Below are 119,779 nucleotides of genomic sequence, written 5' to 3'. Positions count from 1 at the left end.
CCTGGAGGCAGGGCAGGAGCTTGCTGGAAGCCTCGTTGTTAACACGGAGCTGGCTCTGTCCCCCTGGGCAAGCAGCCTCCGGCTGTTCCTGCGGGTCCTGTGGTGCCCCCCCTCAATACTAAGACTGCCCAGCCTCATTGCAGAAAGGAGAGGTGTAGCTGTGTAGTTCAGGTGAGACCCATCACAGCAGCTTCCAGCTCTGATGGAGACATGACTTTGCAGTGCGAATGGTGCCAGTGCATGACCTCTGCGATTTGCTGAGGGCATTGGAGCAGAGTGAGGCCACAGGAGCGGTTCAAGGTCTCCAGAAAAGCCACTTGATTATGAAGAGTCTGAGGATTCATTTTATCCAACATAAGGCCAAGAGGGTGGTGACTTAACATTAACAGGAAAATCCTACCAGGTTCAAGGGAGCTGTTCCAGTGCTTCGGAAGTGGGCAGTGGCAGAAAATTAAAGACATCAATTAAGCAACCTCAAATTAGGCACAATGCCCTGAGTTATAGCAGGAGGGTTCCTGCTGCAGGGTAATGAACTGTACCAAGGTACCAGCCTCTGTAACAAATGAATCCTTCAAATCACCAGCCGCCGTCTTTTAGAAAAGTTGCTTTCAAGCTAGCAGGCGGATGAGCTGTGGCGTTAGTGAGCTTTATCACCTGAGTGACACAGGAAGTACAAATCTAATCCTTCAGGTTCAATAAGCACCATGACTTGTGTCTGGGCATCTGTACATCACATACAGTGCCTGCAGTTGGGGCAGTAAGAGAACAAGTTCCCTCTGGAGCAATCTCTCAATATTCCTATGAGTTGTTGATGACCTGGAGACTTTTGTCACTGATGCTACTCTAGGAGCCAGCTCCTGAAAGGGGGAGCTGTGACTGCAGCGTGGGGGAGATCTTCAGCGTGGCAGCTTTATTGGCATTGCATTTGGGTGTTGTTATCGAGAATAACAGCTTGACGGTGTCGTTCTCTGATGGCACCATGAGTGCCTTGTCATTCTCTTCTGATACCCCAGTCATCAGACCACCAAAACACTGCTGGTCGTTAAGACACTAACTAATTTATGACTCAGTGCTGAAGCACTTCGGAGCAGTAATCACAAACTAGGACTGCGCTGTGCAAACACAAAACCTAAGGGCACTCCCTGCTCCAGAAAGCTTTCAAACCAAACATTGCAATCTAAGCACACAGCAAGAGATAGCCCACGGATATCGACTGAGGGTGAGGAAACGACAGACACTGAGCGGCATAATAACGTGTTCTTAAAACAATTTTACTCATTTGTAAAGACTTCTTCCTCTTCCTTTAGGATGTGGCCACATTTGATTCCCCCCACGCCCCGTTTCAGGGCTGGAATTTTAAACTCGGTACACTTAAAGAAGGATTTTCAGAGGGTTTTGTCACTTGTGACTCTGGTGAGCTTTGTGAACGCTGGTGCACAGCGACAGGATGTTCCTGGCTTGGGTGTGCAGGGGCTGGCTTGTTGTCACACCAAGCAGAACAGTCACAGTGTCAAAGCATTCACTTCCCCAAAAGGGTGTTTAACCGGTCCATACAGTGTCTTCAGTGTTACCCAACCAGAATCCCCAGGGGTCATTCGAATGGGCTTGGAAGCATTTACTGGTCCCTGCGGTTGTGAAAGAATGCGGTGTTGTCGTGGCATCTCAGCAACACAAAGAAACTCTGCCTGTGACAGCCAGGATCACAGGATCCTGCTTTGACTTAACCTGGCTTGAAACTGGATTTAAATGGGGAACGTTCGCATTGCAAGTTGGGTTGTGATGAGGAGGGGGGATCTAAACGGGCTAGCTGCAGAGCTGGGGAGCGTACACAAGCGTGGTACGTGAGGCTTTCCTGCTTCACTGGTGCACTGCCAGGGCTGCAAATGGTACAGAACAGAGAGCTTGAACTTCGAATGGAAGATAGACTCATCCTCACCTAAAATCAGTAGTGTTGCACGGTGGTAATTACGATTAGAAAAAATGACTTTTCATGGATCTGGCCCTTGATAGCACAAAGCAGGGTGAAGTTCAGCTCTCTGACTGCTGAACGGGTGTTTCCTTTGAGGCTGCTGGGAACAGCTTTGCCTTTATGATAGGTTATCTGACAGCAGGGTTGTATTTTACCTGGCTGGATTGCTTTCTGGTTTGCATGTCGTGTTGTGCAAAAGTCCTGTCTGCTGATGTAGGGGAGTTGAGGCTGGAAAGCAGCCTGATAAAATCCAGCAGCTAGAATTTGCCTTGGTGGGAGTTGTTCTTGCCTAGCTGTAGAACTCTTAAATGGTACTTTCAGATTCAATTCCCGTCCTCTCAAGACAACCCAGAGGAGTTGCAGGAAAGCAGCCTGTCTCTGTGAACTCAGAAGTATCTTGAGCCAAGTAACATAGCTGGAGACCTCTGCCTTGTTGCTGTCTGCATACAGATGAAATGAACCATAGCTGGTCTGCAGCAGCTATCAGGTCAAGTATAGCTGGGTATGTGTAACATGGAAGTTTGCTTTACGCTCAGTGAATCTTTTTTTTGATGATGGAAGCTGAGCCAGCTTTCAGGGCAGGGAGGAATCTTGCCTCATATGTCTCTGTCGGGCTCAGTCTCCCCCTTTCCCTTTTTGAAACAGAATTTCCTTTTCATAGCTGGGATCTCCATTCAATTTCTGTTCTCCCCGCAAAGAAGGAAGTACATAGTTTGAATGGGCTGTGGCCAGAAAATACAGCCAGCACTATCTTACTGTCCTGATGAGAGGAAGATCTGAAGGGTGACACATTCAGGCTAGCCTTTGAAATCTCCCGGAGGATTTATGACCTGATAGCAAAGAGTTCTATCCCGTCAAGGCTAGTAAAAATGCATAAAGCCTGTAAAACTGTTTTTTTATGTCTCTGCTGCTTCTGCATAGCAACGCTGAAGTTAAAGCAGAAATCTCTCCTTTTGAGTCTGGACTGGCACGTTGGGCATTTCCGCACGCAGGGTGCAACCCACTTAAGCCACCTTTATTTTAGAGCTAGCAGGAGAGAGACGATGAAAATGTGTCCAGGGTCAGCTGCAGCATATCTCTCCTGCTACTGCATTTTCCTGCGCGGAGCAGGCTCGCTGGGCGCTGCTGGCAGAGTATGGTGTGTGTGTGTGTGTGTGTCCGAGGCTGCAGCTGGCTTTGGTTGATATTAAACTCAGCTGCACCTTATCTCCTTCCTGCTGTTGCACAGGGGGAGCTGCTTGCTCCGTGGTAGAGTCAAAAAATCAATGTACATTCCCCCTTTTCTCATTTCAGCATCCCTTTATGCAAGGAGGGAGGAACAGAGAAGCCTTGAGGACGTGGGGATTGGACCTGTCCTGTTCTAATTCTCTGCCCAGGTCGCTCGGAAGAGCCCGTGCTTCCTGTCCCTCGGCTGCACATGTGGCAGAGGCAAAGGGAGGCACGGAACAAAGCCAGGTCTGAGCGCCGGGATACGGCGCCAGGTGTGTCCTGTCCCCCTTCCCTGGCCCTTCCCTTCGAGTTCAGCAGGTTGACGGAGGGTGGGAAGGCTGCCAGGCACACCCAGCTCGGAAGGCAGTAAAACGATCCCTCTTTTGCCCTCGAGCCAAGCCCAGCTCTTCTAACGGATAAAAGGAGAAGCGAGTCAGGAGAGCTCACTTGCCTCCCTGGTCTCCAGTACAGCTTTCCTGAGCTTTTGAAGGGTGGGGGATACTGAAGGCACCCTCTGAGCAGCCATGTCCCGGTCTGTGAGTTTCAGCTCTCGCTCTGTGGCAGTCCCAGGGGTCAGCCAAATGCGGGTCAGCACCGTCTCCTCCACCCGTGGAGGAGTGGGTGCCGGCTTTGGCAGCTCCAGCCTCTACAACCTGGGCTCCACCAACAAGCGGATCTCCCTTGGAGGTGGCAGCTCCTACAGCGTTCGGTCTGGATACGGCTACGGTGGCATGGGATTCGGTGGGGGAGTCCCTGGGGGCATTCAGGAGGTCACCATTAACCAGAGCCTCCTGACACCCCTCAACCTGGAGATCGACCCCAATATCCAGCGGGTGCGGAAGGAGGAGAAGGAGCAGATCAAGACACTCAACAACAGGTTCGCCTCCTTCATCGACAAGGTGAGGTGTCGGAAAGACAGTGCTCTGGGGATGCTGCTTAAAAGTAGGCCTTACCCAAAGCTCGCTTAGCTCGCAGTGGGGGGTTCACAAAATGGCTTGGGGTCACATCTTCAGCACCATGGTGTGATTTGCCTGTTACAATCCAATAACTTACTAAAGCCCTGCTTTCATTGCTGTCAGCAATGGATTTTGCCCTGCTTAGGCCAGCTTTATGCCTCCTTTACACGGCCCATAAAATAGGTGCAGGCTTTAAAGATCAATCTGCACCTGAGCCAATCTGCACACCACCAAATTCAGGGAGGAGGGGGCCTCCTGGAGAGGAGTAGACTCAGTGGAACAGATCTTGATGGGCTTACTGTGTTTGTTTGCACTGCCCTGTACCCCTGCAGCTTTGCTATCTCCCACCAATTGATTGTATGTCCTGTGTTGTAAAGTTTGGCTCAGGCATCCTCAAAATGTTAGGAATCCAGACCTGGAGTTTGGTAATTGGCTGACTTTGAGGTTTCTGGACGGCTTCTTTCATGTGTCAGGCAAGCAGAATCTGCTTATCTTTAATTCAAACAAAGCCTTAATGTCATAAGGCAAGCCCCACAGCAGCAATGCTCCCTCTGGTTTTTATCACCCTTCATAATTCAGGTGCTTCCTGTGAGCATTGTGAATTCTTCAGATACCATCCACAGCCCGTCCTCACCCCAAGATCCAAACTCAGCAGTGTCTCCCCTTCCTCATGCTTTTACAAATGACCTCTTGGTTGCTTTTCAGGTCCGGTTCCTGGAGCAGCAAAACAAAATGCTGGAGACCAAATGGAGCCTTCTCCAGGACCAAAAGACTGCCCGGAGTAACATCGCTCCCATGTTTGAGGCATACATCAACAACCTGAGACGTCAGCTGGATGGGTTGTTGAATGACAAAGGGCGTTTGGAGGGTGAACTGAAGAACATGCAGGATCTTGTTGAGGATTTCAAGGCCAAGTAATGTATAATTTAACCTTCTAACGGTACAGTTGAAGTTGACAACAGCTAACAGGTTGTTTGGGAGATTGGCAGAGATGTCCCCAGTTTTTCTGCTAGGGAGGGAGTTTTGTATTGTTTTGTTCCAACCATGAGCTAGGTGTCTAGTCCAGGAGAGCTGCCTGGATTGCTTGGTGTCCCTGGCACCTTGTTCCCACATGGCCTCAGTGGCTCCATCCTCTTGACTCTGCCTGGAGCCTCCTTAGGGATGGCTTCATACTTCTGGGTTGGACAGGCCTGTTTGGGTCTTTAGGAACCCCATCAGAGCTCTGCAGTTTGGCAGGCAGTAGGTGAACTACTGCTTGTTCTGCAGAGAGGTAATGGAGCAAGTGACTTGCAATTTTTAAGCAATTTTTCTGTCCAAATGATGTCTGGGAGGAGTCCCGTGAAGAAAGTAGCCTTTGTCCCAGCCTGTGCCCAACCCAGCTATACAGGGGAATGCCTTTAAAAAAAAAAAAAAAAGGAAAGAAAGAAAAGAGGGAGCTGGCAAACTGGATCAAGCAGGAACTGAAAAAGCATACAGATCTGATAATCCCCAGGGTGTGTTTAGGGAAAGTCAATACCCAGTAATTCCCAAGGAGGTGCACAGGAATTATGTTTTCCCCCAGCGCTGCTCAGTTACTTCTGTTCTTTGCTCATCCACAGTTGCACCTTGCTTCTCCGCAAGGCAACAGCAAGGAGCTGATTTGTACCCAGAGATGTTGTAGCCCTAATTTTAATTGCGTGTCACATGAATGTAAGGTGCACAGGTGCATATTCATCCTTCCAGCTTGGGGGTCCCTGCTGGGAAGCTAAACCCTGTAGGGGAAGGGGAGCAGGAGTTAGGAGTGTAAAAAGCTAGTGCTGCAACAGGAGCGAGGACTTAGTAACTGAAGTTCAGAACCTGCTCCTCCCCATTTATATGAAGAAAATTTCAACTTCTAAGTCAAAATACCTAAAACATAACTAGCCCTGTATATATCTATCGCCTCATTTTCATACATCCAATTTACAGAGCAATTCACCATTTGTGTCTGGGGTAGGGGCGGAGATTTATATGCACAAGGTTCCAGGGGATGAGATTCGGTCCCTTATTTGGCCCCTGCCCTGACTAAGGGTGTGGTTCAAAGTAAGCAGGGGTAGGAATGGGCTGGATCCATGCTGTCTGGCTCGGTGCAGGGCGCGCCAAGGTGTGATAGGGTGCTGGGCTTCCCTTGGGAGTTAATGGAGAACCTTGAATGATTTGTTGGTGATTCATTGACCAGCTTAGTGGAGTTCGCCCTGGAAATGGAAGTCGACAAACCATCCTAGAAAAATTCAGGTGGTAGGGTTTTTTCTGTTTTGTTTTGTTTTAAACCAATTTCCGATCATCTCTGCTGGAGGCTAGGCTCTGATTCTGTTCCATTTTGCACTGCAGGCTGTGCACACACAACACATGCACATAACGTCCATGCCATATATTAGTTTGCAATAGCAACGGATGCAGTTCATTGACCTTGAAAGGGATAACGCCCGTTTATACCAGTGTGGATGGGCAGGCTTCCAGTGCAGAGCAGAAGGGGAGTTACATAAAGACTCTCAAAACTGAAATAGCTCACGCTTTGGAAGGCAAATTACAGTGTTAGCCATACAATGACTGTGTAAATAAACAGAGCAGTGTTCTTACTTTGCCAACAGCAACTCCAAAACAGCTGGTGAAAGCGGTTCCTGCTCTGTTCCTTTGGATAGCTTAGAGAATCCATACAGCAGGTTCTTGCTGTTTAGTTCAGCAGGTTGGCTGTGTGCAGAATGCTGAAAAGCAGGCTCTGAGATCCAGGCTTGCAAGTGGTACAAGTCAGTGGAGCATGGCTTATATCTGCTGAGGATCTAGCTCATTACAGGTGAAGTCAAACACCTAAAGAAGCGATGGTGCCAGTATTAGAAGTTTGTGGGGCTTTAAAGCATAGCCACTCTGTGCAGTACAAGAATAATTGCACTTAGGTCTTACACATGATCGACACCTGCAGCATATTCTCATGTGTCTGGAATAAGGAAGTGCAGAGTGAATGTAGCTTTAAAAACCTCTTCATCAGCACAGAGGAATTTGTTCATCTGCTTCCATCTGTTCTGCATTTGTATGTGCTCTGTCAGTGGTCAAGTGAAAAAAGTGAGAGCCTCAGGACACAGACTACAACCCCACAGGCAGGACATCGCTGGGCTGTCTGTGAGTGAGAATAATGAGCAGAAATCTTCCTAAGCATAGTGAATTTTAATGAATGTGGGAGAACTTGGTGAGAAATTCTTTCCAGCTTAGCGGTAACGGTGCTGGGGACCACAGCAGTTTTCAGGCATCAGCTTATTCAAACAGTACCATAAAGCTGTGGCAGCCAGCTGGCACCTCCTGTGCGAAAAAGACACATGCCTCAGTGGTGCAGCAAACATCTGCCCATGGTTGGCTTGGTTGGGGTAGTCATAGGCTGATGAGGTGGTTCACAAATGGTGAGAGAGAAAGGAATTGGGGTAATGCTTCACTGTGACCCAGGCTCTAACTTAACATCAATCCCTTTTCTTCTGGCAGATACGAAGATGAAATCAACAAGCGCACAGCAGCAGAGAATGAGTTTGTGGTGCTCAAGAAGGTGCGTGCCCTGGGTATTAGCTGGGCCTGATCAAATATGTTTGCAGCCCTTCTCCCCCTTTTGTCCCACAATCCCTTTTGCTACGGCTCTGCCTGGAGACCCACAGGTGAAGAACTGTAGATCTCATTTCTGCCTCAGTGTGGGCACCAAGGTCCCTGTAGGAACCTAGGAAGGAGTGCCAGATTTTACCGATCTCACGAATGATGGCTGTATTTTTGGGGATGTGATGTGCCTTTTCCTAAGGCCTCTATTCTTTTAAAATTCCCAAAGTCAGAGGGATCGCGAGGCTTTCACAGTCTGTGTTGTCCAAGCTGACAGTGGGCACATGGCTGCTATTGAAGGCACCAAAGGTTGGGTGGACTTAGTCATCAAAGCTACAGCAATCTCAGAGGATTATCACTCTTTTTTTAAGGATGTGGATGCCGCCTACATGAACAAAGTGGAGCTGGAGGCCAAGGTGGATGCACTGACGGATGAGATTAACTTCCTGAGATCTCTCTATGAAGCGGTAAGGTCCCTTCTGCTTCTTGTGGGTGCTGCAATGTAGTACTGCAAGTAGGTGAAGAACTGCGGATGGTGACTGGGAAAATTATTATGCTGTTTCTAGAGATGAGAATGGTGATGGAGAGATTGAGTCTTCCCTTCCCTAAGCAAAAACAAGTCTGCAAGTACAGGTTCTGTGAATTCTCACAGTAGTTTTCCCTGTCTGTAATATGAGATGGATGTATTGCAAAGATGGCTGGGACATGTATCTTTTCTGAATGCAGTTAGTATGAAAACAAGAAAAACAATGCATTATACCCAATGCTGTAGTGCTGGTGTGTGTTTGTGCATTTCTGTGCTGTCTGAGAGAGAGAAAGGAAAGCTCCTTATCTTCTGATACCTTCTATTTACAAGATACGAGACTGATGCAACTATGCACATTGCACCCTTGTGTGATATGGTGGAAGTGGGGCCCCACTTTGTGGTGAAGCTGATGCTCAGACTTCTCAGACTAGCATTTCATGCTGAGGTCTTATCTCAGGAAGGTAGTAAACTAACCTTGCTCTTAAGCTGTAGGTGATAAGCAGAGGCATTTCTGCTGCTGTTTGTTACTTTGTGCTTTTCAAGGTTGATGTGATTCAGTCAATTTACTTTTAATTAGTGATCGTTTTGAGGAATTTTATCTGCCTCCCTTTTCCTTTCCTTCTGATATTCTCTCTTTAATTGGCTACCAAAAGAGAGGCTCTTAAAAGTCAGTGATTAATAGTATGTTTTTAATGCAACTGCCAGGAACTTCGTGAGCTGCAGTCCCAGATCTCTGACACGTCTGTGGTGCTGTCCATGGATAACAGTCGAAACCTGGACCTGGACAGCATCATTGCAGAGGTCAAAGCACAATATGAGGATATTGCCAACAGGAGTCGGGCAGAGGCTGAGTCCTGGTACCAGAGCAAGGTGAGTTATGGGCAGTAACAGCTTCTGTTACTACATCTGTCCTGGTTGTGATGACTGGGAGGAAATGTAGTAACATCTAACGGGCTGCCTGCCTGACTCCATCCTTTCTTGTGCTGCTGTTTTGTGTCACAGTATGAGGCACTGCAGGTCACTGCTGGGAAACACGGAGATGACCTGCGCAACACGAAGAATGAGATCTCAGAGATAAACCGCATGATCCAGAGGCTGCAGGGTGAAATTGAAAATGCAAAGGCCCAGGTGAGGAGCTGCCTTTGTTTTCCTGCTGCAGAGCAGTGGATTTAGCAGCAACAGGCTTACTGGAAGCAGGGCTTGTAACACAGAATCTGCTAGAAACAGTTTGCGGATAGTTGCAACGATCGCACTGAAAGATGTCAGTTCTGCAGGAGGGAGAAACTGTGTCATGAGCTAAGTAATGCTGAGAGGGAGCTGAACTATAGGGGAGAATAAGTCTGCAAAGGGACCCATGAGCACAGGAGGGGAGTGATGCAGAGCCCTTTCCAAAGGGTATGGCTGAATGTAGCAATCCTCCCAGCCACGCACAGTCCTTGTGCCTTCTCGCTGCTGGGATCTTCATCCACTCCCTTTCTGCAGTGGGGAACACCATGTTTGGGCACACAAAAGAATTTTTCAGCTGTATAGGAGTTCTGTTTGCTTTCTCCAGGGGTGGTTATCACTTTATCAAAACGCCTGGTGAAAGCCAGACCAGTGAGTGGTTCAAACCATGTTCGGGGCTGAATACAGGCTGCAAATAACCAGAGTGCACAAGCTGGAGATAAGCCATTGTGATTCATCCATTTGTGTTTATTTGGTTTCAGGGCAGGGATGTTTCAGCACACATTTACAAGTAAAGAGCTGACCCAGTGCAGCTCTCTTAATAATGAATGAGAGTGTAAAGCACGTGTTCATTGTGAGCCCTTCCTGCCAAACATGGAGCTTTCTGGAGGTACAAGGGGCACTGCTGAGGGTGCAATAGGCTGCCAGCTTGATGTGGCCCCGCAGGGATGCTTTTGGGGTATGTGTGTAGTTTGTTAACTGCAGGTCTGCTCGAGTCCATGCTTGCCTCACATCAAAGCTTGCTGGAGACCAACTGGCTGTGAACAAGCTCTGGGGCATAACAGGAGAGAAAATCTGAGTTTGCATTAATCCCAAGTGTTGTGCAATTGTGTGCAGTGTGGGTGGGCTGAGAAAGCAAGGGTCACCTGAAAGTCTTATGAAAATGTAGCCAGTGGAGAAACAGGGTCAGATGAATTGCCTTTTAGAATAACATTTATTGGAACAAGGTGAGCTTCCTTTGCAGGCTGATCTCCCTCCAGTGCCCCCCCAAAATGTGTAGGCATGAATTTCTTTGGGTCTAATTTGAACAGATGGCTCCAGTGCTCTTATAGTCACAGAGGTGGGCGGGTGTGTAGGTGCCAGAAGTCCATGGGTGGTAATGTCCTCTACCAAGGAGACAGGATGCCCACCGACATGCTCTTTGTCACTGCAGCGTGCCAAGCTGGAGGCTGCCATTGCTGAAGCTGAGGAGCGTGGTGAGATGGCTGTCAGAGATGCCAAGGCAAAGCTGGAGGAGCTCGAGGCAGCTCTGCAGAAGGCGAAGCAGGACATGGCCCGGCAGCTGCGCGAGTACCAGGAGCTGATGAACGTCAAGCTGGCCCTGGACATCGAGATTGCGACCTACAGGAAGCTGCTGGAGGGAGAAGAGAGCAGGTGGGTGCAGTCCGTGGATTTTACGTGATGAAGAGTCCAGCCCTTTGTATCACGATGACAACATGAGAACCCAATTCCAGTTTCTGGAAGGAGATATGGAAGAGAAAACCTTGCATTTTAAACTGATTTTTGGTCCTGAAAGTGTTCTGGCTTGCCAAATTGGCAAGCTGTAGGGAAAAATTAATACTTTCGGTGAAAACATACAAAGAAATGAGACTCATTTTCCATTGTACATTTGATGCTATGGCAGAAAATTTCCAAGTGGTTTAAATCCCCATGGAATTAGGAGAGAGCTTTTGTGCTCGTTCAGTCCCCCCCAGGTGATAACAGAGCTTGTAAATGTAGGGCCAGAACAAAGCGCTGGATGGCACACTTATCTTGTCTGAATTATTTACAACAGCAGTAATAACTCATTGCCATTGTCTTCATCCTCAGCGCTGAGGCCCTGGGGGAACACTGAGTAATGCAGAGTCTAACCCATCCTCTTCCTTTTTGCCTTTGTGTTTTTCTGCTCCAACAGGTTGGCTGGTGATGGAGTTGGCAGCGTCAATATCTGTGAGTTGATTTTATAATTTGTAATAGTTACACATAGCCATATGCCTATAGAAAGTGCAGGGGGGACCAGCTGGGTCTGCATGCAGGAGCCTGGTAGTGCCCTGCCTTAATTTCTGCAACCAAGTTAACCCCTTCTTAAACGGGAGCCCACCAGGACAGAATTTGATAGTGGCAGATTTCAGCTTTAACTCATCTGCATAGCTGGTGAACGTGCCCACGGCCTCCCTGGTGCACCAAGAGATGCATGTATATGCATCATCAGAGATGAATGTGTATATGGTCTGGGGTACCCTGTGCTACGGGAGGATTTGAGCCAGCCTTTGCATGCCTCTAGTTTAGCGCAGAGCTAAATGCTATGGCCAGACTGCAGCAAGGAAGCTGTTATCCTGAGCCTCATGTTTTGCAGAAAGTCATAGAAAATTTTCATCTGCTTGCTGAAATTTAAAGATGCCCTTTGCATGAGGGTGCCAAAGTGGGTTTGGGGTTCCCTCATACTGACGTTTGGTTTGCTTCTCTCTGTGCCTCAGCTGTGGTCAGCTCCAGCGGTGGAGGTGGCTACGGCAGCTCCAGTGGATTTCTGGGAGGAGGAGTCAGAGGAGGCCTTAACCTGGGAGCAGGCATGGGCAGTGGGGCGCTCGGCTTCTCCTCTGGGGGTGCTACCAAATCCTACACTGTCACCACAACCTCGTCCACCAGAAGCTTCAGGAAGTAACCACAGGAACGGAAATCGGCGGTTTCCCACTACACGGGAGGAGGGAAAACATAGAAAAGTTGTGTTGCCTTTTATAGGACAAATTGGCTGCAAAATTTCTGCAGTGATGAATGAATTGGAATAAGATATACCAGAGTACCTGACCCTGCCACATCACGCCTAAGGCTTGAACCTGCACTGTTGAACTCAGTGGGAACCATTCCACTGAGAGCAGGTTCAAGCCTGTAGGGTGAAATTTATCCAGGGAAGCAGGCAGGGTAATGCTTTTTGTTACTTGTGTGCATGGTACCCCCTGCTCAGGGCTGGATTTCACCCTTTGAAGGGCAAAGCAACCATTTGAGCAGCAAGCTTTTCCACATTTCTGCTGTGGTTTTACAAAAGAGACCAGAAGATTATCTCCCTCTGAATATGATTTGGAAGACTTTATTCCCTTGGGCTCCTCAGAAAATGCCAACCCTCGTTGAGATTTCAGCCTGGGATTGTTTTCTTAAAATATACCAGGAAGAAAACAGTTGAAACTGTTTTGGGTTTCTCCTTATATTTTGGTGTAATTGGCTCAGAAATGGAATTCAGCAATTCTTATCTGAATGAAGCTAATTTCTTACCAAAGGCAATGCAGACATTAACTTTCAGCCTTCATGTAACAAAATAGCTCATAAATGAGCTCCCCTACACATTTCACCTCCCTAAAAGAAACCCAGAGCTTAAGGGGTATGAAATTGCTTGAAACTTATAATTAGCACACTAAAATGGGGGGGATAATATTCCCCATTCTTGGGTGCCTCTGTTTACTACCCGATATTTCAAAGCAAAACTAGTGATATGTGGTGTCTCTACTACAGCTAGGGAAAAAACGTTTTGTTGATGTATCATTACAATGACTATTTGTTCCTGCCAAAATGTGTCTTCAACATAAACGTGCCAGATAAATAGGTTGTTACTGCAGTAGGAAGAATTTTTAAATAAATAAGTAAAAGAAACGGTTGTATTGCATGCTCTGCCATGTCCTAGCAGCGTATCTTTGGTTGACATTTTATGCCTTTGTGGTCTGGGAGTTTGTCATGAGGTCGTTAATAAAGTTACCCTATTGCATGCTTCTTCAGTCCCAGCTGAGTTCCTCCTGTGTGCTGCCCTGGATGCTCAGGAGCTTGGATAAACCTCCAATGTTCTCACCTTCCTCCTGTCTCCAGAGCCTGCTCCTAGCCATGTCCCTTGGAGCAGTGCCACACTGTGGTCAGGATCAGCATTTAGGGTTTGTTGCCTGCTAGCTTTCACTCCTGGGTAAATTTCATTTGTCTGTGTTGCACCGAGTCCGGGCGTTAGGACGATGGGACTGGTTTTGTTCAAGCACTTGGGCCCTGCTCTGAGCTGAGCCTAGCTGGGACCGTGCCCTTCCTGAGTACCATTTGCTCAGCGGAGAGGAGCTAAACATTGGAAGAGATGCTTCACTTGCAGGCAGCCAAAGCTCGGAGAAGTGAATCTGGATGTGATTGCTGCCTGAGGTCAACTCCTTCCTGCTCTGCTCCTTTTGGGCAGCATGGGTGAGAAGCGGTCACCCCAGGGTGACTTGTGCTTACCCCCACCCCTCTCGCAGGGCCACGGTGCAGATGTGGGGCGAGCCCTTGTTGTAGCTGCTGTTGCTGAAGGTATCACCCCAGTGGGAAGAGGACCAGGCAGAGATTTTGTAGTCACTGGGAAAAACTGTTTCCTCCAGTGTGAGGATGGCTCTGAGACTGCTAAGGCCTGTAGGATGCTTTGCCTGGGACAGACCTGGGCACTACCCCTGCCCCAGTGCCCAGCACAGCTCTGCACCTTTTGCGGTGCTCAGCCTGCGTCTGGTTTTACTACACACGTGGCACTAAGAGCAGGGAGGGAGGAATCCGGTGTGCCCAGCAGAGCCGTGCTATCAGCAGCCCGGCACACCCAGCTCACGGCTTTTATGTTGCAGCCAAAAAAGCAAAAGAAAATAAAATCCCCTGAAGTTAATTGAAACAAAGAGCTCAAAGAAAGACGTTGCCCTGATGTTTTTGGCAGGAGATGACACCATGTGCTGCCTTTTGCAAGGCTCTGTGATACTTAGTGGGGAATCGAGGGTCTCTCTCAGCGTTACAGGAGATTAGCAGGGCTCCATCTCTGTTGCAGAACGACACCTGCTGCACAGTAGTGCTGGGGAAAAGGGCATCTGCATGCTCAAGAAAATGCTGTGAAGTGTGAGTCTGTGGAGATGGATGCACGTTGTGCTTTTTGCTCATTCTGTGGGTCTGGCCTTGGCTCAGTCTGGAGTCGCAAGAGGAGCTGGTCCAAGTTTAATCTCTTATTCAGAGGGGATGCTGGCATGCCGCGAGTTAGTGCAAAACCTGGCGTCTCCTGAGTCTCTTGTTGGATTCAGAAGAAATAATTCTGCTTGAGAAGCAGCTTTGCAACAAGTGAGGTTTTCTGTACTTCCAGAAGGAGACAGAGGTCACCCACGAACTGCTGGCACCCCCCCCATGGCAGAGCCCTCTGCCAAGGAGCCAGTAGCAGCGCTGCCGCTGCCAGGCTGAGCAACACATGACCCACAAAGAAGGATTTTTTTGGCCTCGCTGTTTTGCAGCAGTGATTAAGAAGGATAATGAGCACCTGAAATGTGCATAAAATCATGCACAAAGGGTGTTCCTGTTGGTGTGGGGCTGCGAGGTTGGGAACGTGCCTGGTCCGGATGTTGGAGTGGCCCCAGCAAGCTGCTGTGGTTCACAGAGGTGCTGTGAATCGGGGCTCAGGGAACTCAGGAAAAGCTAAAGTTTGTTTAACTTTGCAAATAGATGAGTCAAAGCAAAGATTGGGCCCAACAGAGCGCAAAAGACAACTGCAGAGGGCAAAAGTCCTCCTCAAATGAGCGAGTCCTCCTACCATCGAGGTGCCATTTCAGGGCATTCTGTTCGTGCCCTGGGGTAGGGTGCAGCCAAGACATCCCTCCTCGCCTGCTTTCCCTGCTGCTGTGATTAGGGCAGGTAATGCGACACGATCAAGGATCCCATCTGCCTTTTTATACTCGGCTGTGTGATTTCCACAGTACAGCTCCGTAGCTGAAACACCTCAAAGCCCTTTGCAGTGATTGTCCTGTCTGTTAAACATCTGGGAGTTAGACTCGATAATCCTTACGGATCCCTTCCAACTCGGCATATTCTATGATTCTGTGATTAAAAGCTCTGCCCTGCTGCAAGGACGTTAACGGCTGGGGAGGTTGCTCCGTGCATGTGCTTTACTCACTGATCTGAAAGATGCCCAGCTGACATTTCATGTGGGCAGTCAGTTGTAGTTTCTCTTTCCAGTCGTACAACAGCATCTGGCAGCTTTCTGAGCTCACAAAAGCAGTGAAATGGCTTTTTTCCTTCTTACAGTGTTGCTGGTTTCTGTGCAGTTATAAAGCCCAGCTATCTCTGCTAAAGCTGAGAGTGCTTCAGCCTCTGTCTCTTGCTCTCTGCAGGGCAAAATGCATAATATTTAAATATATTTACAATATTTAAGCATACTTTACACTTTTTTTTATCTAATACTTTATGCAAATGCTCCTTTGAGTGCTTCTGCCACCTCTGCTTGCTCTCAGCCTCTGCATTTCTCCTCTCCTAGTGAGCTGCCCTGATGTTCCCTCTCCAGTTCAGAGGCCCAGCTGAACGCCGTGTTTCCCCATCCGGGGGTTTCCTTCGGGGCTGTGTTGCAGGACACAGCCTCCCACCGTCCGCCTACCCCGTGCAGTGCTGCTGCACCACCGGGATGTGATTGTGGATGTGTCGCTGCAATAACGGGACTGAGATCGTCAGTGATGCGGTCTGTCCACAGATGTCGGGGGTTTTACAGAGGAGGTAAGTTCTGTTATTGTCTTTATGGAAACTGAAGCAGGGGAAGGGTGAGGATTTGGATACAATAGGGCTTGGGAAGAAGGCTGCAGGTGGTGGGGAGCTTTCTCAAGTTCCCCAGCATTTAAGTTGCATTTGCTTCCCATTTTCTATCAGCTTTTCAGCAACTACAAAAGCTAAAACCCTGTTCTGAGGTTGATTGAAATTTTTACCTCGTGTTTAAAGGGAATTAAATGGCACAAAATCATTATGGGCTGGGCTGAGTCTGTAGCTCCACCAGGCACGGAGGGGTGAGGTGGGGGCTCTCATCCTGGGGAGACTTTGGTGCGCCTGGGAAGCCTCGTTGGATTGACTGGGAGCCTAAATGGCTTAATGAGGTTATAAAGGTCAACCCCCCACACAGCAGTGAGGCTAAGAGGCTTTCCAGGCTCTCCCTGGAGGTGGTGGGGGCTCTGTGCTCTAGCACTGGAGCACCTGCAGCCTGGGGAGATGTGTGTAGTGTGGCCTGGGAGCTGTTTCTGCTCAGCTTGGGGGTTGCTGCAATGATGCTGTGCGCTGATGGAGAGCTGAGCAGGGCCTGGACTGCTCCCAGGAGGAGAGGGAGGACAAGGAGGTGTAAAACCACCCAGCAGCTGCTGGTGTCTGGCTTTGAAGTGTTCCTGGGCACCTCGGGGCAATCAGTGATGGGTTTAAGGGGATTTAGGAACCGATAGTAGTAATGAAAAGTTTTCAATTAGCTTTATACAAACTGCTAGAGCGTCTTTGCTTAGTCAGTGCCCTCTAAACGGTGGTGTTTTTGTTTTATTTTCACCTGGGGAGTTCCTGGGAGGAAAATTGTTTGGTGCTCCACCCTGCCTTAATGAAGACATCTAACCCAGGAAGCGCCCGTGTCTTGTGCCTTGCTGGCAGCCAGCTGGATCGTAAACACTCAGCGTTGGGTGGAATGGCTCCCGCTCCTTGCATGTGGGCACAGGGAAGAAGAGATCTCTGCCTTTCTCTCAGTGGTGCTTTGGAGAGAGGTTTCTAAACCTCCTCCCTGCGTAGCTGCAGCTGTGCATGGAGAATTGGCGCATTGAGGGTTACGGGAGAGCAGCGATGTGCAGTCCCTGGGTTTGGAAGGAAGGGCTGGGAGGGTTTTACCAGAGGATGGAGGGGGGCTGGGAGGGTTTTACCAGAGGATGGAGGGGTTGACCTCTGCCTGCTTGAGACCCTTCTAAGTTTTGACATTTCATAGAGTTATAGAATGGCTCGTGTTGGAAGGGACCTCAAGGATCATCTGGTTCCAATCCCCCTGCCCTAGGTAGGGATGCCACCCACTAAATTAGGTTGCCCAGGGCCTCATCCAACCTGGCCTTGAACACCTCCAGGGATGGGGCATCCACAGCCTCTCTGGGCAACCTGTTCCAGTGCCTCACCTCCCTCTGAGTGAAGAATTTCCTCCTAACCTCTAATCTAAATGTCCCCTCTTTTAGTTTAAAACCATTCCCCCTTGTCCTGTCATTACCTGATTGATCAGAGTTGCTCCCAATCCTTTTCATAAGCCTCCTTTAAGTACTGAAAAGCTGCAAAGAGGTCACCCCGGAGCCTCCTCTTCTGGAGGCTGAACAGCCCCAGCTCTCTCAGCCTTACTTCATAGGAGAGGTGCTCCAGCCCTCTGATCATCTTCACGGCCCTCCTCTGGACCCATGCTAACAGATCAACATCCTTCATTTGAGAACTTGGAGTAGAGACAAAATTAACCCTTCTTCTCCCCAAAAAGAAGCAGTCACGTGCTGGTTGTTGCTATGTCAATTTATTGGAGATGCGAGACTAAAACTAGGATAAAAGCCATTAAAGAGCATTGCTGACTAAATGCATGGTATTAGAAATAATTCACTGCATCCTCTTTCTTTCCCAAATTTCAAGCGGGGTAAATATACTTACACAGGCAGTCTCCTTTGCTACGTATTGAAAGATTGGAAAGGTGATTGAAACCAGTCTGATGTGTTTGAGATTGGGTCTGAATCCCATGAACAAGATCACAGAGGAGGGCCAGACCTTGTGATGGATCAGCCCCTTTCATACCTGATAGCAAACTCTGGTGCCCAGGCCCTTCAGTTAAGATGGTATTTACGGCATCAGATGAGCCATACCATTTAGAAAAACAGAAGGAAAAGGAAAGTTGAGGATTAGTTTCAAAATATGTAATGCGAGGATGAAGCAAACTGCCTCCAAACAGCAGCAGCCACTGAAATCTATCCTCTGGGGCAAATGTTGAATGGGATTGGTACAATGTGTAGGGAATATGCAAGCCAGGCAGTTTTGGGTGAGTTCTGCTGATGCCAGGGGTGTATCTGTAAGCTAAAAGGCCAGCTGATATAACTGGGTTGATCTAGGGTGGGAGCTGCTAAAACAAGTGAATAAAGCTGAGTAAAGCCCTAATGAAAATGCTCATAGGTAGAAGCTGTCCTGTCTCACACTTCATTTTGATCCTGGAATCTGTGGGAAGACCAGGGAACTACCCCAAAGGCATCGTGTTTGAACTGCATAATGGGAATGATTCCTGAGCACAGAAAAGCCCTCTTTGCCTTTTGTATCGTGCATAGAAAATGGGTGTGCGGAGTGGGGGAGCTGGGTGCACGTGCTCCGGCGCTGGCCGGCTCTTGCCGTGCATGTCGCTTTGTTTCCAGCCTTGCCATTCGTCTGCAGCTCTTTACATGTTGCTCCTGGCTGACTTGGTCATGGACATGAGCTTCACGTGGGAGCTCCTTGTGCTCCCACTCCGTACAGCTTCACCGCAGCCCACTGCTGCACCGCAGACCCCTGCGCTGCGGCTCACACTGCCGTTCCTGCACGAGCTTCTCTTGGCAGACACTTGGGTGCCGGCAAAACTGGGTTCTGGGCTGTAGGCGAGACCTCCCTGGGAATGGCAGACAGCTGCAAAAGGCAAAGCAAAACTGAATTTCAGCCTAGGGGATTCCTGGAGGAAAGGCAGAAGTTGAATGCTCCAACTTACAGATGTTGACGGGGAGGCCTTCTTCTGCACGAAGCCTGTAGAGAGTGGGAAAAGGTTATCCATTATTGACCTGTCTTCAGATGCAAAGCCCTGTTAGCCTCACCTGTGAGCCTGACCCTCCTTATCCTCTCCCGCGGTGCGGAGGCAGCAGGACTCTCTCTGCACCAGTGGAGGTGCGGTAGGACTGATGGGAAGAGCTGCACTGGGGCTGCGAGGCTGACTTGCAGCACGGCAGCTCTGAAATAGCAAAATAGCTCTGACCATTGCTTTTTTTTTTTCCCGCCCCTTTTGACACATGGGTCTAAAGTAGCTTGTCCAGCCCTGCTGGTGTCTGTCACTCACCTGCTCTCCTCTCCCTCCAGCAGCTTCCTGTAGGTCGTGATCTCGATGTCCAGGGCCAGCTTGACGTTCATCAGCTCCTGGTACTCGCGCAGGTGCCGGGCCAGGTCTGCCTTGGTTTGCTGCAGAGCTATCTCCAGCTCAGAGAGTTTGCACTTTGCATCCTTGATGGATGTTTCTCCACACTGCTTAGCATTGGCCACAGCAGTTTCCAGTTTGCAGCGCTGCAAGGAGCGAGACACGGTCAGTCTTCAATGTCTCTTGGTATTTTCAAACATAATGCATTATCTAGAGGTGTATTTAAAGTCTGGTTGTGCATTCAGCCCAGCAGTAAGATGGACACGCAGTCCTCCCCGGCAGAGGTTTGAGGGAGCTGGATGTGCAGTTTCAATGCTTCCTTGTGCTGCTCGCAGGGGATGGGATGCTGTAACTGTAGCTGCCTTCAGGCAGTGCCTGAGTTGGGCTTTAATGCAGCCCCAGCCAGAACAGCGAAGTCCTGGCTACTGAGCATCCTTTGCAGGGTGTTACAGCACCATTTAATTTTGTGCCAGGAGCCCACTTGGAACAGCAATTCGTCATCACTAAGCCCTGCCCTGGTGAAACAAACACCTGGGTGTGCTCACCTGGTCCTTGGCACTCCTGACTTCTCCGTTCATTTTCTGGATTATCCGTGTCAGCTCAGTTATTTCTTTTTTCGTCTCTCGCAGGCTATCAGCGTTTCTGCCTGCAGTGACTCGGAGCTCCTCAAACTAAAAAAGTCCCAAAGACATTGTTGTGTATCTCAGAAAACACATACTTTGAGTTAAATAAGAGCATATTAGGAGCCTGGGGGTGTTTCTCTGGTTTTTAAGAGAGAAATCGCATCCGAACCCTCCCTCTGGCAGTTTTTCTCACCTTGCTTTTGTACCAGGCTTCTGCTTCTGCCCGGCTCCTGCAGGCAGTGTCCTCGTACTGAGCCTTGACATCAGCAATGATGCTGTCCAGGTTGAGATCTCGGCTGTTGTCCATCTGTACAACCACCTGAGTATCTGAGATCTGAGTCTGCAGCTGGTGGGTTTCCTGGTGGTGACAGTGAGATGCTGGTTCTGCTGTGCTCCCAGTGCAGCCCCTCACTGGTGTGTCATGCACATCATGCAACTTGCTCCCCCTTTGTGGTGACCAAGCAGAGATGAATTTCTGGGTCTCCCCGTTCACTGCGAGGAATGACCTCTGCCCTGCATTACCCTTTCTTCCCCTTTCTGATGGGACAAACAGCTTCAAGATCGGACTGTGAAATGCAAGCAGTGGCTTCTTGGCAAACAACGGCAGCGGTAGGGAGGCTTCTTACCTCTTCGTAGAGCATTCTCAGAAAGTCAACCTCTTCTTTCAGGCTTTCCACCTTGGCCTCCAGCTCTGCTTTGTTTAAGAAAAAACAGTCCGCGTCCTGAAGTTGTGTTGGGGAGAGAAGAAGGAAGTTCGTTAGTGAGAGCAGACTCGGGGCTACCCTTGGGGTAAGGGACCATGGTGCCGGTACCATGACGGTGCGCCAGCTCCCAATTACACAGTTGCTGCTGATTTGAGTTCAAGCAAACCTGAGCACCAGCTCCTGTTTGTACTTGTTTTGTGTGCTGTTTTTGGGAAATAAATCTCTGCGTGCATCCCAAAGACTCAAACCTGGGGAGGAAGGTTCAAATGGCCCCTTGCTCACCTTCTTCAGGGCAATAAACTCTTTCTCAGCGCAGATCCGCTGGCTGCATTCATCTTCATACCTGCGTGGGAAAATGGGAGATTGAGTTCAGTGCAATTACATCCTTGTTTGGGATTCTGCAGGCCTTATTTCAAGAAATGAAACTCCTCCTATTTTTTTTTAAACTTTTCCCTAGATGATTTGGGATGCTTTGTTCTTGTTTCTTAGCCCATGGGAAAGCAAACGTTTTCAGAGAGGTTTCGGTGTTTTTACAGATTTGCAGCAGAACTGTTTTGGTTCAACTTCTGCACCAGAAAACAGTTGCTTAACTATTCTACATGTTAATTCCTTGAATTAGGAAAGAGACAGAGAACCTGGAAGAGACACATCCTGTTTTCTCCATCTCCATAAACTGGGACTTTGTTTTATATACTAGGATGCTGTCAGATCTCTCCGCCTACCTACAGGTTCTCTGGGAACTATGTACTATCATGAAAAGTTCATGATCTCTGCCTGCTTATGAACCTAGAATAACATTTTGAGCCTTACACTCATATTTCTGTTTTTCACTTACATTTTCTTGTTGGTTTCCAAAGCCTCTTGCGCTGCTTTCAGGTCTGTTTCTAACAGGACTCTGTTGCGCCCCAGTGCTTCCAACTGCTTCCTTGAGTTACCAATATAAGCCTCAAGCATGGGCATGATGATATTCCTGCATTGTTTTTGACCCTGCAGAAAGCTCCACTTGGTCTCCAGCACCTCATTCTGTTGCTCCAGTAGTCGAACCTGAATCCCAGAAAGCAAAACAGGAAACGAGATGAGGGTTAAGTGCTTGTGAGAGCCAGTGTCCACGCAACAGCCGTGAAATGCATGGTCCTGCTCCTGGTACACTTGAATGCAGTGTATCCTACTCCAGTGTTCTTTTGTGCATGTGCTTTTTCTGGGTAACTGATGTGGAGATGCACAAAAACCTAAATGCTTCCAGAAAGGGAAAATTTGCAACGAATTAGGAAAATGTGGAGGCACATGGGAAGGAATTGGAAGGCTGATGAAGCCATTCTCAGCTTGTTCCCTCCCTGCAGTCAGGCCTAGAGATCAGATCAATAGTGCCAGTACATCAAAGCTTCCCTGATGGCAGTAAGACTATATGGCTTGTTGAACACCTTGGTGTTCAACTTTGAAAGTTGCCCTCAATGTCTATAAAGAGTTGTGTTACAAAGATTTCTTGCCCATTACATGCTAGACACCTCCCTTGGACCGTTGTGCCTGCAAACTGGAGCTGGGGAGGGTTTCTCTGCTCACCTTGTCAATGAAAGAAGCAAATTTGTTGTTGAGGGTCTTGATCTGCTCCTTCTCTTGATACTTCACTGTTTGCATGTTGGGATCAAATTCCAATTTGAGTGGCTGCAGCAGTTGCTCGTTAATGGTGATGGGTGTGATGGAGCGCGGCCTGGAGACTCCACTGACCTTGTAGCCAAAGCCGGCACCTCGGTAGCCAAATCCCACGCTGGCTGCACCAAAGCCATATCCACATCTCGGAGGAGGACATCTTCCAACAGCTATCCTGGGCCTGGAGGATGCAGCGCCATTGAGACTCCTGGTGCTGAAGTAACCTAGCCCGCGGGGGTCCGCGCCACCACCCCAGTGCCATGAGGCACTGCTGAAGCCACGTCGATGCCGGGGCAGAGCGGTGGAGGACGAGCTGAAATTCCGAGCGGCGCGGCCGGAGTTGATGCCATAGGAGCGGCAGGACATGGTCACTGGTGGGAGAGGGATGGGTGCAGGCGATGTGCTGGCAGCAGATTCCCAGGTGCAGTTCCCTCTGACCGCAGCGGAGCACCTTCTTCCTTTTATTTGGGCGGAAAATGGGGCGAGGCTACATGAAACTTCCACAAAATGTTTACGATGCAATGAGTTTGAGCTACTTAGCATACGTTGTGCTTACCAGCAGAGAAAGCAGCATATTTGCCCCATCGAGGTCTGAAGAGTGGTGTTAAGTCAGAGGGGCCATATTTAGGTCTTGTGTAAGAGCGGTAAAAAGCAGGCAAGTTCTGCTGGATGTTTCCTGGAGGTGTAAAAATTCCGCCTTCGCCTTTTTATAGGTTTAAAATGTACCTTTCAAAATGTAAAGTGTTTCCCTGTCAAAGGAGATATTTACATTTTGCTGGTACCTCAGCTTGCAAGTAAGAGCTTTGAAGGAGAATGTGATTCAACCAGATGTTTACTAAATAATATCAGTAATAAATTTGAATTCATTGAGAATTAATGAACAAAATCTTGCAGGCAGGTTAGTGGTAAACAACTATGTTTTGTTGGGTTTGCCTATAAAAAGGTAACACGATGCCAGACAAAGATCTTTGGGACAAACTGTATTTCTCAGAAGAGGTGACTTTTCTGCGGGTTGTTGCAAATCATCCAACCTGGTGATTTATTGGGGGGGGATTGCTGATCAGTTGAAACTGAGACCTGTGTTTGGAACGTGGTAGCTTTAGCAGATGCTCTTGTTGGCCAAATCCTCAGCAACCCAACCTCTCCTCCCCTCGTTGCTCAGCTTTGAGGTTGGGTTCCCACCTGCTTTGGGGCAGGGCCAGGCTTGGTCCTTTGCCTCCTACGTTGGGTGAGCGCCCTCATTGTGGCGTCAGGGCTCAGATTCTTCCTGGTTTTGCTGCTCACACGTGTGTGCATCGTGTCCAAGGCCTTGGAAGGACAGGGATAGCGTCAGGGCCAGCGTCACCGTGTGGGAGGGCGGCGTGTTTGGTAGGGGCAGGGTGGAAGTTTCAAACGAATGGTTTAGTTTTGTTTACTGCATTTTTCCCCTTCCCTATTCAGTGGTTGGTTGCAATTGCAAGCCAAAATTACTATCCTTGCTGGACAGCTCGACTCCAGAGCCCAGAGAGGTCTTTACAAGGATGGTGCATGAGGAGATCTAGAGGGAATCTTACGATTCTAGGCTGTCCTCAATCCTCCTGTGCCAGACCTCGTTGCTCCAGTTTAGATTGCCAGTTTGGACTGTGGATGTATTTAATGGCTCCATGGTGGCATCTCTTCTCTCTCCATTGTCTGAATACCACTTTTTCCCTCATCCCAGGAAACACTTTCTCATTTTAGTGAGACAAGTAGCACTGAATGCAACTTAGAGCACTTTCGGTCAGAAATCTGAGGACAGGGGTTGTGGGAGGGCTGGCCTCACAGGCTGCCCATCCCAAAAGGAGAGAGGGGCACTGGATAAAGTTACAGATTCTCCAGTACAAAAGGAAAAAGCAAATGTTGTTGAATTTACTCAAAAACAAGAACAAAATAACAACAACAACAAAAAAAAAACAACGAGATGTTTTGAGCTAGCTCAGTTAAACCAAGTAGTGCAAATTGGCTTGAGCAGGTTTAGAATTAGATGTTTGGGTGATTCCCTGGGGAAACAAACCTACAGGTTTTTGTCTTCTCTTTCTTCCTGTTTTTTATGGGATTAGGGATATGATGTTATCATCCTTATTCACACAAGGTCTTGGGGGCAAAGGTAAGTGCCTGAGTGCTTTGGGAGCTTTTGACTTTGCAAGGCATTTGGGCCCATAAAGGCTGCAAAGTACTTTGGAAAGTGTCACCTCCAGGTACATTGGGTTTCAGGGGGGTTTGCTGCAATTACGGAGATGGTGGCAGCTCATCAAGCAGACTGTGAAAGGTGGTGGTGGACTGGTGGACTTAGGTGCATTACTGTTTCTTCCTTGTAAGCCTCTTGCAGGGCTGTGCCAGCACCCACCTGCTCTCCTCGCCCTCCAGCAGCTTCCCGTAGGTCGCGATCTCGATGTCCAGGGCCAACTTGACGTTCATCAGCTCCTGGTACTCGCATAGCTGCCAGGCCATGCCCTGCTTCGCCTTCTGCAGCATTGCCTTCAGCTTGGATAGTTTGCATTCTGTATCCTTGAAGGCCACTTTCCCCTGCTCCTCAGCTTCGGCAATGGCTCCTTCCAGTTTGCATCTCTGCAGGTAGGAGATTTTCATTAGTGCAATTTACTTGCATGTGCATTGAATAGTTCAGAGATGTTGAATCTGCCTGTGCATTCATCCACCCGCACTTCGTCATATTTTCAGACTCTATAGATAAACCTCCAACTCTAGGACAATTCTCTCTGGCTTGTGTGTTGTCTTCTTGCTGCAGGTCCATACAGATGGTAGTTCAATTATTAGTAGCAGTAATAGACTGTTTTGTTCTGTACTCTGTATTATCAGCAAGTCTGAGAGTCAAGCAGCTGACATGTATTTCATCAAAACTGGGTTAATTACTCCCTTTCTCTAGCGGAGGAGTTTTGGAAATCCACAGCCTGGGAATTGTGATTGGCACATTATTGTCCCTGAGTCATCCTTACCTGGGCTTTGGTGTTTTCACATTCTCCAGTTAGTCTCTGAATCACCCAATTCGGCTCCATAATTTCATTTTTTGAGTTACGCAAGCTGTTGTCATGTTTGCCAGTGGCTTCTCTCAGTTCCTCATACTGAGGAGAGAGAAAATGCAATGAAAATAAATACCAGAGTAGGGAGATGAGTCAGAGATGAAACTGCTATGTGATTCTGGGACCGCAGTCCCGGATCTTGAGCTTTAAGGCCAAAACTTTTGTCACTGGTGGACACGAATGACTCATTTACCCAGTAGCAGCTCTGTGTGTGAAGGTGTTAGCAGACGATGTATCACACATTAGGAAAACATAGCAGGTGGCTAAGAAAACAAACAGACCTTCAAAAATCCCGTTCAACCCAAATTAGGAAATCTGAAGAAGCATGGCTCTTAGCAGAAGTGGGGCATAAATACTTTTGTGAGCATCCATCACAACTTGCCTTGCTGTATGACCAGGACTCTGTGTCAGCCCAGCTCCTTTTGGCAATGTCCATGTATTGATCTTTGGCATCATCATTGATGTTACCCATGTCCAGGCCTCAGCTGTTGTCCATTTGCACAATAACAGAGGTATCTGGGATGGCACAACCTGAGCAGTGTCCTAGGGGCAACAGGAAGATTACCAATTGTCTGCACCACAAGTGCTTTCCCAGTATATTTCCATGGCATGGATACAAGGAGATGTCTACTCTGTGTACCCTGACTTGAGGCTCACTGCAGAAACCCAAAGGATTTTCTGCTTTAAGCTCTCCGTTTTCTGCCTCTGCCGTCAAGTTGAAACAGATTCCTTAGGATTTTGCCCAATGCAACAGTAATGCCTTTGAAATCCGGAGTGTTAGTTTGAAACGTGAAACACCAAAAATCTCCCTGAACTTAAGTGATGGGTTGTGGGAGCCGAACTCCATGATCCTCCTCAAGAGACATGAGGTGGAGGAAAAGGAAAAAGTAAAGCCATTACCGCTTGGAAGAGGGACTCCACCTTGGCTTCCAGCTCAGCTTTGTTCATGTAGGCACAATCCATGTCCTGAAGCGCGTCAGAGAAGGTTTTATGAATTGAAAGAGCATTCTCTTTAATGCCAGCACGCGATGGCATTACAAACTCCTAGTGCTGTTCTTTTCAAGGACATAAGTTTTACCATGTTATTAAATTGATTGCTTCTCTCATCATTGTAGGCACAAGATAAAAATTGCTAGACAGAGAAGAAAAGGAAAGGTCTTGACCAGCTGGGGTATACAAACATCCCAGAAGACCATGCTGAACTGGAACTGACTCACTTAAGGTGGGATTCAACTCTTCTAATTAAATCTTCACAAAAGTTGGCCTTTAGGTCCCTCTAGAGTCTCTGGAGAGGGAGAGGCAGTCTCTCACCTGCTGTCTTTCTAGCAATATTGGCTGCTGTTCATACCAAAAGCCTGGAAAAAGAGATTGAGTTGGTCTGAAATGCTCTTACCTTTTTGAGCATAACAAACTCATTCCCTGCACACGTTTGCCTATTAGTTTCCTCTTCATACTTTCGAGGGGAAGAAAACCAATAGTTTTGCTCCTGGTTATTCAGCCTAAGCAAGAATATGGATCTAATCCTCCTCCACCACCTCCAAATGCTCAACCTCCCCATGGAAACCAACTGTTGACACAAGTCATAGGTTTGCAGACTAGTGACTTGAGCTGCTTTTAAACGCACCCCTATTGTTCAGTTATAGGCTGTGTTTCTAATTTGAAAGGGAGGAATCCTTGATCCCATAAAAACTGCATTTGCAAACCTCTTTTTTTATAGTAAGCATGAAAGAGAGAAGCTTAACCAATCATTTGATGCGTGCAGGGCACTAGGAGTACAAAAAGGAGCACTGCTTTGTTTTACATCAGGGGAAAAGAAGAATTTGAGTTGAACTCTTGGGAATGTCATAGGTATCTAAAGACGGGCCAACTCAGTTTGCTATTACATCAACCTTTAGCCAGAGTTGCACCTTTTTTGAACCTAATTCTATAATTTACGCTTCTATTTCTATCCTTTGACCTCTGTGATTTTGTTAGCCTCAAGAACAATCTTTTAATTCCCTTGGAACAGGAGATGGACCTGTGCTAGGGTTCTGCTGGCCTGTGACTACAGGGAGAAAGTAGCTGCAGCAAAGATGGGTGTGAGAGCAGGAGAGAGCCATGGATGAAAAATTTTCCAGCTCAGACCTTTGTACCAGCCAGAGAAACCAAAGACAAAGGCTGAATACATTGAGATGGTGGTGGAGTGAGTGCACTGATCCCGCCAAGAGAAGTGTCCTATGTACGGATTAGCTTACAGCAGAACTGGGTTTGGCTACTGCTTTCTTGTGAATTTGCTTGGCAAACCCCCGTGAATATAATTTTGGAATATACATATATTAGCAAAGGAGGTGGGTGCAGTGCAGAGTGATGAGGACAAAAGAAAAGCATGCAAGTCTCTTCTATAAAATGAAATAGGGTATTTTCAGTCCCATCTTCCCCAAAATATTGAAGGGCTGTGTGCCATGGGTGGAAACCTTCTTAATTCTTTAGCCTCCAGTAGGATAACAGTGAGGGCTTAGCCCTGAATTTCTCAGCCTTTTCTAAAGGTGCGTTTGCTTTTATCTGATTTTCTTGGCATTCATCATGGCCTGAGAACGTGTTCTGCTCCATGGAGAGGATCAGAGAGAAGTTCATGCATGCAAGCCTGAAAGCTGGCCTGCCTTATTTAGCCGGGCAACATTTTAGGGTAAAGCTGTGTGGGAGTTGTATGTGCTAAGCACTCTTTGGGTGTCAGCCTAAAAGGGGTTGAGAGAGCTCAGCATCTCTCATGATTGGGCCCTGGATGCTGGAGAACAGCTGCTGTATGTGATAGTTGGCATCTACCATGAAATGGAAGAAGTGATGTTGGCTTCTTTTCTTGCTTTCTCTCTCAGGTTTTTAATTACAGACCTGAGCTCAGAACCACCAGCTTGTCTGAGCCAGCCCGGCTTCGATCTGCTGACCCAACAGAAACCTCAGCTCCAGAGCATCGCACTGTCCTGGGATCGCATCCTCATTTAGCCCATGGCCTGGCTACTCTTTTGGCCATTCCATGGAGGGGTTGGAGCTAAATCCCTCCTGTTTTCCATGCAGGGCACTAGGAATGAGCAGCAGGAGCTCTGCATTGCCTGCGTTCTGCAGGTCAGTGTAGCTGGGCAAAGGCACAGCTCTGGCTGTGGGAGCACGCAGCGATGCTAACACACAGCACAAGCTGCAGGTGTGGAACCAGCCTTTCCAGAAGTTTAGCTCGTGTGCGTGGGATCCATCTTTCCCAACTTTAAAACAGCTCTTTGGAGCGTTCCTGCAATGGCATCATCAGCCAACTGCCTAGAGCCCTTTCGGTCCTATGTAAGGAGGTGGTGGGGGACGATTCATCTGACCCCAAAGTGTCTGTTTCTGTCCTTTGATTGGATCTGATGTAGGTATTTACAGCCAGGCGAAACCAGCCCCACCTTCTGGTCTTGCTCTGTTTGGCTGTGCAGCTTGGAAAACCTCCCAAAGCACTTGGGTATTGCTGCGCTGTGACCCCTCTCCAATGCACTTAGCATCCCGTCCCTGTCCCCCCCGCCCCAGGACTGAACCAGGGAACAGGATAAGGGAAGGCGCTGAGAGGCAGAGGGTGCCTATGGCGCGTCTTTAAACCTTATTTTAAAACTGTACTTTTAAGTGAATTTTACAAGGACAGATAAAACCCACACTGTTCACAGTAAGGCTGATTGCAGTTTATTGGAGAAATTTCATAAAACTCAAAACAGTTCAGCAGGAGCAGAAGCTGAGAGGAAACTGGCTGGTTACATTTTGGCATGTAATTCTCTAACCCTCTTCTTTGCCTCCCTCCCCCTTCCATAAAAAGTTGGGGGGGAAGCTAAGAACAAAGGCACTACAACAGATGTTTTCTTGCGTTTTTAACCCTTGTGCTGTTATTGTCTCTAGGCTGAGTTCCCTGACTGGTGGAGGGGTTGATTTGCTGCTGAGACAAGTGGGTTATGTGCAGCATATAGCAGCCTGTGGGTTTCGTGCTCTTCTGGCTCGAGTTACACGTACTGGGTGGGTGAGGAATTACTATGAAGAGCCCTTTCACCTCTGGAAAATGAAGGTTGCATTGTTGGATGTGGGTAGAGCTGGAGAGCCCTGGAGCAGATAGAGAAGTGACAGCAGAGCAAGAAAGTTGGGAAATGGAGCAACTGCTTCTTGCTGAAAGATGCTTTGTTCTCAGTTCTGCAAGCCCCTGGGGAGAGCAAGCACAACAGCAGGGAGCAGGGTTGATCAGGAGGGAACATAAGAGACTGTGGTCTCGGCACACCTCCTGGTTTCTGTCGTGAGCAGGTGAAGAGACCGGTTCTGCTTTCATGTACACTGGTGTAAATCCAAGTCCTTCATCTACTCCGGATTTACACCAGGGCACCAGAGCCAAGGGGACCTGAGGGACGCTGCAAGCTGAGCTCTAACAATGGCACCCATTAATATGAAGGCTGATTACTCATTGCCAAGCAGTGCTGGGCTTCTGGTCAGCTGGGGGAGAGTTTCTGCAAAGGAATTAAGTGGACTTGGAGATGTCTCTCTGCCGATCCAGGAAGTAGTGCTGGGAGTATGGTTTCCCCTAGTGGGAACGCGATAAGCACGGCTCTTTGGATGCTGTTAATAGCTCTGTGCTGGCAGCAGGAGGTGGTGCTCAACCTCTTCTGCTCCAGGGGAGCTGGGTGCTGCTGTGACTTAGCTCCGATAGCTCTTCTTGGTGGTGGTTTTCGACACAAACCTCATGCTGGAGCTGCTTCCAGCACCAGAGCTGAATCCTGCAGCCAGGCAGCTCCCGCTGCTGGCGCTGGCACTGCCGACCCCCAGGCCAAGCCTGCTGTTGAAGCCTGGCCCCAGTGTGGTCCCACCTCCGTAGCTGCTCCCGGATGAGACCACAGCTGTGATGGGAAACCACAGGGGAGAAGGTTAGTTTGTTTGGGATAGTACGAGGGAACTTCAACGTCTGCAGTTACGTATGGATGGTTTTCCTTGCACAGTCTACCACTGCCTGTATTTCACATATCTTATTCTTTAGCTTTTCTTTCTATCCTTTAGCAGAGATGGCCTTAGACTCTGGAGTGTCCTGGAGCAGTCTTAATGTATAAAACCTTTCAAGTTCAGAGTTGGCCAGAGAAAAGATGCATCAGGCTCCTTGGCCACCTCAGCCTTGCAAAGAGTTGCAAAACCCATATACTCCATTTTTGTGCTGGTAGCTAATAGCTGCATAACTTATTCTCATTGCGTTATCGACAGGCCCAGGTACATCTAAGGCACAACTCGATGAATACTCAATCTATTCAGAGCCAGATTACTTACAAATATTCACTGCACCAATGCCTTCTCCAGCCAGCCTAGAAGAGAGGACAGAGAAGAAAGGGCTCGTTATTTAGGACAGGTTCAAACAACAGTTTGGCATCAGTGCTGTTAAATAGCAGAGTGGTCTGGGACTCATTCTCATTGATGCAAAATGGCACAGACCTGCTCGTGGAGCTGAAGCAACATATACCCCTTTCAGAGATCAAACCCTGAGAGTAATATTCACTTCTTAGGAAACAGCGAGAGTTAAAGTTTAACCACCGCTTAAGGTATCAAACACAGACTAATGAATATCCAGTAGTAATTAAATCAGTTGAGATATGCTTGCAGTGCATTAAGCTGCAGCTGCTGCAGAAAGGAAGCAAAAATTACTCAGTGCAAAATACTGAGCTTCCAAGGATGGGATTTTCCCATCCCTCTTCTGTGGAACCAGCTGGTATAAATAAAGGTGTTTGACTTTGCTTATGTCTTCTGCTGGCAAAGCTGCAATGTGTGGGAGTGCAGCCCTCCCTAAAGCTCACTGCTCCTGGAGTTTTGTAGCCCTTCCCTTTCTTGTTGCAGATAAATGTGAAAATATCTATGGGTTTAGACGTTATTTGGTTTGCAGGGGCACGAGGAGCCACCCACCTGCTCTCCTCGCCCTCCAGCAGCTTCCTGTAGGTCGCGATCTCGATGTCCAGGGCCAGCTTGACGTTCATCAGCTCCTGGTACTCGCGCAGCTGCCGGGCCAGGTCTGCCTTGGCTTTCTGCAGAGCATCCTCCAGCTCGGCCAGTTTGGCTTTGGCATCCTTGAGGGCCAGCTCCCCACGCTGCTCAGCATCTGCGATGGCTGTCTGCAGACTGGCACACTGCAAGAAGTAGAAGTGTGTCTGGTGACCCCTCGGTGGGTTTGGACCCCAATATCCAGGCATCCTCGCAAGAGCACAAAGTGTTGGAGGTGCTCCCACATTTGGAGGGGTGCTGCACACCGTACCTGTTTCCTCACACTGTCAATTTCCGAGTGGAGCCGCTGGACCACGCGTTTCATCTCTGAGATCTCTACCTTGGTGTTGTGCAGGTCAGCCCCATGCTGGCCAGCAGTGAGCTGCAGTTCTTCATACTGAGAAGGGCAGGGACATGAGACACCAACGAAAAGTCATTGAACTCATTGGTAGGGGCTGACCCTGCTCTGATCCTCTCTCGACTGGGTCTTCTGTCTCTTTCTGTACTCAGTAAAAGCTCGTCCTCATGAACTTCAGCATATTGCCTTCCTCCTTCCATCTCTCTTTATTCTCCTCTACCTCTCCTCAAAATGGCATATACAAAAACCTCAAAATCTTATCCAAATTGACTTGATTTTGCACCCTACTCCACAGTTCTATCTGCTTGCACTCTCCCATATAAAATAGCCTTTGGGAAATGCTAAGCAATAATTTTCTAGCTCACCTGATTAATTTTCACATCCTCACCTTGCTCTGGTACCAGGATTCGGCCTCTGCCCGGCTCCGGTTGGCGATGTCCTCGTACTGCACCTTGACCTCTGCGATGATGCTGTCCAGGTCCAGGCTCCGGTTGTTGTCCATGGACAGAACCACGGAGGTGTCGGAGATTTGTGACTGCGTCTGAGACAGCTCCTGTAAGTCCAACAACATCTGCACTCAGGCCCAAATATTGACCCCAGTGCTTGTCCTAGAGATTATGCATAGTAGAGTGGTAGGGGTGGGAGGGAACTGCAGCTCTGAATATCTCTTTTGGACCTGTTTGATGCTGTTGGTAGCAGGAAAATGGGGAAATAGCAGAAAAAGGAAATCTGACAAAGTCTTACTGCTTCATAGAGAGCTCGCAGGAAGTTAATCTCATCCGTCAGTGCATCCACCCTGGTTCCCAGGTCCACCTTGCTCATGTAGGCAGCGTCTGCATCCTGGAACCATGACAATGGAGATGGAAAACCACACCTTGCCTACCTGCTCCCTTGCACAAAGACCAGTTGTCAATTCATGCAAACCTCAGGGGACAAACCAGGACTGGGAGTTTCTTGACCTCTGTGCCTTTAAACAGAGCAAAGAGCAAACTGATCAAACTGATTTCTTCCCCCCCTTTTTTTTTCTTGCATTCTACATTTCCTCTGAGAATGGGGATATCCATAGACCTAAGCAGTTTTTGACATATCAGAAGCCACTGGATTTCCCATACTTGGCCTGTGCAAAGGGGCAGAGCATCCAGCAGAGTGACTGCAAGGTATGGATGACCCAGGTTTGATCTTGTATCTTGGAGATCACAGCTCACATGGATTTTGGATGAGGGGCCTGAAACAAGAATCAGCTATTGCCAAGGACTGACACACTGGCACGATTGGGTGTTTCATCTTCAAGGAGGGATGACTACACATTTGCTAAGTGCTTTGCCCAGCTTGGCATTGCTGGCTAAAAAGGGTCATTTGCATTCAAATGCATTTTGTCTTTAAAAATTGTGTCCCTTCTTTGTTGTTGGCCTCACCTTCTTGAGTAACATGAAGTCGTTCTCCGCAGTCGTGCGCTTGTTGACCTCCTCCTCGTACCTGTTGGAAGGGGAGACGAGCATTGCTTTACAGCTCCCAACCTCCCTGTCTGCCACGGGGGTATGGAAATCCCTCCTCCACCCATTCATGTAGGGCGCTGGTGGAGAGAATAGAGTCTGTTCCCAGGGGCTTTTAGAGCCCGTGCGTAGATCTTGGGAGAAAACAACATAAATAGCTACCTGGTAATGCACGTCTGTCCTTGCTGTGTCGGTGCATATATTATGTCTATTATTATATATATATATCACCGATTGTGATAGAAAGACAGCACCCTTGGGCTAGGTGGTGGAAGGAGGCCATCTAGAAAAGCTGCAGGCCTTCATTAAAGGCACGTTTTATCCTCCCTGACGTTTTCGCTGTGAATGGGAGCCTTGTACTCCCCAAATTTTCTCAGGCCGGGAGGGCTGGGTGGAGCCGGAGCTGAGCTCGCCGCCGCGCCTGCCTTAGTCAGAAGAGCTGGGATCTCCGATGCCAGCTCCCGCGGTGGCTTCGGGAGGGCCGGGGTGCGGAGAGCCGAGATCGGGGGATCTCTGACGCCAGCTCCCGGGGTAGCTTCGGGAGGGCTGGGGACGGCTGAGAGCCGAGGTTGGGTTCGGCAGTGCCGTGCATCCCGCTCCTGGGGAAGGATGAGAACCGGCGCTGGCCATGGAGTGGTGCCCGGCTCAAACGAAGTGAATTAGGTACGGGAGATGAAAGGCAAGAGTTCAAAGGAAGGAGTCTGTGCAGCTCATAAAAACATTAGCCTTTCATGACCCTTTTGTGGGGGAAGGGCTTCAGATTTCTTCTCAGGAATGTCCAACCCTTAAAATCATTGCCATTAAGTGCTAGCCTCTGTATAGATTTGTGGGTCTCTGAGCTCTTACCCATGTAGAAAAAGAAAATTAATTTGGCATATGTCTAATTTCTAATTACTGAATTGATTAATATTTGACTCCAAAGAGTAAGGCATTAGAAAGAATAATTTAGGATCCACAAAGTGTAAAAAAATAAAATAAAAAAATTTACAGGCAAGGAGAACAAATGCCTAGCAAATTTGGTTTTTTGCTAGGGGACAGAAGCAGTGACATCCCCCTGGTAGGTGCAGGTGTTGTTGCCACAATGCAAGGTGATGATGACCTCAGCTAAGTGCTGAGGTGTGTGATGTAATTGAGCTTTTGCCCAGAGATTCCCTGATCTGGAGCCAGAAGGAATACTTGCCACTTTATGTCAAATGCAGGTAGAACATGAAAGCCTGAGCCTCTTCCAAGACGTGACCTTTACTTTTCAAAGAATTTCTTGTCTGAAGCCATGGTGAGCACAAAGATCTTCTCTCGTCTGAGCAATCTCTGCTGCTGCAGACTGTGCTAATGTTAGGCATTGCTTTTCAAAGTTTAACATTGCTTTCACCGTGGTCCTGAGAGAAGAATGGAAGGAGGAAACTCTCTGACCCATGTAATCAACAGCATTATTGTGCTTATGGCAGGGATTCTTCCCTGCTCAGCTACCTGGAAATTGGATGTTTTGGGTTTTCCTTCTGTAGCTGATGGAAAAAGATACTTATCCCATCCTAAAATGTATTCCAGCTGGCTAATTTCTAGCAGACTCTGAGGTCTAGAATGGCCAAACTGACATAGGACAGAATTTTTCTCTACTAAGCGTTTTGTTTCTGAAGTCACAGGGAACCATAAAAGAGGCCTGAAAGTAGACCGTGCCGGATGATTTCTCTGCCCCAAGGCAGTCATTTCTGTTCCAATGCTTGTTTTAGGCTAGAGGCACTATTGGTAAAGGTGGCAGAAAGTGTCAGACGCGTGATCTCCCAAGAAGGGCAGAGCAGAGGGTTTTTGGCAGAATGTGCGTCCTTGTTTTGAATTGCAGCCTGCTCCTAGCTCTGCCTCTCGTTTTTCTGGTTCCAGATTGACAATTTAAGCTCCTTACTTATTCACGTCCATTAAGCAGTGTATCCCTCATGGGCATGGTAGCAGACACTAAGGCTTGATAGATGTTTTTCCAAAGTGCAAAGAGAGGAGGAGGTGTTCCCTCTCATCCAAACAGCCTAAAGAGTTAATGAGCTGAGCTGAATCCCTCAGCAGAGACTTCAGTGACTTTCCACAGGGTGGAAATTAACTCCTGGCTTTCAGGAGTGCTAGAACTACCCAGTACATCCATATTAATTAGCATTATTATTATTTTTTTTAATAAAAGAGAGACAAAGAAACAATTAAGCACACACTTAAAATTGATCTTTCTTTTTCGGAAGATTTTCTCTCCTGGAAAGGAACTCACATCAATAAGAAAAGTGAGTATTCAGAGTGCTTGGATATTAAAAAAAAAAAAAGCATATGTCATGTAATGTGTAGAGTGCTGCTGCTGCTATTTATATGCAGCTAAAGTGAGGGGAACTAAGTCATGTTAGTCCTTTCTGAGGTTTCACAGTTTTTGGTTGCCTTGGGTCTTTTAGCTCATCCAGAAAGAGGACAGAATGAAGAAAAACTGGATGGGTTTCTTTCTTTTGTGTGTGTGTTGCTTACCTGATCTTGAAGTCTTCAACAGCATCCTGCATAGCCTTCAGCTCAGAGCTGAGCCGCAGCCTGTCCCCTCCTAGAGCCTCAAGCTGTCTCCTCATGTTGCTGATGTACACTTCAAACATAGGCTCAATGTTATTTTTCACAACTTTTTGGTCTTTCAGGAGGCTCCATTTGGTTTCCAGTACCTTGTTTTGTTGCTCCAGGAACCGCACCTGAAACCCATCGTAGCAGTTTAAAGCATTCAGAACCATCAGCTTAAAAACTGCCTCACTTTTCATGAGAAGTGAGCTTTAATGCGAGGGGTTTTGTTGTTGTTTTCATTCTATTTCATGTAATGTAAAGTGGACTTTAGATAGTGATATCACTGATAGGAAAATTTGGAAACCAGGAACAGTATTCAACTGCAAAGAAACCTGCAAATATAGTGTGCTCTATACCCAGACTATCTACAAGCTCTGACAGAGTGACGTTATGTTTACGGAGGTAGTGAGCCAAACAAATTCCTGAGCATTAAGATTTAGAACTGAGGTTTTAGAAGCTAGCTTATAACATGGAGATCAATCCTGATCCCACTGTACTTGCAGTGACAAACATGCCAGGCTGGATGAAGAGAAACACATCTTACCTTGTCAATGAAGGACGCAAATTTGTTGTTGAGGGATTTGATCTGGTCCTTCTCCTCCTGACGCACTCTCTGCATGTTGGTGTCAATCTCCAAGTTAAGAGGTGCCAGGAGGTTTTGGTTGACTGTGACCCCTTGAATGCCTCCAGGGCCGCATCCTCCTCCAAATCCAAACCCAGCTCCACCAGCCCTGTAAGCAAACCCACCGTGACCTAACCCGTAACTGTATCCTGGTTTAACAGAGAAATACTCTCCGCTCATGGAAATCCTCTTGCTTCTCCTTAGGTTGTGAAGGCTCCTGCTGCCAAAACCACCACTTATCTGTCCTATGCCTCCACCACTGCTGCAGGACATGGACATGGAGCTGAAGCTGCTTCGGTTTACAGGCATAGTGGCAGAAGCAGCACCAACACCCTTAGCGAGTCCTCCTGACCTAGTGCCAACTGACTTCTGTGTGATTGTTTGCTGGTGGCAAGAGCAGAGGATGATGAGGTGAGATGGCAGATGGGCAGAGATCTTCCAGAGTTGGGAGCTGGAGTACCCCTCTGCCTTATATCCTTTTGGAGAGGGCTGCAGCCCAGTTGACTGAGCTAATCAGCTTGGTATGCTGGCACGTGGCCACCTTTCCCAGCCCGTTAATCACCTGGCTCACTAATGCAACAGGTTGGCAACCTTCAGGCTCATAAAACTAACTGAAATTTCTAACCTGTGTTTTTCAGAGTGGTGATTACTTTACTGGTGGGAATATATATATGTATATATATATATATAAAATATATCTGTGTGTCTGAAAGTTCCCTTTGAGCTTGCTTTTAGCTTGGTGTCAGTGCCCATTTAGTTTAAAGCTGACGGGACTGAATTTTCCACAAGAGGGAATTTAGAGATGTTGAAAATGTCAATTTGATGTGCTTCACTGAAGAAAAATCTGAATTTGCCCCTGAATTGCTCCTGGGGTAGGAGTGACCTGTCTTGACCTAGGCAAGGAGAAGTTAGATGTCTCGGTCTGTGCTCCTCAGCTTTGCAAGCAAGACTTCATCTGCACACTGGTACTTCTGATAAAGATAATTTGGGAGGCACCTGTGCCTTTCTGTTTGCTACAGGGGAAGCCTGGATGCTTTGCTTAGCTAAAAGGCTGAATGATGACATAGCTGAAAGCAGATGTTCCCCCAGAGAGAGAACAGGTTGCCATGTGAAACTCCAGGCCATCAGATACCTGTTTGCTGTTGGATAGCGTTGGAATAGCCTCCAGCAAACCTGTTCTGCTGGTGTCAGGAGAAATATGGTGCAGAGATGCCAAAGAAAGACGGGCAGGTGTTAACAAGGACAAGCTATTTCCTTTCAGGTAGTTTGTTATTGTGCTTAGATCTGGAGGATTAATGAAAATCAGGGGTTTATTGTATCGCCTTCTCTTTAGGCTAGGAGTTGGCGTGCCCTTAATGTGCGTCACGTTTACCTCTAGCGCTTTAGTCACTCAGCAGGGTTGTGTCAGAGACTGAACCAGCACAATCTGCTGCGGTAACCTCAGCACAGGGGTTGTTTCTTAATATGGTCTTTGGTGCTTTTGTAGTTAGCCTCTCATTTCTGCTGTTCAGGAGAGGGAAACTAAACCTTCCTTACTCTCAGAATCCAACACATCTTCAGCCTATGTCTAAGAACTTGATTCTTCCCAAAGAGGTTGAGTTTTGGGGTTTAAGGTGTCTTTTCCATTTCAAATTCTGGTAATGTCAATGATGGCATTTTATTAAATCCTACAACTATTGTGTGTACAGAATGCAAGAGCTGAACTACTTGCTTGTTGGGGAAAAAATGGCTTTATATCCCTACATGACTCATAACTTAAAACCTTGAAAGATTACAGGGGTTTGGGTGTGATCAAGGTGACCTGAAACTGCTGAGATGCTGTAATGGAGAAATGAAGATAGAAGGACATTTTCGCTAATGCCTGGTAAGGAAAGTAGATATTTTCCTTTTCCATGGTGGGTACTGATGCCAAAAAATCTTGTTTATGCAAATGGCAATGGAACATCACATTCCTTGTTCCTCTGAGATATAAGTGGTACCTGTGGAGTTACAGTGAGGGCAGAGGAAGGAAAGGTCTCAACTGTTGTGTGTGTGAGTTGTGTTTCCCTTCAGCTCTGCTCTGCTCTGTCAGGTGCTTTTTCCCCTGTGGCACTATAAAGTAATTGAAATTGAAAGGAGAATGCAACAGAAAGAATTTCACGTGCCTTTTATTAGACAAATTCTGGGAAATGAGGCTTTCAGAGAGTCAAAGAACAAACAGGAGCATGACATGTTTATATAAATAAGGACAGACGGCTTTGACTTCCAAACCTTTTGCAAGTAACAGAGTAAAGATTGCACACAACATGAGAGGAAGCTTGGCACACGCAGGCTAGCAGTGCTGATGTCTGAGTTTAGTAGCATCTCTTGCTTGAAGAGGTGGTGGAGACGTACTTCATGCTGGAACTGCTTCCACCAACCACGCATGACCCAGCCATGCCTTGTCCGCTTGAGCCAAATGAGCCGAAGCCCATTCCTCCAGCACAGACCCCACCTCCAATACTGCTGCTACCCCCAAAGCTGTGAGAGTTTCCACTTCCATATCCTGATCCTACAGTGGTTCTGGTCACAGCTGCAAGAGGAAAGCACCCTTGTTAGAGGCATCCACAAACAGTGACCCCTGAGTGGCAGGCAGACCAATGTAAAAGTCACAAAACCGTCTTTAAAAGTTACTTACAGATATTCACTGCACCAGCACCTTCTCCAGAGAGCCTGTTAGGGAGCAAAAGGAGACAGTAAGCATTTAAGGGGAGCCCATGAACAGGAGCTGGTTGAAAAAGCAGCGGAACTTCTTTGAAATGTTTTTGGTGGAAGTTTGCACAAAAAGCTGCCATATTCCTGAACGGCTCATCTTCTTGAGCAATTGCTTGTCTCTAAACAGGTTCTGAGCCCTCTGAATGTGGGAAGCCCAGGGGCCTTTTCTAAACCTGACAAGGGTCTGTGACCCCATTGCACTGCTGGAAGCTGGAAAAAACTGCACCCACCTGCACTCCTCGCCCTCCAGCAGCTTCCTGTAGGTCGCGATCTCGATGTCCAGGGCCAGCTTGACGTTCATCAGCTCCTGGTACTCGCGCAGCTGCCGGGCCAGGTCTGCCTTGGCTTTCTGCAGAGCATCCTCCAGCTCGGCCAGTTTGGCTTTGGCATCCTTGACGGCCATCTCCCCACGCTGCTCGGCATCCGCAATGGCTGTCTGCAGACTGGCGCACTGGGGGGGACAAACAGTGGTTGAATTCCCCATCCAGAGCATAGACCAGTTCTTTGTACCCTGGACTCATGATGGCTGGCCTAGATGCAGAAGATGCTGAATTATGACGTAGGGCTTCTTAACGATCACTGACTTGATCCATGTTCTGGGCCAGGTCACAGCCTGGATTTAATCTAATTCCACACCCCTTTGTATCTCTTCAGGTTTATTAAAATTGTCACTCTTTGTGAAGTTACTGCACTGAGATAAATGCTGTCATTCACTCCTGATCCAGCAGAACTCACTGAGATGCATTTATTTTTATTCGCTGGATTTGGCTGGGCAGCCAAGGTTAGGCCACAGTAAAAGTGCATCTCCTCTCCCTTTACCTGTTTCTTCACGCTGTCAATTTCAGACCGCAGCCTCTGGACGTGGCGGTTGAGCTCGGAGATCTCCTGCTTGGTGTTGCGGAGGTCGTCCCCGTGCCTGCCTGCGGTAGCCTGCAGCTCCTCGTACTGTCGTGGAGAGAGGAGCAACCGGTCAAGGTAAAGTCCATCAGTTTAGTGCGAAGCAGCATGGGGAAATGTGGGTGTTTGTGCTCAAAGCATGCATCTGTTCTCAATCCCGAATAAGCACTTAGAGCTTTGTAGGATTTTTAAATCTGAAGGATCTGGGGCAGGGGGCATGGTTTGCCCAGAAGCCTTCCTGGGCACTCACCCTGGACTGGTACCAAGACTCGGCCTCCTCTCGGCTCCTGTTGGCGATCTCCTCGTACTGAGCTTTGACCTCTGCAATGATGCTGTCCATGTCCAGGCTGCGGTTGTTGTCCATGGTCAGGATGACAGAGGTGTCAGAGATCTGGGTCTGCATCTGAGACAATTCCTGCAGAGGCAGCGGGCATTTGGGTGAGTTGCAGGCATGAGACTCTTCCCCTCTTGCTCAAGGGGCAGAAATGCTCCAAGTAGAGGGTAGAGCTGGCTGTCCAAAGGGATTTTTCCAAGAAACTTTCAGGAAGGGTTAATACAGCAGGTGAAATGGGAAAAGCATTGACTTTTTAGTGCAACAGAGTAAAAAAATAATCTGTCCTGAGCTTCTGAGGTGGGAAAGGGAAACAAGAGCATTAGAAACTAGAAGGGCATGAACACAGGTGCTTACTGCTTCATAAAGGGCTCTGAGGAAATTTATCTCCTCCGTGAGGGAGTCCAGCCTGGCTTGCAGCTCGGTCTTGTTCATGTAGGCAGCATCCACCTCCTAGAAGAGGAAACACATCACAAAAATGAAGCAGTTTTCAGAGGAGAAGCTGCAGGGTGTGTTTCTTGCTGTGGTCATGCAGACAGCTCGCAGGCCTGGGAGGTGGAGCGTGCATGCACCCACCTTCTTCAGGATCACAAATTCGTTCTCGACAGCTGTGCGCTTGTTGATCTCTTCTTCATATCTGCAGGATGGAAATGGAGGGTTGGTCTAGGCTTATGCAGAAGTCGTTTTGTTAATAACTTGTTTTTATATGTGCAGTTTTGTACCTTGGTCTCTTAGCTCTATGGCTTTCTGCCTGTGACTTTCAGACACGAGGCACTGAGACTCTCTATGTCGCATATGCAAACTTAATCCTGGGCCTTTTTCAGAAGATTATATTAGCAAAAAAGGCCTTCTTTCCTTGTCTGACTGCACCGGTGCAACAGAGCTGTCATCTGTTGCAGCCCACTTGCTTGCCAGACAGACCACAAATGAACAGACTTACTTGTTCTTGAAGTCCTCAGCAAGGCTTTGCACCTTGTTCAGTTCACCTCCCAGGTTCTCCCTGTCTGCCAGCAAGCTGTTCAGCTGTCTCCTGAGGTTGCTGATGTAGGTCTCGAAGAGGGGCTCAATGTTGTTTCTAACGGTTTTGTTCCCCTGTTCTTGCAGAATGGCCCACTTGGTCTCCAAGACCTTGTTTTGTTGCTCAAGGAATCGGACCTGAAAAGAGAAAACAGATATTTCAGAAACAGTGGCTTCAGGATGGTTTCCGTAAGAGAGGCCAGGTACCATCCTGCTGAAAGGGGGGAAGCTCTCAGCCTGTGGGAAACAGCTGTCACTTCATACTCAAAGATTGGGCAGTAGCACAGATTGCTGAAAGACAAATAGACGGAAGCAAGCATTACAGATCTGATGTTAACATTCCTGACTATATGGCAAGTTCTGCTTCCTTACATCCTATATCACCATTTCCCCTCTGCTGGACGGTCTTCTCTCAGCATGAATGTGTGGGACGAATGGTCTCAAACCCAGCACCCCTCATGTTTTATTCCCTGGCTGCTGCTGTTAGATATGGCAGCACATGAAGAGTAAAATTGCTGATAAAGATAGAACTTGCTCTTATTTGTGCTTCTCCACTGAAGAATCAGCACAGCATATCCAATAAATCTCATGTCTCACCTTGTCGATGAAGGAGGCGAATTTGTTGTTGAGGGTTTGGATCTGTTCCTTCTCACCCTTACGGATATTCTGGATGTTGGGGTCAATCTCCAGGTTGAGAGGTTTCAGAAGGCTCTGGTTGACGGAGACTTCATGGATGCCCCCAGTCGCAACAGCAGGGAATCCAGGGCCACCCATGCCACCACCAAACCCAAAGGCACCACCAGATGCGCCACCAAAACCATAGGAAATTCCAGTGCCAGCACCAAAACCTGCAGGTCCATAGAAGCCACCACCCCTTCCAGCTACTGAGATCCTATTGCATCCACCGACATTGTAGAGGCTCCTGCTTCCAAAACCTCCACCAAATCTTCCATACCCAGCAGCGGTGCCGCAGCTTCCACCTTGGGAAGTTGAACGTGAGATGAAGCTGGTGCTGCAGGCATTTGGGATGAAGGCAGAAGCGGCACTGAACCCAGTTTTGCACTGGTTCCTTGCAACACACTGGCGAGACATGGCAGCTGATGTGAACAGGATGAGAGCAATAGGGAGAATAAAGCAGTGAGGAAGTGGATGAGGGAGGAAAGATGAAGTTGTGCTCCCCAGGCTCAGGCTGGCCCTTTTATACCCTTACAAGCTGGGGATGGGTCTGGTGTGGTGCTCATCTTACTGATTAACCGGGCTCGGCACGCCTAGCAGCAATGCGAACGGTGAGTTCATTGTGAGCACACGCACCTACGAATCACTTGGAAAGTTGCAGGAGTTGCATTTTTTTGTGACAGTCATGGTCTGGCTGTTGAAATATCCGTGAAAATGCTAAATGCTGCCTGCTCAACTTTTGTTCGTGGCCATCCATTTCCCACTCCCTCCTTTCACCTCTGCAGTAGATTGGGCAAGTGCTCACTCATCTGTATTTCACAGATGAATCGTTCCCTTTCTTGCGTAAAAGCACATTTTATCATTTTACAGTGGTCCGAGGTCTGAGAAATCTGTTATTGTGGGTCCGTGTTTCCTGTTGCTGTGGTTCTGAGTAAACCCCAGCAGGGCATCAGCACCTCAGGCCCCAACTTGTTGGAAATTCTGGACTCCTGTTCTCATGCCCAAACGAGGCATTTAAACCGGAGCTGATACAAGAGGGAGAAAGAGGTGATGGAGGGAAGCCAGGGGAGTGATGGGGCATTAATGGAAGTCTTAGACCATCAGCTATCAAAAACCAGCTGGACAATGGGAAAGACATGAAAGGTAGTTTCGTGAATGGTATTTTCAGACCTTTTCTTTCTGTGAAAAGTGTCTACGTTTCATCCTGATTCAAACTGACAACAAGTGATGAAATATCAGAATATGACTTGGGAGGGAGTTACCGCTGGCTGTGACGGCACAAAACCTGAGCTGGCGATTTCTCAGGGCTTCACCTTTGCGGATTGTGTGCCGTTTCCTGACTCATGGGGTGACCCAGTGGGAAGCCTGGGAACAGGCTTCTCTCCCCACATCTGTTGTCTTCCTTTTTCAATAACTCTTACTCACAAGGAAGTTGAGTGCCTAGGATTTGGGCTTGTAGCATTGTTCACAGTCAACTCCCTCTACTCTTATGCCGCGTAGCTCCCAGGAGATGTCAAGTGGTGCATTTCTCCAGAGAGAGATGCACAAGCTGTCTTGACTTGCCCTATGCATGCTGTGTTGTAGCACTGTACGCATGGAAAGTTGTCCCGGAAGAAGATGGGATGCTCAGAAGTCACTCCCAGTATCTTGTCTGGATGCCCATAACTTTCCAAGGATGGACATGCTTCTCTTGAACCCTGCGGCCCCGGGAGTTTGCCAAGGTACGTCTCTCTTGTGGGTGCCCATGCCCAAGCTGAACATCAGAGGAGCAGCACACCTGCAGAGCATTACTGGGAAGCTGTAGCCTTTCCCAGCCATTAAAAAGACACATGCAGGCTCTGGGATAGGAGCAGGTGTTCTCAGATGCATCTTTCAAGTGCACGTTCGTGCTTGCCATTTCACACTTGGAGGCTGGGCAGTCAAGTGAGTTTGGCCAGAAGGTCCACTGAGGGTGATTTGTGGAAAACTGTCATCTCTTTTTGCCTTTCAGCCATGCTTTTCTCTATTTTTTTTTTCACGTTTTTCCTCTCTGTTCTTCTAATGTTTCCCTTACACACCCTGGAATGAAGCTAAAATAACTGTCCTGGGAGTGTTTTGGCTACTGTGAGTTACAACACGCAGCACTTTTTAAGACAGTCACAGAGGAGCTTCTGTGACTAAGCCACCGATCACGTCTGTCCTGAAGAACTCTGTCAAAACGTTATGGGTAGCAATTAGCAATCAGGGTATTTGGAGGCAGAGTTCTGTCCGCGCATTGCAAATTCGAGCCCCTGAGTACAAGCACCATTCCTTGTGTTATGACTAAGGTTTTAATCTGGGCTGCACTCATATTAATGAGGGCTGTCCTCCCCTGCTGGAATACAGCCCCAGGTCATCTCTGCATCTATTTGACAGGTCCTGCTGGAGGGGAAACAGGAGGTTGTGTACCTGGAGATCAGAGCCCTGGCAGAGCCAGCTGTCCCTGGCCAGGACAGCTTGGCCCTGTACCCAGAAATGAGAACCTTTTTTCTTTTTTTTTATTTTTCTTTTTTTTCTTTTCTTTTTTTTTTTGGGGGGGGGGGGAGGTATCTTGCTCAAAAAGGGATGCCTGGGGAGAATGAATCCTGGCCCCAGCCTTTCCCATGCTAGGTGAAGAGCTTTGTAATCTCTATGTTATGACCCAGGCGATGATGCAATGGATGGCATCCATCTGATGTGCCTGTTGGCTATATACATTGCATCCTGTTCGGTTAGGGAGAGTGTTTGGGCAGCAGTGAGGAAGACCATTACTAAGCCTTGCCCAGGCTGCTGTTTGGAGGGAGGAGGTTGCTCCTTCCCAGGAAGGAGTATTTAGTGGGAAGAAATGCCTGGAGAGGTGGTGGAGCAGGAGCGGAGAGCTGCAGCGGACCTATAACCAACCCGCAAGTTGGGAAGATTTCCTGGGGGATATGGAGAGGAATGTGCTGAGTTCAGAGCATCCTAGAAAATTATGGGAAACTGCTGGTCTTGAAGGAAAACCAGAATACAGTCTGTCATTCGGGGACTGCTGGTTCTCCTCTATTAACCCATCACTGAGTATTTTCCTAATACATCTCTGCACGTTTCCTGATCTTACTGAAATACACAGCGGGTTGGGACTCTTTTTTTGTCACACATTTCTTCAACTCATCTTCCAGCAGTAGATCTGTCACTCCGTTGTAGCTTTCAGCCAGATAATGCCCTGCTTTTACTTCTCAGTTAATCTCTCCTGACTAGTCACAGAACCACATCTAAATTGGATCTTGAAGGGTTGTTTGGTCTGGAGAAGAGGAGGCTCAGGGGACACCTTATTGCTCCCTACGGCTCCCTGAAAGGAAGCTGTGGGGAGCTGAGGGTCAGCCTCTTCTCACAAATAACTAGAGATAGGACTAGAGGGAATGGCCTCAAGTTGTGCCAGGGGAGGTTCAGGTTGGAAGTACGAGACGTTTCTTCTCAGAAAGAGTGGTCAGGCATTGGGACGGGTTGCCCAGGGAGGTGGTGGAGTCACTGTCCCTGGGGGTGTTCAAGGAAAGGGGAAAAAGCTTAGGGACATGGTTTAGTGGGTGGCATTGGTGGTAGGGGGATGGTTGGACCAGATGATCTTGGAGGTCTTTTCCAACCTTAATGATTCTATGATTCTCTGACTTGCTACTTCTGACAGGTATCCTGTTCTTTTTTTTTGTTGTTTGTTTTTGGCTGTTGAATGGGAGACAACTCCCTTCAGAGTAGCATATGAATATTTGTAGACTGGACTCTCCAGCACTTATAGTCGAAGGAGATGGAACGAGAGCACCCAAGGCCTGAGATGAACTCCTCAGACAGGGTGGCCAGTGCTCGGAACAGGAGGGGAGAGCTCTCAGGTGTTTGCACGCTGGCACTTACACTTAGATGAGACAGCTCACAGTAAATGGGGTTTTGAGATGGACTGATATTCTTGAACAAGTCGGGTGGTTGCTCTGACTCCCCTGGTAATTAGTTCCCTATTGTTAGAAGTTTATGCAGGTACATCACACACTTGGCACTGCCCTTTGCACCCCCTGGGAGCCGGGCTGTTGGCTGTTGTACTGGCTGGGAGCTGCAGAGCAAATGAATCTTAGACCTTTTCCCCTGTGCCCCACTCTTGCCTTGGCGTGCCCTGTGTTTAGCTTCCAGGTGTTTTACGTGCACAAAGGGGAGAACTAGTGCATTGAAACCAACAGCAGACCTCCCTTGGTGCTACGCTGTACCTGTGTTTTGGCTGCTGCTGCGGAGATGCAGGAAATGTGGATGAGGAGTAAAAATCTGTGCCTTTAACTGGGCAAGGCCCTAGGAAAAGTGCTTGTTATCTGCATTTGCATTTGCTGTTCCACGTCTTTAATTAAAAGGTCCACGCAATAGAATAAATTACATATGCATTTTTATTAGACAAACACCAGAAAGTGAAGAGAGACAAACAGTCATGGGACACATTTTATATACAAAATCCGGCCAAAAATGCTGAGCTGTAACAAGCAAGTTGCAAATTTAAAACAGTTGGACTCATGTTCAATAGCAGAGCCCTACACGACATGTGCTAGACAACACGGCTGAGAGAGGGTTCCTAAAGTGAGGCTCCTGTGCGACAAGACATAGGGTTTAGGTGGCCCTCGTTCCGTTCACCCCAACTATGCTTTAATAAAGGACCAGTGTTAAGGTGTTTTCTGGCGAGTGAAGGCGTCTGAAAGGAAACCTTTAGCTTCTGTAACTTCTTCTGGTGGAGGAGGTCGAGACAAACTTCACGCTGGAGCTGCTGCCACCTCCGAAGGTGGTGCTGCTCACCCCAGGACCGCTCCCGCAGCTGAAGCTGTTCCCCATGTTACAGATTCCCCCTCCCATGCTGAGGTTGCTTCCTCCTCCATATCCTGTTCCCACAGTTGTTCTGGTCACAGCTGCAAGAAGGAGAAGGAAAAGCTTTCAGTCTCTCTGGGTATTGGCTTCTCAGTACAGAAACACAATAATGCTCAAATCAGGTAATTGCGTATATTTTAGAGACTTACAGATATTCACTGGGACGCCATCTCCGGCCAGCCTGATAGGGAACAAAACACAGCAATGTAAGACCGTAAGAAAGAAGCCAGGCGATAGCATGAGAAAATATATGGGATGTTTTTTAGAGACCCCTGGGGTGAAAAATGAATATGTCGCATAATTTGTGGATGCTTCTCACAATGTTGCTGAATTAACCAGACAACCTTTCCCTCTGCCTCTAGATACCCCATTTAGCATGTGCATTTCAGAAATGCCGAGCATCACCAGCACTTGTGTTGGATCCTCCAACACCAGAACTAGAAGGGTCGTGTTTCCCACCCACCTGCACTCCTCGCCCTCCAGCAGCTTCCTGTAGGTCGCGATCTCGATGTCCAGGGCCAGCTTGACGTTCATCAGCTCCTGGTACTCGCGCAGCTGCCGGGCCAGGTCTGCCTTGGCCTGTTGCAGAGCATCCTCCAGCTCGGCCAGTTTGGCTTTGGCATCCTTGAGGGCCAGCTCCCCACGCTCCTCAGCATCTGCGATGGCTGCTTTCAGGTTTGCACACTAGGAAGGAGAAAGCTCTGGTCATATTGCTTGTATGGGCCCTTGGGTTGTTCTACCCTGAAACCACAAGGTCTTACTACAGTACCACCAATTTAAGCAGTTTTAGCAGCAATTCTCTTTTTGAGAGAAAAAGGGTCAAGCTGAGCAGAACTCGCTTAGGTTGCTTTTGATGTTTTCCTTCCTCCCTGCCAGTCTGGAACGTAAATTGGTTAAAAGGATAGGGTTTCCTGCTTTTTACCTGTTTCTTCACGCTGTCAATTTCAGACCGCAGCCTCTGGACGTGGCGGTTGAGCTCGGAGATCTCCTGCTTGGTGTTGCGGAGGTCGTCCCCGTGCCTGCCTGCGGTAGCCTGCAGCTCCTCGTACTGTCGTGGAGAGAGGAACAACTGGTCAAGGTAAAATCCGTCGTTTTTTCAGTAACACAGTGTGTGGCAAGGTGGGTGCTTGAAAGCATTGGGTGCCTCCCCAAGCCCACTCTAGCAGCTGAGTTGCTGCTGTGCAATGTGCAGTACTGGATAAAGTTTTCTTGGAAGAGTCAGTCCTTTTCTGTTCAAGACAAGACATGAAGATAACAGCACGGAAAACCCCAATTCCTTCACCTTGGTTTGGTACCACGACTCGGCTTCAGCCCGGCTCCTGTTGGCGATGTCCTCGTACTGAGCTTTGACCTCCGAGATGATGCTGTCCAGGTCCAGGTTTCGGTTGTTGTCCATGGTGAGAACGACGGAGGTGTCGGAGATCTGGGTCTGCATCTGAGACAGCTCCTGCAAAGTGCGCAGTGACTAGGTGAGCTCACTCACTTGGGAGATGCCTTTTCATCCTTACAGATGAGCATGCAGACCTGGGAGAGGCTACAGATTGTTATCTAAGGAGCTAAGACAGTTGGTGTAACTCTAAAGAGGTAAAGGATTTAGCATCTCCTGGGGGGAGAAATTAAAGGCTTTCAGAGGAACGGAGGGAGGGAAGCTCCGAACTGAGGACTGAAATGTCTTGGGAGGTGATTGTACTCACTGCTTCGTAGAGGGCTCTCAGGAAATTAATTTCTTCAGTCAGCGCATCTACCTTGGCTTGTAGTTCAACCTTGTTCATATAGGAAGCATCTACATCCTGGAGGACGAGAGAATTAGGTAATACATTTTAAACTCTTGTTCGCAAGTCAGGGATGTGCTTATCTCCGCAATAACAGGCCAGGGAAGAAGGCATTAAAAAAAATCAGAATATGAATGGATGGATTTGTGAATGAATAGGTGATTAGAGCTCTACAAGTAATCATCAGACGGTGTTCTGCAATTTGCTCTCACCTTCTTAAGTGTCACAAATTCATTCTCTGCAACTGTACGCCTGTTGATTTCATCTTCATACCTAATGGAGGGAGGCAGAAGAAGCATTTGTTTAGGCAAGTAACAGACAGAGGTGATTTTAGTTTGCTGGAATGAACTTCCTTAAGAGCATTTTGCATACAATGTTCTTTTCTTTTGCAGAGCATCTGAATAAGAGACCATGAGCATGTTCCTAGGCTAAACTAGTTAAAACAAGTACATCTAAATTTTTTTAAAGAATCTCTGCTGTTCCTTTTTCCCTCTTTCTGGCCCTTAGTCATACTCCTCCTGCTTGTCTTAAGCAAATTAAGCATGCTGTCCTGAAACTTTCAGACCTACCATGTAATTTTTTTTCCTCAGTAGGTAATTTAGTTAATAAGTCTTTGATCATATTCTAAATTATTCCCAAAATGTTTGTGTATTTGGATCTGTTGCTCCGTTACCGTTTATCTTGAGAAAACGGCACAGCCTTCGCTGTCGGGAATTCCTGTGTCCCGGTCTATTTGTTAGAGGACTTGTCTGGATCCCCCGCTTGGCTTAAGGATGTCAAATGGAGAAAGGCTGCACCTACCTAGGTAGGTAGAGCACTCGCTCGATACACTTACTTCTTCTTGAAGTCCTCAACCAGGTACTGAGTGTTGACGAGCTCTCCCTCCAGCCTTCCCTTGTCGCTCAGCAAACTGTTCAGCTGCATCCTGAGGTTGTTGATGTAAGTCTCAAACAGCGGCTCCAAGTTGTTTTTAACTGTTTTCATCCCCTGCTCCTGAAGCAGGCTCCACTTGGTTTCCAGCACTTTGTTTTGTTGCTCAAGGAATCGGACCTGCAAGCAGAAATATGCTGAAGATGTTTTGAAAGAGCAGAGATTCTAAGAGAGCTTCCCTTACAAATGTGGGATCGCAGTGGGTGAAGTACCCTTTCCAACTGGTTGTCATAGCCAAATTCTTCTCTGATAGAAGCAGGAATTTGCTATTTGACTGCAGGGACCCTGGTCAATATTGCAAAAAAACTCTGGAACAACCACGGATTTCCTTGCACGTGCTTCCCCTTCTTTCCTTTGATAAAGCATGCAAGGTGCATACATCTTGTGTGAATAGTGCATGCAAAAACAGATAAGGAATAAAACAGGGTTTGCACACTTATTAAGAAAAGAATAATGAAGTGTCAGTTTCCCCTCCCTTCAGCATAGCTCCTACACCCCACAAAATCTCCAAAATAATGTTGCATTTTCCTTGAAATCAAAGAGGAGCTGCTCAACCAAGAGAAATCAAGCAGGTGCTCTTGTGCATCTAATACAGTTAACAAGGAAATGAAGTGGTTCAGACAGAGTCGGATCAGATTTTGCTCTTTTGAACTAACAGTCCAAACATGCTGGTACTGTTTCACTCAGAGCTTTAAATGCCTTTGAGGAAAATTCAATCAGCGAGAAGCTTACTTCTCCCTAGGGCCAATTATGCGCTTCCTTTCTTCGTTGTTTTGGATGGGTTGCTCTCATTTCACTTGAACCATCTAAAAACCTGTTATCAAGGCTCTTGCAGTGCTCAGTGCAGAGAGCCCAACACCTCCACAAGGATGAGGTTGTCTCTAAGAGCTTAAATTCTCCACTGCCTACGAGAAGTTAAGCAGCAAACAAGGAGGACCTCGAATACTGGATGATTAATTCATAGCAACCACTATGCAGCAGGTACCATTGCCTGGAATTTCCAGGGACTGAGGCATCTTTCAGTCTCATTCCTGATTTTCATTCCGTCTTGATCAGCTTATGTGCTCATAACGCAGCTAAGAGTCCCCATCAAAAAATGAGGGCAAGATATTTAGGGAAGCTCATGTCTCACCTTGTCAATGAAGGAGGCAAATTTGTTGTTGAGGGTTTTGATTTGTTCCTTCTCCTCCTTTCGGATCCTCTGGATGCTGGGGTCAATCTCCAGGTTGAGAGGTTTCAGAAGGCTCTGGTTGACGGAGACTTCATGGATGCCCCCAGCAGGGAATCCAGGGCCACCCATGCCACCACCAAAGGCACCATATCCATAGCCAAGGTTAGCTGGCATGCCAAAGCCACCACCACAACCATACACGCTACCAGCGCCACCACCAAAACCTGCAGGTCCGTAGAAGCCACCACCCCTTCCAGCCACGGAGATCCTCTTGCATCCTCCAACATTGTAGAGGCTTTTGCTTCCAAAGCCACCACCGACCCTAGAAAACCCACTGCCAGCATTGCAGCTTCCGACCCGGGTGACGGAGCGTGAACTGAAGCTGGTGCGGCAGGTGTTTGGGACGATGGCTGAAGCAGCGCTGAAGCCACTTCTTCCCCTCTGAATCCTCACGGTGGACTGGCGAGACATTGTTGGCTTTGGGTTGGGATGGATGCTACAGCAAGAGCAAAGGAGCAAAGGTGCTGGCCTGGAGCAAGGAGTAGGAGGAAAAGAAGAAAGATGAACCTGTGCTTTTCACGAGCTCAGGAGAGCCCTTTTATGCATTTATGAGACTGGGATGGGTTTGATGAGGTGGATCATCTTTCTGATTAATTAGGCTTGGCATGTCCAACAGCATTCTGGAGAAAGAACTCACTCCGCACACACGCCCTTCTGAAATAATATAGCCAGGTTCTGAGCAACAGTGGTATTGTTTGGGAATAACTGTCGCCTTCTGCTGTCTTTGTAGACAGCCAGACTCTTCGCCATATCAAAGCATTTGAAAGTTGCAGTTGAGTCACTTTGGGCACAGGGAGGAAAACACCGTTCAAAATGCCTGTCACTCAACACCTCTTGCTTGAAAATTTCATCCCTCAGGATTGCTTTTGCCCCTTTTCTGTTCATGAGTAGGGTTTTTAAAAATTACAGTCCCGTGTGTTTTAGGGAAAGGAATCTGTGTCAGGCAGAGCAGTGCTTTACAGCATGCCCTGCAGTATATTGTTTTATGTTTTATTTTGTGATACATACTGCATGGTCCCCTTCTGCAATATATCTGCCGAAATGCTTCTGCTTCTGTCTCTATGTAGGCTCAGCTCCCAGGGCTGATCTCTTCTGAAACTCCTGCTCCTGTGGACTAATTCTTCTGTCACTCTTAAAAGGAATAAAATAAAATTAACGTAGGAATGAAAATGAAACATTTTGTTAGGGTCTTTTGTTCACAAGTGTATTTTGGCAGTGATATTCACAGCTGCCATTGATCTCTAGCACAAATAGCTGTTCTAGTCCTCTATTTCAATTTTGGTGTTTTAGGAGGATGGAAACAAAGTAACAAAACAAAATTTTCGAGGAGGAGGAAAGAGTGTAGGAATGGGAGCTGCTTTGAATCCACTGGCTCTATGGAAATGGAGTGCTCCGGGCTTGTTCCCAACTCCTCATTTATAAACACGAAGTAGATTCCCAAAGATTTAATCAGCTCTTTCAGCACTGCACATCTGAAAGTGTGATCCTGCCTGCATGAATCCACTAGAAGAGTGCTCCACAGGATTCCCTCTGCCCAGATCCACAGCGGTCTGCACACAAAGACATCCTGGACCTGGCCTTTCTCAGCCACAGGTACCAGTGCAGGTCTTTGCTTTGCCTGTAGCACTGTGGGCAGTTTGAGTAACAAGTTGAAGAGAAAATGTGAAAAATAACTTCATTCTGAGGCACGGCGAGTGTTTCTGGCCTTCGCTTTGTTTCAGGTAGTTCAGGAAAAGATGATTCATATGTAATTTATTTATACAAGAAAGTGAACTTGCAACCACATCCCCCCGAACAGCTTCTTCTTGTGTCATCTGCGAGGCTGAGCAGCTGCTGGCTGCAGAGCAGGAATAACGTAACGCTGAGGAATCATCGCCGAGCAGGGGGTGTGCTGTGAGCCGCCCCCGCCTTGCAAGGCAAAGGAAACCCCCACGAGTGCATTGGGTCCCCGTTGCTTCCACAACAACTTGCCTTCAAAATAGTTTGCATTTACATTGGTGTTTTGAAATGGTGGAGGGGAAGAAGTAGCAATTATTTTATTGTGGTGCCTATTGCAAGACTGAGCTTTTATTGTAAGCAAGAGCTCGATCTTGTAAATTTTGCCCAGCGGGTCTGTTCCTTAGGTCTGACTGTTGGCACACTTTGCACACATGGGAACTGGAGTAAACGGATCGCGAGCAGCAAATCTACACCCTAAAGGTTGTGGATGATTGATCCGCCTTGGGGCTTTGCCCACCAGTTGGTGAATGTCATGACGTACAAGCGTGAGGTTGATCCCCCATGGTGTGCTTGGTTCATATGAGGCACAAGATACTTGAAGGCAGATACAGGTTGCCAGAGACCTTAAATGGCTAAGACTCCTTTGGGAATTGCTGTCTGGGGTGCTATCCATCCCATGTAACTCTGTCTAAAAGCTTTTCTTTTTATTCTTGTGTAGTCAGGGGAGATCACTGCCAAATGGTGGATTCTCCCATCCGAAGGTGGATGGAAGGAGAGGCCCCTGGAGATGGCTTTCCACCTTCCCCAGCACCATGTGGGGAGACCAGGAGGCTGACTCAGGGTGTGCAGAGTTAGCCAGGCTGAAACCCACCCTTGGTTACTAACAGCATGATGCGTCAGTACTTTCCTTTTTCCCCTCAGGCTCCCTTTACATATGAAACTTGTCTTTTTTGGCTAAAGAATACTCCAACTGCGTTGGAGTCCATTGTTAATAATAGTAATAATACAGCTCCTCCAACCAAATAAAAAGAAATTAATTTCTTTCCATTTCACATTTGCACTAGGGTGGAGGTGATGCGGTTGTCACTCATCTGGAAGGAATTTGAGAGGTAATTACAAAAGGCAGAACTGTGAGCACAAGGAGCTGTAGCTACAGGTTTGGGGTATGGGGTGATGGCAAGGGGGCCCCCACCCTTCTCTGTTGATGAAACACTGGGTTTCCAGGTAGCTCCTGGGGGAGTGTCTCCCGTGCACACTGCAGCTCCGGGCATGTAAATGAATTTGCTGCTCCGATGAAGATAGCTTGCCCTGATATGGACTTTTCCTCCTCCACCAGAGCATAATGCTCGCTCTCACTCAAGCTGTTCTGTAGTTCTTCCTCCTAATCAAACAAAGGGAGCTGTGTTTGGGCAGGTCCTGCCGGCTGAGAGCCCCCATGACGTGGCGGAGGCAGGCTGCGAGGCTGAGCAGGCTCCAAAGCCTTTTCCATCCCTTCCCCTCCTTGTTTCTTCCTCCCAGGCTGAGCAGAGGGGTCAGGCAGCAGTGCGAGTCCCCAGCCCAGAGGCAGGACATCCCTTTATGCCATGCTGTAAACCTGGGAGTGAAGTCTTGGCCGAGTTTGGTTCTGGCATCATGCTGACAGCAAGGTAATAATGCTCCTTTGAGGGTAAAAAAGTGCATTCTGGCTACATCAGGGCAATAAATGCAACTCAGGCCCCTCTAGTGAGAAATTTGAACTGTTTTCCATGTACCCAGCCAGCAAGAAGCAGGTATCTCCAGCAGTTTTTCATCAGCTCCTGTCCATCTCTGCCTCTCTCCAGTAACCACCCTGGAAGCCTTGGTCTGGTGATGGATGCCCTTTCTCAGACGAGGCTGAAATAAATCCTTCGGAATGCCTCCATGTGTCTTCTTTGCAAAAACACACGCATTTATAAAATCAGAGCATGTCTTACTAACTTGTGTTGGTTCACCTGTGCTACCTAATCTCAGTTTAATTATCAGTAAAGTCAAGGCTGTAATTTACGTTAATTGCTTAAATTAAAGCCTTTGGGTTAAACTTGGGCTGCTAACCTAAATTCAAACCCTATTCATTTTGACCATAATTTACTATATCATCCTGACTTAATGAAGTCCCACTGGTTGCCCTGAGCTTTTTCCACGGTGGACCACACGACTTGCAGGGTCCCTGCGCTGTGGGGACGGGAACCTCCAAGAGCTCCTGAGCGGGAGGCAAGTGTCCGTGAATCTCATTTCCCCAAGGGATGAATTAGGATGAACTCCTCAGAAGCTTTCCCATAGGTGTTGCCCCGTGATGGGCGTTGCAGTCCTTTGAGCCTGTTCCCGGCAGTATCTGGAGGCCAGTCAGCTGTAACTACTGCATGACTTTGAAGTGTAGGTGTGACCTGCTTTCCCCAGATAATTGTTTTCTGTGCTAGCGCAGAGACTCCGATGCAGCCCAGGGTTTTGGAATAACTTTGCCTTCATTATTGTTGTTGTTGCCAGATGCTTTATGCAGACCAGGGAAGTCTCGTTTCACCCCATGCTTTGTTGCACTTAAAAGAGCCTCTGACCTTAGGTTGGTATTAGCTGATACCTCCTTTCTCCTGCTCTGCATGCAACACTGGTGCTTACATGGTGGTACCTGAAGAATCCTAAACATCCCAAGTTGTGTTGTAACGCTTGTTGAGTAATTTTAATCCCTGAGTACGGCTGCTGGGGCTCTGATCTCCACCAAGCTCCATGTGTTGGAGGTTATCGCAGCAGTATTGTAACATCTTCTCTTTTCTTGTGGCCCTAGGGTGTAAATTTTCTCCTGATAAAGAAGCCCATGCACTGAAGCACTGCTGCTGGAAAGCCCCGTTATTTCGGATCAGCTCTGTGCAGGCACGTGGCACACCCCCCAGCTCTGTCCTGCACTGAGACTGCTCCTGGTTCAAGGTTCCTTGCAGAGAGCCATAGCGCTCGTGTGAAGTTTAATTTCTCCCAATTAAAACAAACAGCACTATTCTCAGACCCAGTAAGATAAACAAGCATTATTCACATGTCCTGGAAAGCGCAACCAGTCCCAGTGCACCAAGTTGCTGGGGCCTTATGTTTATTCACGGTGCAGTGCCGCATTGCACCGCGCGTGAGCCCCGAGGTCCCTGGTGCTGTCCTGCGGCGCGTGGCATTGCCTGCAGCCCGGCTCACCTGCCGGACTCCAACCTCCGGCCGGGATGTCGCTGCCCTGGTTAAACAATGACGCTCAGGCTGAACATGCCTTGCAGATGGGAGCTGGGGATATTGCTCCGCTGCTGGTTTTGCTGCATCCTGCGTTACCTTCCCTGCAGCCATTTCACATTGTACTTTGTTTCTAGACCATGTAAACTATTTGCAAATTAAAAAAAAAATAATTTTTTTGGATGGAAAATCTCCTTTTGAGTCAAAAAGCTGCAGTGTTTCATTTGGGAAATGCTAAGGGGAGATATTTCAGCATTCCACAAACAGAATTGTTCCCGTAAGAAAAATTAGATGTTAGTTTATTTTTTTCCCCTAATATTTAAGTTGCCAGCTCAAATTACTTGTCAAGTCTAACTTGAATTTGTGTGTTCTCCAGGTTTCTGCAAACTAGAAGATGGCAACTGGATGACTTCTTGCATCTGCTTTCTTGGAGAAGTGCCGAGGCGGGGGGGGGGGGGGGGCTACAAAACCCACCCCATGGAGACAAAAGAGTGACTGATAGCTGCTTACTGCTTTTTTTTTTTTTTCCTCTTGGTAGCATCTTCAATGCTCAGATTGCAGGAGAAGGAGCCAATAACAGCCTGCGGCAGCAGACTGATGGAGGCTGCAGAGATGCCCAGGTACCGTGGGGTTGGGGAAGGGCTTGGCAGAGTGGCTCACGACCAAGATTCAGGTGTGGTGTTGGTTGTTGCCTACATGTCGATGCAGCTGATGGCACAGCAAAGTGTTATGTATGCTTCTGTAAAACACAAAAGAATTTTTTGAAATTTTCAATTATTTTTATATATATATGTGGTTTGATAATAAAAGCCCAGTTGGGATGCCCTGCCTGTTACAAAGAAGACTGCTTTGCCAGCTTCACTCTATTTCCTTAAGTCTAAGAAACGTGGTCAGATGCTTGCAGACTGATGCAGACAGTTAAACGGATGAAGCCCAACCACCCACCTTTCCACAAAGCCTCCCCGGGTGCAAACGGGCTGCCCCAGCTTTCTAAAGGTGCTGTTTCCCCTTCCCGTGTCCTGGAGGGGATGCCCATGGGTGTGAGCCCCAAGCCCCATAGTAGGACCTGTCACAGCTTCCAGCCCTTGCAGGGCAGCTCCCTGCCTTTCTCTTGCTCTGGGTCCCCACCTGCTGGAGACACCAGGCTGGCTTGTCTGGTGCTCAGACATCTCTGCGCGGCGCAGTGGGTGCCTGGGGTCCGGGGGGGCTCAGGAGCTCGGAAGTGTTTCCCTGCGGTGAGCGCTTCGGCACACTGTGCACGAGATGTTTTTGCTTTGCAGCCATGAGTGCTGCCCCTTCTCCTCTCCCTCCCTGGGGGTACCCCCGGTTGGATTTTACAGGGGACGAGGGGTGGGTTGATGGAGCCAGGGAGCAAGGTGGGATGCTCGTCCTTTGGGCACGACATCCCCAAAGGGCTGCAGACCCCTCCTTTGCTCCCCTCGCTTCATGCTCCAGCTCCTCGGTCCTTTCGGGCTAGGTTCCCAGCTCACCCCGTGCTTCCCCAGCTGCCCGGACTGGTGCCTGGCCTTGCAGCCTCGCAGGCAGCAAGAGCCAGGAGATGCCCTCGGAGCCACAGGGGGGAGCCCAGGAACAGCGCGGGAGCCTGGCTGAAACCCTCGTCCCAGCAGGTCTCAGAAACCTCCTGGGGGGGGTGGCTGGGAATTGGGCAGCTGGGTGCTACAGGCAGCTTGGAAGACCTCAGGTTCAGTCAAAAACGAATCTGAGGCGCCGGAACAGCTCTTGCAAAGGAACATTTAGCAAGATGCTCATGGGTGCAAAGGCAACCTCGATGCCCAAAGACTGCACGTGGTGGGATATTGGGCGCTTCGCCCTGTGTCTGCCCCTCTTTGCTAGTGCAGCCCTCCCTCCCTTCGCAGTTATGGTGATGTCTGACTGCTCCATTCCCCTCCTGGGGGCTCAAATGCAGAACTTCCCACCCCTCACCCCCGTTTGATGCTGTTCTCGCCATGTCCTTGCTGCAGTTCTGGAGGTTTGCTCCTGTTTGCGGTGTGAACCTGTGGCCAGGCTGACCATCCATCCCACCCTCCTCTCCATCCTCCCCAGAGCCATGTGGGAGCCTGGGTCCTAAACCTGAGCTCAGTCTCCTCAAGGTCCTTTCTCATGAAGTGCCTACAGAGAGTCCTTTCTGCAGCTGGGGCACAGCACGCATCAATACCCAATTCCCAGCAGAGAATAGAATGAAGCAGCAAATTTTAAAAATGACAGATGCTCTTTATTGGACAATACAGTATGGTAGGAAACGAAGAGGCTATAGCCATGGGCACAAGGAGTTAGAAATCAGTGTGGCAATTCATATACACAGAAAGCAGTAACCTTTCCCACAGGTGCCTGAGAAAACAGAAGGGGCTGGAAAAATCTTTAGTTGCAGATGAAACATTTGGAGGTTGTAACACGTGTTGCGGGCAGAGGCTTTTAGAACATCTTGGAGCTCTTTTCCTTGCTGAAGACCCAGGACAGTGGTTTCACAAGGCTGTCCCGTCGTTTTAGGGTGAATGAAACGAATGCGTGTGGCCAAGCGTGGCTTTCCCCATTCAGCAAAGTGCTTCCACTTTGCTTTAAATTTGTGACTCCGTGGGGAGAACAAGAGAATAATGAGGACTGTGCTGGAAGAGGGCCACCGCTGGGGACTGTGACGGCTCTCCAAAGCCCTGTTGGTGACCTGTTACAACCTATGCTTTAGCCAAAAGTGCTTCATATTCTGGCAGTGGGGTCCTAGCCTCCCACCACTGCCCCAGTGGATGAGGCCAGAGGGAGGAGAGGGTTCAGCTCAGCTATTTACACCATTGATTTGTAGGGCAGCACTTGCTTTCAGAAGGCAGGAAACACACCGTCGTCTGCACGGAGAATGCCAGGCTCACCATCCTTATCTGATGGTCTTTTTGCTGGTGGTGGTCTTGGAAACGATCCGCACGCTGCCTCCCGTGCTGGAGCTGACGCCTCGGCTGCTGTTGGAGCTGAAGCTGCTGCCTCCGCCGTAGCTGAGCCCCCCGCCGAAGCCTCCGCTTCCACCTCCGAAGCCGCCGCCGCTGCTGCTCATGCTGTAGCTGCCGCCGCCGCCTCCCATGCTGAGACCTCCGCCCATGCCGAGACCTCCGCCCATGCCGAGACCTCCGCCCATGCCCAGGCAGCTGCCGCCGCCGCCGTAGCCCATCCCGCTGGAGCTGCTCACCACGGCTGCAGGGGAACACGGTGCGTGCCCACCTTAGGGACCCGCAGGTCCCCGAGGCGGGGGTACCTGGCCCATCGCCCCCACGGCAGGGGAATGGGTGACCAGGGCTGGAAGGGGGGAAGGTACTCACAGACGCTCACCGCTCCGACTCCCTCTCCGGCAAGCCTGTTGGGGAAGGGGGACGTAAGTGAGAATGCGAAAGCACAGGCAAGATACAGCGCTGGCCACTGGGACCAGCAAATTAGACTTTGTGGCCTTCAGCAGAGAGGGTCCTCTGGTGGGGTATGGCTGCATCACAGGTGAAAGGTGACAATGCTCGCTTTTCTTAGTGCATCGGGTGCCAAGAGCTGGAGAAACCCAGCTTTTCCAAGAAACCTCACATTTTAAAATATCCCCTCTCTCTATGCTCTTTTTAAGTCTCTTGATGCTTCAGGCCCTTGGGGTGAGCTCTGTCTTTGGACCCAAAGAAACGCGCTCTGCTCTGAAGAGCAGCACGCAACGGGACCCCGTGCTTGTCCTCACCTGCTCTCCTCGCCCTCCAGCAGCTTCCTGTAGGTCGCGATCTCGATGTCCAGGGCCAGCTTGACGTTCATCAGCTCCTGGTACTCGCGCAGCTGCCGGGCCAGGTCTGCCTTGGCTTTCTGCAGAGCATCCTCCAGCTCGGCCAGTTTGGCTTTGGCATCCTTGAGGGCCATCTCCCCGCGCTCCTCCGCTTCGGCGATGGCTGCTTGGAGGCTGGCACACTAAAAGAAAGGGAAGCCAATAATGGTTTATCTTGGCCTACCCAAAGCTGAGTATTGCTGTGGTATTGTGGATACCGGCCGGTGACTCCCAGCATGGCACTGAGAAGTCCTCGGGGCTGTCAGAAAGGTGTCACTGGGGAGCTGCAGCCATAGTCCAGTTTCCCACGAAAAGGAGAAACATCTGCAGCTCTTTGCTTTGATGGGGTGACCTGAAAGCTCACAACTCACTTCCCCAGCAAGGAAGGAGCTATCACAGCACATCCTCACATTACGGGACCTTCTCCAGTAGGGAGAGACAGAGATGGCCCTGCCCTCTTCAGTGCAGGGGGGACCCCTGGCCTTCCAGCCCTGCTGTGAAGCCAGGAGCTGGCTCCTTCCATGTCTGGAGTCTGCCATCCACCATGCAGGAGCATCCCCACCATACCTGCTTCTTCACACTCTCAATCTCATTCCGCAGCCTCTGGACCATCCGGTTGATCTCTGAAATTTCTATCTTGGTGTTACGCAGGTCGTCACCGTGTCGCCCGGCGGAGACCTGAAGCTCCTCGTACTGAGATGCAGAAAGGAGGAGACGCTGGTTAGGAGCCGTGGGGAGGCTGAGTGGGGCTGGGAAGGGTGAGGGGCCTTCAGGGCACGAAGTGCAGATCTAGGGGGACTACAGCCCTTGGAGCAACCTGCCCATGGAATAGCAGCTCAGCCCATAGTTGCTAAAATACACCACAAAGTCAGCTATTGCATTGCTACGGGTTGTCACGTAATATTAGGAACCTGAAAGGAAAAGAGGAATGCTCTGTATCTAAGGCCAGATCCACCAGTGACTCGGTGTGAGCCCAGGATCAAGGCATTTAAGCATCTTGTCCCCTGGTTTCACAGCAGGGAAAGTAAGGTGGATCCAGCGTAGCAGTTAACAAGCAAAGAACAGCAATCTGTATGCAAGAGCCCATTGCAACATGCACAGAAATCAGTCTGTTATTCCGCTTACCCACCTTGTTTTGGTACCAAGCCTCAGCCTCTGCCCGGCTCCGGTTGGCGATGTCCTCGTACTGCGCCTTGACCTCTGCGATGATGCTGTTGAGGTCCAAGTTGCGGTTGTTGTCCATGGACAGGACCACAGAGGTGTCGGACACTTGCTGCTGCATCTGGGACAATTCCTGCAGAAGATGCAAAAAAAGTGAGTTGTCTGGTCTCAGGGGTGGAAACCATGTCGATGCGAGATGGCTTCAGAGCCCTCTCTGCCAAGCCATTTTCTTGCATTTCTCTGTACTCTGCCTCTCCTTATCTACCATTTCTATCTTATGCCTACATTATAATTTCAAAAAGGTGGTGACTGCTTCCTCTTTTACTGCTGTACAGCATCAAGTGTGATGGACGGAGCTCCGGGACACAGGAAACTGTATGGTGTGGAGCTGTGGAGGATGTTATCGTAGGGAGGGCTGACCGCTTACCGCTTCGTAGAGAGCTCTCAGGAAGTTAATTTCATCTGCCAGTGCATCTGCTTTGGCCTGCAGCTCAACCTTGTTCATGTAAGCTCCATCGACATCCTAAAGAAAAGAAAACCAAAGACTTCTGGGTGAAACCACAAAACAAAAGGACACCAGGAGGACCCTCTCTCTGCTTCCAGGTTCGTTAATCTTTAGGCTTGTTTTTAGATCACTATGATCAAGGCATTTTCTAACATAATGCCAGACACTGGTTGTGAGCCACAATAAGGTTTTGGGCAGAGGGCAAAGCTCAGACTCATGGGGATGTGGCTGGAGTTCAAGTGGGACTGAACAGCAAGCAGCCGAAGTTTGGCACTGCAGCCGGAGGAGCTACCTCCAGAAAGCAGGGCAGCTCCTCCGACTGTGCCAAAAGGTGCTGCACCCTTGGCTTGGAGCAGGTTGTGCCCATTTGTAGGGGTATATGGAGGAGTACCCAGCCCAGTACCTAGTCCTAGCCGTGCCAGCACCATATCCTAATGCCTGACCCAACCGTTGGGGTTGGAAGACCCCCAGCTCCCATCAGCTTTGCTTTGGCTCTGTGTGCTGAGCTCATTTCATTGCCCTCCCCCTGGCTCCCACTTCACTCACCTTCTTGAGAACCACGAACTCGTTCTCTGCACCGGTGCGGCGGTTAATCTCATCTTCATATCTGTAAGGATAAATAAGGGAGAGAGTTTGGGTGGAAATGAAGAGCCGAGGCAGAGAAGCAGGGGTGGGACCACTCCAGTCCTAAATCATTAATTCTGGCTCACAGATATATTCCTTATTCCCAGCTGTTTACAGTCCAGAGCAGATGCAGAGCAAATGGTCACTTACTCTGAACCTGCAGGGACTCCATGGTGTGAGTAGTCCCAGCTAAAATTAAAAGAATCCAATCACTGCCCTTAAAGTCAAGCTCATGCGTAGATGTGAGCAGGATCAGAGCCCTTTGCAGTAAGAAGCAGCAGCAAGTATTCATGGTGACCTTTGACCAAAGCAAAGTTATGCAAAAGCTTTCAGCCTGGACTGCAATAGCTAATAATGTAATAGTTTGATATTTGATATTTTAATAATGCTAATGGCTCTGAATAACCTGCTGCAGCATTTAATTAAAAAAAAAAAAAAAAGTTCTGTGATTCTTTAACCATGGTTGTGCAAGAGCAGATCATTAAGTAAGCCTCAGATTATGTTTCTGGGGAACTTTTTATGGCTCTGAGCAACATCCTCTCATCAGATAATCAGGGCAGGGCTTAGCTAGAAAGTAGACAGAATGTGGAGGCTGTTGCGGCTAAGACCTGGATTTGAAAGGCAGGTTTATGCCAGTCCTTTAACTCCCACTGGCAGAGATATCCCTGCACCTGGATCTCTGGGTGGACAGGAGACAAAGTGAACATGAGCCCATGGACTGGGATCTAGCTCCAGACTTGAAACAAAATGCATTCTCTTGCCCAGGTAGTAGCTCCAAAATCCAGACAATATAATTTGTCATTTTTGGACTAATCAGGGTTTCTAAAAGCCTATAATGCATACCGAGACCTGAAATGTACCCAAGGACAACATAACAGAAGCTAATTCATGTCAGCCCATCCTGTCAGCTCTAAATGCCGATACATACCCCCCACCCCAAAAATCTATTCACATGCTTAGCTCTCTAGCATAAACATATCTCAGTCCTCCAGGGTGTTTTTCTCAAGTTTGCACTTGGCCATCTGGTTGCATAAGGAAGATATTGTTCTCTCCAGACTCCAGCCAAAGAAAATTGAACTGCTTCACCTAAAAAAAACACCTAAATGTCCCTCATAGTCAGCAGATACCGGCTGGCATGCCCTTAAAATGATTCATCCCGCCTCTGCTGGATGCCTTATCTCAGGCTGGGACTAATTGCCACCCCAGGAAAATTCTTTCCTCTGGTTTACTTGAGGGGGGGCTGAGGCAATGGGCAAAAAAAAAGAGCTGAGCGTCTTCCACGTGATCAGAGGTGAGCGAGGCCGAGCACATGCGGGTTGCCTGGGCCCCTCTGGAAGCTAGGAACTTCCTTTGCAAAAAGAGAAAATTGGGGATTTTTGGAGCTGGCTGTTTATGGCTATGTTTCATCCCCTTTTGCATGTCATTCATACTCATGAGCTACACATTTTGCTATTTTCAGGTATTGTTTTGGGAAGCCCGAGGGATCTGACCAGGACCTCCATACAATGGAGCTGCTTCTGTGGGTGAATGAATCCTGTCCTAAATTCCGAGCCTGCATGCAACCGACATAGCTAGAGGTAACTGCGACCAAATTTCGGTTTTGTATGTTCATTTTGCTGGGAAGAGGAGCCCAGTGCAAATGCAAGGCAAGCGCCAGGGAGCACGAACCGCCTGCCCTGATTTTCACATCTATTAATCTACAGAGCGCAATCTCTTACTTGTTCTTAAAGTCTTCCACCATGTCCTGCATGTTCCTCAGCTCAGAGTCCAACCGTCCCCTCTCTCCCATAAGACTGTCTAGCTGCCGCCTGAGGTTGTTGATGTAGGCTTCGAAAAGGGGCTCCAGGGACTTCCTGGTGACTGTGTGGCCCTGCTCTTGCAGGAGGCTCCATTTGGTCTCCAGCACTTTGTTCTGCTGCTCCAAAAATCGCACCTGAGAAAACAAAAGCAGGCACGCGCTGAAACCCATCCGAACGGCGCACAAAGTCCCCTGCCAGGGAAAGGAGGGATCGTTCAACACGGAAAGAGATGGCAAAGAGATTGGAATTAGGATCTTCCCGCAGGAATTTAGGGCACCGAATTCTCCAAAGTAGCACAAGAAGCTGATATGCTTGGGGAGAATTTTCAAGAGCCGTTAAGCAGGCCAAGCACCTGTAATTGCAGCTTTAGCTGTTTCTCCCCCCACTGGATGCTCAGCCCACCTTACTGGTTTAAACTGGTAGTATCCCATCGAGAGGTGTGGAGCTTTGCAATTTTACAACCAGTGCAAGATCCATCCAGTGCCCAGTAAATTTTTTATGGGGAAGGGGGGATTTCCAATTTAGCAAAATGAGGTGCTGTAAAACTCATCCTTGCAAAGAGCATAAGACAATTCTTAGTTTTCAGCCAAACCTGTGCTGTTTGTCGGCTGGGATTAGTTCAGGCAAGCCCCCAACTCCAAAAGAAGTTTCTTCCTGTTCTTCTTTCCCGAGGCAACTGAGAATATGCACGGGCTGGTGTTTAAGACCGAACTCTCACCTTGTCGATGAAGGAGGCAAATTTGTTGTTGAGGGTCTTGATCTGCTCCCGCTCGTGTGTTCGCACCTTCTGGATTTCTGGGTCAATATCCAGCTTGAGGGGTGCCAGGAGGCTCTGGTTGACGGTCACTTCGTGGATGCCACCGGGTGGGCAAACAGGGAACCCGGGGCCACCTCGACCACCAAATCCAGGACCTCCCAGTCCAAATCCACCACCCATCCCATAGCCGCCACCACCACCAGCTCCTCCTAAGCCAAAACCAGCGCCTGCTCCACCACCATAGCCAAGACCAAAGCCAGCTCCTCCACCAAAGCCGTATCCACCACCAGCTCCGCTCCGTAGACCTCCGCCGACCGAGCTGTAGGAAATTCTTTTACTTCCACCTAAGTTATAGAGACTTCTGCTGCCGAAGCCACCACCAGCTCCGAAGCCTCCTCCACCTCCAGCTCTTCCTCCTCCAACTCTGGAGACAGAGACGGAGCTAAAACTGCTTCTGGTACCACTGCCACCTCCTACGATAGCAGAGCCTGAGCTAAAGCCCCTCATGCCCCCTCCAGTTGATGATCTGTAAGAGATCCGACTCATGGTGGCTTGTTCAATTGGAAATGCAAAGAGCAGGAGGGAAAAAAAAGCTGGTGAATAAAAGCTGAGCAGCAGGAAAGGAGCAGAGGGCAACGGAGACAGAAACCCCTGTGATGGGAGAGCTCGGGAGCCTCCTCTTTTATCTGCTTGGAAAACTTGGCACGGGAATTCAGAACTTGACGTGCCTTGCAGCAACTTGCCTTGTCAAACACACCTAGGCTACAGCGAGGCGCTGAAAAATGCATTGTTTGCAGGCAAGAAAGTAACGGAGTGAGGGAGCTCCCCCCACCCCCAAAGCCTGGCGCTCTGAGTCATGAAATGAGAATTGAATGGGACGACTCGCCGAGGTTTGCGCTCACGAGCAGGACGCAACATGATTCTCCCGAGACCCTGGGAGCCAGTTTTCCTTATGCCAGCCAGGGCTCACCCATTGCAGTGAGCTTCCTTGAGCTGAAGCCTTTGCAAGGTGCGGTGCAGTTTAGGGTTCAACACATCACACGGCGAACAGGGCAGCACAGACAGGGGCTGATCTTTCCAAGACTGCCCTGTCGCGGTGTGCATGCCCTGTTGTTGGCTTGGGAAAGCTGAGGCTGGAGGTGATTTTACTTCTCAGCACTGCTATTTTGATTTCTTTTGGAAAAGGGCTCTAAAGGGTTGCAGGCTGGTGGAGAGGAGCTGGGTGGAAGTTGTCTCCTGGTAGTATTTTCTGGGATCTTACCAAAAAGTTGCCTCTCCTCTTTGCAGGAGGAACTGAGAAATTACTTATCATGGCTTTCAAAGACAGCAAGGGAATCGCCCTTCCAAAATAATGTGAAACTGCGTTAAATAGTACTCTGGCACTTCTAAAATAGATATTAAAGAGATGATTGAAAGGGTTGCATTTGTTTTGAGTCTTCTCGTCAGGCTGAGGGTTCAAAAGCTCTTTGTGAAGTGGTATTTTTATCACTCCCCCCCCATATTTACCCTCTAACCAGCAGTTTCCACGTCACTGCTGGCTCCTCAAGACGTTCTCTGTAGGGGAATTCACCCACTTTCCTTCCAGCTTCCTCCCACCCCTCCTTCGCTCTGCTGAGATCATGCAGTTGGATGATTTTCTAAAACATCTTTGGCCCCTTGATCTTGAGCTCTCAGGTGAACCCAGGAGCTGCGATGGGGCTGGGTTGTGTTTTGGGATGGTGCAATGACAGGAAAGCCAGGACCTCTTCCCTCATGCCCACAAAGAGCTGGATGTCGGTTACAAGAGATGTCCCCTCCTTCCCACCCAAAGCAAGTCTGCAAAGCGAACTCAGCCCAGCCACATCCTTGTGCTGCGAGGGCCACCGACCTCCATCGGGTTGTGTGTCAGATGAACTAATAGTGCACAGTGGAGAGATAAAACTGAATCAAAAAGATTTTTTGAAATTGGCTACGTGAGCAATAAGTACGGGAACTTAATCCAAAATGAGTTGCTTAAGGGTATCTGCAGCATCTCATAGCTTGTTTCTGTTGATGTGCTTCCAACTGCCGTTTTCTCTGTCTGGGAACTTGAAAGAACCTGAGCAGGAGGGATTTTTTATTTGTTTTCCTTATTGCAATCATAAAAGCCGGCGCTCACAACTATCATCTCCTGCAAGCGCTCCTGTCACCGCCTATTGCCAATAGCGTGAGTCACGAGCACCCGAAGCGCGTTCGGGCGAGCTATCGGGGAGCCGATCACCGGGCGTGCTGCACGGGAGCAAGACGGGCGGTAGCAAGGGGGTGCTCTCGCCTCGGGAGTGGAGACCAGGAACCCGCCGGGTGCTGTGCAATGTGCTGGAAATGCCAAAATTCCCAGGAAAACTGCGCTCACACTCGCACATCCTGAAGCTGCTGTAGCCAGCCCTGGGCCCTGATTTCATGGGTGATGCAAGTAACTCCAGTAACTGCTGCTGGTTTGGATCAGCAGCAATCCCAGGAATGTTACCAGGCTTATACTGGTATTGAAACTAAATAAATTGTGTTGGAAACGTGGCAGATGTACAGAGATTTGGTTTCCTAAGCCTGCAGATGGGAGTTGGCACATGTGAGCTGGATATGGTGGAAGGGGGCCAGGCAGCAGTGGCCGGGAGCCTGCCTTTGACTTCCAAAGAGCTATGCAAAGTCACACCTGGGAACCAGAGCACAGGCTGCAAATGCTTTAATTAAAGAAAAGAGAAAGGATTCATGTTTAAGGTAGTCATTACCTCCCCAGCTCTTCTAGGAAAGCCTGTTGCTGCAGACTACGGTAATTAAGTGGAATATTACAAAGGGCAAAGCAAATGATGGTTTAGGCACAAAAAAAAAAAAAAAAAACACGGAAAATTCTTGCAGTATCTCTCAGTCCCACAAAATTCCCTTGCGTGGTTTTGTCACTCACATGCACTGTCCTCCTCGAATTTGCCCCCTCGGAAGGGAAGGCTGCTCGCACAGCGGGTGCCAGTTTGGGAGGCAGGATTTGTGCAGGGGTTGCCTGCTGGGGGAGGGCACTTCTGGAGGAATCATGTCCTGGGGACGGGGAACAGGGCCAGCTGAGAGGTTTGAGATGTTTGCAGGAGTCTGGCTGCCTTTCAGCATCACCGCCTCTCTTTTGGGCTGTTATTTGCTTTTTTTTTTTCCACCCCAAACTGGGAAGAAAGACATTCAGAACTGGTAGGGTTAGTTAAGGTTAGGTTGTCTTTAGCTGCATTGATTCATGCCGCGCTGTGTAAGTCAGCATTAGCACAGGCAAGTACAGAAATCAAGATGACTCACAGTTTATTTTTAACCTTTGCTAATTTCTGACCAATCTGTCCAAAAATTAGCATCCTCTGTGGCAGCAGGGGCTGAGGGGTTTTGTCCCCAGACTTTGGTCTCTTTTACTGCGGCTCCCTTGATTTTCTGAGTGAAGGGAAACTGGATGCTTCTGTGTATGAGTGCGTCTGGGTTTCAGCGAGGTTTTGCTGGGGAGCTTGTGAGCGTCTGCTGCAAACCCGCGGGGCTGGTGTGTGCTCACTCGCTCCTGCCCATTTGCTGTGCAGGGTTATGAAAAGCTGGGATGTTGAGAGGTCAGGGGAAAGCAAAGCGTCTGACTCTTTGAAATGCAATAAGGCATGAGTGTTTGTCTGAGGTTTTCTTTTTTTTCCCTTTTCTTTTTTTTTCTCCTTTTGCAGTGACCAAAACACCTGCATCATGTGGTAAGTTGCTCTGTTCCAGCTCACCGAAACCCATCCTCACTCTAGATTGTCCCGATAAAATCCTCCCCCAGATGCTAGGTTTTGCTGTGTCTTTTGAGAAAGCAAAAATTGAATGCTTTTTTTTTTTTTTCTGTCTGAGCTAGTAGAGCCGTGCAAAAACCTCCCTGCCAAAAAGAAAGGCTTTTGGATTAACAACAGTAATGGGCTAAGAAATGAATGGTGACTAATTTTTTTGTTGCTTGATGGATAAACCACCCCCCTCCTCCTCTTTTTCCACGTTCTTCAGTTTGTTTCGTGACAGCATGCACCTCATTTCAAGCTTTTCAGTATTTATTTTAATCAGAATTTTGAAACTTTTTCCCCAAAAGTGAAACGAAAGCCTCCTCCCATTCACCCCGCTGAAGGTTGGAAGTATTTCATGCTGCTGGTTTAGAGCAAAAACATGTAGGAACAAATAAATTACAATCCAGTTTTATTGGACATGTTCCCAAAAGAGAAGGGAAGGAAAACACAGCATCATTTCGCTATCACTGAAGTATAAAAAGCTGCAATTTTCTTTTTAATGGTATTTTCACAAAAATAAAAAAAGACAAGAGTGGAGTCCTAGAGGGGCAAATTCTATCAGAAGGGGGGCACTGGTGTCCCTTTGGGCGCCTGCTCCCAATTGCCATGTTTCCCATGGCATGGGCTGAGACCTGACTTCACTTTTTGGTTTCCCAAACGCATCTCTTTTGGCAGAGAAACCCACACACGGTGAACAGCCGAAATACCCCAAGGAGCAGCATGGACGTGGCCCTTCAGGCTGGTTTTGCAGTGACTCAGAAATCACTCCTAATTGGCTCTGTGCTCCCATAATAAGAGATATTTTAAGAGGGGCAACGAGCTTGCAAATCACTGCCTGGGATCTTTCAGCAACCTCCTGGGTATTTCTACATAGCAGAAAAAAAATCCCTCACGTGTGTATGAAAACAAGTTGCTTAACTTGAAGGGGTGAGTTTGGTTCATCCCAGCAGGGAGGGCAAAGCAGGCTGGATTGAAGCCAAGGTCCCAGCCTGTCCCCGGTCTTCTGCAGGCCAGAACCGTGAATGCAAAACCAAGCTAAAAACCCCAGTTATTGCATCTGCACTGCTTTTTGATCTGTGTTGGCTGATGGCTGTCAACTAGCTGCAATTACAAACTGCTCAGACTCATTAAAAAACAAACCAAACCCCCAAAAGACAATTCCCAATTCAGAAAATCACTTAGACCCGTGTTTGTCTTTTAAACCTGTTCCAGGTATTTTGAGAGATCTGGTTAGCTCGTGCTCCGCTGTTTTTCTTGAGGTGGGACCCAAATGCTTAAGAACTATGGTGCGAGGAGCCAGGGCAGAGCAGATGGAGGGGTGGTGGTGTGCAGGGGCGATGCGGGAGCAAGGCAGAAGCGATGGTTTCAGGGAGGGTCCGGTGTTGGTTTTACTCAGGCTGCATAGCATTCTTCAGGCTTTGGCTTTTTATGCTCTTTTTGCTGGAGGAGGTTTTGGAGACGATTTTCACACCTGGGTTGGTGCCTTTTGCACTTCCAGAGCTGAAATTCCCCCCTCCAGTGCTCAGCCCACTGCTGCCGCCGCTACCACCTCCTCCGTAGCCAAGACCGCTAGAGATGCCGAGACTGCTGCCTCCTCCAAATCCACCTCCGAGACCACCACCACCGCCGAGTCCAAGTCCTCCTCCATTTCCAAAGCTGTAGCCTCCACGGCCACTGCCTCCTCCAAGACCAAAACTGCTTCCACCACCTCCTCCAAGGCCAAAGCTGCTTCCACCACCTCCTCCAAGACCAAAACCACTTCCACCACCTCCTCCAAGACCAAAACCGCTTCCACCGCCTCCTCCAAGACCAAAACCGCTTCCGCCGCCTCCTCCACTTAGGCTCAGTCCACCAAATCCTCCTCCCAGGCCACCTCCACCAGCTGGTCCAGAGCTGGAGCTGATCACCGCTGCAGGAAAATACAACCAGAGGGTTGAACATCTGCTCTGGCAACCCCCCAGTTGCAGGAAGCACCATCATTGGGACTTGGACCCATGGGACTTGAACGCAACTTCTGTCCCCACACGCTAATGGTTCTGGTAGGCTCTGAATGTCTTACATGGAGCAATTGGGTAAAACCTCCCTTTTCCCAGGGTTGCTCAAATGTTCTGCTCCCAGTGGCCCCAAGGGAAAATGAGCACAGTGATACTTACAGTAGCTGATGGGGTTGAGTCCCTCGCCGCTCAGCCTGTTGGAGGGCAGACAAAGGGGAGGTCAGAGACAAAGTACAGAAGCAGGTGGGGGAACCAACCTGCTGGCAGGGGAACAGTGACATTCACTATTCCTTCTGCAGGGATTTTGTTCCACCTGCTCTCCTCGCCCTCCAGCAGCTTCCTGTAGGTCGCGATCTCGATGTCCAGGGCCAGCTTGACGTTCATCAGCTCCTGGTACTCGCGCAGCTGCCGGGCCATGTCGGCTTTGGCTTTCTGTAGGGCATCTTCCAGCTCTGTTATCTTTGCCTTGGCATCCTTGAGGGCCAGCTCCCCACGCTCCTCAGAGTCTCCGATGGCCGTTTGCAGCGTGGCACACTGCAAGGGGAGGGATTGGAACTCCTGAGTGCTGCTTGTCTCTTTGGGTAAGACTCAGCCAAGGAAGAAAACCGTTCTGGCCAGGGTGTTTATGAGCAATGGTTAAGACTGAGGTCATTCTACCATATTTAACATTGCTGGAGTTGAAATGCCAGCCTACAAGGATGATTTTGTGTGTGGTGCAGTACCCTTTCCGGTACCTCATGCTCTGCAGTTGCTGATGTCTCTCCAATCAGCAGCATGGTGGCAGACAGCAGAGAGCTGCTAAGGGACCACAGAACAGGGCTCCATGGGCATCTTTTGCCATTCCTACCTGGTTCCTCGTGTTCTCTATCTCTGCCCGGATCCTCTGGATGAGCCGGTTGAGCTCAGAGATTTCCCCCTTCGTGCTGCGCAGATCATCCCCATGCTTCCCAGCTGTGGCCTGCAGCTCTTCATACTGAGGTTCGGGAGGAAGAGTGAATAGTCTGAGCCCTCCAAGTGGGCAAGAGGTGGCTTAAACAGCCTCACACAGGGACAGCAGTGACTTTTCCCAGAAATATATCCACGGCATCCATGGTTCTGCTCACCTTGGTTTGGTACCAAGCCTCTGCCTCAGCCCGGCTCCTGTTGGCAATGTCTTCGTACTGAGATTTGACTTCGGCTATGATGCTGCTGAGGTCCAGGTCCCGGTTGTTGTCCATTGACAGAATGACAGCGGTGTCGGACACTTGTGCGCTGAGCTGAGCCAGCTCCTGTGGGGAAGCACACGGTCCCGTGGCAGCTGTACTTACCTCTTCACATGCCACGGAATGGCAGTCACTGCCCAGGGTGGCAGCAGGACAGAAATCAGGGGAGGGGGGTGTTTGTACCGCATCATAGAGGGCTCGAAGGAAGTTGAGTTCATCGGTCAGCGCATCCACCTTGGCCTCCAGCTCCACCTTATTCATGTAAGCAGCATCCACATCCTGGAAAAGAACAACTATGGGCCCATCTGCAGCACCTGGTACCTCTTCTTTAGCTCAGCCAAGGACTGACCAAGCCCAGAGATGGGCTTGGGACCTGGGATTCCTGGCACTGCCAAGCATCTTTATTTCTACGTGGTCTGTTCAGCCCAGGCGACTGTGTGTATGTTGTGGGACAAGAATTTACTTCCATCCTCTTTCAACCCCCTTCATTCCTTTCCCCCAAAACCATAACCCAACTGTCAGTTTTTAAAGGACAAGGATGCAGCTTCATGAGATCTCCCACCCTTTAGAGCTCTCCCAGCCTACGCAATGCTCAGCATCCGTTAGAACTCCTGTCTCACACACCTTCTTCAGCACCACAAATTCATTCTCTGCTGCTGTGCGTCGGTTGATTTCCTCTTCATATCTAGAGGGGTAAAGGGAAAGGTGTGCTGGATCATGTCTCAATAAACAGAAAAGTTGTACAGGGAGGACTGCAAGATTATTTGGGCTGGGTGTGACATTTTAAGTAAAGCAGTTACAGAGGATTTTCCTTTGCAAGTCTCATCACAAGTTGTCATGTCCTGGCTGAGCCTGCATTTTCTGATTGGAAAAAATTGATGGACCATTTTTCTCCTGTTGTGCCAGAAGGCAGGGGCTTTGCAGGGAGAGGTCCCTCATGAGAGCTGTTTATTAGAGGGAGATTCATCAGGTGCCGTGTTATGGACTTGAGCACAGACTGGAGATCCCTTTTTTCCCTTTCTCATAGAAAGTTTGATGAATATCTCAGGCTAGGTGTTTGTCCTTGAGAAAGCTAGGTTTAAGTGAGACGAATCCTACTGCCTAATGCTAAACTGAACCATTTGCATCCCATTTCACCCCAGGCTGCCTGGATGTGCCACTGAACAGGCACTCACTTGTTCTTGAAATCCTCAACAAGGTCTTGCATGTTCTTCAGCTCCCCATCCATGCGTCCTCTCTCGTTGAGCAGGTTGGCCAGCTGCTTTTTCAGGTTGTTGATGTAAGCCTCGAAGAGTGGGTCCAGGTTGTTTTTGCCTGCACTGTTTTTTTGACCCTGGTCCTGCAGGAGGGTCCATTTGGTCTCAAGCACCTTGTTCTGCTGCTCCAGGAAGCGGACCTGAGCATTGGGAAGCAGAAGAAGGTTAGCATAAGAAGCCTGTGAGTGTGCTGATGGCCAAGGGACAGTAACTGGGACTGATGAATAGCACAAACCAAGTGAATCCCAAACCAGGAGTGTTAAATCCAGCTGTGAATATCATCCAGATTATCCAGTGCTATGTTTGCCCATTCAGTAGCTAAGGAAATTTGCCACTGGTGGACAATTCTAATTAGAGACAATTTAATTCAGGAAGCCAATGAGTAATCATTAGAAAATGTGGGTTCAGCTCTTTCGTCACTTGCTTTCTTTAACATCCTTCGTTTTTTTCCTTCTTCACAAGTGATATTTATCTTCCTTAATTAATGCTAGTATCTGAGTACTACAGGTTAAAAGACAGGTACTTAATTGCCTTTTCTCTTGCTCATGTGTACTACATATAAGGTATTTAGAGGAAGAAAAGCTGAGAAAGGACTTACGTTGAGTCTATATAAGAAGGACCTTAGCTTTCAGACAATAAAGCTGGACAAAAGAAGCAGCACCTCTGCTGTGATACCTCGCAAAGACAGCTAGGTTAAGCAACTGGCTTACTCTAATTTGAGATAATATATCTTATTTCTCAGGCACAGAACCTGAATCCTCGTTACTAGTTTTCAATGTCTAGCTTTCTGCCTTGTAACTGTTTACAAGTAGGTTCTTTTTTGATTACTTTATTAAAAACATGCAGATAGGAAATATGCACTAGACTGAAGATTTCTGAAGCTATACTTTTGTAGATACAAGACTGTCTTGCTCCCTAGCACAGGTCCACGGTGCTTGATGAAATCTCACCTTGTCAATGAAAGAAGCAAATTTGTTGTTGAGGGTCTTGATTTGCTCCTTCTCGTCTTTCCGCACCTGCTGGATGTTCGGATCGATCTCCAGGTTCAGGGGTGCCAGGAGACTCTGGTTGACTGTCACTTCTTGGATGGTACCGACTCCCGGTGGGCCACCACCAAATCCTGCCGGACTCCTGCCGCCACCCAGCCCTCCGCCAAGTCCTCCCAGGCCCCCTGCTCCACCAAAGCCAAACCCTCCACCACCTCCCTGTCCCCCACCAAAGCCAAGCCCACCAGCACCTCCACCCAAGCTATATCCACCACCTCCACCACCGAGACCAAGTCCAAAACCACCACCAGCTCCGCCGCCACCAAGTCCACCGCCACCACCGGCTCCACCCCCGAAAACAGTCCTGTAGCTGCTTCCAACCCCGATGGATATCCTCTTGGTACCACCAAGGTTGTAGAGGCTCCTGCTGCCGAACCCACCGCCACCACCACCTCCTCCAATGAGCCTTCCAAAACCTCCTCCACCTCCTCCAGATCGTGCGACAGACATCGAACTGAAGCCAGCCCTGTTGCCACTGGGAATGACAGCTGAGGCAGCGCTGTAAGATCTGCCTCCACCGCCGGCTCTCATGCTGTACGTCTGCCGGTTCATCGCAGCAGGAGATCACGGCCCGGCACAGGCACAAAGCAGCAAGCTGGGAGAGTGCAGCTCTCTGATGGAAGGGGGTGCGGGATGCCCTTTTTATCCCTCTGGGGATCTGGGCTTGGTTGCATGGAAGTCCAGAGATCAATTTAGTGCCTTCATGGTTTTGACGTGCCAAGCAGCCAGCTGTCTTCTTGAAACTTGTTAAACGGTGATTGCACTCAAACACACCTCTTGGAGCCAGCCTGAATCTGCTCAGCTAGAAGAGTTATCTAACTGTGATTTCTGGCAGGAATTGCTCAGCCCTAGTGCAAAGCTGCTGTGTGCTTGCAGAGGTGCATTATTTAATTTCCTTTCTGCAAAGCAAAATAAATGAAACAAAAAAGGGTGAAAAATAGCTACCCTGATACTCCTACCCTACTTACAAGATGTAGTAGATCAGCGTGGAGCTTAGTGCAGGCTCCTCTGAAGTAACTTGAATGAAACATAGTAAAACTAAAATAGCTAAAACTGAACAAAGAGATTTCATCTGAATGAAAAATATTTCATTTCTTTGCCCACAGGCAAAGTGCAGGTGTGATGTTCATGAAGCCTGACATCTTGTTCAGGGCTCTGATTTATCCAGTTGCCCTTGACTGTTCACACTTGTTGGGCAGAGACCATCTTTTCAGCTGACTCAGTACCAATCACAGAGAGGCCCTGATCCATGATTTGCCTCTGAGACACTATATTTAGGTGTCATCTCGAATTTTGACTATTTAATATTAGGTGTTTAGTCTATGGCAGGTTTTCTAGGCTGCCTTTCTAGACATATTGGCATCTCCAGAGGACAACTGCATCCCACCCAGAGGCGGCCCTTGCACTGCCTCCAGTCATCTGATGATGTGGCTGATATATTTCCATCTTGATCTAAAAAACATTTCAATGAAAGAGGCAGATTTTCTGAAAAAAATATTTTGCCCAGCTTTGTGGAATTGTATTATTTGCATGTTTAACATTAGGGTGCAATCAGTCTTGAATTTCTAGCTCTTTACAGGTGCGATTTCTTTTTGAAATCTTTGAACCTTTCTATTCAAAATGCAGCTAAAAGCAAAGATTTAACCAGCATGAAAAATACTCCCACAAATTCTGTTGATTTTACTTCCTGAAATCCTTGGGAAAAAGAGCAAAGTCAATAGGGTGTGGTGGCATTTTCTGGCCTCTCAGTCTGTGTGGAACTGCAATGTTTACAGTATTTTATTCTTCGTGGTTAAGAATTCTGTTTGTTTTCAGCACGTTGTTCTCCTGCTGGCATTGCCCGTGCTGTGCGCATGACTGGGACTTAAACATCTGTCTCCATGTTTGCAGGACAGGACTCCGCATGCCCTTTGAAATATACTCATGTGCCTCTGTGGCACAAAACCATTAAGTATGAGCTAAAGTCCCACTGGCATCTCTGGAAGAAAAATTAAGCAGGTGCTTCGTGTCCTACCGACTACAGAAGATCAAATGTCTGATGATCCCTGGAGAAATGCTGCCAGTCAGGCTCAAACCAGGAGAGTTGGGTCACTCAAACTGAATTTCCCATTGCAGTGTGAAATTCCTGGTTGGTGCACATCGTCTCGCTTCTCTCTGGAAAAATGTTGGGCTGAAGCTGCCTGGGATGTTAACTGAAATTCGTGAACATCTTCATTATTTGCATAAAATTCAAAGCCCGGGTGCGATGGGAAAATGAGATTGTCTTCATGCTTTCTTGACCCCAGTAAGGGCAGATTGTCCTGAAGCTGACAAACGGGTTCTGATCAGATATTAGAGGTGAATGAATATAATGGCATTAAGGGTGGGGCTGCCAGAAGAAAGAGGGAATTGTCATTTTAGGCTCCCACACTTGTCTTCCTTCAGCCTGCTGTCCACAAGGTATGCGAGGCTGGGGGAGATGCACCAGTTCTTTACTGGGCTTGTTTAGTGTGTGCAGGAGCTGGCGTTTGTGGGCTCTGTACCCAGGGACAGATGTGGCTTTTCACATCTGTCCATTTGGATCAGCTCTGCGAGTCTCCACCAAACAGCAGAGGTGCACGTCCCAAATGACACCAAGCGGGATTTAGCCCCAACCACCCCCAAAACGTCCTCAATCTGGACTGCTGGCGTTTTTTTTTCTCCAAAACAACCTGTTCTACTTGAATGTCTCCAGGCAGGTGGCAAAAATCATGAGTTTTGCAATTCTGGGAGGTTGAGAAGGGCAGGGACGATTAAAGGTATTCTCCCAGAAATGCAAGAGCTGCTGGGCCACTTTGGTACCCTGGGGAGCCATCTGGTTATTGGTGTGCACTCACTGTTTTGCAGGGAGGTGATCAGATTAAGTTATGAGCTGTTAGGGCACCAGCAGCTTCTTGGTGGGTGTTTCAGCTTGTTATTTACATACAAATGAGATGAGGTCCGAGTCATATATAATGAGAGAGAAAAGCTGAAGATAACCGTTTCGGAAGACATCCTTGTTAGGTGGGTGGGTTTTGCCTTCTCGGCAAGGGATGATCTATTTGGATTTCACCACCCACCAACCCAGACAGTGCTGCTAAGCCATGTTGTTTGTTAAAACATAGTTAGCAATCTGCTCCAAGGTGACCACACCCCATAAAGCTTTGTGCTTTCTGTCCGAAAAGTCCTGCAGATGCAGGGAGCCCAAACCCACCACGAGAGCAGCAGGGGTGGATGCTCAGCTGGTAGGAACCGGCGGTGGGTGCATCCCCTTCGTGCTGGCATGGGCAGGCTGAGCCCAGCAGGATGGCTGAGCTCCTCCATCAGGGAGCGAGACGTGGTCGGATGGGGCAGACGAGCTGTGAGTCAGCTGCGAAGTCTAGGAAGCGGAGCGGGAAGTCGGGAAATAAATTGCAACACCCACTCCTCAGTCCATGTTTCAGGGGGTAAATTAACCTGCCCACACCCTGCACTGCTTCGAGACTGGGAGAGGAGAGACAGATTTCTCCAAAGGGCAATTCAGAGCGAAGATGTCTCAGAGGCTTTTGGTGGTGCCCGGGTGAGCTGTGGGAGGGAAGCAGCCGTCGGGGACGGATGGTTTTCTTGGTATGCAGCTGTGCATCCAGCTGTGGTGAGAGCCACCACAGTGAACCCTTTTCAGCCGTGATGCGGAGACCTTCCTGTGGGTCCCCACACCTTGGAAACTGTGGACCCTCATGCAGAAGAAGGGTGGGGCAACCTGACCTCACCTAAGGGTGGGCGAGGGCTCTACCCTCCTTGGTGTCAGTGGGTGACACCTGTCTACAGCCCATGGCCCTGATGTTTGTGTAGGCTTGGGTGTTTGCGAGAAGGTGGGTGTTCGAGGAGAGAGGGCCTGGTGCTGTATTTTGGAAAGGCAGAGTTTTGTTTCATTTGAAAATTAACCTACTCTTGCGAGAGGGTTTTTTGTTTTGGTTTGGTTTGGTTTTTTTTGCTTCCATCTGAGCTCGTTCTCACTGATTGCTTTAAATGAGGGCCTGGCTGCTTTTTGTTCTGCCTCCAGAGATCCCAAGGGAGCTGCACATCCCATGAGAGGTTACATTCCCTGGTTAATGCTGAGCTTCCAGACTTCCCTGTGACCACGCTCGTCTCTGGATGGAATAAAGGTATGCAAAAGTGCATCAGGAAGGAGAGCAGACAAACTCTCTGAAAACTTTGTTAAAGCTCCATGTCTTGTGAGCTACAATCCCCACCCATGCGGAGGTTCATGTTTGAGAAAACATCCCTGCTTTTATAAGGGCAGGGAGGGAAATAAAACCCATGAAGCAGAGCATGAATTATGCATGTAGTTTATTGAAGGTACAGCTGAAAGTTTGGAGTAAGCGAAGGATAATCAACTGTTCACTTACACATTAAAAGCGTTAAATCCGTCTATCTAGTACACACACAGGAAAAACAACGCATGCATTTAACTACAGAAATATAAGGTGCTCGTCGGTGTGTAATTAAAATCTGCTCTACCAAACCTGGTGTAGCAACTTGGACCAATTTACATAACCATTACCAACCCTCTCGTAAACAGGAAAAATTGGATTTTCTGGTGTCATTAAAGAAGCTAAAATAATAGCTGCAGCTCCATCTCGGACAATTTAAGATGTGGCTTCTCTTTCTGAAATCAGGATGACCAAATTTTTAATCCTTTTGCAATAGCTGAGTTAGGGAAAGAAAATCCCTGTGGAAAAGGGGTCGAGCAGAGAAGAGCCAGGACGATGCAAGCAGACAGCTCTAGCCCGTCTGAAATGAAAATCTCACCTGGCTGAGGCCTCGGGGGGTCGGTTCCCCCCCGGAGGACCGTGAAAGAGAAGGTGGGTTGTGATCATGCAAACCGTTTTCGGCAGAGCTACCAACCTAATTGCGTGTGTGTGGGCAGCGTGCGGTTGTGTGCTTCAGCTGTCAGGAGGAAGGGGAATACTGTTTTATTGCAGAAATGCTGATTATTTTAAAATGCGCTGCGGCGTCGCCCTTCCGGACCTCTACCGGGTTGTTCTGACCACGCGCACGGCTGTGCTGTACCTGCTCCCGGCGCCGCACACCCCCGGGCCGGGGATGATGACGGCTCCCGGGCTGCACTGCTCCACGCCGGCACACACCACGTTCCCCAGGTTGGCCACGCCGGGAGCGCACTGCACCCCCTCGGCACCGGTGATCACCTCCCGCCCCACGCAGCTGACCGCGCTCCTGGCCCCGAAGCCGCCCCCCACCCGAGGGAGACAGTCCACGCTGCGGGTGCTAAAGCCGGCGTTGCTGACGCCGAAGGAGGAGACCACCCCCAAGCCCGCGCCGGCTCCTCCCGTCTTGACGGCGCATTTGCCTCCGATTCCAGATAGGGATCGGCACTCCCCGACCGTGCCACCGCCGCTGACCACGGCTGCGAGAGAAAAACAGGTCCCGCGTCACTCCCGGAGCAGCTCAAGCCCGGCTCGTAAGGAAATTTACAAGCTTAGAGGGGAAGGCAGGGGATGCTTTGTTGGCTTACCTACGCTCACCGGGTTGCCAGTGCATATCCTGTCAGAAAAGAAATATCTCAAAGATGTGCCTAGGGAAATGCTCCCCAAACACATGAGCAAATGGAGATGCCACCCAGTTATTGCTTTCTTAGAAACCCTGCAAGTCTTTCAGCTTTTCTGTGCACCCAGGTGTCCCTATTGCCCACTGAACGACTGTGGGGTTGGACCCCTAAATCCTGTGGATGTCTGAATATCCCATCCCTATCCATTTGTCCTGCAAAAGGGGGATCCGAATGGCATGCCTGGTGTGCTGTGATCCAGCTGCCTTGGGAGGATTAGGAGGGAGCAATGCTCCCCTCTGCACCCATGGGGAGAGAAAAGGGATTCTGTTCCTCCCTGCACTCATGGGGAGAGAAAAAGGACGTTGTTCTGCTCTGCACCCATGGGGAGCCGCAGCCACCCAGCATTTCTCATTCCTCCCCTGCTGGGTTTCGCCAGGTATTGCTGCAAGCTGCAGCTGAGGAGGCGCCTACCTGCTCTCTTCTCCTTCCAGCAGCGTCCTGTAAGTGGCAATCTCAATGTCCAGGGCCAGCTTGACGTTCAGCAGCTCCTGGTAGTCCCTCAGCAAGCATGCCATCTTGTCCTTGGCCTGCTGCAGTGCAGTCTGCAGGTCGATCAGCTTCTGCCGGGCGTCCTTGAGGGCACAGTCACCCCGCTGCTCAGCGTCGCAGATGGCTGTCTGCAGCGCTGCGATCTGTGAACAGTGACAGATGAGAGGGTGCTCGGCTGTGACATGGAGAGCATCTCCACAGGGTTGCACATTGATCCCCCTTGTTTCTCAGTTAGGAACTGCCAGAGAGACTAGATTTTGGCTGGACCCCTGCTATGGCCAAGCTCTTTGCGATGACAGGGAAGGGATGTGTTGGCTGCACCCCGTAGGAAGCATGCAGCCAACATCATTTCTGCTGTAGCCAAGATAAGTGGCTTCTGCTAGGTGGAAATAAATCTGCCTCCTTGCCTACCTTCAGCCTCGAGATGAGAAGCTACAAATGCAAACTCTGGCGGGGGCAGAGGGTTCTGTGCAGCCTTTCAGGCTAGGAGCTGGTGAGGACGAAGCCCTTTGATGCACACCTCGCCTCCCATGCAGCGTTCAGCCCTTTGTCCTACCTGTTTCTTCACGTTATCCGACTCGCACTGCAGCTTCTGGATCATCCTGTTCAGCTCAGCTATCTCGCTCTGGTTGTTTCTCAGGTCGTCACAGAACTTGCCACGGCTGCTGTGGAGCTCCTCCAGCTATTGTGCGGGAAGACGGTGATGTTAAGCACCCAAATCGCCCCTTCCAGGGAAGATGGGGATGCTCCGGAGCTGCACCAACGCTGGTGCTCCAGGGAAGCACCCAGATATGACCTCAGCCTGGACAAGGCGACAGCCTCGTGTGGGCCCTGAGCACTTGCCCTTTGGGAAGGGGATGGTGTTCCTGACGGGTGTGCACAGAGGAGAGCTCTCTGAAGCAGCATCATGATCTGCTAGGTTCTGTTTTGATGGAGAATTTGTAAAACACATTTTTTAGGTGGTTTGGGGGGTTTTCTTTTGGCATGATTCTCTTGAGCAAACTAGAGTGCGCGCACACTGTGGGGTGGGTTTAAGTTGGTTCACGGAGGACAGAAACGGTCCTTGGGGTTTTGTTGGCCAGGGGATTTCATTGTCGTCTGTGCCGGTGGTGTGGATACTCACTCTGGTTTGGTAGAAAGCCTCCACTTCAGCCTTGCTCTTCTGGGCAATCTCCTCATAGCAGCACTCAACACTTTTGATGATGCCCTCCATGTCCAGGTCACGGCTGTTGTCCATTTGCACGATGACCGAGGTGTCACACAGCTGGCAATCCAGCTGAGCTCTCTCCTGCAAGATCCATCACAGGTCAGTGACCCAGCAAAGGGTGGGGGGGGTCTGGAGAGAAAATGTATGGCTGGGGAAGGTTGTCCCATGAATACCCAGCTGGGGCATGGGGTCCTCCAGACGGCTGGCTGGTTTCCAGCAAGAGCTGGCAGCTGGGACCTGTTGTTGGCACAATATGGGATTGCTGCATGTAATTCCCCAAGGAGAGTGGGGAGCCCTGGTGGAGCAACTCGCTTGGATGCAGCCCAGTGTTGCCAGCTGCGTCAGCAGTTCTGTGGGCTGTGCATCCCTCCAGGTGAGTGCTTTGGGCACTGCAGACTCCCGGGAAGTGTTTGGTTAGAAAAGGTGGAAAGCAAACACGGTGTCCCCTGTGTGTTCTGTTAGGAATGTTTTAGACAAAAGCGTTACTTTCGCCAATATATTTTGACTTAAGAAGCTAAAAAAGTTAATGCTAAAAATATCTGTGTTTTCAAGAGTGAGATGTTTCCATGGCTCCAGGCATGGTTTGGATGAGAATTTTAGGGGCTTTTTTCATGCAAAAGTCCTCCCTTTGCAGTCAGGAGACCACCAAATCCACCCTGTGCCTGCCCAAAGCGTATGTAACAGCATTGCTACCAAACACATAAAGAGATATAGATTTTTTGGATGCACCTGTAGGATTTTCAGAAAAGACACCTTTCCCTGTGTTGAGTCTGCTGCAGCAAATGAGCGTGCTCTTACCTCAGCGTAGATGCACTTCAGGAACTCCAGCTGCTGCCTCAGGAGACCCACCCTCACCTCCAGCTCCTCCTTGGTCAGGTAGAGACAGTCCACGTCCTGGAGAGACACCGCGGATTTGGTGAAAAGAGGTGAAGGAAAAACAGCTGTGGCAAAGCCCCTTTTCTCTGTTAGATTTGGAGAAGCCTCCCCACGGCCAGCCCCTGAGGCTGCCTGGCTTTGTTTTATGTGTGCTTACAACCTGGCAGGGTTCTTCAGGTGACCCAGGGGGATCGCCTCAATTTTGGGGCTACACAGCGAGGGTTCAGGCAGTGCCATGGTGCCGTAGCTTTCCATTTCACTCCTTGGCCCCACACCCGGGTTCTGCATACACACCAGCCACCCTCAGCTGAGCTCGCTGGTGTTGTCCATAGCACAGCTCACCTTCTTCAGCACCACAAATTCGTTCTCCGCAGCCGTGCGCTTGTTGATCTCATCTTCATATCTGCAGGAGGAAAGGAGAGGGGTGGGCTGCTGAGTCCCGGTGGTCCCATCCCCACCACTGAAGCAGCCAGCACAGAGCATGGGAAGCATGACTGAAACCAGGGCCTCTCCCTATTTGCTTTGTACCTCCTATTAGAGTTTTGCTTTGTTGTTATTTTTTTTCCTCTGTGCTGAGCTTTATTCAGCAGTTTTAAATAGCCCACGCCAGCAGTATCGGTGGCTGGTGTGAGATGGCAGTAAATCAGGCCAAACCACTAGAAATGCCAAACCATGTACCAAGCTGAAGGCTTGCTTTGCTGCTTCTAGCCCTGCTGCTGCGTGTGTGGTTTTTTGGAAGCATCCAGGACTCTGCTCTGAGCTTTATGGGGAGACTGTGGCCAAAATGCCCCAAGGGAGGTCAGGAGCTTGAGCAACCTGTGAAACTCCTAGGTGCCATGAAAAGGAAAGCCGGTGTGTAATGACCAAGTAATTGGGACCTGGAAGAACTTTCACAAGATGAGTCTGACCTCCTTGGTGGTGTCTCAGTGAGAGAAAACGTCTGAGACACTTGTCTGTAAGGTCTTTGGAGAAGACTACTCTTATATGCTTGTTGTGCATCACCAGCCACTGTACGTCCTGGTTCACAGCTTAGTGTAGCACACAGGGAACTATTAAGGAACATCTGGATCTTAGATTAAAAAAAACAATTCCCACATTTCCTCTGGGAAGAGGGAATGAACCCCAGTGGAGACGATGTGGATAAAGTGTGGAGTGAAGACAAATGGGCTGAGGGATCTGTGGGAATGGATGGCACCAGAGGCAGGAGATTTGAGGGAGCCACAGATGATGTGGGAGATTTGATACAGTAAACACAGGGGCGTGCAGGAGTGCTAGGGAGAGGAAAAGAGGTTCCCTGTCCCTCACCCTAAGGAAATACTGCAGGGGGGGCTCTCCCAGTGCATCACCTGCACCTGAGATGCAGCAGTGGGACCCCAGCACAGAATCCAGCCCAGTGCTGGTGTGCCCTGCCCTGCTCCCTCCCTGTACTCCAGTTTTTGAGCTGTCTGCTGCTGCTGCTGCATTGGCTTCACGCTCCAAAAGTCTGCTCCAGTCCAGCCAACACCCCCGCCTCCATCTTCTCTCTGCATGCTACTTACTTGCACTTGTACTCTTGCACCAGGTCCCTCAGGCACCGCTCCTCGTTTTCCAGCCTCTCTCGCTCCCCCAGCACACACTCCAGCTGCTTCCTCAGGTTGCAGATGAAATTCTCGAAAACAGGCTCCAGGTTTCTCCTGGAGGCCGGCAGGACGTACTGCTGCAGCAGCTCCCACTTGGTGGTCAGCACTTTGTTCTGCTGCTCCAGCAGCCGGACCTGGGGAAGGAAGAGATGCAAGAGTCATCCACCCCTCTCGTCCTGGGCAAAGGCACTTCAGGTCCCTCCACTTCCAGGAGGAAAAAATAAAAATAGAAATGCCAAAGGTTAAGCGCTGATTTCTCAGCAGCCTGAGTGAGAAGAGCATCTTCTCCCAGTTAAGCCCGGTGCCACCCAGGACTCCTGAGGCTGAACGACATCCGTGCATTCGCTCTGTGTTGAGCCCGATCATCTCTGACCAAAGCAAGCTTCAGCCAAACTCTGCCTCCTCCCTGTGACAACTGGCTGGAGGAGGATCATCTGCCTCCTCTGATGGGCTGATTACAGTAATGAGTCTTTCCTGGTGCTAAAAGCACCATCCAGGAGCTCATTTGAATGTATCTGATTTAAGCTCTAACCACGGATACTTATCATGCCTTTCACTTCTAGATTAAAGAGCTCTCTAGTACTTGGGAACCTTTATGTATCATGAATAAGTCATTTTCAATGGGAGGAAGTAGGGTGGCTCCTCTTACATGGGCTTGGTTGTTTCAGCTGCAGAACAGCTCACAAAGAAAATCAAGATCAGATGGAGCAAAGGTTCCTCTGCTCTTTGAAAAATCATTTTCTATAATGCATCTCTAAACAGCAATGAAAAACCCTTAGGCTTAGCTAAGGTAACAACGAGAAATTACATTTGTTTAGGAAATCACCAAACTCTTTCGCCCACAGAGTGGAGGGACAGAAAAAATAAAGTTGTTCATCTCATTTTACCAAAATATCTATCTTTCTACTTCTGTGAGATGAAGTGAACTGTAAAAAAATAAAAGTCCCCTGGAGTTTATAGAAGTAGGATAGGAACTGAAGATGACACGTCCTAGAAGCACAGCATCATATTGGCTGGAAACAACCTTCAAGACCATTTCAGCGTCTCCGTCCCTCCTCTCCCAGGCTTTGGCTTACTGTTGGAGCTGCTACTGCTCTAGCTATTTAGCAGGCTGGTGACCACCGGGAGGTCAGATACCGCTGCGGTTGCCTTGGGGCAAGGCTTACATCCAAGCAGTCTCCACATCGGGAGCGTGGTCTACCAGAGCCATTGCAAGACACGGGGGCGCCGGGCGAAGCAGCCGCTGGCTTGTCCCTAGAGACAGCCCAGAGAGCGGGGGCTCACCTTGTCGATGAAGCAGGCGAACTGGTTGTTGAGGTTCTTGATCTGCTCTTTCTCGTGGGTCCGCACTTGGCACTCCTCAGGGTCGACCCCCACACAGAGGGGCTTGAGGAGCTCCGGGTGGATGCTGACGCCCCGAATCCCCTCTGAGCGGCCTCCGCCGAGGCCGATGCTGATGCCGCCACCGTAGCCTCCGATCGCCACGCCGTCCCCAAGGCCTCTGAAGCTGCCCAGGCCCCCGTAGCCTCCGCAGTTACCAAACCCCACGACCGTGCCCACGCCAAAGCGGCCTCCGCCGTAAGCCACGCCGCAACGTCCCACGCCGGCGCCGCCATAGACCCCGCTGCGGCAGCTGCCGCCGAAGGAAATCCTTTGCCCTCTCCCCAGGTCGCAGACGCTCCGGCTGCTGAAGCCACCGATCCCGCACCGCCGTCCTGCCGGCTGGCAGACGGAGGCCGAGCTGCTGTTGGCCCTGCCGAGGCCGCAGACAGCGGAGGCGGAGGAGAAGCCCCGTCTGCCCAGGAGGGAGCTGGAGGTGTAGCACTGCCGACTCATGGCGGCCGGGGAGCGGACACAGCGACGCAGCGGAGCGAGAGAGGAGCAGAGGGTGCAGGAAGGAGCTCTCCTTTGGCTTCTCTGAGGCATGGCCCGTCTCCTTATATACATTTCAGGAGGTGCCTGAGATGCAAAAATTTAATTTATCCACTGGGTTTGGTCTGCCTGGCAGCAAGGAATGGCTTCCAACATTTTAAACCCACAGCAAACACTTCTATCTCATATGAAATAATGTGGAAATTAAAATAAACTGCTTTGCTTGCAAGCTTCAGTTTCAGGACTTATATTTTACTTAATTAATCTGCTTCCTTATTGTGTAATTATAGTTTAGCAAAATAATTCAAGGAGTTTTTATTCATGGCTTGTTTACGGTTCGGTTTCACCACAGCGTTTAATTATGTTTCGGGACCTCCTGCAAAATGTCGCGGCGATGCCGCCTCTTCCAGGGTCTCTCGCCAGCTCAGGGCAGGCTCTTGAGCAACGGCGGGGAGCAGGAAGGCGGATCTGTCCCAGCGCGGCGCTGACGCTGTTGGGAGCGTTCGTGTAAGCATTTGTTTCTTCCTGCCGTGGGTATGGCTGTAGCTCTCGCAGACGACTTGGTTGAAGCCCCGTGTGCTGGCAACCAAATAAGAGGAGCGGAGCCGCGTGGGGCTGGCGGTGGCCATACCGGTGGAGCACGCGCGGGATGGTGCCGAGGCTGAATTCGGGGGGGGATGCTCCAGGGAATGGGGTTCATGAAGTCGGGGCACTGGTCCAGCTGGGCTGGGATGTGCCCCTTAGAATACATGGAACAGAAATGCAGCATTTCTGGGAAATGCTTCGCTGCAGAGTGTTTATTGCCGAATTATGTGCGTAGGGAAGGGGATAATTTTGTTTAGTATCTGGGTGTGATGTGAGTGGCGTGCACGGCGAATTCACGCAAGCGATAGCTGGAGATGCAACAAAGAAGTGAAGCGAAGTGTTACAAACAGGTTAAGAAATGTTAGCCGGAGTGAACTTTTTTCCTCTTATTCCTGTGACACACCTATTCGACGTTAAATTATTCTAGTAATATCTGTTAATGAGAAGGAACCATACCTTCTTAATTAAAATTCTTTAAAAGATTTTTGAATTTGCTTGGAAACAAATAAAGTGCTTTTTTTTTGCCTTAACAAAGGGGTCTAATCACAGAATCACAAGTGATTGCATAGCTTGCCTTCAGAAGGTTTTGCATCTTTGCTAGGACAAAGTTATCTGGTTCTGGGAGGATTCCTAGGCAATGGTATTGGAAACTTGAAACGGATTTTCTTGAATGAAAAATAACACAAAAGCAATAGGTTGGTTTTATAATATTTGTAGGGTCTCCCCGGGTAAAGGTCTTCCTATTTATTTACAGGTCTTGGAGGTGTTGAAATGAACTATAAAATACCATATGAACTTTTAATCGTGTACTAGTTCCGTCATTGCTGTATTGGTCTGAGTATACTAGGATTCAAGTCTTGCAATGAGATGTAATTTCATTCATGAGATTGAATGAGTTGGAGAAAGCAGATGAGCTTTTTGGGCACTGCAGTCTTCATGTCATTCAGCCCAAGGTAATCCAAGCACCTGAACCTCTTGCTAGTAAGTGAAAAGGGGAATTATTTCATAAACATATTTTGTGCTGGAGTTTTGGTGAAAGCATTGTGGAGGGAACTGGGTGTGTGGTCTGAAGCCAAACCTGGAGCACTGCCTGGAAACAGGGCACCCGTGGCTGGGCTAAAGCATCACTTGGCCATAGGTAGGTCTATGCAAAGTGACCTTAGGTGGGCATAACCATGGGCAAGCTGCAAAATAGGCAGAAGTCGGGCCATCAAGCCCCTGGTACAAGGGGTTTGCGTCTTGCATGCCCCGAACGCTGGCTGGGTGATGCTGCAGCGGGGCAGAGGTGGGGCATTGGGGTGCTGACGGAGGTACTGGGGTGCCGCCACTGCTTGGAGCTCTCCATCCAGCAGGAGTGCAGAGGGAGGCTCCGGCTTCTTTGCACAGCAAGAAAGACGGGGCCCTTAATCCCGGAGGGCAGCGACTTGCCAGTTTTTCCAGCTGTGAGAAACTTGGATCCGGTTCGGATCCTCCGCAGGGCGCATTGTGCTGCATGGAGATGTGCACGCTGTTTGAGAGCTATGGACCCTCGGTGCTCCCGGTCTTGTTGGAAAGCAGGGAAAATGCCGCTCGTGGGACAACCATCCACCTTCCTCCCCCAGCTGCCAGCCCTGAGATCCTTCCCTGCACACGAGGAGCTGCCAGGCTGCTTCCCCACGGATGGAAAGCACCAAACCTGCGCTCCAACCCTCAGCTCCTCCTCGCACCCTAAGAAGTGGCTGCTTCCAGGTGCCCAGCCTTGCACATCAGAGAGAGACGGTTCGGGGCAGTGCTTGTGGTTTGCAGCTGCTGAGCTTTCACAAAGCTGCTGCGCAGTCACATGGTGGAAGCCCTGAGCACCGGTTACATAAACTTCAAAGGAGGAAGCGCTCTGATGTGATTTGGTCTTCTGAAGAGCAGGATTGCAATCGCCTTCATTCCATCGGCCACACACACGCACAAGCACTAGCTGAAATCGGATGCAAATGCTGTCTTCGCAGAGACTTTTTTTTTCCCCCTCGTCTGCATGCTTTGTCCTGGCTGAGTGTGGGTCTGGTGACATTGGAGGGGCTGCAGGGAGGGACTAACCCGCCTAAACAAAAAAAGATGCATGTAAAGATACAAGGCAGAGACGAAACTGCAGTTTTCAGGCTGATGGGATTCAGCAAGGCTTTAAAGCAGCATCTTACACCTAAATTTACACAGGGGAAACCCCTGAGGTCCTCGGCCCTAAACATGCCTTGAACTGTGGTGGCTTCCATAACACTGAAGGCTTTGAGATTTACATGTACCCAGCATTAGGATAAATTAGTTCTGTTTAAGTGCCTTGCTAAAATGGGATCTGTTAAGCCATCCGTGTGGGTAAGGAGAGCCTAAGGGGTTTTCCAACCTCCTGGTGTGATTCCAGCTGTAACGACCCAGCCATCCAAGCTTGCTTTACACCAGTGAGAAAACAAATTTTTTAAGACCCTTTCCTGATAAAATGGGGCTGGCAGGGCTGGGCCATGCTCTCAGTGTTGTCAGCTGGTGCCCTCCCTCCCTGCCTTCAAGCTGGGCAGTTTTTGTGGCTCCCTGCGAAAGGGACATTGAAGTCACCATTAAGGTGGCTAATGAGGCCCCTGGGACATCTCCCTCTGGTTTCATGGGTCCAGTCCTCCGAAGATGGCTGTTCCCATTCACTTAACTGCAGCTCGATTCTGCTCCCACATCAAAGCAGGCAGTGGATTTGTGGGGACCCGGGTAGAGGCAATGGTCTGAGCATCTTCCATCGCCACCGGGCATCGGAGCAATCCTCCTGACCTTGCTCTGCAACAGCTATTTGCCCTCAGCCTGGCTTTTCCCTGGCCATTGCATAGCATTTTTGCTGCAAAAAGATGGACAAGGTAATTCCGGAGATACTTTGCAGGCCAATGGTGGTCATTGTCCATGTGCACCATCTTTATTTGCCATGCTGCCAAATAGAAACTTTCCAAAACCTTTACCTTCCTTCTGCAGCCTTTCTGCTGGAAAGAGGACATGAGCGGTGATAAACACCTGTGTCACTGGTGTTGCTCGGAAGATGCTGGGGTCTTGTGGCAGCAAGCAAAGCAAAAGAGAGCATTGCTCCCAAGGGTGATGTCTGACCCCATGGAGAGCAACCTGCTGGGCAGAGCAGGTCGTTGGTTCGGGCCAACTTCAGCATGTGCTGGGCAAGTTTTTGTTTACGTGGTGGGAAACCTGGGCACAGGACGCAGTTGTCAGACACGGCTTGTGTGACTTCTGGGTGTTTGCTGGAAATGTTGCAGCAGCGACTCAACAGCCAGCCAGCAGCAGCACACAGCAGCCTGTATGGATTTTGAAAATCTCCGTTTTGATGGTGCTACCGGGTGACCTAAGCTGAGAAACTCTCCTTCATAGTTCTTATTTACCATTTAATTTTGTAAGAGACAAATAGGTTTTGTACCAAACACCACGGGTGTCCACCCTCTTCCTTTGTAACTTTCCTCTTTTGCATAGGAATTCGTGAGGCCCTTTTGCATCATCTAACCAACCTTGTGCTAACACTCAGGGCCCGGTGGATCATTAGGACTCTGAGTAATGGGGTGGAATTGGTATGGCAGGGTCATGATGAAAGCGCACCAGCCAGGAGTAGCATTGGGAATTGCCCCTGCAGAGGGAGAGCAACCGCATGCCAAGAGCAGGGCGTGAGTTTGGCACCAAAAGTGTTCTTCTGGGGAAAGGTGGGCCTTCCTGGTGAAAACCAGCTGTGCTGGGGTTGGAAATGCTGCCCTGCTGTGTCATGGGACAGTTGTCTCTTCTACGATACCAACTTTTCTAACTAGAAAGCATGTTCCTTCACGCACGGAGCCAACCAGGGACTCCAGAGATGCCCTCCAGCAGCTGAGTGAAAGGGGAGGGTGTGGGAGGAGGGAAATCCAGCCATGGAATTTCAACTAGTTCCCATCAATAGCTCTGTAAATCTGTGTGCGCACATAGACTATAATGACCATAGAAGGTAGCTGTTCAGTGTGTGTGGTTAATGTAGTAGAGTTAATTTTGCAAACTTACAGACAGGTTTCTTCAGAAAAATGAAATACAGCCGATACAGAAACATTGCGTGCAGCTTACTGGCAGCACGGCAGAAAAGACAAGGCTTTTATCAGCAGTGCGATCTCTGTGTGCTGTGTCGAATCAGGAGGCATCGCTCTACAGGGAGGGACATGGAGCATGTTCAGCAGAGAGCAAACCCCCTCGATGGCCTGGTAAGAATGATGTGGCTGGTGAGATAACGTGGAAGAAGCAACACGCTTTTGGCATGGGAGACCTCTTACCTGAACTCACAAGTCACCGAGCTGGAGCTAGAGGCATGGACTCCATGAATAGTCAATGAGAGAGCTTGGTATTATCAAGCAAAAGATTGTTTTCTAAAGTCACCAGCACAAAAACTTGGAGTCACGCTTTTCAGGGCCACAGGGGCATGATCCGGGAGCAGAGGTTGTGTTCCTGCGTGGCTGCCAGCCTCAGCAGAATAAAAGGAGAAATATGAACCAGGAGGAACAACAATGCTGTGTTTACAAGCACCCAGCTATTCATAAAGCCTTCCAGATGGACACTCAGATTAAGGAGATTACAGAAGGTATAGTTTCTAGAAGATGTACCTATTATCTTAATGAATGGTTAGAGTCACTTTTGTGATTCATTTTGCCACCAGCATGCAAAAAACTCACAATGTGTCATTCCAGAGATGGTGGCTGGGTGCATAAGCTCTGTATTATGGTTGTCTCCACTGGGCTAAGCATGATAAAGAGAAGTATTTGTCCTAGAGGAATCCGCAGCCAGCTTCTATTCATCACTGCCCTAGTGCTCAGCATCACCTGCTCCAGGAGTACCTGAAGCTGCAGCACTCTGCCCCGCAGAGCAGCCAGCTGCAGCATTGGACACCACAGCCTTCATTTCCCCACTGAGCAGCCTACGGGCTCATAACCTCCATTTCCAGAGATGAGCGCTCTGAATTGCTAGCAAACCACACATCCAGGGAGATAAAGACAAGCAACGGTAGTGATTATCGCTCTGGACTGGCAATCCCTTCCTGCCAAAGCTGAGCTCGCAGCTACGTCCTCGGTGAGCCAGGTCACCGTGCCTTCAGAGAGGCAAAGCCATGCTTTGATTCAGTCTGCTTCTGGGATGGGTTCCTAAACCTCTTCACTGAAATCTCCTGCTCTAGGAAGCAGTTTCTTCCACGTGTCCATACTGAGTTGGAAATCCAGCTGGGCATCTGTCACCGACCACTGCCCTGCACTTGGGAACCTGCACTGCAAGAAAACCCAGCATTAAGTAACTGGAAAAGAAAGCTAGAAAAAGCAGAGAAAAATGGAAAAGAGCAAGCCTTGCTGTGAATCACGTTTTATTTGGCTGTGCCAAAGGGACACCCTGGCCATTCTCTGTTGGAGGATAAAAGGAAACACATTATTAAGGTGAACCTGCTGCTTTCAGAAGAAGCTGCATGGAGTGGGACCTGAGAAGTTCAGGTTGCATTTCACAGCCAGGCTGACTCTGTGCCCCACAATACTGCATGAATCAGGCACCCAGGCTCCTCCTGAGCTCAGTGGGGTTACACACACTGAGGAAGATTCATTTGGGGAACTCCAGTGTAATTTCTTGAAGCCACGTCCATGCATTGGTGTGTTGCCTTGTTATCCTCTTTGTTCTTGTTATTATGTGGTTGCTTTTTCTCCTTGAATATCCTATGGGGTAATCCACCTGCTGGGCGCTGTGTGTGATACCAGGGAGTGTTTAGCACCTGTCTCTCTTGTTCTCCATCCAGAAATGGCTTGCGTGTGGAAATCTCAATGACCAGAAGCTAGCTTGGTGCTCAGGACATCCCAGTAATTGCACACCTGGCCTCCCAGCTCCTCCTTGGCTTCCTGCAGAGAGCAGTTGGTGTTTCTCCCCTGGGCAGTTTTGCAAGCACTGTCACCATGCTGCTCAGCATCGCAAATACCTGTCTGCAGACAGGCCACCTGGCAGAGGATGGACGGGTGGCTCAACTTTCCCTCTAATTACTGAGCGTGACAACTGTGGCTTCCTTGTCCTCATTTCAATTATGGATTGACAAACACCAGAGGCGGACTGTCCCCAAAACGTCATCCCCCTTCCCAGTGGCTTTCTTTCAAGTTATTCCAAGAGTATATGATAAAGAGAAGCAGTTGCTTATGAGATGGCTACTGGGTTTGGCATAATTGCCTGTTGCTCTGCTGAGCTTCAGCACCTCCTTCCCACCCGCGCCCTTCATCACTGCCACCAGCCGAGCGCTGCAGGGCACTGCATGGGCTCGTCTCCAGCGCCGGAGGTCTCGGGTGCTGAGTGGTCAGGCCCTGTTCCTCAGGTACGCCGAGTCCCCTTGCCTTCACCCCAGAGCTGAAAAAGCACCCTTGAATGCAAAATATTTCCATGCTTTACCCTTCCACCTATCTGCTGTCTTTGCATTTTCAACCTGTCACTGCCCAGGAATAATAGCAGTGCTAATTTGTCTTCTGCTGTGCAAAATAGCTCATTTCAAGAAATCTGGCAGGATTTAAGGACCTATCCAAGGTCGACATCTGGGCTCCTCCAGCGCTGTCAGTCATGCTTGTGTGCTGATATTTGGTAGCTGGTGTGTCCTTCGTGCATGGTGCAAAGCCCTTTGTCCGCTCTGCTCTGAGCCCTGCTCAGTGCTGGCGTTTCTGATGGTGCCCATCTCCCATCACTTGTCCATTTCCACAGTGATGGAGGTGTTGTGAAGCTTGTGCCCAAAGGTTTGCAAAAAGTTGCAGTCCGGAGCAATTGCCCCTTATTTGCATCACTTTTGGGGAAATGCAGAACTAATTGTATAATGTGAGTCCTCTTCCTGCAACTGAAGTCCAACCTGGAGTGACTCACTGCTGAGGAACAGACCGAGCTGCCTTTAATCCAGAAAAAGGATAAAAACCAACCTGCTGAACTGGAGCACAGCCAGCGAGCGCTGGGTGGAGACGGAGGATTCCCCACCGCAGCGCGTGGGCAGCGCCTCGACCCACCCGAGCCCTGGAGAACGTCTGTGGGATTTTGGTTCCCACATGCAACACAAGCCCTGTGAGTGCCTAGTTTGGATATGTAGCCGTTCCAGCTCTGAAACCCAATTCTATCTATGCCAAACCGGGCCGTGCTAAAGATGAGGATGTTTCCAGGATGGATGAAACCTTCATTTCCCTGTGCTTCCTTTAATTGGGCTTGCAGGCGGAGGTGCCTGAGGTTAGGAGCTTCCTCCGGCTGCCTCAGTGACACCAAAAAAGTGGAGAAGGAAAGCTCAACCTCTTGTTGGCCTGTGTTTGGAGATGAGCAGATCTCCTGAAGAGACTGCAGTAATTTTTAAGCATTATCTGGCCTCCTAATAAGATAAATTAATAACGAGAGCAATGCTGGTGTGCTGATAGCAAGGAGATATTATTGTGCTGCTCTGGTCTGAATACACTTCAGGAGGAAAAAGGAACAGCCTCGTACATGACTGCGTATTCTCCTTCTTCACACTGCTCCACCACAAACAGTCCCTGCCTCTGAGAATTTCCTCATTTGCTGTTTGCATCTCATGGGTGGTAGAAGAGAAATCCTGACCAAAGGCAGCAAAACACAGTTTGGGGCAGCCAGGTGAAAACACACCTGGGAGTTTGGTTCAGCCACCAAGCAGAAAGGGTCACCATTCACATTGCTCTGGTACTGCTGAGCTGAAGTAAAAGAAAATGAACTGTTTTCTATCAACAGCAGCTTAAAAGGAAAGCAGTTGATTAAGCAGAGGCAGGAAAAAGCCCGGCAGGGCCCTGCACTGCTTGCACCCGCGGAGCTGGGGGATCCTCCAGCCCCGGGCTGAGCGTGGCCCAGGACATCTCACTGCCACCCTGAGCCATCCCTTTCCAAGCGACATCTCTGACTTCCAGCTTCCTCTCCCTCCTGTTAGTAACACTGACCACATCACAAGAAACAACTTGCTTTTGAATATAGTGTGGATTGTGGAGCCGTCTGGCTGTGAGGAATGAGTGTTCACAGGAGGGACTAATTACTGGCTAATTTCTTACCTGTATTTATCCACAATCTGCTTTGTGGCAGGCTCTTTGGGTATCGTTTGTTCCCACCTGCTGCGCAAAGTGTCTATCCGCTTCCTGGGGCTGAAAGCACGGCCTTGGATTTCCCGTGTGTGCAGCCACGAGGCACCCCATGGCTGCCAGCCCCGTGTGCTAGCAGTAATAATAACGTAGTAATAATTATAGGCACTGGCATGTTCATTAAAGAAGAGAAAGCAACGTATCAGGAAGACAGCTAGGCCATCCCATTTGGTGCAGAAAAGAGAAAGGAAACCTCTTGTGTGAAAATTGGGTAACTGAAGCAAAAAAATAAAATAAAAAAAAAATGCAAATGATCCCTGATAATGATTCCCTCAGTAATGGTTAAAAAATGCGATAAATCTGCGTCTGCTTTGTCAGACCACAAAAACGCAACTTCTATCCCCCAAGGAAATTCTGAGCTGTGTAAACATTGTTTTTTTCACACCTGGGATAAAAAGGTGAAATTACACAAGTCAACTGTTTTTTTTGAAGTGAGATATTTCAAACCATTTCTTTCTGATGTGGCTGGGGACTTCCCAGTTTGGCTGTGTAAGGTATTCACAACAGAATAAAGCAAAATTCCTGCTCCCACCTTATCAGCGTAGCAGGCGGATTGGCTGCTGAGGTTTCTTTAGCTGCGTGTTTCATAGTCCTCTAATTTGGCACTGAAGCTTCTCCAATACTGAGAACTTTCATCTACACTGGTGCATTGGCTGTTCTCATGGGACCTACAGGATCACCCTCACTATGACTCAACCCTGCAGGCTCCTCCACAGCTATAAAATCCAAATTTTCTGCACTCACCAGGGTCCCTACAACCTCTGGGATCTTTAAAGCCAATCCTGTGATGCTCCCACACCTTCTGCAGCCCATGTGTTGTCCACCACTGAGACCTCCATAGACTTGAACGGAGACCAAAGGAGAGCTCTTATTTCAGAAAAGCTATTGAATATTTATTTTATTTTATTTTATTTTATTTTATTTTATTTTATTTTATTTTATTTTATTTTATTTTATTTTATTTTATTTTATTTTATTTTATTTTATTTTATTTTATTTTATTATTTTATTTTATAGTATTGTATAGTATTGTATTGTATTGTATATTATATCTTTCACTTATATACTTGTTGCTGTTGCTACTGATGCTGCATGAGTTTGAAGTCCCTTTATCTCACCAGCAGCAGAAAAGGCAGAAACAAAGACCCATTGTTCAGTGCTGGACCTCCAGGGCTGCATCTTCAGCTCGTTCCAGGCAAGGAGAGAAGAAAACGTCATCTTGCTTGTGGGCAAAGGGCAGAGCAGGAAGGGAAAGAGCCCAGCCGGTGGCATGCTTTGAAAACAGCCCTTACATTGGGCACAGTTGGACGAGATAAATGGCTTTGAACCTGCGTGGTTTGGTTTGGCTAGAGGTAAGCAATGTTTGGTTATGACATGAAAAAACATTACAGTTGCTATCACATGCACATGGAGAATAGTAAGCAAGTGAAAATGCTTGACTAACAAGCTTGGTCTGGAGGACTTCCTTGTGTAACACCTGGCACTCAGTTTTCCTGCTCAAATATTTGCTGCAAAGTGTGTTTTTTGAGTTGTCTGCTGTGGTTGTGCCACCTCGTCCGCCTGGTGCTGCGGGGCTGTGCAGCCTGACACGGGCACCGTGGGGATGACTTTCTCCCTTGGTCTGTTCCTGTAACAGACCCACCTCTTCCTCCTCTTCCCACGTTCTTATCTGGATGTATTTATCGCAGAGCTGCCCTGGGAGGCGTGAGTCACCCTTCCGGGGCTATAAATGAGGTTCAGGGTGAGCAGGTCAGTGGGGTAGGGCCGTCTTTTTTTGAAGATTAATTTATGTCAGAAGAGGTCCACCCTGCCCAGGTTAGTAGAAATGGAAAATGCTGGTTATAAAGTGGGATGAGACATTTGAAGGAGTTTGCATGATGCAAGAATGGAGTCAACCCTGCCTTCAAATTGCTGTAGGCCAAGGCCAGGATCATTTTTTGGAGGGGGCACAACACCCTCCACGCTGCCTGTCTGTTCCTGTGGGTGTTGGAGGGGACCTGAACCATGCTCTTAGCCCAGAGGCTTTGCTTCTTCCCACTTTCTTCTTCGTCTCCTTGACTGTGGTAAGCTTTGGATTAGAGTGCTTGTATTGGTCAGGCAAAACACCAAAACCAAAACATTTCACAAGATGAAATTTACGGAATGGCATTTTTAAGTTATTAACTGCTAAAAGAACTGAACAGAAGCTTTTTCCAGTTATTAGAATGCCTTCTCTGAGTATATTTACATGACAGAAAATCCAGATGCCCAGCCTGAAACAGCAGTTTGTTTTAGATAACTTCAATTAGAAAAAGAGCAAAAATCTTTTTTTGAAAAATAGTCAAAACAGTCCTTTGAAATTTTTGCAATGAAACTGTATAGCTGGCAAAAGTTCACAAATATAATTATGTGGGTTTTGCTATTTTGCCATGATTCAAAATGGGAACGTTTTTTCGATTCTTAAAACAAACAGTCACAAAAAAGAGTAGGAAGGAAAAATAGTAATCACTTATCTGGAAATGTTCCCAGCCTCTCAAAGCTTGTAATATACGGCTTAATGAATAGTTTGCAAACCATTTGAGATGAACCTTTCCCCTTTGTTACTGTGACAAAATCTTTACAGCTAACCCATTCAGCCATAGCCACACAGAAAAAAAATAAATGCAGCCTTCATTTTCCTCTTTGGTTTTCTGAAATTATAGCTGAGAACACCTGGGTGTTGGCTCAAACACGAGGGGGAGCGGTGTTGCCCGACTTCTGGAAGAGGCAGTATCACCTTCCTTTCTTCTCGCTATTATTCAGTCCACTAAAAGGTAATTATTCTCCTGTTGCAATTAGGCAGTCGCCTACTGCTTCCTTGGTTGAGGTGGGAGAAGTCACCCTGGCTGACGTCAGGGTTTTGAACAGGTTTAGGCTCCTGTTCACCGCTGAAGCCAGAGAGAGGTGCAGTGGGGGGGATGCTTCCCTTTGCTCCCCCATATCCCAAGCTCTTGCCTCTTCCTTGGCCTTGCTATCAGGGGATGCCAAACCTTGGTCTCATCACTGTCATGGCCAGGACGGGAAAGCCCTGGACAACGTGGTGGCCTCCACTCAGCCTCCAAAAGAAGGCTGAGCAGAGTTGCTCTGGCTGTGGATCGCAAGCGCCCCAAGGAGGACCCTGGAGCTGCCTCACATCTCGGCAGGGGCTTGAGGCATTGGGCGGGCCTTCCTTCCAAATTGCATTTACAGGCACGCAGTGGTGAATGCATTATGCTCAGATGCAAAACTAGCTGATGAGGTGGGCTCTGTCTCATCTAATTTTAGCCACTTCAGATAAACCACCAAACTGGGTTTCCTCGCTAGAGATTGGGGCTCGGATGGAGGGCTGTCCATCCCACCTAACCTGGGTCTGACAGGTGGCCAAGCTTAGATGAGACGTTTTCCACTTTTAGCAAGGAAATGACAGCTCATGCCCTTCCCCAAAGGCACTTATCCTTTTTCTTTGCATCAGTCTTTTAATATTTGCTTTTTTTTTTTTTTTTTTTTTTTTAGGTTGCTATTAGAATTGTGCCCCATGAGAGCGCAGAGATCAGTGGCGCCGTGTGACCTGTAATTCTTCATGTGCTGGAGACAGGAAGAAATTCAGTGTGATAATAGTGTCTGCAAATCCTGGGGATGACAGGCAGGGTGTATTCGTCTGAGTGTATGCAGGCGTCTTGCATGGCGATGTCTCCATTTGCGCTAATATCCCTGCCCCGGGCTGCCTGTAGAGCCAGGAGAGAGCTAATTGATGCAGTCAGTAGAGTCTAGCACTTGATGCATTTCATGCTAAATTAGGCGTCTGTGTTTGGTCAGATGAATCACCCAATGGAAATGTTGGTTTCTTTCCATGAAATGAGCCCCCAGCAACCAGCTCACATGAGCTCTGCGTGGGAGACTTCAGAACTGAGACAAAGTCGATCCACCCCGTTATGGCCAAGAGAGTTTAGAACTCATCCCTTTGCCTCTGAACCATATGGGGCAGCGTCACCCTTTGCCAGCCCTAGTGCCATCAGAGCAGAGGTAGTTTATATCTGGAATAGATACGGATCTGGCAGAGCACAGCCCTGATTGCAGTCCTACTGAGCCCACATAGGACAAGGTCAGCATGGGCATCTGTCCTTGTTCCATGCGGTGACCTGGGAGGACCAAGCAAGAGGAGGTCTCGGTGGGGAGTGAAGCTTCGGGCTGGCACCCTTGTCATGCAGGAGGCTGTGCAATGCTCAGAAGCATTTGGGGGGATTCTGGCAAGCTTTGAGATCAGTTGGTACTTAAGCAAAGGGCACCTTGGGCTATAAAATACCTAAGGGCGACGTCATTAAGGAGGTAACTAGAATAAACACCACTGGACTCCTGGCATCTGAGTCCCACCACACCCCAAGCTCTCTGCAGAGAATCCAAAGATCTTTTTGGCCCTTTCTCTGCCCGTGGACACATAGGCAGCAAAAGAGCACTTCTTCCCCCACTGTGTACTTTCATTAAACACCAGCTATGGAAAAATTCAGGGACAAAACATGTACTTTCAATGCAGTTTATTGAAGGCACAGTGGAAAGCTGGGAATTTCGAGCAGTCAGTGAAGGAAGCTCAGTTTACGTGAGTAAAAGATGTCAGACTCAGAAGCCTTGGAACTTCCTTGGTGTTTAAGGGGTGGGGATGGGGGTGAGCTCTTCTAAAAATCAGCACGCTTTGAACTAGCCACCCCTAACATGCAGAAGCAAATGAAAGTACTACGTATTCATCTGTAAGCAAATTCCACAAAAAGCCTATGGCTGCAGTGTAAATAGCAGGTGCTTTGAAAGTTGCAATTGCCCAGTTTAAAATTTAAGCTCAGATTTGCAGCTCAGGGTTTATTTTTTGACGAGAAAAGGAACGTGCGCTTTGCAGTGCCTCCTGGGAAAGTTAAACCATCATCCTCTTTTCTGAAATGCTTTGGGAGGTGCTGTAAGAAGAAGAGGTGTCTTGTAAGGAAGAACATCACTAATGAATCTGCTCGTTATGGGAAAGCCAGGGAGGGAAGGCAGTGGAACAAACAAAACCTAAAAGCTGCACTAACCTAGGCAGTATAAACTCAGGGAAACAACACCATGTTGAGCACCTGCTGGAGAAGCTTGCTAGATGTGACTTTAGGGTTGGGGACTTTGAAAATGTTACCTGATGGGGTATATGTCTGATGCTAATGAGTTTGGGAATGGACTTGGTGACAATGGTGCTATTTGTGGGCAGAGAAACAATTCTGCATCATCTCAGTGATAGGAACTGTGCTCTGATGGTCCCGGCTGCGCCACCCCTGTGGATGTCCCTATGGAACAACACAGGGGTCTCTGACAACCCCGAAATTTCCCACCACGCCATTGTTGCACCCCACAACTTCGGGGCCATTTGCAACAACAACCGGGGAGCCCCCCAGCTGCCTGATGACACAGCCTTGGTTTCCAAAGCTGACCACACCACCAGCTTGGCAAGCCCCGATCCTGGCATTCAAGCCCGGGTTTCCCGTGCTGATGACGGTGCGGGCTGGGTACCCGCCGCTCCGGGAGCTGAATCCCCCGTTTTTGCAGCTGACGCCCCCGGCTTGGCAGTACACCTCTGGGACGCACTGCTTCGCCACCGAGCTCATGACTCTCTTGGGATGGATCCCGGCGCTCCGGGAGCTGAACCCTCCATTCTGGGAGCTGTGGCGTCCGGACCGCCTCCCCAGGGAGCCGTAGCCACACGCGGCTGCGTTCGCAGCCAGCATCCCGCAGTCTTCAGGGATATTGTAGCCGCTGCTGACCACAGCTGCAAGATAGCCCGTGGGATTAATTATTTGGAGCTGGAAGACGCTCACAGGCAAGTCACTTCGTGAGGGACAGAACCGACCAAACCTGATTGCTGCTGCACTGATCCAACCAGCCTGAGCCCCTGCTCCTTCCTCCTCCTCCCCCAGGTCCCCGCACAACCCTCGCAGATCCTCCTGCCTCCCACGCTTCTTTCCAAGCTGGAGGCTTGTTCTCACCCAGACCCAACGCACGCCAGCCCGTTGCCTGCTGGGCCGGCCAGGACAGCTTGCTGTCACCTCCAAGAGTAGAAAAGGGGCATGAATTTGACCTTCCCCCCCTCCATCCAAATGATGATTTTCTGGAAATTCAGAGGCATTTGAGGTTTCTGGGACAAAAGCTTTTCCCTGACAGCCTGGGCTGGACTGGAAAAGGGAGACAAAGGAGGAGGGAGCCAGGACAGACAGACATTGCTGTTCCATAAAGTGCCCTTCCTACCGTGAGAAACCCTCAAGGCTGTAAATCTTCAGGTTACTTACACACGCTCACCGGGTTCCCCACACATATTCTGTTAGGGGAAAGAAGAGAAATGCATGTTATCCCATTAACCAGTTGCATGCACATCTAGAAACTTGACGTTACTCATAACTTCCAACCACACATCCAACCCACTTGTCTCCTAATCCCTTGTTGCAACACGTCTGACTATCCCTAGGACAGGAACTGTTTTTGCTGGCACAAGGGTGGCCTGTATGGCCTCCAGCCATCTCTCCAGCCCCCAGTTTCTGTGAGCTGGGAGGATCCTGGAGCTGCTAACTTCACTTAGGAGCTGGAATCATCTGGCCTGTAGCTCCAAAATCAAGGAGGAAAAGGACAAACCCTCGGCCACCCACCTGCTCTCTTCACCCTCCAGTAAAGTCTTATAGGTTGCAATCTCAATGTCCAGGGCCAGTTTGACATTCAGCAGCTCCTGGTAATCCCGCAGCATGCAAGCCAGCTCATCCTTGGCCTTCTGGAGGGCGTTCTGCAGCTCAACATGCTTCTCCCGTGCATCTTTCAGGGCACAGTCCCCGCGCTGCTCAACATCACAGATGGAAGTTTGCAGGCAGGAGACCTGTCAGAGGAGAGGATGACAGTGTAGGTGTGTTTGGGGCTGTGCTTCCTAATCCTTGGTTAATCTGCACTTGGATTAATCAGCTCTTCCAATTGCAAACAGGGAAAGACAACAGCTTCCCTGGGGGGTTTCTTCCCTCAGTCTATTTTTATACTACGTTGTACAGTGCATGACTAAAACAACGCCCTCTTTAAAAAGACTGCTTGGCCCCCAAATTTCTCACTGTTTCATTTCAGTGCTGGTCACCACTGAAGGCTGGATTTGGGACTTAGCCTAGAGCAGGTCTTAAGACTACTGAAGGCCAATGCATCATCTTCCCTCGTGTCTCATCTGTCCTCCAAGGCATTGCCCTTCCTGCCAACAGCACCTCCGGGCCTCACCTACCTGCTTCTTCACATTCTCCAGCTCACACTGCAACTTCTGTATCATCCGGGTTAGTTCCGAAATCTCACACTTGTTGCTCTGCAGATCGTCGCAATACTTGCCCCTTTTATCCTGAAGCTCCTGAAACTGGAAAACAAAACCAGGACAGTTGCCATTTCTGATCTGCAGCCCCCTGAGTTGCTGTCAGACACCCAGGTTGCTTTGTACTCACCCGGGTTTGGTAGAAGGCATCCACTTCTTCTTTGCTCTTCTGGGCTATTTCTTGGTACCAGCACTCCACATTCTTAATGATGCTTTCCATGTCCAGGTCTCGGTTGTTGTCCATTTTCACAATGACCGAGGTGTCGCATAACTGGCGATCTACCTGAGCTCGTTCCTACACGGTGGGGAATGGCAGCTGTTAGCAATGTTAGCTGTTGGCAGTACTCAGACTTTGGAGTGAGGGAGGGCTGGAACAAAGAGCCACACTGCCCAGCTACAGGCACGAGTCAAGAAATGTCCCTCCAGTTAGCTCAGCAGAAAATCCTCCCTGCTGGATGAGCACGTCAGCTGCTGACCTACGTGCTGACCTGCAGTAATTCTGTCCACATCAAGGGCAAGGAATGCAGGTGACTTAACCCCTGGTATCCTGTCATCTTCGGCTGCTTTAGTGATGTTAATGACAGGATTAATTTGGGAGTTTCTTGAGCTCTAATCAGCCAGCTGCAATCCGGAGTAACGAGACAGACGCATCTCTTTTCTCAGAGGTATAGTTAGGACAGCCAATTCATACCTGGAGCTGCATTAAGAGAGGGGGAGCCACCCTACCTCCAACATAATCATGCTAATATTACATCGACCTTGTAGATCCGTGTTTCAAGTATTCAGGGCTTGGGACGAGAGCAGTCCAAGAGAGACTGGAAGCTATAGAAGTTGGGGGTACCCAAAGGGTGACACAGCACCGTCTCTGGGGCAGACCAAAGGAACTCACCTCCTCGAACACACATTTCAGCAGCTCCAATTGCCTTCTAAGCAGATCCACCTTCACCTCCAGCTCTTCCTTGTTCAAGAAGATACAGTCTGCGTCCTGAAAGAGATGAGATGTGCTCCAGCCCGATCTCACTGAAACATTGGGGAAGTTCAGAGAAGACAGAGGCAGCGCCAATAAAACAGATGCATGTTTCAACAAGATCTCAAGAGCAGAAAGGTGTGAGAGGATGAGTCAAGATGCCCCAGTGTCTCCTCAAGGAAAACAAAGCCATTCCAACATGACTTACAGGAATTAGTTTATTTATTACTTAGGTCTTAGCTACAAACTCAGAATTGACTAATGAGTACATAAACATAATTTTTAATATTGTTCAAATGATTTCTCCTTTTCTGATGTCCAAGTATAAAGGATGTGAAGAGACTGTCAGGAAATAACCAGCCTCTTCAACATCAAGTGTGCCAGTGCGGCCTCTCCCACTCTGACCCCTTCCATGAATACACCCTCCCGTGACAACTTGAGAATATGTTTGGGCTAAGAAAACTATTGCATTAGTGCTGATGATGTGGACTTTGAGGGTATATTATTCTTGCTTTCTACTCCCATTGTCTCTGTTTCTGACTGTGCTTCTTTACAGGCCTCCCTCTTCCTGCTCACTCTTGCCAGGCATTTGCTAGCAGTGCACTATTGCAGCCAAGCTTTACACCAAATAAGCCCATTAGAGGTATAACGTTCCATTTATTTTGAGCTTCTCACCTTTTTGAGTGCTACAAACTCGTTCTCTACAGTTGTACGCCTGTTGATTTCCTCTTCATATCTGTTGAAAAAGGAGAAGAAAAAGGCTGAGGCAAGCAACACTCAAACACAGACAGCAGCCATCACGAGCAATAACAGCCTTCACTTGCCCAGAGACTGCCATCAGGCACTGTAAGAGCAGTGTCTGGAAACCAAGCATTAGACCGACCAGAGATCGGAAGCCTCGTCATGACATTACCAATGCAAAGAGCCTGCAAGCGAGGCAGAAGAATGCGCCATCCCTGAAGGGGCTGCGCTGCTGGGCTGGGAGCGGTTGCCTGCAGGAGAGCAGCGCCAGCAGCAGCAGGAGACCCGAGGGCCCTTACTTGCACTTGAACTCCTCCACCAGTTGGCTCGTGGCACACTCTTCGCTGCCCAGCTTTTGCTTTTCGCACAGCAAGCAGTCCAGGCGCTTCCGCAGGTCGCAGATGTAGTTCTCAAAGTACAGCTCGAGGTTCTTCCCTTTCTTTGGTAGCACGTACTGCTGCAGGAGGCCCCATTTGGTCTCCAGCACCTTGTTCTGCTGCTCCAGGAAGCGGACCTGAGGGCCAAAAAGTAGCAGTTCTTCAAAGAAAGAAGGGAAGGCAATAACCAACACCTGATTTAGCTGTCTGCTCCCACTTTGAAACCAGAGCTGGTCCTGCAGGCATATGAATAGGACTTTAGGAAAGCGTGGGGCAATACGCCATAATATTCATGAAATTATCATGAAATCTAGCCCCTATTTAGGAATCTAGAAGTCACATGTCTGAATCTCTGCTAACTCTGTTTCTCACCGATGACTGCCAATGAAGCTCCTCCAGAAGCTGCCTCTGATGTGCCATAGGACGAGACAACGTCCCCAGCTGGAGGGACCTGTTTGTCCCCCCTACAGAGGGATCCTACCGTGGCAGCTCAGCCTTAAACATCTAACATTTGGATGCCTGAATCGAGATCAGCTTTCTCTACCTTCAGGAACGGTTTTGGAACAGGCACTCCATGTAAAGACAAAAGGGGAATAGAAAGTCTAACATGGGGCAGAAAGATGAGCCCATCTGAGCTCTAACTTCTGAGACAGAACAAGGCTGCAACAAGAAATCAGCCTTGGACTGAGGCCATCCAGAGAGGGGACAACTGCAGGGAAGTCCAGTGCTGCCACAGACAGGGTGCAGACCCCAGCAAATACTCAGGCTGCAGTGAGCCCTTCTCCAGCAGTGGAGATCCCGGTCTGAACAAATACGGCTCAGTGGGATCTGGACCCTTGCATGGACCCAGCTCAGCAGCACAGGGCACAGGCAGGACTGGCGTTTTGGGGAGGGGTTGGGTTGTTTTCCCTTTTTTTCACCAAGAAACGTGGGTAGGGAGCAGCCTTGCACTCACCTTGTCGATGAAGCAGGCAAACTGGGTGTTGAGGGTCTTTATCTGCTCCTTCTCCTGGCAGCGTATTTCGTGCTCCAGTGGGTCGACCCCAACGCAGAGGGGCTTCAGAAGCCGCTCATCGATGCAGATGCCTTGGATGCCGTCAGCCTTGCGATCAGGGTAGCCTCTGATGATGCTGTATCCCCTGGGGCCGCAAAGGCCGACCCTTCCTCCGACACCACCGTAGCCTACACCTCCGAAGCCGAAGTCTCCGAAACATCCAGTACCACAGACCCCGTTCACGTAGGAAATTCTCCTGCTTCCACCCAGGTTGCAGACGCTCCTGCTGCTGTAGGCACCAGCCCCGCAGCGGGCGGGCTGGCAGGCGGAGGCGGCGAAGCTTCGGCCGCAGATCTCCGAGGCTGAGCTGAAACCTCTCCGTCCCAGCACGGATCTCACCGTGGGCGCCTGTCTGCTCATCGTGGCTCCCGTGGAGGCAGAATGTGGAGGTTCGGGGGAAGCTCTGCTGCAGGAGAGGAACGGAGATCCCGCTGCAGTGACACCTTGACACTACCCCTTATATATATTTGGGAAGCTGGCCTTGATAGGATCAGGACATTAATTTAAAGCGCTTGAGGGTTTGGTTTGCCTGGCAGCAATGAATGCTCCTCAAAATGCAAAACAGCCCAGCAAATACTAACTACTGAGGAAATAAAAAGGAATCTAAAAGTGCTCTGTTTGCAAGTTGGCTTAGAATACATTACGGTTTGAAGTGCTCCCCTAACTTACGCTAATTATAGTTTAGCAAACATTTTTGAAGAAACTCTTTGTGATTTATTTGCAGTGTGTCGTTTGGGGTTTTGTGTCTCATGGGGTTTTGTGTATGATGGCATATTTTGCAGACTTGCAGTTTGGGGGGTTAATTTCACAATCTCTCCTTTTTTCTCTCACCAGGCTCATTTTGGGTACGGAAAAGTAATAACATCACAAAAGAAAGCAGCTGTGGAAAAACGATGGAAGTTGTGCTATGATGCCTGAAACACTGATAAATTTACTGAGTTATGGGTCTGGATTCATATGCAATGACTCAGAGTGCCCCCCCAAAAAAACCTTCCCTTGCAGCATTTCACACCAACCTTCACTTACCATTACAAAACACCATCAAAACAGAGCAGATTCATCCAGAAACTGAGGCACCTTTCAGTTGGTCACTAGATTTATGTTCTGTGACATCCCAGTGACGGTTTTCACTCAAGCAGTGCTGCAAATTCTTAACCTGAGGTCCATTTGACACGGTTAAAACTTTGTCCCTCGCTATATAGAAGTTCCTACCCATCTGGACGTCAGAGACCTTTTGCTTCATCTTCTGGCAGTCCCTGCAGGTAGCAAAAAAGGATTGGCTGCGCGTTTCAGGCTAGTGAGATCCACCACATTCAAGAAGCAACAGCTGAAGGTTGGGTGACTTTGCCAGGCACGTCCTTGACTCAATGGGGATGCACTCAGAGAGAGACAACAGCCCCTGGGCCGGTGTCTGGGGGAACCAGGGTGATTCACTCTCCACAGGCATTGGTCTTTCTCCATCAACAGAGGAAGCCTTAATGAGTAGATTAGACGGGCACCTGAGATGGTTTTGACTCACATTGGCCAGAGAATCCCTCTCTCCTAATCACCAGCCCAGGGAGGTGAGACACTGAAACAACCATCTCTGGGCCTTCAACAAACTGAACCTCAGAAAGTCAGAGCAATCGGGCTTTTCCAGCTCTTTGGGCATAAAGCCCTTGGGAGACGAGACATTACCATGCATGCAACTGATAGCCCTCAGCCCTTCCTCACTGAAGGGGATCTGTGCTCCGAGAAGGCTGCTGCTGCCTATAGACGTGAGGGTATCTGGAGGCAGACAGTAGCCATGTTCCCTCACCCTCTTTAACCCGTTTGAAGGCATTTTCATTGCAAATCACAAAACCAATGCTAAACCTCCTTAAAATGTTAAGCCTTCTAATATCAAGCTCTCTGAAAAGGATACACGCATCGAAACTCAGAAAGCCATAGGACGTGACTACAATGCTGAGATTCACGAGGCTATTAATTGAATGCGTAATTGCAACTTACATGAGTTTGAGGGTCTGGTGGTGTAAATTAGTTGCGTAAACTGATGCTCTTGCCTTATACAACTGGAATAATTCAACATATTTATAGCATGACTTTCAGATTACACCTTTGTCTGTAATATTTTAGGCTCACAGTTCATGCTGGGTTGCCAGCACAATCGGCAATATCAGTTAAAACATACCACTGGCAAATACGAGAGACTTCAAGCTAAAGCTTGCAACTTCCATGATCCTTTAAATTCTAAACAAAGGTTGATCGGAACTGAAATGCACATTTGAATCCAAAGAACAGTACAAAAGGCAATTGTTTCAGCTCTTTCACTCAGCTAGAGCTACCACGCATTCTACATGGGAAGGCTGCGTCCTGAATCAGAAGTCGGGCTGGGAGCTGCTGTGCCGCCGCTCCCTTTCTGCACCCCATTATACACGTCGGCTGCGTGAGAGACACCTGGAACATATCACAGACTGCAATTAAACGTCTGCTAGCCAACCGCACTGCATCAGCCCCACTTCCAAAACGTCTCACCAGAGCTGCCCGCTTCATGCAAGGTAAGAGATTTTGGCCATAAGTTGTCCAGTACTGGGCAAAATTTCTGTGTTAGCCAAACTCTTGCTGTTGCTCGTGAACCACAGTGAGAAGGCAGCATTGCAGGAGGTTCACTTAATGTCTTCTAAGTCTTTCCAAGGAACACCGAGTGTTTCATCTGTTGGCACATAAGATCTCAGGAACCAACAACTTGTTGTGAGTAAGGACATGGCAAATGGGAGAAGCAAAAACTGCATTTTTTAAAAAAAGGTAATTCATCATACTTACATCTTTTTTGAGGGAGAAGGGGGGACAGAGGAAGGAAAGAAGAAAAATATTTTGATGAGGGGTTGAATGAATCATTTTAACGACTTGCAATCTCTCCCTTTGTCAGCGTTCTTCTCCCTGTATGTGCTGCTGAAAATGGAATTCATTATGAGAACATGTGAAGTTCACTAATTTGTTTGTTGCCTCTGGAGATGAATCTCAACTAGCTCTTAAAATATATTTTATGCGATAGTCTCAAAGAACCATGCTCCATCTCTGTAATTAGACAGCCATAGAAAACTCCTTGCATTCAGATAGGACAATGGCAATAACAGCATTTGATAGGCATAAGATTTGGTCATAATATGCATTTTTACACACGCACAGCTTCATGGACTATATAGACTCCTGTCCACTACATTCACAAGGTGTTAAAGAATTGACTTGGTTAGTGCATCCTCATTCTCTTGTATCCTAAATCCAAGGTCATCCATGAGAATTCAGTGTGGTAATGTATTTTTTCCTCTCATTAGCCTCTGTCTGCTCTATGTTAGAAGCCAAGGCTGGGATTTTCAAAGGATGTTCCTCATAAAATTCATCAAACACTGGGCCTGGATTTGCCTCCCTCCCAGCTTCAGCCATCAAACTGGCCGTGTATTCTAATTTCATCTTTGAGACTCCCTCTATGGCTAATGTAATGAGATAGGCATCTCCAGACAGTGATTCATCACATCCTAAAATAGGCAGCTAGGATAGGTGGGAGGAAGCAGCCTCTGGAGGCACTTGCCTTGCTCTTTATTGACTACCAGAGGCAGTCTAGACAACCAGACAACCAGACCAGGCGCCCAACTTCTGGATGGTTAAAGTTAGGCGAAATTAGTCCCACCCTTTGGGCGCCAAATTTCTTCAGCACCTTTGAAGCCTTAATGAGAGTACACAACATCACACGCTCTCTAGATCTGCTCGGTTCCTGCTGTACGCGTATGTCATATCTCTGCATGGTGATTAGCACCTGTAAATCTGAGGCTCGCAACAAAGCAAAGGATTGGTTTGATCTTTTTCCACACTGATATCTTCCTCCCACAGAACTGCACAGTGGAAATAAGTGTGGGATGTATGGGAACCCAGGCCCTTGAATGGGATGGAATCACACTGCCTGTTAAAGCAATAAAATCAGAAAAGGAAAGGAAAACATTGTGGCTATTACTAGGCTATGGCAGCCTCCCTGTAAAGCTGGAGGAACTCTTCTCCCTTACCATTGAAGCTGTTTGCTTGGGCGGAAGGGATTCCGTGAGCCCTGCAGAGGAAGGAATTGCCCACAGAAGGTGGGCCAGATCCTCCTGGGAAGCGTGTTCAGGTGGCAGGAGATACCTCTGCCTTTTGTTATGCTAAGGCACCAGTGCCCAAGCCCTTGTTCGACTTGATTCATGTAGCTTTGTGATGTGCTGCTGAATTCCTGACGAAGCGCCTGGCTGATTCATGAAGCACTGATGTTCAGAGAGGCTGGTCACAGCTTTAAAGAAAAGCACTTCCTAAATTAACTTATCAGATCAGCCAGCATCTTGAAATGGTGAGGGGGGAGGCTGGAGGTGAGAAAGCAACGCTAATTCTGTGTCATCTCCCTGACTTACTCTTCTCTTGTGGCAGAATCATCTATTTTCAGTGGAAACACCATAACCTTTTTGAGATACTTAAACCCCTCTTATGAATATTTACAGCTGCTCCATTTTCTTTTGTTGTCAAATCTTTCCTGTGGTTTTCTTCATTAAAGATTGTGACTGTTTTCTTTTGTGCTCCTGATTGTTCTCTTTGTATATGATTGGGAAAGGGCATCTTATCACACGGGAATTACGGAGGGAGAGACAGTGCTTCCAGTTCTGAATCACGATAATGGCTTCCGATAGGAAAGAACTTCCCTCTGGATTCCCCCTTTTGTAAAACACTTATCTGGCTGGCTGGCACCTACATGGTTCGTTTCTTTGCTCTGCTAGTTAGCTTTCATCAGTTCAATTGCAAAACAGTTTAGTCCTTTGTGGTTGGTTTATGGCACTAATTTGTTGGCTTCTTTTTTAATCTGCTCAAGCGAACAATAAAATGTCTCCCTCTGATCAGTTCTGAAATCCTAAACTGGTAGTCATAGGATCTTCAAAATGATGCTGAAAAAAGCAACCAAGCATATTCCTGAGTTCTTTCCTATAATGACCCTATTGCAGAAGCTTTTGAACAGCTATTAAATGTGTTTTATCATCACACCTCTGTAGTAGACATGCTATAAAAATGCAAAGCAACTGAGATGAGTTCTCTGTGAATCTTGTAACACCCATTGAATAGCATTGGGCAGGAGCCAAATTTGCTGCAAATTGGCATAAATAAGCTGACTTTAAAAGGTTTCAATAAATTACACCAAGCAAATTTGGTGCTGCACAACACTCTCTGGGCAGCCCTGCTACCTCAGCTTAGCTGTTAAGGCTTCTCATCAACAGATACGCCTGAACGGGGCTTTTCTGTAGTCTTCAAAAACACTAAAACCCAAGCAGCAACACATTCATCTCCATGCACTTTATTGGAAAAAAAGAGCAAAAAGTGCAGAGCTCTGTAGTCACCAAGATACAAGCGAGGGTGCTGTAATTCATGCAGATGTCAAAGTGCAGACCGCCTGTCAGGACGCTAAGGAAGGAAGCTAATAGAAGCACAAGCAATGCAATTACTCTTTGCTGACTACAGAAGGTGAAATGTATCCTTTTTTTTTAATTGAGATTTCCTTTATGACTTGCCTGCCTGCATATGGATGACCCAGCAGCTCCAAGACAGCGAACAAAGAGCCCCTGAAGTCCTGCCCCTCCTCTCCATGACCCTGCGTCACCAGCACAACTCCGCCAACTTGCCTAAAATTAAGTCGGGCAGACTTTGATGAAACGGAGAGTCCTACGGGCTCATTTCCAGGAAAACTTCCAGAGGCATGTTAGGGAAAGGGTTTGGAATTAAATATCTCAACTTGTTTCATAGAAAGCAAAGGCTTAATCATGAAAAAAAGGGAAGATAAGGCTGGTGGGAAGTGGGAATTGAGTGATAACATGACAAGTGCCCCAACCCAACCTCCAGACCTTTAAAGAAGCAGCATAGAGCAAGAAGAATATGTGTTAAGCATCTCTTTTTTGATGCGATCCTGGTGGAGTTCCTCTGATGTGGTTTCCTGATGTTTTTCTACCCAGGATGCCTCTTCCCCTCGTGTAGGGTGGGGTGGGGGACATTTTGCTGCTGCGGGTGGAGCAGGGCTGCGTTTTTCTGCTTTAGCTCTTGCCTCCTGCTTATCCTGCCTGGCAGAGTGGGTGCTCAGATGCAGGTATTCCCGGGGCACAGAGGCCCAATTGGGATCCCCTTCCCTGGCCAGTGCACCGCTTGTGAGCAAGTCGGGTTTCCCGAGCTCTGTGCAGCTCCGCAGCTCTCCCCACACCATCTGCCAGCCCCTTTGCAGAGCCCACCAGCACCCATGGGGGCCAAGCTCTGGCACGAATGGCCCCCACATCCAGAGCTACTCCTGGGGAAGCAGCCACAACTGGTAGCACCAGGGACCCAGCACCTCCCTGCTGAGCTGGCGGCGCTTCTCGAGGTGAACCCCCCATGGCAGGCTGCGGCATCTCCCGGCTGGGATGCTCTCCTGGCACCACAGAAGGACCCGCGTCTTCTGCACTGTGGACCAGGTCCACAGCCCAGGCTGGCTTTGCAGCCAGAGGAGCTGTTGCAAGGTGTGGTGATCACTGTTGTGGGAAAACACAGGCTGAATCACTCGGGGAGCGATTCCCATGGGGATAGTGCAGCCTCCCTGCTCCCCCTGCAAACCAGCACTGGCTTTTTTAATGTCATAAGGAAAACAGAAAACTTCAAGCTTACTTACACACTCTCACGGGGCTCCAAATGCGTATCCTGAAGGGGAAGAAAGTCATAAGGTTATTCATCATATAACTAGCATTTCTAGCATTTTCCAGTCTCCGTGTCTCTGCTGAAGTGTCCCGAGACTGAGCACTACACGCATACTGTTGCAGAGGTACCCACCTGCTCTCTTCACCCTCCAGTAAAGTCTTATAGGTCGCGATCTCAATGTCCAGGGCCAGCTTGACGTTCAGCAGCTCCTGGTAACCCCACAGCATGGAAGCCAGCTTGTTCTTGGCCTTCTGGAGGGCGTTCTGCAGCTCCGTGTGTTTCTTCTGCGCATCCTTCAGGGCACAGTCCCTGCGCTGCTCAGTATCCCTAACTGATGTTTGCAGAGAGAATACCTGTATTGGAGGCACAGAATTCCTCACTTTCCCTGCCCAATCTTTTTCCATATTTTCCTTTAAAAGAGAAATTCTGTCTTCTTTTGAAATGAAGTATCAATGTTGCTTTTAGGAAAGGCAAATATTTCCAAAATCAAATCTCAGTTTTGAAACACTACAGAGTATATCTCTGTACTGTGAGGCTGTGTTAAGCCTTGTTTTGAGGATACTACTACTTCTAATAGTTCTAATTGGAACTGATAATTAAGGTTTTCCATTACTTCCCGTTATAAAATATATAATGAATCAGATGGTCTGAAAATTATACCAGTTCCTATGGGTGGTGAATTACTGGTGACTCATAATTCTACCCTACTTACTGGATGCTTTGAACCTGTGTCAGAAGCATTGTCTCCTGCCAGAATTCTTGCTGGAGCAATTGTCTGTGTGCCATAGTAAATCCAATGATCTAATACGGCACAATTTTTTTTTCAATAATCAAAATGATCCACCAGAAAACAGGGCAGCAAAGCAGATAACCCTTTTTCCCTGCTCCACAGGGGTAAGATCTTCTCTAGAGCAGTGGGACCAGCGTGAGGCACTGCTCTTCGGTAAAGACAAAATAAATGCAAGAGAAGTAGAAAACCAGACTTGGGATCTCCCATCTAGGAGATTCAATGAGTAAATATGGCCCATGATACCTGCTTCTTCACGTTTTCAAGGTCACACTGCCATCTCTGGATCACAAAACTCAGCTCTTCAATCTGTTGCTGGTGGGACTTGAGTTGATTGCAATGACTCCTCTTTGCCTCCTCAAGCTCTTGGTACTGACAGGAAGAAAAGACAGAGCTGGCAATCAATACGGGTAGTGTAGGCAACATAGGAGCCTTGCCTCTGTTTCCAAAGTAAACTAACTTTAGAGAAGTCCTAATGCTTTTGCTTTGGGGATGTTCTCCCGACTTGGGGACTTCACCAAGTTTAGCAGAAAAGTAGGTCCATAAGTTACATAGTCAAGACAGAATGAAAGAAGTCCTTGCATCTGAACTGCTGCCTTCTGGCAGCTACATGAAGGATATGTTACTGTTTGCTGCAACTTACCCTTGTTCTGTACAATGCATCCAACTCTGTCTTGCTTTTCTGAGCTGCATCCTCATACCAGCACTCAACACTCCTGAGGATGCCTTCCATGTCCAGACCTCGGCTGCTGTCCATTTTCACAACAATGGAGTTATCACAGAGGCTTGTCTCCAGCTCAGCAATTTCCTAGAAGCCGTATGAAGTGGCTGTCAGCACTGGGTTTCCTATCTCGCAGCCCAGTGGTCGTACCACCACCCCTGAGAGTTTGTCTTGAGCCACAGCCCTTGAGTTGTGGCTAGAGTTGGTCATGCATGCAGCTTGAAGGTTTGGGGCTTTTGGAGATCTTCCTTATTCCCACTGCCTCTCAGAGTGACCCTGATGGATTGATTTAATTGGGACTAAATCAGTGTAGACAAGGAGAGGCTGGTAAGAATAGCTGCCATCAACAAGAATGGGAGAGGAGCATCCATACCTGAGCCGACACACACTTCCGGAACTCTCTCTCCTGCTTTAGGGTTTCCAGCTTTGCTTCCAGCTTTGCCTTGGTCAGATAGACACAGTCCGCATCCTAAAAGAGTTCCCAGCCATTTAGAAGTCAAAATGGTGGCTACGTGGAGACCTAAGGTAACTTCACTGAGTTTTTAGCACAGGGAATTTTGTTTAGGAGATGTAATTGTTCACCTCTGAGGGGTGCCAGAGGCTTATAGAATATTGCTGAGTTCTTATGTTCCCTGGCAATACTCTGCAGCCATAACTGTCCAGTGACTTACAACATCCTCAAAATATTATGCCAGAGCAGAGGAAACTTCTCAGATGTCTGAATCCAATGCTTCCATTCATCCCAATTCCTTACCTTCTTCAGTAACACGAACTCATTCTCAGCAGCTGTGCGTCTGCTTGCTTCCTGCTCGTATCTGTTGGGGAACAGAAGGGACTGGTTGCTGGGTCATGCTGGTGCTGGAGACCTTTCCTGGGTATTTAGGGCTCAGGGTGCCTTTGGACCTCAGCCTTTTGTTAGAGTGAAGTCTGTCGATATGTACAAAAGTAAAAGTCCATTAGAAAATCTGTCTAGCTCCCTGCCCTGTGAACTTACTTGCATTTGAACTCTTCAACAAGCTTCTCCGTGTTGTTCAGGTCAGGCTCCATCCTCTCCCTCTCATGGAGCAGCGAGTCCAGCCGCCTCTGTAGGCTGCAGATGAAGTTGTCGAAGACCTGCCTGAAGTTCTTCTGGGATGGCAGGACCTGCTTTTGGAGGAGGTCCCATTTGGTGGCCAGCAGCCTGTTCCGCTGCTCCAGACGCTGCACCTGCATTCAGAAGGCAAAGCCACCCTCGTTGGGCACCTACTTTGGTGCATCATACAGGGACCCAATGAAGGTGGGGGGAACAAGGCAGCTTCTCTTTCAAGTTAATGCTCCAGGGGCTCATTATGGTTCAAAGGGGACAAGAGGACAAAAGGGGAGCATTGCAACCTTCATAACCCAAGAATATGAGAGCAAACGGGGCGTGCTGCTTTCCCAGTCTCCAAGGAAGCCCCGCAGCCTTTGTGGCTGCTACAGAAACCATGGGCTATTTAAACACCTCTGCAGGCCAACTGGCTGGTAGCAGAAACCATCTTTTGGCTGTCAACAATGCAGCTTTACAAGGTCTACCTGCACAGAGAGGGCAAGAGTGCAGAAGCGCAGCAAGGTACCTTGGAACAACAGCTCCCTTCAGCTATTAATAATGCATACAGCTTCAGCTTGTCAACGCATAAACAATCAAGTTAAAATAACATTATCAGCTAGATCTGCACTTGCATCTCACGGTGCTGGAGCCATGCATGTTAAACCAGCATCAGGGCCATGTAATGGGACAGAAAAAGGAGAGGAATCAAAGACCTGAACACAAAAAAGGGTTCCTTTATACTTAAAGCCCATCATTCCTTTAATCTTGCCTCAGCTCTCACCTTGTCAATCAAGCAGGCGAACTGGTTGTTGAGGCTCTTCAGCTGCTCTCGCTCCTGCCTTCGGATGTGCTGCATTTCGGGGTCAATCTTCACATCAAGAGGCTGCAGCAGGCTCTCGTTGACATGCACCACATGAATACCTTCACTTCTGCAGATGAAGGCACTCCCCTGACCCCCCCTTTCACTGCAGGAGTATACACCCCTGCACCCCCACCCTCCACAGCCTGCCCGTGCCAGGCTGTGGCCAGCAGAAATCCACTTCCAGCCCCCCACGTCATGGAGGCTTTGGCTGCTCCAGGCTCCGTGCCCTCTGCCCAGTGGTGCAGCAGAGGAGAAGGTGCTGCTCTGGCAGTGGCTCACACCACTCACAGCTGAAGATGCTGAGAAATTCCTCCCATGAAGACACCTCCCAGCTAACAGCTGCTGGCTCATGCTGGCAGACGTGACCAGGGACAGGATCAGGGATGTGGGGCTGCTGGAAGAGAGCAGCTAAAAAGGGGCCCCTCTGCTCTGACACCCCTGAGAGCCTCTTTTATATACATCCCAGAAGCGGGGCTTGGTTGATGCAGATGAATAATTTGGGGTTTTCATGGGGTTTGCCTTGCCTGGCGGCAATTCGTAGGTCTAAATATGCAAAACAATGCATAACACTGAACATTTGTGAAATCCTATGGAATTTTGCTGGTTTTGAATTGCTTTGCTTGCATTCCAAGCTTGGAGGACACTGTGTCTTGGGTTTTATAAGGATTCTTTTTTCAGCTTGTCCTCCTTCCTTCCATTAATTACAGCTTAGCGAGAGGGACGTACCCTTAAGAGTATCTCCCACTCTGTCAAAGAAACCCTGTAGAGGAATGTTCTGTTGAACAGCAAATCAAAACTGATTCTTGCATTATCTATTATTTCCCCAGTCACTCCCTTGGGAGTCTCTGAGGCTTCTCACCCAAGAGCAAAGACAGCACGTGTCCACCAGCCACAGCCGCAGGCAGCCCCGCACCTGGAAGCTGGGAAACACAGCGTGGATGGGACGCACCAATTGGTACAGAAGGGTGAAATATTTCTTTTTACAAACAGCCCTCCGGACACCATCCCTGTGCTGAGGCTCCTCACCAGCAGCCTCTCTCTTCTTCATCGACTCCAACAAAAGTCTAAGCTGACAAGCTCAGGCTTAGACGCCCAGCTTTTGGAAGCATAAATTAGAGCAGCTCTATCTTCTCATTAAGTTTTCAGCCTGGATTTTATGAAAGACACAAAAAAAATGAGACTTCCTTGAAGATGACAAAGACCCTAGATAGGAGGCTTAGCCACAAAGCTGTTAGCTGGGTGCTCGTTAACCATTTAATTGGTAACAGCAGTAGGCTTAGCCCTGGTGTGAAGACTACGAATGCACCAGCAACCAGTACCAGGCAAAAACATGCACCTTATTAATAGGGCTGCTGTATGGCTGCTCTCTGTTACTATCCTTTATATTTGAGCTTGTAATTAAAACTCTCAGGATACCTCAAGGCAAATAAAAATGATTTATTAGAGTTGCTTGACAGCTGGGAAAGAAAAGGCTGATACGTTTAATATATTTGCTGAGAGCCTCACAATGCCTCAGAGGTGGGGCCAGGATTACCTCTCTGTCCTTGTGGCTCCTTTCCAAAGCCTCTTTCAAAACAGAAAGGCAAATGGTTTCATTTCAGAAGGCTTGAAAGAAAAGGTTTTCCCCTGCTATTATGCCATCTTAATCCGTAACTTTTAGTTGGCCTTTTTTTTGGCAATTAAATGTTTATATGTTTCAATTGAAAAAAAAAAAAAAAAAAAAGCATTTCAATTGCTCATTTCTTCCCTGGGCTTTGCAGGGATTTTTTTTTTTTAATTATTTTCTCACTTCCTGGTTTCATTGGAGGGTTTTTTCACCATCTTTCGCAAGAAGGCTGATGAAAAGCAAAACGGGTTACCAGAAACCTTGCTGGTATTCTGGCTGCAGGAGCGGCTGGTGCCCAAGGTTTTCTCGTACCTCATTATTTGCAAATGCTCTGCACTGGAACAGTTTGCCCTTAGCCCAGCAAGAGAGACAATCGATGGTATGCAGTAGCTGGAAAGACAACCGGCTTAACTGCAGGTTCTTGACAGCACTATCAATTACACCCACATGCCAAGGAGCAGCAGTGATTGAAGCCCAGGGTGCCTCACCGCCCGCTTAAATGCAGACAGAGTCTGTGGCAACCCCAGCTGGAAGAGCAGGATCGGAGCCCACAAGGAGGACGCTTGGCCCGGAGCTGCACCGGGTGCTCTGCACCCATTTTGTGCTTCCAGCCCAGCCCTCCCCAGTTTCCCACCGAAGCCCGTTGCTGCACCCATGGGTGGGCATTGGGACACCCGTGTCCTCCCACACCTCCCGGGTGGCAAGCTCGCCCGCTCCACCCAGCAAGGAAAGGCTGAGCCTTCCATGCAGGCAGGGTGAGTGCTGGGTCCTGCTCCCTCGCTGTGTTTGGAGCCTACGGGGTTACGGCTTCTGCTTTGGAAAGTTTTCTTCCCCTGCATATGCTTTGATGAGCAAAACTCACGAACTCGGTTTTTTGTGTACTCCCAGATGTAGGAAAAGGTTCCTCTGTCTGGACCAGCCTCACCTTTGACCCCCAGTCCCGGTGTCCCCGATGGCCCTGGGTCCCCAGACGGCAGAAGATGCCACCAGAGGCAGTACTTGTGCACACCATTTGCTCATGGGGGCACTCTGGGTTTAAAACCCACCAGATCTGCCCACTTCCATCTGGCTGCTGGCACTTCGTTTGCCTCTGAGCAGAGGGGGCTGTACGTGTTTGTGAGCACTGAGGAAGTAGCAAGGGGAACAGCTACCAGGGCAACCACAGCTCATCGATCCTCTAACCGCCAAGAATTTTGGAAAGAGGCCCAGCAGCGGGAACAGGAGGCCCATAATTCTTGTGGTGCTACAATGGTGCCATGCCTAATGTCACAGCTTTTTGCCAAAGTAAAGCAAGGGAGGGAACTTTTTGTTCCTGCCACCTCTGCACGGCAGAGGGCTGGAGTCCGAATCTCCCTCACCCAGGATCGTGCCCGAGGGCCAGCTCCGCACGGCCTTGGCCCAGCTCCTTTCTCCCACCAGGTGGTGGCATCGAGCGCACCCTGAGCATCTCCACCCGGCCGTGGATGCTCCTGGTGGCGTGAGCCCGTTCGCACCCAGTCCAACGCTCCCAGCTAGCAGGAGCTGGCTCGCACCTGTAGAGGGCAATATTTAGAAGGCATGGGGACAACAAGGTCCTCAACCGTGCCAGAAGGTGAGATTTCCTACGAGTTTGTACCCCCAGGTTTGCACCTCTCGTGCACGTCAGGGTATGCCCTGAACAGACCAACACACACACACCAGGGAGGGTTTCAAGCTTTTAGTTGCCAAAGAAAAAGGTCCCAAACGGCCTCAGTGGAAGGCCTCAGAGCAATACAAAGAAAGTCTACAGAAACGATAGCAACCATCGCGATACAGTCGTAAAACAGAGGTGAGCCCATGCACAGTGGGCAGGTTGGAGCATTCGGCACATGGGGGTGCAGGGAGAAGAGTGCCCAGGGCTGCGGGTGACGTGGCTGGACCAGCGGTGACGGGGTGCTGGGCAGGAAAGGCACCACTGCCTCCAAAAAAGAGGCAATGCCATTGCAGATTTTTGCATGCAGATGTTGCTGTGGTAGGGATCTCTGGAAGAAGGGTGGGTCCCTGACCAAATCCCCAGGCAGACAAGCATCCCCCCCTGTGAGCACACCCTCCATCAGTCCCATTCCCAGTCCCATCCTCAGGACCAAATGGTTCAAGTCTGCCACAACCCAAAATGCCTCACTGGTATTCCTCCTCCCCGGAGCAGCTCCCACATCCAAAGCCAGACCCAACTCGGCCAGAATCAGAGACGCCCCCAGACCTTGACCCCAGAGCAGAAGAGCTGTACCCTTCAAAGACGGAACTGAAGGAACCCCAAGAGCTGGATCCCTCACAAGGAGACCCTTCCCCAACAGCAAACGTACAAGAACCAGAGGCTGAGCTTCCACAACATTCAGACATGGACCCTCTCCTACCAATACTTCCTCCAGAACCACAGCCAGACACTTCTCCTCCTCGTCCACAGATCAACCCTCCACTGCCATAGCACGATCCACCATAACCTGAGCTTCCACCTTCGCCCGACATGGACCCTCTCCTGCCACTGCTGCCTCCAGAGCCAGAGCCTCCTCCTCCTCCACAGATGGACCCTCCACTGCCATAGCTCAATCCACCATGACCTGAGCTTCCAGAGCCTCCAGACATAGACCCACCACCTCCATAACTTCCTCCTATGGCAGAACCAGAGCCGCCGCCTCCTCCTCCTCCACAGATGGACCCTCCACTGCCATAGCTCGATCCACCATGACCTGAGCTTCCAGATCCTCCAGAAATGGATCCTCTCCTGCCACTGCTGCCTCCAGAGCCTCCTTCTCCGCCTCCTCCACAGATGGACCCTCCACTGCCATAGCTCGATCCACCATGACCTGAGCTTCCACCTTCACCCGACATGGACCCTCTCCTGCCACTGATGCCTCCAGAGCCAGAGCCGCCTCCTCCTCCTCCTCCACAGATGGACCCTCCACTGCCATAGCTCGATCCACCATGACTTGGGCTTCCAGAGCCTCCAGAAATGGAACCCCTCCTGCCACTGCTGCCTCCAGAGCCTCCTCCTCCTCCACAGATGGACCCTCCACTGCCATAGCTCGATCCACCATGACTTGGGCTCCCAGAGCCTGCAGAAATAGACCCCCTCCTGCTACTGCTGCCACCTGAGCCAGAGCCTCCTCCTCCTCCTCCACAGATGGACCCTCCACTGCCATAGCTCGATCCACCATGTCCTGAGCTTCCAGAGCCTCCAGAAATGGACCCTCTCCTACCACTGCTGCCTCCAGAGCTTCCTCCTCCTCCTCCTCCTCCACAGATGGACCCTCCACTGCCATAGCTCGATCCACCATGACCTGAGCTTCCACCTTCGCCCGACATGGACCCTCTCCTGCCACTGCTGCCTCCAGAGCCAGAGCTGCCTCCTCCTCCTCCTCCACAGATGGACCCTCCACTGCCATAGCTCGATCCACCATGACCTGAGCTTCCAGAGCCTCCAGAAATGGACCCCCTCC

The 119,779-nt window shown here is 49.0% G+C and overlaps 9 protein-coding genes, 2 long non-coding RNA genes and 1 pseudogene across 13 annotated transcripts; 3 read left to right on the top strand and 9 right to left on the bottom strand.

Annotated features, from left to right (window-relative positions):
* The first annotated feature begins 3,296 nt into the window (after positions 1 to 3,296).
* Positions 3,297 to 13,213, top strand: LOC106048698 (keratin, type II cytoskeletal cochleal). The gene is made up of 9 exons (XM_013200766.3): positions 3,297 to 4,077; positions 4,840 to 5,048; positions 7,624 to 7,684; positions 8,097 to 8,192; positions 8,957 to 9,121; positions 9,254 to 9,379; positions 10,629 to 10,849; positions 11,370 to 11,404; positions 11,932 to 13,213. Exons 1-9 carry the CDS (start codon positions 3,703 to 3,705, stop codon positions 12,114 to 12,116), a joined length of 1,473 nt encoding a protein of 490 aa, XP_013056220.1. The 5' UTR covers positions 3,297 to 3,702; the 3' UTR covers positions 12,117 to 13,213.
* Positions 13,214 to 19,285: 6,072 nt separating this feature from the next.
* LOC106048682 (keratin, type II cuticular Hb4-like) lies at positions 19,286 to 22,704 on the bottom strand. Its single transcript, XM_013200745.3, has 7 exons — positions 22,252 to 22,704; positions 21,527 to 21,735; positions 20,974 to 21,034; positions 20,614 to 20,709; positions 20,181 to 20,345; positions 19,910 to 20,035; positions 19,286 to 19,510 (listed from the first exon to the last, which is right to left on the bottom strand). The coding sequence occupies exons 1-7, from the start codon at positions 22,702 to 22,704 to the stop codon at positions 19,286 to 19,288; spliced, it is 1,335 nt and encodes a 444-aa protein (XP_013056199.2).
* Positions 22,705 to 30,065: 7,361 nt separating this feature from the next.
* On the bottom strand, positions 30,066 to 36,822 carry LOC106048699 (keratin, type II cytoskeletal 5-like). The gene is made up of 9 exons (XM_013200767.3): positions 36,349 to 36,822; positions 35,727 to 35,935; positions 33,159 to 33,219; positions 32,488 to 32,583; positions 32,132 to 32,296; positions 31,657 to 31,782; positions 31,311 to 31,531; positions 30,684 to 30,718; positions 30,066 to 30,265 (listed from the first exon to the last, which is right to left on the bottom strand). The coding sequence occupies exons 1-9, from the start codon at positions 36,733 to 36,735 to the stop codon at positions 30,066 to 30,068; spliced, it is 1,500 nt and encodes a 499-aa protein (XP_013056221.3). The 5' UTR covers positions 36,736 to 36,822.
* A 1,735-nt stretch (positions 36,823 to 38,557) lies between these two features.
* Positions 38,558 to 42,496, bottom strand: LOC106048703 (keratin, type II cytoskeletal 5-like). The gene is made up of 9 exons (XM_013200772.3): positions 42,002 to 42,496; positions 41,328 to 41,542; positions 40,964 to 41,024; positions 40,745 to 40,840; positions 40,307 to 40,471; positions 39,979 to 40,104; positions 39,390 to 39,610; positions 39,083 to 39,117; positions 38,558 to 38,977 (listed from the first exon to the last, which is right to left on the bottom strand). The coding sequence occupies exons 1-9, from the start codon at positions 42,494 to 42,496 to the stop codon at positions 38,760 to 38,762; spliced, it is 1,632 nt and encodes a 543-aa protein (XP_013056226.3). The 3' UTR covers positions 38,558 to 38,759.
* On the top strand, positions 40,008 to 58,461 carry LOC125181070 (uncharacterized). Of its 2 annotated transcripts, none has more exons than XR_010827061.1 (5): positions 40,008 to 40,134; positions 43,664 to 43,800; positions 47,305 to 48,411; positions 53,659 to 53,703; positions 54,113 to 58,461. It is a non-coding gene; the product is annotated as an uncharacterized lncRNA (long non-coding RNA). The 2 variants fall into 2 exon arrangements; XR_010827062.1 differs by lacking the exon at positions 40,008 to 40,134 and adding an exon at positions 42,558 to 42,690.
* Positions 46,456 to 51,360, bottom strand: LOC106048702 (keratin, type II cytoskeletal 5). Its single transcript, XM_013200771.3, has 9 exons — positions 50,777 to 51,360; positions 49,550 to 49,764; positions 48,927 to 48,987; positions 48,637 to 48,732; positions 48,225 to 48,389; positions 47,865 to 47,990; positions 47,406 to 47,626; positions 47,092 to 47,123; positions 46,456 to 46,983 (listed from the first exon to the last, which is right to left on the bottom strand). The coding sequence occupies exons 1-9, from the start codon at positions 51,284 to 51,286 to the stop codon at positions 46,787 to 46,789; spliced, it is 1,623 nt and encodes a 540-aa protein (XP_013056225.3). The 5' UTR covers positions 51,287 to 51,360; the 3' UTR covers positions 46,456 to 46,786.
* On the bottom strand, positions 58,025 to 65,080 carry LOC106048696 (keratin, type II cytoskeletal 6C-like). The gene is made up of 9 exons (XM_013200762.3): positions 64,411 to 65,080; positions 63,612 to 63,826; positions 61,816 to 61,876; positions 61,192 to 61,287; positions 60,733 to 60,897; positions 60,171 to 60,296; positions 59,526 to 59,746; positions 59,134 to 59,168; positions 58,025 to 59,008 (listed from the first exon to the last, which is right to left on the bottom strand). Exons 1-9 carry the CDS (start codon positions 64,993 to 64,995, stop codon positions 58,698 to 58,700), a joined length of 1,815 nt encoding a protein of 604 aa, XP_013056216.3. The 5' UTR covers positions 64,996 to 65,080; the 3' UTR covers positions 58,025 to 58,697.
* Positions 60,777 to 99,213, top strand: LOC106048706 (uncharacterized). 2 transcript variants are annotated; one of them, XR_007160089.2, is made up of 8 exons: positions 60,777 to 60,917; positions 61,100 to 61,367; positions 63,353 to 63,470; positions 68,139 to 68,162; positions 77,763 to 77,865; positions 95,230 to 95,460; positions 96,790 to 96,900; positions 97,619 to 99,213. It is a non-coding gene; the product is annotated as an uncharacterized lncRNA (long non-coding RNA). The 2 variants fall into 2 exon arrangements; XR_007160088.2 differs by lacking the exon at positions 68,139 to 68,162.
* LOC106048701 (keratin, type II cytoskeletal 5-like) lies at positions 68,923 to 74,481 on the bottom strand (annotated as a pseudogene).
* LOC106048679 (keratin, type II cytoskeletal 4-like) lies at positions 78,033 to 85,355 on the bottom strand. Its single transcript, XM_048054684.2, has 9 exons — positions 84,804 to 85,355; positions 83,439 to 83,653; positions 82,243 to 82,303; positions 81,823 to 81,918; positions 80,941 to 81,105; positions 80,374 to 80,499; positions 79,740 to 79,960; positions 79,236 to 79,264; positions 78,033 to 79,127 (listed from the first exon to the last, which is right to left on the bottom strand). Exons 1-9 carry the CDS (start codon positions 85,353 to 85,355, stop codon positions 78,733 to 78,735), a joined length of 1,860 nt encoding a protein of 619 aa, XP_047910641.1. The 3' UTR covers positions 78,033 to 78,732.
* Positions 99,208 to 104,954, bottom strand: LOC106048678 (keratin, type II cytoskeletal 4-like). Its single transcript, XM_013200742.3, has 9 exons — positions 104,482 to 104,954; positions 103,449 to 103,663; positions 103,084 to 103,144; positions 102,331 to 102,426; positions 101,572 to 101,736; positions 101,361 to 101,486; positions 100,756 to 100,976; positions 100,402 to 100,430; positions 99,208 to 99,884 (listed from the first exon to the last, which is right to left on the bottom strand). The coding sequence occupies exons 1-9, from the start codon at positions 104,938 to 104,940 to the stop codon at positions 99,406 to 99,408; spliced, it is 1,851 nt and encodes a 616-aa protein (XP_013056196.2). The 5' UTR covers positions 104,941 to 104,954; the 3' UTR covers positions 99,208 to 99,405.
* A 5,266-nt stretch (positions 104,955 to 110,220) lies between these two features.
* Positions 110,221 to 115,147, bottom strand: LOC106048692 (keratin, type II cytoskeletal 4-like). Its single transcript, XM_066985753.1, has 11 exons — positions 115,007 to 115,147; positions 114,638 to 114,785; positions 113,785 to 113,996; positions 113,545 to 113,605; positions 113,164 to 113,259; positions 112,713 to 112,877; positions 112,316 to 112,441; positions 111,415 to 111,635; positions 111,257 to 111,285; positions 110,886 to 111,119; positions 110,221 to 110,246 (listed from the first exon to the last, which is right to left on the bottom strand). Exons 1-11 carry the CDS (start codon positions 115,033 to 115,035, stop codon positions 110,221 to 110,223), a joined length of 1,347 nt encoding a protein of 448 aa, XP_066841854.1. The 5' UTR covers positions 115,036 to 115,147.
* Between the last annotated feature and the right edge of the window lie 4,632 nt (positions 115,148 to 119,779).

This window comes from Anser cygnoides, chromosome 32 (genome assembly GCF_040182565.1).
Source record: "Anser cygnoides isolate HZ-2024a breed goose chromosome 32, Taihu_goose_T2T_genome, whole genome shotgun sequence".
Classification (NCBI taxonomy): Eukaryota; Metazoa; Chordata; class Aves; order Anseriformes; family Anatidae; genus Anser; species Anser cygnoides.
Note: the sequence above shows the minus strand (reverse complement) of the source record. Positions and strands in the feature narration are given on the sequence as shown.

What these genes read in the sequence shown, in the direction of transcription:
- LOC106048698 (XM_013200766.3), top strand. Translation starts at nt 3,703, where the DNA reads ATGTCCCGGTCTGTGAGTTTCAGCTCTCGCTCTGTGGCAGTCCCAGGG. An exon ending in AGTTTGTGGTGCTCAAGAAG is followed by an intron (nt 7,685 to 8,096) that starts GTGCGTGCCCTG and finishes TCTTTTTTTAAG; the next exon opens with GATGTGGATGCCGCCTACAT. An exon ending in AGTTGGCAGCGTCAATATCT is followed by an intron (nt 11,405 to 11,931) that starts GTGAGTTGATTT and finishes TCTGTGCCTCAG; the next exon opens with CTGTGGTCAGCTCCAGCGGT.
- LOC106048682 (XM_013200745.3), bottom strand. Translation starts at nt 22,704, where the DNA reads ATGTCCTGCCGCTCCTATGGCATCAACTCCGGCCGCGCCGCTCGGAAT. An exon ending in TTGGAAACCAACAAGAAAAT is followed by an intron (nt 21,035 to 21,526) that starts GTAAGTGAAAAA and finishes TTTCCCACGCAG; the next exon opens with GTATGAAGATGAATGCAGCC. An exon ending in AGTTTATTGCCCTGAAGAAG is followed by an intron (nt 20,710 to 20,973) that starts GTGAGCAAGGGG and finishes ACACAACTTCAG; the next exon opens with GACGCGGACTGTTTTTTCTT.
- LOC106048699 (XM_013200767.3), bottom strand. Translation starts at nt 36,735, where the DNA reads ATGCCTGTAAACCGAAGCAGCTTCAGCTCCATGTCCATGTCCTGCAGC. An exon ending in TGCGAGCTCTCTATGAAGCA is followed by an intron (nt 32,297 to 32,487) that starts GTAAGACTTTGT and finishes TTGGACTTACAG; the next exon opens with GAGCTGTCTCAGACGCAGTC. An exon ending in CTGGAGGGCGAGGAGAGCAG is followed by an intron (nt 30,719 to 31,310) that starts GTGGGTGGCTCC and finishes CCTCTCTTCTAG; the next exon opens with GCTGGCTGGAGAAGGCATTG.
- LOC106048703 (XM_013200772.3), bottom strand. Translation starts at nt 42,496, where the DNA reads ATGTCTCGCCAGTGTGTTGCAAGGAACCAGTGCAAAACTGGGTTCAGT. An exon ending in AATTTGTGATCCTGAAGAAG is followed by an intron (nt 40,841 to 40,963) that starts GTGGGTGCATGC and finishes TTCCTCTTCTAG; the next exon opens with GAGGTGGATGCTGCCTACAT. An exon ending in AGTCTTGGTACCAGTCCAGG is followed by an intron (nt 40,105 to 40,306) that starts GTGAGTGCCCAG and finishes TCTCCACGACAG; the next exon opens with TACGAGGAGCTGCAGGCTAC.
- LOC106048702 (XM_013200771.3), bottom strand. Translation starts at nt 51,286, where the DNA reads ATGTCTCGCCAGTCCACCGTGAGGATTCAGAGGGGAAGAAGTGGCTTC. An exon ending in TTGACAGCGTGAAGAAACAG is followed by an intron (nt 47,627 to 47,864) that starts GTAAAAAGCAGG and finishes TCTCCTTCCTAG; the next exon opens with TGTGCAAACCTGAAAGCAGC. An exon ending in TGGCGTCCCAGTGAATATCT is followed by an intron (nt 46,984 to 47,091) that starts GTAAGTCTCTAA and finishes TCCTTCTTGCAG; the next exon opens with CTGTGACCAGAACAACTGTG.
- LOC106048696 (XM_013200762.3), bottom strand. Translation starts at nt 64,995, where the DNA reads ATGAGTCGGATCTCTTACAGATCATCAACTGGAGGGGGCATGAGGGGC. An exon ending in GTGGAAGACTTTAAGAACAA is followed by an intron (nt 61,877 to 63,611) that starts GTAAGAGATTGC and finishes TTATCCTTACAG; the next exon opens with ATATGAAGATGAGATTAACC. An exon ending in TGAGAGCTCTCTACGAAGCG is followed by an intron (nt 60,898 to 61,191) that starts GTAAGCGGTCAG and finishes CATCTTCTGCAG; the next exon opens with GAATTGTCCCAGATGCAGCA.
- LOC106048679 (XM_048054684.2), bottom strand. Translation starts at nt 85,355, where the DNA reads ATGAGTCGGCAGTGCTACACCTCCAGCTCCCTCCTGGGCAGACGGGGC. An exon ending in CGGATAACGTGAAGAAACAG is followed by an intron (nt 79,961 to 80,373) that starts GTAGGACAAAGG and finishes CACTGTTCACAG; the next exon opens with ATCGCAGCGCTGCAGACAGC. An exon ending in TGGCAACCCGGTGAGCGTAG is followed by an intron (nt 79,128 to 79,235) that starts GTAAGCCAACAA and finishes TTTCTCTCGCAG; the next exon opens with CCGTGGTCAGCGGCGGTGGC.
- LOC106048678 (XM_013200742.3), bottom strand. Translation starts at nt 104,940, where the DNA reads ATGAGCAGACAGGCGCCCACGGTGAGATCCGTGCTGGGACGGAGAGGT. An exon ending in GTGGAGGAGTTCAAGTGCAA is followed by an intron (nt 103,145 to 103,448) that starts GTAAGGGCCCTC and finishes CTTTTTCAACAG; the next exon opens with ATATGAAGAGGAAATCAACA. An exon ending in ATGCCTTCTACCAAACCCGG is followed by an intron (nt 101,487 to 101,571) that starts GTGAGTACAAAG and finishes TTTGTTTTCCAG; the next exon opens with TTTCAGGAGCTTCAGGATAA.
- LOC106048692 (XM_066985753.1), bottom strand. Translation starts at nt 115,035, where the DNA reads ATGGGAGGAATTTCTCAGCATCTTCAGCT. An exon ending in AGTTCGTGTTACTGAAGAAG is followed by an intron (nt 113,260 to 113,544) that starts GTAAGGAATTGG and finishes GAACTCTTTTAG; the next exon opens with GATGCGGACTGTGTCTATCT. An exon ending in TTGAAAACGTGAAGAAGCAG is followed by an intron (nt 111,636 to 112,315) that starts GTATCATGGGCC and finishes CCTCCAATACAG; the next exon opens with GTATTCTCTCTGCAAACATC.